The sequence below is a fragment of the Ambystoma mexicanum genome, chromosome 3q (assembly GCF_040938575.1).
Source record: "Ambystoma mexicanum isolate Mex_15411 chromosome 3q, UKY_AmexF1_1, whole genome shotgun sequence".
Classification (NCBI taxonomy): Eukaryota; Metazoa; Chordata; class Amphibia; order Caudata; family Ambystomatidae; genus Ambystoma; species Ambystoma mexicanum.
In genome coordinates this window covers 1,225,593,524-1,225,737,702 of record NC_090926.1, presented here as the reverse complement: position 1 = coordinate 1,225,737,702, position 144,179 = coordinate 1,225,593,524, and positions in this window count along the sequence as shown.

The following is a 144,179-nucleotide window of genomic DNA, read 5'->3' as shown; positions in this document are numbered from 1 at the left end:
CTGAAAAAAGGCTAGGAATGACCGAACCGGAGAATCTCAGTTGAGATGTCGGATATTATTAAAAGATAAATCGCCAGAACTATCACCAAGAAGGAAAGAACATAGGAAGCCGGCAGCACCAAAAATAAAACATACCTGCATCTTTCAATTGGAACGTAAACCCGGGGAAATGACGAACTAACTTTGAACAGGTGAACTATTATAAATATATTCGCCCAGATACCAAAACTGCGTGATATTCAGAGCCATGACTTATGGATATTCGAACCATGTGAAAAGGGGAGGAAGGACAGATCCTATTTACATATTAGATCCCAAGTCATTTGAGAACTGTTACGGAAGGCAGCGTAACATCTTAAAATCTTGGGATATGCTATGACGGAAATTGACCAACATAGAGAGGAACAGAAATACCAGGAAAACCATAAGTTAAAAGACCAAGAGAGAACAACAGGAGATACAAAGATCCATGAAAGACATACAAACAGGGAAGAAAGCAAATGTAAACAAATTGTAAGGCAAGATAAACTACGTGTAAATATAATAACGAATTGGGATAGAGAAGAGACGGAAGTAATGCAAGACCATCGACAGCACCTAAGAAGGAGAAACTCTAGAACCTTACAAGAATATGCGTCATCGGATTCAGAGGAAGAAAATATGAGAACATAAAGAAAATAACAACGACAAATAGAGGAGGCTCGTAATAACGAAAATCCTAAACAGGATCGATGGGTTCTAAACATCAAAGACAAAAATGAGGTATTGCCTAGGCAAAAGAACAACACTAAAAGCGCACCCGCCAAGTGGACTTGGAAATCTTCTGCACCCCACTTAAATGAGGAAAATTAGCATTCAGGCAAGAAGGCACAGTCAGTAGGAATTACCTCCAGACCAAAATCAATAGAATCAAAGTCATCCCTGAAAAAATCTATGGAGATGGCGTCTTGGAACACCAGAGGCTTTGCTCATTTAATGACAAAGAGCGATGTAAAATTAGGTAGATGGGATATAATCTGCCTTCAGGAGACATGGCTCCTAAAGAAACCAGAACTGGATGGATACACGATTGTCAGTACTACGGCAAAAAAAGGACTGACCGGGAGACCTACGGCTGGTTTACTAACAGCAATACGCTCAGGTAGTGGATTGGAGGTGCTGGAACAGCTTCAAACAACATACTTATTCCAAGTGCTTTTACTTTCTTGGAAACACATAGAGGCCTACGCTACCGGGGAGAAGGAAGAAAGAATTCTCTTAATGAATACTTATTGGAATCCTGAAGTTATTACCAACGATGTTTACATAGAATCCTTGAACAACAGCTTAGATGAAGCAAGCGTAAACTATTGGTATAACTATACAATAATAACAGGAGATTGCAATGCCATCTGTCCTGGGATCGGGAACTAACGATCTCATCTGAGCAATTCGGCACCAATTTTGGAGGGAGGCAGGTGTTTCGAAAAACACTCGTGGCAAGAGATCTCCACAACCTACACTGGCTGAGATCAAAAGCAAACATGTACATACCAACGTGGCAAAGAGGTGACCAATCAGGTACAATTGACCACACGTTTGTATCAAAGGAACTCCTAGGGCTGATGAACAGATTTTCTGCAGAAAAAACAAAACACAGTGACCATAATTTATCATATGCTAGCTGGATTAACTATCAAAAACCAAACCATTGGTATAAGCACGATCTTGAAGTCAACGCGAGGGGCAATCGCCTCAAGCTTACAGAGAATTCTATCATCAAGCTCATGAAGAACTACACTGTAATGTGCAACACAAACCCCAAGAGAGAGGAAACTGAGGAAGGTATCTTGAACTATACTCCGCTTCTACAGCAATTCATGATAAAGGGGAAGAACATAGCCCCTCAGCCTGACCATCAACATGCTAACAACCGGGAAGTAGTTGTAAAGAGAAGAACTCTGAGAAAAAAAAAAGAATGGCAATAACATCTGGCTTGCCAGAGAACGAGATGCGATGGTATAGAGCCCGTAAGGAACATAAGTCCTGGATACGACAAAAAAGAGCCTACCTATACCAGATGGACGCTGAAATCATGCTGAAAACATTATGTAGTCGAAAATCAAAAGACTTTTGGTCCCTCGTAAATGGAGCAAGCACCACTATGAATGCACTGCATAATAGCGTAAGTAAAACCAAGTGGATATCTCACTTCGAGAAACTATACGGCCCAGTTTACAATGCAAACTGCAGGAACCAAAATGGGACTACCCAAAAAACTGAGAAAAACCTTTTATGGGGTATTCCGTACAGTGAAGAAGATATCCTGCTACAGATTAAGAAGCTAAGTAACTCAAGGGCCCCGGGCCCAGATGGGATTGCGAATAGTGACCTAAAATCAAACCCAGCGCTGTGGTCTTCATTTTTCAGCAAGCTATTTAAGAAATGTAATCAAGAACAAAACATCCCGGAATCTTGGCGAACGGCTGTAGTGGTCCCAATTTTTAAGCGAGGAGATGGAGCGGATCCAGCGCATTACCGCCACATCTCGCTTTTGGATGTCATCGGGAAACTTTTTGGAAGCTTTGCGTTGGAAATATTTCAAACCTGGCTGAAAGGGGAAAATAGATCCGACCCCTTTCAAATGGGCTTCATCAAGAATGCAGGGACCACTCCGTATATATTAATGCCGTGCATGATAAAAGCAAAGGTCGTTCAAACGGGCCAACGAGTGCATATGGCTTTTATTGACCTGGTCCAAGCCTTTGACCAGGTCAATAGACATTTACTATGGGAAAAGCTGGAACACCTAAACTGTCCTGAGTCAATACTAGCTCCAATTAAAGCACTCTACTGAGACACCTCGATGAAGGTACGGCTAGGTCGAGCGGGCCTTCTGTCAAACGAAATTAAGACATCAAGGGGGCTGCCCCCTTGCGCCCGCATTGTATAATGCCTATATTGCAGACTATTCAAACACGGAGCATAAGGTGAGCTGCTTCCCACCGAAGATGGGAGGGGAATCGGTATTGCGTCTCCTTTACGCAGTGATATTATCTCATCAGACCTTACAGCAGTCGGATTACAGGGGCAATTGTCCAATTTGCCAGACTACTTGAAGAAAAACAACCTTCAAATGAACACAGCAAAAACTAAGGTGATGACATGGGAAACCTCGGTCAGAACAAAACAAAAACAGAATTGGTTTGTAGAGAGTCAAAAATTGGAAAAAGTCAACACCTTTAAATATTTGGGAGTTACATTAAGCAATAATCCCAAGGAGAAACCAATGCAGGATGTGCTTTTGTCAAAAATTAAAGCTTTGACCATACAAGCGAAGATTATAGATAAAAAAATATGGTAGATTTTTGCTTGTGGCAGCAATAACCTTCTCCAAATCAAAGGTGGTCCCTGCAATATTGTACGGAACTGAGGCCATGCCTTCCCTCCTGGATAACCTCTGGATTAAACTGGAGAGCTATTTCTGGAGGCAAGTACTTGGATTGTCAAAGAGCATTGCCAAGCCACCCACCAGACGTAAATAATGTCTTTCTTCACTAAAAGCTACCAAAGAGATAAACATGCTGATGTTGTATCGTAAAGCCTTACTGGACAATAAGCCAAAAGCTCTGTACTTGATCGGGAAAGAAATGGAGAAGGATCATATTCAACTCCTGACAGATTGGAAAAATCAAAACATTACATTATTGAACAAGATTGATGCCTCGGTAAACCAGCTCGTTCGAAACCCAGATAGTGCGTCCAAAAAACTTTTGGAATTGTACTGGATTGTCACTGGCGAGATCGCTAACAGCTATGGTTGGCCTAAGCAATTCCCTACAGCAGCCAAGAAATTAAACAAGACTAGAAGTTACCTGGAAAAATTCCCGGACAAAACTTGCAGCAGGTTCTTTCTGAGATTTCGCTTAAACCAACTTAAAACAAACGAAGTACTGTTTACAAGAAAACAATCTACAACAGATAAATGCAGATTTTGTAAAAAGGAAGACGAAGAGGAAACAGGCAGACACCTGCTTTTGAGCTGTGAAGGAACATGCCAAGTCAGAAATACAGTCTTGGGAAAAATAATGGCAGCCTTTACAACTTTAACAGAAGATGAATGGTGGAGGGTACTGTCTAATGGTGACGACACCCGTTGTGTGATTGGGGTAACTTCTTTTTTTAAAACCATTGATTTGGAGCAAAACTTTGGATGTAATGCGGAGGCTTATAAGTTAAAGGCCCAAAAAAAAAAAAATAAATAAATAAATCAAAGGAGTGCTGTCCCACAAGCCTTGAGGACCCTATCTGGCCTTTGTAAACCATAAAGCCCCGTCTACCTTAAGGATCCATGGAGTGTTCGGGGGCTTGTTGAATGCTACTTAAGAGACTTTAGAAGGGCCAACACTTGATTCTGATGACCTAATGAGACGATATTGCTTGTCTGCCCAATTCAATGGACTCAATCTTTTCTGGGAGGGGGATCTTTTATGGATTTGAACTTCTTTTTGAAAGAATTGTTAATTCAATTAAAACAAATAAAGAAAAGAAAATATATATATATATATATACTAAATTGTTTTGAAAATATAAAGGGGTAGTTGCTGGCACCATTACACATATCTTGCCTTTTAAATCTTTGCTCATGGCTCTGCGGAAGGCAGTGAGGGCCAGGCTCGATCCTTTTAGAAGGCTGCAGAGAACCGATGATGGAGGAAGTTGCCAGGGGTGCATCACTGCCATCAAAGTCCCTGTTAGGAGCGTGGAGGAGAGCTGCAGACCCTCTCTGACTGGTGTCGTGAAGGAAAGGGGATTCAAGGAGGGGCATGGGTGAGGGGTCAGCGGGAGACAGGCCTGCACGCTTACAGGTAGCTACAGAGGTCATGCAATGCAAACTTCAGAAGTGCCAGTGCTCAGCCCTGGCTAGAAATGATGTGCCGGGGCTCAACACCGGCAAACACTGGCACAAATTAAGCAATTACTCAAAGGGGGGGCTTAGCAACAACAGTGTTACACAAGGGGGCCTTGACATAACAAGGTTTGCACTCCACTGTACTAGAGAGACATTTAGGGATAGAAGAGGGACTCTGCTCATTGAATGAAGGAAAAGAAAGAAAGATTTGAAAGTCATCGGCATAGAAGGGACAGTATTAACAGCTTCACGTGTACTCATTAAAGGGGCAGATAACTTCCAGAGAACTTCATGGGAGTGCCCTACAGACAGGACCAATTAATCTTCGCCAGGATGGCCAAAGCAAATAGTGTCGGGTGAAGGGCAAGTCTTGAGCTCCCCACTCAGTCTCATGGTCCAGTCCCGGGCCTCTCCTGAGCAGGCGGTGCCATCGCACCATCACAGCCTGCGGAATGCAATATGGCTAAGAGGTGCTTTGCGCAATGGGTGTCGGGTCACAAACGGGTTCTTACTAGCAGAACCTTTAAGTGTGGGTGTAAGGCACGGATCGGACAAGCTGCTTTACTCTACAAAGAGAAGTGGGTCCTTACTGTGAACTTGGCCCGTCCTGATCATCTGCTCTCCAGAGTGGGTCCTGCCTGGTCTGAGCAGGGCCCAAATTAAGGAAACCTTCTCCCACCCCCACAGGCTGCTGCTTCTACTCTGATCTCCAGCCCCAATGGAAACGTACTTTCGGTTCTGTGTGTCCCTTTTCTCTCAACTACAGAACATCATCAACATTATGTCGGGTTAAAAATATTCCCATGTGGAGATCAAATGCAAGCATTTAATTTAATGCCTGCAAATCCATTGCACACTGCTCTGTAGCGCCTGTCAGAAAGTGAACTTCCAGAGGCGGCCACTAGATGGCGCCCTGGCGCGCCTGCCTCGTGAACTGAAACGACTTATTCCACTCTGGCAATCAGTACAGAGTAAGTGCTGCAGAATGCCTTCATATCCATTGCACACTGCAGTGTAGCGCCTGTCAGAAGGTGAACTTCCAGAGGCGGCCACTAGATGGCGGCGTGGCCTCGTGTACTGAAATGACCTATTGGCAATTAGCACAGAGTAAGTTCTGCAGAATGTGAGGGCCGAGCCGGGTCACAGAGGTCCAATGGGAATGTTTGCAGACATGCAGGGCACGCGTGAGTATGGGTTTGTTTATTTCACCATGGTCACGTTCAGGGCCGGCCCTAGGATTTGCCGGGGCATGGGTGGCAAAGGAGGTGTGGGCCCCCATAATTTGCATAAATAGTGACATCAGTGACATCACAGAATGAGTCTTCAGTGCGCAAAGGTATCGTGGGAAGTTATTTTGCCGTGTGTAAGGCAGGAGGCACATACACTGTGACGTGCAGTTAATGAACTGTCAACATTACCCATGTGGCAATATCAGGAGGGAGGCATGTTTTGGGAAGTAGCAGACATCTGAATCAGACTTCTGATTTTGGCAGACACGGCGTAGGGTGATACAGGTTGCGGGAGGACTCACTTTGGCTACGTGGCGATGGCCGGACATGAGAGCAGTCTGCAATTCCGGAACCTGAACACACCGCTCCCCAGATGTGATTGGTAGACAAACTGTTTGCAAAAGGTCTTTTGAAACTTTGGTTTACAAACACTGTCTGTCTGCAATGCATTGCAAACATGTGGTGATTGTGTTTTGCTCACTGAAACCAACTGCTGTTTTTGCAGAAGTTTCACGATTGACTTTATTTTTATTATGTGTATATTTGAGCAGTGGTGTAACACAAAATGTGGGGGCTCCCCTGCAAGCCATGCTGAGGGGGCCCCCCAATTCGGCAAGAAATGACTGGTCGCGCCACACTCTGGGCCGTCATAGATTATCACGCTTGCGCAATATGTGCAAACTTGCTGCTGAAGTGATATGCCGCACACTGCACTAGGAGAAAGTTATACATTTGTGTTTTAATGCGATATACAGCACACTTTCTGAGAAAAATTGGATAAAATGCCAGAGTGTTTGCAATTGTTTTGTAGGGTAACACCAATCCAATACATGCAAGTCACCAACAGTGCACAGGAACATTAATGCTTTGCCATTAAAAATCCCATGCCACATTGAAAACATGTCCCACTGGCTGCACAATGTAGACCAGTGTAGACACGTTATAACATTACAGTAAAGCTTGCCAGGCCAGATTTAGACATACCTAGACTGGTTGCACCAAAATGCCAACCGAAGCCATTACACTCATCAAGAAGAGAACACACATTCAAGCCTGAGGCCTCTACAACACGGCCAAACTCTTTAAAAACTGCAAGGAACTAGTCAATCCTGTTGCAGTCTTTACCTCCCCTGTTCCCTCCTAGGCCCTCTGTATGGCTCTGTCATCTCACTTCTCTGCTGAAACTCAGGACATCCTGTCCTCCATCTCCTCTTCCTCTCCCTCTCTCTGCCCCCCTTTGGCCATCTCTACCTCTCCTCCTCCTTTCTCCTCTTTCTCTCTTATAACACCTGACAAGGTTTCTAGACAAGTCCGATCTATGAAAGTGTCGTCCAAACAGGTGCTCCCCTGCTCCTCCAGAACCATCAAGCACCATATTGACACCCTCGCTCCAGCCTTGGCCGATTTCTGTAATCACTCTTTCACCACTGGAGTGTTCCCCTCTCCCCTTAAACACTCCCGTATGCACCCACTCCTCAAGAAGCCGTCTGCTGATCCTGCCTGCCCAGGAAACTTATCGCCCAATCTCCAACACCCCTTTCATGGGCAAACTGTTGGAAAAGCTGGCCATCTCCCAGCTTACTCTCCACACGGAATCTGTTGGTTGTCTGCATGAAAATATATATATATATATACCAACAGTAACCACTATGCTGGAGCAAAATGTATAGTGAGTTTAATTAATATTAACTTGTGTGTACCAAAAGCACATATCACAATTATTTTGAGCCTCTGTAGATACTGACAACAATCCTTGTTGTTAAAACAAATTTAATAAAACATTTATCATTAAAAAACAAATATTGTTAACATATTGAGTTGGAAAGGACATTACTAATAGGAAAGGACATTACTAATTGGAGAAGAAAATAAGAACCAAAAAGTGATGACAAGCAAATGTTGAGTCAAATTACAACAATGAACCAAAAAAACCTGGTTACAGTACTGCACTGTTCAAATCTTGAAATAAACACAAATGATCAAACGGCATTAAGAGATAAGACAAATGATAAGCAATGAATGCATCCGACTTTGGTCATACTTAATAAAACCAAAAAGAAAAAGAAGGAAAGAAAAAGAAAAAGCTGCAGCCTTTATTACTATTCCAAGTTCCGCAGTCCCATGAATGCAGGTCTGCCAACGTGCTTGTGTTATAAGGAGATCCAAAATCATAAATGGACTCAAACAGGACTCAGTTCAATTAGGACCTTCCTATCCGATGTGGAATTTAAATTACAAGGGGTCCAAATGAACATTGAAAAGTTTTGGTTTTGGTTTTAGTTGAAATAACATCCATGTCACGTTTTGGCGAGAGTGCCCCCTGCTGGGCAAACTATTTGAATCGAAGCCTTCCTCAGGGCGAAACAAGGAAAGAGAGAACTTTACCCCTGGTCATTGGCAAGGGCTAATTGAGTGCTCACTCGGCAAGGGCTGTAGTCCCCCACTGGTTCAGAAGGCGCACCACGGACCTGAAGGCAGACAGGTTCAAATCCCACAGCAAATGCATGGATTCTTGTTTCTTGGATTCAGGTCCCTGACATGCAGCGTGGACGCCACGCACAAGATTTCATGAAAATGTAAACCTCATCAAACCAAGCATCAAACCAAGTCAGGCTACTTGGAAGCTAACACGGGTTCTGCATCCATTAGACAAGATTTCTACCCCAGCCAGCTCAGCTGCTACAAACTGCACATCTCGCTCTCTATACCTTCGAGGACCCCTACAATCACGATTCCAGAAATCAACACTCTTTGAAACAAGAATCCATGCATTTGCTGTGGGATTTGAACCTGTCTACCTTCAGGTCCGTGGTGCGCCTTCTGAACCAGTGGGGGAAGAAATATATATATATATATTCCTGAATGTCCCAATCCACTTATTGCTTGAAGGGACTCTCCCTACCTTATTTCCTTTGTATGAAGGTTGTCTCCATGACCTTCAGTCTGGCTTCAGAGCTGCCAGAGTCAAGGAAACTGCTCTCCTGAACACCTGTGAAGATCTGCTCTGTAACCTTGATTCCAGCATTCCTTCTGTCCAGAATCCTCCTTGATCATTCCTTTGCTTTTGACACGGTCAACTATGCCATCCTGATTAATGCTGATCAATCGACTCCATGAGAACCTGGGCATCACCGATCAGGCCCTTGAGTGGCTGACTTCCTTCCTATTGAACAGCCTCTCCCAGGTCCAACTTGGTCCCTTTCTCTCCGCTCCATCCTCTCACCCTGGTTTTTGAACCTCTACTTGGCCCTTTTGGCCCACCTGATCTCTACCTTCTCTTCTAACCTTCAGTGTTATGCGGATGACACTCCGCTTTCCTTCAGGCTCTCCTCAAACTCCTCTCCTATCTCGCTCATTCCTGACTGTCTATCCGCGATTCAAGATTGGTGTACCTCCAACGATCTCTGCCTTAATGTCAGTAAGTTGGAGAGCCTTCTCATTTGGACTCCTGCCCCTGCTTTCCCTCTCTCACTCTGGCCGCCCACCTTGGGCCCTCTTCCTTCACCTTCCTGTGAGGCAAACAACCTTGGTGTCATCTTTGACTCCACTCTCTCTTTCTCTCCTCACATCTCGGACGTTCCCAGGAAGTCCCATTACCAGTTGCTCCTCCTCAAAGGGACTGTTCCCTTTCTCACTTTCCCCCAGAAGCTCACTGTCTCCACAGCCCTCATTCTCTCTAGGCTGGACTACTGCAACAGCCTCTTTCTCATTTTGCCTTCCTCTACTCTCCTCCCTCTGCAACTAATCCAGAACAGGACTGTGAGACTTATCCTTGGCCTCAAGCCCAGGAATCGTATCTCCTCTCCATCCCTGAAATCTCTCCACTGGCTTTCACTTGCTGCAAGGATCAAGTTCAAGACCCTTTGCATTGTCCACAAGGCTTTCTGGGCCTGGGGCCTGCACTACATCCAATGCTCTCTTCCAAAATATCTTCCTTCTCAAGCCCTTCACTCAGCTACTTACAACTCTCTAAGGGTTAGACCCTTCTCTGGGCAGAGATCTCTCTGCTCTCTCCGCTGCAGGCGCCTCCCTCTGGAATAGCCTCCCTGTCCCTCTCAAACTTGAGCCGGAACACCTGAACTTCCGGAAGCAGCTAAAAACTTTCCTCTTCGCCTCTGCTTTCTCTCTCTCCCACCCCTGCTGGCCTACCTGACCTACCTCTCTGCTGTACCGACTGGTTGCTTGGCTATCCTCAAAGTCTCACTGAGTCCAGACTCTTTCTTGATCAGTCACCCTTGCACTGCTTCTCGGCCTACCACGCACTTAGGGCTGTAAATGTAACCCTACAGTCGCTTGTTCTCCATGCACTACCCAGAGCCACACTGCCCTGGCTGCACATACTCAGAGAATTGCTGCCCTGTTTTTCCCTCCCCTCTCCCTTGCACTTCCCCCCTCCCTTTCCCCTTGCACTTCTCGTTCTCGCACTTGCACAATCTGAATGACACAAGGCCTAGTAAGATAGTTTGTCTTGTCCTCCCTCTATCTTCCCTCCCTTGTCTTGTCGCGCCTAGAAACACTTGTGTACAGGCACGTTATAAATGACTTATACCATATAATTTGATCACAGATGCCCAGAAAAATATACAAAGCCTCAGTAAGAAATGGCTAGACTGGCAGCACCCAAATGGCAATCTAGCCAGGTAATTCACTTAGCAGGACTGCTTTATCAGGAATGCCCAGTTAAAAAAAGTAATATCAAACTGAGGAATGACTAGACTGGCTGCACCAAAATGCCTCTCTAACCACTCTAATACCACATATCATACCGGCTTAGCCTGGACATGGACAGCCATTATGATTTGTTGCACAATGCTGCCCCCACCTTCCCCCACACATACCCTCTCCCTCCCAACCCTAACGCAACCTCCAAGATCAGCTCCTGGGCCCAGAATTACCTCCACGCCCTCTTCCTTGTCCCAGAGCTTATATATGAGGCTCTTTACCTCATAGGTAGTGGGACTAGGAGTAATGAAGATTACAGGTAGCTAAATCGGGTAGTGCCTCCATGTACCTCTACCTCATCCCAGTACTTGTGTAGGAGGCAGAGTGCCTTATACACAAGTACTGTCTCATACACACTGGGACGAGAAAGAATAGGGCTTGGAGTAATGCGTAATCAAGGCATTAAACACAAGTATTGGTGCTACACCATTGAGTTGACTGGGATTCTGCACCCCCCGCCTCCCCTCAGAAATTTTGTGCTGTGTTGACTCGACCTTACTGACCTTGAAGCAGTTGCCAGACAGAACAGGCCACAGATGTTAAATGGCACCTGGTTTTCGCTGTTAACAAGAGCCCAGCAATTACTAACATAAAGCATTTCACTGTTAGGACCTGCATTCAAATGCCACATTTTTTAGGCATTTGAAATCGTGATGTGGGTTTAATGCTTGCAAGCCAGGGGATTGATTGGAAGGGTAGAGAGGGAACACCAGACCACTCATTCTCACAGCAGCCCATAAGTGGGTGCTTTCAACCTTAAAAGAGAGAGTTAACTGCTTGTAACATTGAAGCTGCACCAGCATAGTCTCATTAAAATGCGTAAAGAAATTAGATGCCCCCAAACAAATAAGTTTGACCCTCCCCCACCGCCCATGAAGTTAGCGCCTCTCCCAACATTTGAAGGGTTAGCCCCCCGAAATGTCGTTTTTGTTGCACCCCTGAACACAAGCACACACACCATTCACCATATACACACACGCACAGCCCGCCATCCATACATTTACGTGTGCACCCTTTCACCATACAGGCACATCCAGGCAGCCATCCATACATTTAAGTGTGCACTCTTTCACCATACAGGCACACCCAGGCAGCCACCCATACATTTAAGTGTGCACTCTTTCACCATACAGGCACACCCAGACAGCCACCCATACATTTAAGTGTGCACTCTTTCACCATACAGGCACATCCAGGCAGCCATCCATACATTTAAGTGTGCACCCTTTCACCATACAGGCACATCCAGGCAGCCATCCATACATTTAAGTGTGCACCCTTTCACCATACAGGCACACCCAGGCAGCCACCCATACATTTAAGTGTGCACTCTTTCACCATACAGGCACATCCAGGCAGCCATCCATACATTTAAGTGTGCACCCTTTCACCATACAGGCACACCCAGGCAGTCACCCATACATTTAAGTGTGCACCCTTTCACCATACAGGCACACCCACGCAGCCACCCATACATTTAAGTGTGCACTCTTTCACCATACAGGCACATCCAGGCAGCCATCCATACATTTACGTGTGCACCCTTTCACCATACAGGCACACCCAGGCAGCCACCCATACATTTAAGTGTGCACCCTTTCACCATACAGGCACACCCAGGCAGCCACCCATACATTTACCACCCATACATTTAAGTGTGCACCCTTTCACCATACGGGCACACCCAGGCAGCCACCCATACATTTAAGTGTGCACCTTTTCACCATACAGGCACACCCAGGCAGCCACCCATACATTTAAGTGTGCACCCTTTCACCATACGGGCACACCCAGGCAGCCACCCATACATTTAAGTGTGCACCCTTTCACCATACGGGCACACCCAGGCAGCCACCCATACATTTAAGTGCGAACCCTTTCAGCATACGGGCACACCCAGGCAGCCACCCATATATTTAAGTGTGCACCCTTTCACCATACAGGCACACCCAGGCAGCCACCCGTACATTTAAGTGCGAACCCTTTCACCATACAGGCACACCCAGGCAGCCATCTGTACATTAAAGTGAGAACCCTTTCACCATACGGGCACACCCAGGCAGCCATCTGTACATTAAAGTGAGAACCCTTTCACCATACGGGCACACCCAGGCAGCCACCCATACATTTAAGTGTGCACCCTTTCACCATACAGGCACACCCAGGCAGCCACCCATACATTTAAGTGTGCACCCTTTCACCATACGGGCACATCCAGGCAGCCACCCGTACATTTAAGTGCGAACCCTTTCACCATACAGGCACACCCAGGCAGCCATCTGTACATTAAAGTGAGAACCCTTTCACCATACGGGCACACCCAGGCAGCCATCTGTACATTAAAGTGAGAACCCTTTCACCATACGGGCACACCCAGGCAGCCACCCATACATTTAAGTGTGCACCCTTTCACCATACAGGCACACCCAGGCAGCCACCCATACATTAAAGTGAGAACCCTTTCACCACACAGGCACACCCAGGTAGCCACCCATACATTTAAGTGTGCACCCTTTCACCATACAGGCACACCCAGGCAGCCACCCATACATTAAAGTGAGAACCCTTTCACCATACGGGCACACCCAGGCAGCCACCCATACATTTAAGTGTGCACCCTTTCACCATACAGGCACACCCAGGCAGCCACCCATACATTAAAGTGAGAACCCTTTCACCACACAGGCACACCCAGGCAGCCACCCATACATTTAAGTGTGCACCCTTTCACCATACAGGCACACCCAGGCAGCCACCCATACATTAAAGTGAGAACCCTTTCACCATACGGGCACACCCAGGCAGCCACCCATACATTTAAGTGTGCACCCTTTCACCATACAGGCACACCCAGGCAGCCACCCATACATTAAAGTGAGAACCCTTTCACCACACAGGCACACCCAGGCAGCCACCCATACATTTAAGTGTGCACCCTTTCACCATACAGGCACACCCAGGCAGCCACCCATACATTTAAGTGTGCACCCTTTCACCATACAGGCACACCCAGGCAGCCACCCATACATTAAAGTGAGAACCCTTTCACCACACAGGCACACCCAGGCAGCCACCCATACATTTAAGTGTGCACCCTTTCACCATACAGGCACACCCAGGCAGCCACCCATACATTAAAGTGAGAAACCTTTCACCACACAGGCACACCCAGGCAGCCACCCATGCATTTAAGTGTGCACCCTTTCACCATACAGGCACACCCAGGCAGCCACCCATACATTAAAGTGAGAACCCTTTCACCATACAGGCACACCCAGGCAGCCATCTGTACATTAAAGTGAGAACCCTTTCACCATACGGGCACACCCAGGCAGCCATCTGTACATTAAAGTGAGAACCCTTTCACCATACGGGCACACCCAGGCAGCCACCCATACATTTAAGTGTGCACCCTTTCACCATACAGGCACACCCAGGCAGCCACCCATACATTTAAGTGTGCACCCTTTCACCACACAGGCACACCCAGGCAGCCATCTGTACATTAAAGTGAGAACCCTTTCACCACACAGGCACACCCAGGCAGCCATCTGTACATTAAAGTGTGCACCCTTTCACCATACAGGCACACCCAGGCAGCCACCCATACATTTAAGTGTGCACCCTTTCACCACAAAGGCACACCCAGGCAGCCATCTGTACATTAAAGTGTGAACCCTTTCACCATACAGGCACACCCAGGCAGCCATCTGTACATTAAAGGGAGAACCCTTTCACCATACAGGCACACCTAGGCAGCCACCTATACATTTAAGTGTGCACCCTTTCACAATACACTCACACGTCATGGGGTTGAGGGGAGCCCTAATACTACAAAAATAAATTACAACTATGCCGGTCTGGAAACACTGGTGCCGGTAAGCTTACCGGCACCGTTGTTTCCGGACTGGCATATTACAGGTCTGCGGGTGGTTCCCGTCCCGCCCGGCAGGTCAGACCTGCTGGGCAGAATGGCACCCTCCCGTAGAGTTTACACAGAAGCACTGGCACCGTTATTAATGGTGCCAGTGCGTCCGTGGTCCCCATTCCCATATAGTCCGAGGGAAATAGGGACTTACCATTTGCTGGCACCTGACTTCCCGGACTGCCAGCGTTCACGCCAAACCCGTAATGAGGCCCATTGTTTCTTTTTGAAGTCACTCTGACTTCATAAAGAAATTATTTCTGTTAAGGACCGAACCATAACGGAAATAATTTCTTTGTGAAGGCAGAGGTCTTCAAAAATAAACTATTTCTTTTTGAAGTCATAGGGCTCCCTCCACCCTGTAACATGGAGGCCTCCAGCCTAGGGTCTTCCATGCCATGGGGAGGGCGGAGGCCTCTGACTTCAAAAAGAATGTTTCTTTTTGCAGTCACTCTGCCTTCGTAAATAAATTATTTCTGTTACAGAAAGTATTTCTTTATGAATGCAGAGTAAACTCAAATGAAAAAAACAATTTTTTATTTTTTTTGAAAAAAAATATTTTTCTTTTTTTTCTGTAGTGGGGCCCCCTCACAGCACATGTGCTGGCGTGGCCCCCTGCACCGCGGGGGCTGTGGGGGCCCCTGTTACGCCAGTGTATTTGAGCATATTCTTGAAATTAGCAATATGCTTTTATTTCAGAAGCTACAGATATTTTGACTGTAATAAAAAAGAATAACAATAATTACGTTTATCAAGTGCTGCTCACTACAAAATGAGGTCGCCTCATTAATGTACCCCCTGAGCCTTGATTGGAGGCGGTGAGCAGGTCAAAACTGTTAGCCAGGTGTAGAATATGAATGTGATTATTACAAATAAAAAAACAGATATGATATGATATGGCATTTATAACACACCTATACACAAGTGATTCAAGGCGTGATGAGGCAAGGGAAGCAGAGAGGACATTTTCACAAAACGGAACAATGAAAATATATTTTAGTTTTTTGGGGGGCCAATCCCAAGGCCCCCGTATCCCCATATTTAAACCCCCCACCAGATTTAACCCCTTAACCCGGCATAACATATGTATATATTTTTTTAACTTTGTATTTTCTCCCTTTTTATTCGTTTAAATTTCATTCTCTATTTTGTATTCGTTATAAATCACTGGATACCCAGGGAATCCTATAGCAGAAAGTTGCAAAGGCAACTGAGCAGGTTGGGAGACTGTTGCTGAGACGTTATATGTTTAGACCATCCTGTAAATCACATGTCTACTTTCCTATTCCTGCAGTAATAGCGCTGAGATGCTCAAAGGTTTGTGTGCCTTAAACGAAAGTTAAAAAAAAAAAAATTGCTGTAAAATGTGTTGTTTTAACATGGGGATGAGAACGGCACCTGAGCTTCACTCGGCGTGGGACGTTTTCCCCCATGGTGAAAATCAAAAGCTGGCCCCCAAGAAAATGCGCACAGTAAGTGAACATTTCTTAAAGTGAAAGATACTCACCTAGTTCACTTGACCTTTCCCCTTAAAAGAAAGTGCATCAGACAAAAGAGCACTGGACTTTCAAAAAAAAAGTAATCGAATACAGAAAAATAAGCCGAGAGAGGACATTTTTTCATTTAAAATGCTGGCCAAGTGTAAAAGTTGCTCGCCTTTTTAACCCAGTAATATGTAGTGAAATATTCCCATGAAAACAAAATCCCAATACGAGCATGTGATTTGATGATCATTTTATGCATCTTGCGAGTAAGTGTCTGCACTGGAAACATGACAACCTGGGTGAAATCCTGGTAGCCAAATGCTTGAGCAAGCTTGCTCACCTCAAAAACACCCAAAGGTTTCTGCGTCCGCCCTCTGAAAAAGGGTTCTACGTGATTTTGCCGCCTGATTTTACATCATGGGACTTTTCATCGCCACCCTTCCATCGCCAACATTTTTTTTTCTTTTTTTATGGGGGGGCTGGTCCCCCCAAAAACCCCCTTACTTAAATAAACATACCTCTACCCGCACAAACACCCCCCCTAAAAATAAAATTAAAAAAAATTGGCGATGAAAGGGTCGGCGATGAAAAGTCCCACGATGTAAATACAGGCGACGAAATGCGTGTATACCTGAAAAAGTTACGCTGTCCATTCACATGTATCATTTACTTGTGCCCTAAAAAGCAGCACATGGCACAATCAGGGAAAAATAACTGCACCAGAGCCCAGGATTGCCACATCCTGTGCAGATACTTGCCCTCTCATCATTCCCCCTCCTCAATCCCACGACTGACTTTCAACAATACTCTGCTTTATAAAGACGACTTTAAAAGTACACATACCATAGTACGGTACCCACTCAAATATATCAGTCATTACAGAAATATGTTCAGCAAAAAATGTACAATTGTGGCATTATTCCCCCATCTTGACTGGGAGACTACAAATACCAGAATGCAATTCAGCAAAATGCAAAGAAATGGTCTTTGGTTTTGAAAATCTATTTTCAAGACGTATAACACCATGGAATGTGTGAAAAGGTGACCTCATTGTGTTTCAGTGTTTGACCAATGAAGGGTTCAAATATGATACGATGAAAATATCACATTCTACCAAAAATAACATAAAAATGTGTGTCTTAAATATGAACATGTAAAAATAATGTAGCTAATTTAAAACTGTTTGTTTCATATATTGTAATTGACCTGGGGGAGATTAACTGGTGCTTTGTGAGTGCTTTCAGAATGAAAATGCCTATTTGCCTTTCTTAACACAGAAACGTTACAAACATCGCCTCCAAAACAATGGTCTCTTAAATGGGCCATCATTTGTAAATCGCCCCCCACTTTAATGCGCTGCTTGAAGAAAGAAAGTGATAAGCAGTTATTAGAAGGCCTGCAGCCCCTGATGGGCCTCTGGGAACGGGTGCCTCTCTCTAGAGAGCCACAGGAGGTTTGGAGGCGACACTGTGGCCTCATGCCAATACATGGAAGCTGCACGGCAGTTTATGCGGACCCCTCTGACAGCTCCTGACAGGGGGTCCCTGTTCCACCGCACAGCAGAGGCGGTGCTAAGGGGGGGGGGGGCTGAGGGTTCTATAGCCCCGGGTATTTTGGTTGTAGCCCCAGATAGAAGCTCAGGGGTTGCGACCAAAAGGCTAGCTAGCCCAGAGTCCCGACAGATCGGATATTAGCATAGCATAGCATAGCATAGCATAGCATATCTTTTCCAGACCTAGCAACACAGCTGCACGCACAGACTGCCCATGCTCTGGCCCTACTCCGGCTCTGGCCACGCTGATTGCTCATTGATACATGTGTAGCAGGAACTGCGCTGATTCTCGCACCTTTGCAAATGCATGGCGCACACCACTTGCTTTCACGGCTACTCGTTTTGAGGCTCGGCTGGTGGTTTTGACTATAATTCTCACGAATCTTCACGGCTGACTATGCTGATTAGGGCTGGTGGGAGTTGAAGTCCTGGCATCTGGAACTTTGAGGACCTTGTGTACACTGACCTCGGCAGCCTATTCAATAGGGAGCGTTTCATGGAGGCGTTTCCAATCCACAGCGCTGCCTGGAATGGTGTTCTGTGGCGCATGGGTCCTTTTCCAGTGCTGGCCAAGCTAATTTTAGGGAATTTCGTGCAGAGAAGTGAATGGCCAGTCTAAACCATTATTATTTTGGGATTGGGTCACTCAGAAATTAGTTAAATTTAGATCAGCATTGGAAGATATCCTATCCCAGGAGGGTGGTCGATCTTTACCTAGGATGAACTACTCGCAGGTAGTTTTTCCTTCGCTAGAACGAAACGAGAGCTGGTTAGAACCCCGTCACATAACAGCTGCACGATGGAGCGCGCAGCCGTTCGGTAGACGTAGCAGGAAGTGCGAGGGGCTGGAGATATTGGGAGATGAAGCAAAGCTTTGGTTATGAAAGCTACTTAGAGGTGGTATCTCCACGCCACGATGCCACGATGCCTCTGGGCTGATGTGCGCTATACAAATATGAATAAATAAATAAGTAATAAATAAATATCTCCCAGGTTATCAAGGGCACACTACCACTCGCCGAATTACTGCACACAGGGCCGGTCCTAGGAATTGTGGAGCCAAGTGTGGCAAATTAATTTGGGGGGGCCCTTTATTTGCACATGATATCACAGGAAGTGCCATTACTCCAACCTGAGCTCGGCCGGGTGAGACCTGAGGGGATTGGAACCCATGAGCAGCAGTTTAAATGTAGATCTCAGCAGAAGGCACATTTACCCAATGGCTACCATTGCTGCATGCATATTGATTCATGGCAACCTGAGGATAAAGGTACCTTCTTGTCGTCTACCTGCCCCTTTACCTCAATACCAGGTCTTTAAGTGGGCCGTGGCAAGCCTGGGCTGTGCCCCGGCCGGCTCAGAAATCTTGTTCTGTGGCAGCATCCTGCCGGGTCTCACTGATCTCCTCCGGCCGCTACAGGATGAGGCTACAGGACGAGGCTTTTTTCTCTAAAGCCTGAAGCTCTTGCTCATGTGCGACAGCTTCAGGCTTCAGAAAAAAATGCCTTAATCATAATGTCGGTGTCGCACCTGCAAGGCATCCGTTCAAGCAAGAGATGCTCGTGGGCCGGCCCCACCATTATGGAAGAAAGGTGAGGCCGCTGCAAGCAGAGGCCTTTTTTTCCTAAAGCCAGAAGTTCCCGCTCATTCGCAGGTGTTTCAGGCTTCCAGCAGCCTCACCTTTTCAGTGCTGATCTCTAGCTGGCGGGGGGTGCCCGGTAGCCCATTGAGCTGCAGCTTGGCAAGGAGGCGTGGCTTAATGAGCCGGTAGGTGCCCCCCACCATTAGGGCCCGGCCCCTTGATGAGCGCCAGCTCATTTTCCAGTGCCACTTAAGGCACTGCTCAACACATACACATCTTTTTAATGGTAAACGATGCACTATACAAGATTCCATAACACAGCATAACAGGGTATAGCAAAGAGTTTCACTCATTCTCTGTTGGCCAGTACAGGAAGGCACTTCCTGTTATCTTGCCCCCTCCTCCAAGAAATAAGGAAAACTTATCTTATGCCGTTACTTAAAAGGCTAACTACTCTGCCTGCGTTGGCCCTGTGTGTAAATTCACATGATGGTCTGGACGAGCTGTCAGAAGTACTCGGCATGCAGTGGCCCTGTGTGTAAATTCGCATGATGGTCTAGATGAGCTGTCAGAAGTACTTAGCATGCATTTGCCCAGTGTGTAAATTAACTTTATGATCTAGACGAGCTGTCGAAACCGCTCAGCATGCATTGGCCCTGTGTGTAAATTTGCATGATGGTCTTGAGCTGTCAAAACTGGTCACGATGCAATGTCCCTGTGTGTAAATTCGCATGATGGTCTGGACGAGCTGTCGAGACTGCTCAGCATGCAGGTGTGTAAATTCGCATGATGGTCTGGACGAGCTGTCGAGACTGCTCAGCATGCAGGTGTGTAAATTTGCATGATGGTCTGGACAAACTCTCAAAACTGCTCAGCATGCAAATTCGCATGATGGGCTGGACGAGCAATCAGAAGTACTCGGCATGCAGTGGTCCTGTGTGTAAATTCACATGATGGTCTGGACGAGCTGTCAGAAGTACTCGGCATGCAGTGGCCCTGTGTGTAAATTCACATGATGGTCTGGACGAGCTGTCAGAAGTACTCGGCATGCAGTGGCCCTGTGTGTAAATTCACATGATGGTCTGGACGAGCTGTCAGAAGTACTCGGCATGCAGTGGCCCTGTGTGTAAATTCACATGATGGTCTGGACGAGCTTTCAGAAGTACTCGGCATGCAGTGGCCCTGTGTGTAAATTCACATGATGGTCTGGACGAGCTGTCAGAAGTACCCGGCATGCAGTGGCCCTGTGTGTAAATTCACATGATGGTCTGGACGAGCTGTCAGAAGTACTCGGCATGCAGTGGCCCTGTGTGTAAATTCACATGATGGTCTGGACGAGCTGTCAGAAGTACTCGGCATGCAGTGGCCCTGTGTGTAAATTCACATGATGGTCTGGACGAGCTGTCAGAAGTATTCGGCATGCAGTGGCCCTGTGTGTAAATTCACATGATGGTCTGGACGAGCTGTCAGAAGTACTCGGCATGCAGTGGCCGTTTGTGTAAATTCACATGATGGTCTGGACGAGCTGTCAGAAGTACTCGGCATGCAGTGGCCCTGTGTGTAAATTCACATGATGGTCTGGACGAGCTGTCACAAGTACTCGGCATGCAGTGGCCCTGTGTGTAAATTCACATGATGGTCTGGACGAGCTGTCAGAAGTACTCGGCATGCAGTGGCCCTGTGTGTAAATTCACATGATGGTCTGGACGAGCTGTCAGAAGTACTCGGCATGCAGTGGCCCTGTGTGTAAATTCACATGATGGTCTGGACGAGCTGTCAGAAGTACTCGGCATGCAGTGGCCCTGTGTGTAAATTCACATGATGGTCTAGACGAGCTGTCAGAAGTACTCGGCATGCAGTGGCCCTGTGTGTAAATTCACATGATGGTCTGGACGAGCTGTCAGAAGTACTCGGCATGCAGTGGCCCTGTGTGTAAATTCACATGATGGTCTGGACGAGCTGTCAGAAGTACTCGGCATGCAGTGGCCCTGTGTGTAAATTCACATGATGGTCTGGACGAGCTGTCAGAAGTACTCGGCATGCAGTGGCCCTGTGTGTAAATTCACATGATGGTCTGGACGAGCTGTCAGAAGTACTCGGCATGCAGTGGCCCTGTGTGTAAATTCACATGATGGTCTGGACGAGCTGTCAGAAGTACTCGGCATGCAGTGGCCCTGTGTGTAAATTCACATGATGGTCTGGACGAGCTGTCAGAAGTACTCGGCATGCAGTGGCCCTGTGTGTAAATTCACATGATGGTCTGGACAAGCTGTCAGAAGTACTCGGCATGCAGTGGCCCTGTGTATAAATTCACATGATGGTCTGGACGAGCTGTCAGAAGTACTCGGCATGCAGTGGCCCTGTGTATAAATTCACATGATGGTCTGGACGAGCTGTCAGAAGTACTCGGCATGCAGTGGCCCTGTGTATAAATTCACATGATGGTCTGGACGAGCTGTCAGAAGTACTCGGCATGCAGTGGCCCTGTGTGTAAATTCACATGATGGTCTGGACGAGCTGTCAGAAGTACTCGGCATGCAGTGGCCCTGTGTGTAAATTCACATGATGGTCTGGACGAGCTGTCAGAAGTACTCGGCATGCAGTGGCCCTGTGTGTAAATTCACATGATGGTCTGGACAAGCTGTCAGAAGTACTCGGCATGCAGTGGCCCTGTGTATAAATTCACATGATGGTCTGGACGAGCTGTCAGAAGTACTCGGCATGCAGTGGCCCTGTGTATAAATTCACATGATGGTCTGGACGAGCTGTCAGAAGTACTCGGCATGCAGTGGCCCTGTGTATAAATTCACATAATAATAATAATAATAATAATAATAATAATAATAATAATAATAATAATGGTCTTGACGAGCTGTCAGAAGTACTCGGCATGCAGTGGCCCTGTGTATAAATTCACATGATGGTCTGGACGAGCTGTCAGAAGTACTCGGCATGCAGTGGCCCTGTGTATAAATTCACATGATTGTATGCACGAGGGTCATCACCAGAGTGCTTTTACAACAGAAATGGTAAAAGGGATGAAAAACTGTACTACTAAGTCCCAATCCTGATTAAAGCAGCAGGTCTCCCATGAAGCTGCGGCAAGACGATACTCTCTTGTTCCCTCAAACCCCATTTGCATACCTTTTGATTGGGGTCCCTGTGCGGGGATGACTACTGTAACACACACCGTCCCTGACATGACATTTCACTGTCCCTCGATACTGAGGGCGGGAGCTGGCTTCAGGTTGACACAGTGAATATTAAAGTGTGTTGGGGGTTCCTGTCTCCTTTGTTAGCTTCTGGAGCCAGGACCCATGTGGGCCTGCTTGAATTAGACTCTGATTGGCGTGTGCATGCTGCCACTAGCTACAGGCCTCAACAAAAGGATAGGGTGAATCCATGGAGCAGCCTTTTTTAGTTAATTAGGCTTGCCATGGCTGGGGGAAGGTTTGGCCCTCCCCTTCTGGAGATGCATTGTGTATTCCACCTGTCGGATCCCATGACACAGGGGACTACGCCTGCAGGGTGTGTCCACCCAGAGTACACAGGTCTATGTGTATGTTCTGCAGTGAGCATAGGAAAATGTGTGCGGATTAGCACCACACATTTTCCGGAGGTTGATCTACAATCATTCAATTTCATTTAAAATCTCAAAAAGGCCCAGGTGAGCACACACTCACCGTGCGGATGGTCGAATTCCTCACATTGCGAGCGTTGCTTGCTCTACTGCTCTTTACTTGTTTTGCATGTGAGGGTAGGTGGTGCTGCTGCTGCTCGTACTGTACCCCTTCGGTGTCTGAAGGAAGCTGTCTCTGCTGCTGCTCTCACTGTGCCTGTTCTGCGCGCGAGCGAAGCTGCATTACTGCTGCATATGCTACAGCTATTCTGTGTTCGTGAGGGGTGCTTGCTCTGCTATATGCCCTTTGTGTGCAAGAAGCTTGCGCTGCTGCTTTTACTGTACCCGTTCGGTGTGAGGGAAGCTTGCTCTGCTGCTGTCATGATCCCTACCCCTAACCCTCATAGGCAAGGCACTGGAGCCAAGTTACGATCTCCCACTATGGCCTCAAAGGCCTTGCCATCTCATCAAAGACTCTCCTGGAGTCATACTCAATTGAAGATAACATGGGGCCTGGACTTCTTAATGGGCTTTTGTTCAACATGGAGGCTCCGACATAGCTCAGTTCCAAGAACTGTGCTATGCGGTCTAGTGTTTTGGGTGTGGTCGGGCCTTGGGATTCCTGGGGCTATATAAACCACGCCCAGGCGGAGGAACACGCTTTGCGTTACTCTGCAGTGACGCTCACCATGTTCAGTTCAGTCTCCTGAGTTCCTAGCCTGCCTTATCCTGGAGCCGCGTCCCTGAAAGAACAAGAATATCGTTAATACGACACTTACCTGTGAGTAGTATCCTGTCTTCGGTCCATCGCTTACCCGGTCCAGAGAACACCAGCATCTTGGCACTGCATCCTTCTCTGGAACACCGCAACTTGGAAAGAAGAGAGCGAAAACAGCATTAGTAAGCGTTTACTTATTCCAATTCAAGCATGCACCAACATGTGTTACAACCTCTGTCCCCACAGGCCATCCCCACCGCGCTCTGGTCCCACTGTGATGTTCCCTTGTGCCCCCACCATTCTCGCACACAGGTGTTGCCTGTTTTGCTTGATTCTACTACCCTGCTCCCCCCTCAAGCCTACTTCTGAAGGAGTCTGTCCTGATACATTCTGGTTTCACCATCACCGTCTTGTGGCCAATGCTGGATTTGACTTTTATGGACTTCATTCATTCACGGTATGTCACCCTTTCTCAACTCTCATTCTGGACTTCCTTTGCATCTTGTACTCATGGTGGCCCTGAATCATGCTGTTCCCGTCTTCATCTTGAATCCTGGCTTGCAACATTATATGTTACTACTGACTTCTGCAATTGTATTCACTCTCCCCTCTTGCTTCTCCACTCTTTTTACTGCTAACTCTCTGTTCTCTCCTCCTTTCCCTTCTCCCTTTTCCTATCTCCTCCCCTTACTTTCTTCTATGCACTTACGCTATCAGATTTATCCCTGGACCTAGTATGATAGCAACCTCGTCTGTCTCCTCCCCCCTCCCCTTACTGCTTTTTTTCAAGAAAGAGGGGAGACACAGGTTAGCACAATAAAAGACAAGATAGCGCCGCGCATTGCGCATTCACTCACCGCCTTGTGCTCAGCTTCAATCAGCATGACAACGCCAATAATCTCTTCCCACATCTAGAGGAAGAAGCAGAGACATTATTAAAAAGAAAAAGACAAGGGACAAGAGAGAGAAAGAAGGGACAGAATATCAAGACTATAAAACAGCAAAACCTACCTTAACGCGCTGGAGTCACAGCAGGTCTGGACTCGAACAGGGCACGCACCAGTGAAGCAACTAGGTTACGATGCGTCCGCACCAGCTATGCGCCGCTGCACCGCGAAGCAGGACGGAGAGTGCATCGTACAAAAAGCAAGGTGAGGAGAAGGTCTAAGGGAAGGTTTGGTTTTCAAGGGAGGCGGGAGCCAATCAGCAACAGACAGTTAAGTCTTGAATCCGATTTTCCTGTATTGCAGGCCCAATCCTCAGCTGAACCAATATCCAAGGAGGGGTTCATGAGTGGGAGAGGTCCAACCAGGGCTGAGTGGCATCCCTGTCGATATCAGGTGATCATTACAACTGTTGTTCGTACTGTGCATGTTCTGTGTGTGAGGGAAGCTTGTTCTGCTGCTGCTCGTACTGTACCCCTACAGTGTGTGAGGGAAGCTTGCTCTGCTGCTGCTCATACTGTACCTGTTCAGTGTGTGAGGGAAGCTTGCTCTGCTGCTGCTCTCACTGTGCCTGTTCTGCGTTTGAGGGAAGCTTGCTCTGCTGCTGCTCGTACTGTGCGCTGTTCTGTGTGTGAGGGAAGCTTGGTCTGCTGCTGCTCATGCTGTACCCGTTCGGTGTGTGAGGGAAGCTTGCTCCGCTACTGCTCTCACTGTGCCTGTTCTGCGCGTGAGGGAAGCTGCATTACTGCTGCTCGTACTGTGCCTGCTCCGTGTGTGAGGGAAGCTTGCTCTCCTGCTGTTCGTACTATGCCCATTCTGTGTGTGAGGGAAACTTGCTCTGCTGCTGCTCGTACTGTGCCTGTTCAGCTTGTGAGGGAAGCTTGCTCTGCTGCTGCTCGTACTGTGCCTGCTCTGTGTGTGAGGGAAGCTTGCTTTGCTGCTGTTTGTACTGTGCCCATTCTGTGTGTGAGGGAAGTTTGCTCTGCTGTTGCTCTCACTGTGCCTGTTCTGCATTTGAGGGAAGCTGCATTACTGCTGCTGTTCATACTGTGCACGTTGTGTGTGTGAGGGAAGCTTGCTCCGCTACTGCTCTCACTGTGCCTGTTCTGCGCGTGAGGGAAGCTGCATTACTGCTGCTCGTACTGTGCCTGCTCTATGTGTGAGGAAAGCTTGCTCTCCTGCTGTTCGTACTGTGCCCATTCTGTGTGTGAGGGAAACTTGCTCTGCTGCTGCTCGTACTGTGCCTGTTCAGCGTGTGAGGGACGCTTGCTCTGCTGCTGCTCGTACTGTGCCTGCTCTGTGTGTGAGGGAAGCTTGCTTTGCTGCTGTTTGTACTGTGCCCATTCTGTGTGTGAGGGAAGTTTGCTCTGCTGTTGCTCTCACTGTGCCTGTTCTGCATTTGAGGGAAGCTGCATTACTGCTGCTGTTCATACTGTGCACGTTCTGTGTGTGAGGGAAGCTTGCTCTGCTGCTGCTCGTACTGTGCCTATTCTGCGTGTGAGGGAAGCTTGGTATGCTTCTGCTCATGCTGTACCCGTTCAGTGTTTGAGGGAAGCCTGTTCTGCTACTGCTCGTACTGTGCCTGTTCTGCGTGTGAGGGAAGCTGCATTATTGCTCATACTGTGCCCCTTCTGCGTGTGAGGGAAGCTTGCTCTGCTGCTGCGCGTACTGTGCCTGTTCTGCGTATGAGGGAAGCTTGCTCTGCTGCTGCTCGTACTTTGCCTGTTCTGCGTGTGAGGGAAGTTTGCTCTGCTGCTGCTCGTACTGTGCTTGTTCTGTGTGTGAGGGAGGCTTGCTCTGCTGCTGCTCTTCCCTGACCTGCTTGTTGTGTGCAGAGGAAGCTTGCACTGCTGCTGCTCATTCTGTACCCATTCAGTGTGTGAGGGAAGCTTGTTCTGCTGCTGTGCATACAGTGCCTGTTCTGCGTGTGAGGGAAGCTTGCACTGCTGCTTCTCTTACGGTACCCGTTCAGTGTGTGAGGGAAGCTTGCACTGCGGCTGCTCTACCTTGACCTGCTTGTTGTGTGAAGAGGAAGCTTGCACTGCTGCTGCTCGTATTGTACCAATTCGAACTGTGAGGGAAGCTTGCTGCTCGTATTGTACCAATTCGAACTGTGAGGGAAGCTTTCTCTGCTGCTGCTCTAACTGTGCCTATTCTGTGTGTGAGGGAAGCTTGCTCTGCTGCTGCTCTCACTGTGCCTATTCTGTGTGTGAGGGAAGCTTGCTCTGCTGCTGCTCTCACTGTGCCTATTCTGTGTGTGAGGGAAGCTTGCTCTGCTGCTGCTCTCACTGTGCCTATTCTGTGTGTGAGGGAAGCTTGCTCTGCTGCAGCTCTCACTGTGCCTATTCTGTGTGTGAGGGAAGCTTGCTCTGCTGCTGCTCTCACTGTGCCTATTCTGTGTGTGAGGGAAGCTTGCTCTGCTGCCGCTCTCACTGTGCCTATTCTGTGTGTGAGGGAAGCTTGCTCTGCTGCTGCTCTCACTGTGCCTATTCTGTGTGTATTCTGTGTGTAAGGGAAGCTTGCTCTGCTGCTCTGTGCATTTTGGAGGTGCAGAAGGAAGGGACAGGATAAGGGCGTGGGTCTCTGAAGGGGGTTTAGCTTTAGTTTCTGAAACCCGACACACAGTGCACACATGCAAGTCCTGAAATTGCGCACTGACTCCCCTGGTTGTTCTGCTTGTGTGCACCCTCTCACCCCGAGAGCACGCCTCCTACAAGGCCCAGTTCTAGGAAACCAGTAGGCCTGGAGGCCAGTTCTAAGAAAACACTGCAGGGACACAGGCGCCGCTCTTTGAAATACAGAATTGGAGGCGCTAAAAAACAAGAGCCACGGACCGAAATACACACAGCAACCGAAGGAAGGATTGGATACATGGATGGGTTCCGGACTGAACGTGTCAAGCACACACTGTTCGCCTCTAGGCGCTCCATCAGGGTGCATGCACAAGGTCATTTCATGAAAATCCTAAATTGCATGCCGGGTTGCACTCATGTGCGGTGGGGTGGGGTCCCCTGATTCTAATGTTCAACCTTGAAGAGGTGGAGGGCAAATAGAAAGCACGCCCGAGACAAGCTGGCTTTTAGACACTCCCTCCAAATGCAGCGTAAATGCCTTTACACCTTAATGTACCTCTCCACCGCATTACTAAACGCCACCTGCAAAGCGTGTTTGCAGGCAGCCTTTACGGATGGGGCGGAATGGCAAATGGAAGCGTAAAAGTAAGTTCCCCACACTTTTACTTTGCCTCGCGGACCAAAAAATTGCATGCGGGAGACCCCACAAGGAGACCCCACAGTATGTAAGAGACAGCGTTGGCAGGCCCATGCATGCATAAAATGCGGGTGTTACTCTTCCATTGTCCCCTCAATCTCGTGAAAATGTGAACGCCGCCGGCAAACACGCCTTGCTGGCGGCGTTTACCAATGGAATCCCGCTGGTCTTGACCAAGTGCAAAACCGAGGTGGATTCCAAACCCTTCGTTCAACGCCTGTACAACGAACAGAGGCGTACGGACAAGGCCCTGCCAAAATCTGTAAATGCCCGCTCAGCATTTACAGATGTCAATGTCGCTGCGGTGGGCCCAACTACATTAGCTTCAGGCCCCACTTGTTAGACAATCCTGGCTACGCCACTGACAGCGAAACGCCCTGAGGCAGCGGAGGAGGGCTGCACAGTGGAGATCTTATATGGCTCCTGGTAAATCAAGGCACAGAAGAAAGCTCTGATTACGTACCAGTAATCTTCATTAAGCCTAGTCTTACTCTTCCTCTTTGCAGTACTTACTCAATGATGTCCCAGTTCCCATATTATTCTTTTTTTCTCTGGCCCCATCCCCTCATTTATTATAAGAACTGTTTATTAGCGTTATTGTCACAAAAATTCAAGCCCACACCAAAAGTCACATTTTATAGGAGCAGAAGCAATATTCCGTAAAGTGACAGCAACACACAAATCACAATCACAACCAACAGAAAAAACATGAGCTTCTATCCGGGGCTACAACCAAAAGACCCAGGGCTATAGCCCACTGCCCCCCCCCCCCAGCAATGCCTCTGTCTTTCATCATAGTGTCACAGTCCCGCCAGGGGAACAAGGCATGACTTCTGTCTACTGAAAGTGATCCTAGTTAGTCCAGCAACATTGTCCAGCACCTCCAGAACAATATGGAGGTTATGCTCTGGCTCGCGGGGATATAGAAGGATGACATCTGCATAAAGAGAAACAAGTTGCATAGAGCCCCCCACTGCAACACCCGCTGCAGAACATTCCTATCGTAAAAACACTGCCAATGACTCCAGGGCCAGAATATACAGCATGGGCGAGGGAGGGCAACCCTGCCGAGTCCCTCTCTGTATACCCCATGTTTCGGACACCCGTCTCCCGGTTTTAACTCTGGCCACCGATTGAATGTATAACAGCATGGCCCAAGGAATTAAGCCCTCTCCAATCCCAAAGCCGAATCAAATGCTTTCATAGCGTCTGAGATGCCACTACATATGGTGCATCTTGTAGGTTGCTCTGATCAATTATATTATATGCTGCAAGCGACGCGGGTTCATTGAGGACTTCCTCCTGGGCACGAATCTTGGTCCTCATGAATCAAGGCGCCAATTACCTTGTGAAGCCGCACCAGCCATCAATGCAGTTTGTATTTTAACGTCTTGGTTTAGCATCGCCAAAGGCCGGCATGACTCGCAGTACTCCATCGGCTTCCCAGGTTTAGGCACGGGGACAATCAGCGTTTCTCGCATACTAAGTGGGAGCAACCCTGTTTCATAGGCCTCCTCGTATACCTTCAGCAGGACAAGAGCGAGGGTATGACCAACGTTTTATAGAACTCCACAGGGAGTCCGTCATCCGTCAGTGCCTTCCTCGTTGCTAGGGACGCAATTACCCCACTTAGTTCTTCCTTCGTCAATGGCAGTTCAAGTGCCGTAGCCTGTTCTGATGTGAGCCGCAGTAATCGAATCTGGGAAAGCGCACTGAGCAGCTCCTCTGAGTCTACCAGCATCTCATGCTTATATAAATCACTATAAAAGGTGCTAAAAATATCATTGATTGCAGCCTTAGACCACCATGGGGCACTGCACTCATCGTGGAGCAGTGTGATCGGACGCTGTGGCTGTTCTGTCCTGCATAACCATGCTAATAACCTCCCTGACTTATCGCCCCCCCCGTTTGCACGAGCCACATACAGGGAATAGTTGAATCTGTGGAGCCTCTCCCACGCCTCCGTACATCAGGTCCTCAGCAACAGAAGCGCAGATTCAGTCGAGGAGTCCTGAAGATTGTTCAACTCAACAATATGAATCTGCTCTTCTAGAGTCCCCAAGTCTTCCGTCAGCTAAACGTCTAATCCCACCTGCTCTGGCTATTACCTCCCCTCTAGTCACACACATTGGTCGACAAGAGATCGCAAGGAAGTCCTCCAATCTATCCCAAAAAATGTCATCTCACAACAGGTCTGCCGACTTACGCCATGCCGTGACTGGGGGTCTAGGTCCCCTGTTGTCCCAATACACCACCAGCAGAGAATGATCCGAAACTGAGCGTCCCAAATACTCTCTGCCGAAAACTCATCCAGATGCTCAGCCCCGACAAACAAATAATCGATTCTAGTGTACAACGCACGAGGCGCTGATTAATATGAATACTCCCTTTTACCCACATTGAACTCCCTCCATATATCAACCCGCGACAGTTTTGTTAGTGCGGCGTGAAGAATCGCTGACTCAGGCGAAAGCCCGCCTCGCGCAGTGTCTGACCTATCCAGGAAAGGGTCTCTATCACAGCACTCCTCTTCAGGGCCAACCTACTGCTCAACTGGCGAAGATGTGTGGGAATAGGAGTTCACTATGCATACTTCTTGCAGTTCCACATAGGCGAGCAAGGCAGGGGCCCAGCATTCCCTGCAGCTGCCACTCCATTCCCAGAGCTAGGAGAGCAGAAAGAGCCATCCAGCAAAGACTCTATCCAAGAACACTCCACCAACTAATGCCCAGCAGAGGTCCAAGCGTGGAAACCACCCAATCGGTGGAAACAGGGGTAAACAAAGGGCTTGTATGCAATGTAAGGCTCTTTTGTTTTCATATTTGCACAGTCTACAGTCTTCCGAAGGGCGTTCCACCCCACATCGCTTCAAAGCCATTACAATGGCAGTAGGCGCTATACAAATACCAAATGACATAACATAACATGCAAATAGTCAAGCATTTGCGCCGGCATGCTTTTTCATGCCGGAACAAAAAATGCAGCTCCCTATGGGGTTTCCCAGCTTTGTGCACAAAATGCAGGCAGACCCAATAAGTATCCATTGTAAACGCTGCCTGCCATGCACACATGGCAGGCAGCATTTATCTCATTTGCATGGCGGAGTGCAAAAGTGCAGGTCCAAAGCCTGGTATGCTGCCTTATGCACACCAATGTGCAAATGACCAATATTTGACGGCAGGGAACCGCCTAAGTGTATGTCGACATGTAAAGTGTCCCCACTGCGAAATTACAGTCTCGTTGACAATTAGCCCCATAGAGTCAGGAGCTCCTAAGACCCCCAAAAAGGCAACCCTGTTCAAGGGGCGATTAGCCCTGAACTGAGGGGGCTGCACCAAAGATCTACTACCCAGAGGCTGACGCCTCAAAACGATCAACAAGGAATCACCCCTCCCCCAGCATGGGAGCAGCCCCATGACCACAACTAGCAGAACAGTCAGAGGACTGAAAGGGAGAGCCCAAGGGGGTTTGCAGTCGCCCCTTATTCTCACCAGCAAGAGAAATGCAGTTCCCAGTGGAGTGTGTCCGACAGGGGTGTGGCCTTGATTTTCCCACAGTGGATCCCTGCTTCTGTCATTCCTACGCGGGGCTACTCCTCCTTTGAATGCCTAGTCTGCAGGCTCTCTATCTCTCCTGGCCTCTCTCTCACTGTGGCCACTCTCTACAGGCCACCTGGCCACGTCACCCTCTTCCTCTCTGAGTGGGCTGACCTTTCCTCGTCCCTCCTTGCCTCTACCTCTCAACGTCCCCTCCTTGGAGACCTGAACATCCACCTTGATGCCACCAACCCATCTTTGTTTCGCAAATCTCTGCAACTCTCTCTCCCCCTCTATTCTTCCCTCTGGCCTGACGCACTCTGCACTCTGCAGGGCACACCCTGGATGTTCTGATCTTGTCAGACCTCCCCTTCTCTAACCCTCTCACCACTCCTGTCTCTTGGAGTGACCACTTCCTCCTCTCCTCCCACCTCTCTCTCTACCCCTCAGGTCAAGCCGTCCACAGTACTGCCATCTACCTTCTCGGTCAGCCGACCAATGAAGCTTGTGACAATGGAGACTTTTGCCGCTACTTCCTCTCCTCCACCTACACCTTCGGCTGACACACACTCTGACCTGGCCCTCTCTAACATTCATCTCTCTATCTCTAACACTCTTGATTGACGTCCTTACCTGTCAGGAGGATCCGATTGAAGCCCATTTCCAAGTGCAACTCTTGGTACGATTCAGACCGCATCACCCTCAAACACAAGTGTAGGGCGGCTGAGAGGACGTGGAGGGCATCAGGCGCTCCCTCTGGCACACTGGCCTGCTGCCTCCTCCAAAGGCAATACAGACTCTCTGTCCTCTCTAAGAAGAGAGCCTACATCCAAGCCTGCGTCTCTGCAGCATCTCACAACTCGACCGAACAGCAGTCTCTGCCTCTCATGTTCCCTCCCAGGCCCTCTGCACAGCCATGACTTCTCATATCACCGCTAAACCTCAGGACATCCTGTCCACTCTCTCTTCCACTACCACCTCTTCCCCCTCCTCTGCCAGCGCTGGCCTGTCTTCGGCCGATTCCCCTCCTCCTTTCTCCTCCTTTCCCCTGTTCACCCCTGACAATATTTCTAGACAAGTCTGATCTATGAAAGTCTCATCAAAGCAGGTTCTCCCCTGCTTATCCAAAACCATCAAGGACCATATTGACAGGCTGGCTCCTGCCTTGGCCGATTTCTGCAATCACTCCTTTGCCACTGGAGCCTTCCCCTGCCCCTTAAACACTCCCTTGTGCACCCCCTTATTAAGAAGCCCTCTGCCGATCCTTCCTCTCAGGCTAAATATCGCCCGATCTCCATCATTCCTTTCCTGGGAAAACTCCTGGAAAAGCAGGCCATCTCCCAGCTTAATCTGCATACAGAATCTGTTGGTTGTCTCCACGGCCACCAGTCTGGCTTTAAGAGCTGCTAGGAGCATGGAAACTGCTCTCCTGAACACCCGTGAAGACCTGCTCTCTAATCTTGGCTCTAATCTTCCTTCTGTTCTCATTCTCCTGAATCTATCCTCTGCTTCTGACATGGTCAACCATGCCATCCTGCTCAATCGTCTCGGTGACAACCTGGGTATCACTGGTCAGGCCCTAGCCTGGTTGACCTCCTTTATCACTGACCGACCCTCCCAAGTCAAACTGGGGTCTTACCTTTCTTCTATCTCTCTCTCTCTACTTGTGGTGGTCCCCCAGGGATCTAACCTTTCTCCCTGGCTATATAACCACTACCTGGCACCTCTAGCCCAATACATCGCTACATTCTGTACTAACTTTCAGTGTTATGAGAATGACACCCAGCTCTCCTTCAGGCTCCCCTCAGCCACCTCTGCTCCTTCTCTCATACCAGACTGTCTGGACACAATTCAGGAATGGTGTGCTGCCAATGATCTCTGCCTTAATGCAGTAAGACTGAGATCCTCCTCATTGGGACACCCGCTCCCTCCTTTCCTCTCTCGCTCATGGCCGCCAACCCTGGGCCCTCTTCCTGCTCCTCTCTGTGAGGCTAAGAACCTTGGTGTCATCTTTGACTCCACCCTCTCCTTCTCTCCTCACATCTCTGACGTCTCTAAGAAGTCACACTTTCAGCTGCACCTCTTCAGAGGTATTCTGCCTTTTCTCACTTTCCCCCAGAAGCTCACTGTCTCCAGAGCTCTGTTCCTCTCAAGGCTGGACTACTGCAACAGCCTCTTTCTAAATCTGCCTGTCTCTACTCTTCGACCTTTACAGCTCATCCAGAAAAGGATTGCAAGACTTGTCCTTGGCTCAAGCCCAGGCATCATATCTCTCCAGCTCTGAAATCTCTGCACTGGTTCTCTGTGGCTACAAGGGTCAAGTTTAAGACCCTCTGCAATGTCCACAAGGCTGCCTGGGGCCTGGGACCACACTACCTCCAACTTTCTCTTCCTAAACATCTTCCTTCTCGAGCTCTCCTCTCATCCACCTCCACTTCTCTGAGGGTCAGATGCTCTCAGAAGCAGAGAGTTGGTGGCAGATCTATCTCCTTGGCTGGGGCCTCTCTCTGGAACAGCCTCCCTGCCTTTCTCAAACTTGAGCAGAAGCACCTGCGGTGCCGGAAACAACTCAAGACCTTCATTTTCACTTCCGCTTTCTCTCTTCCTCCCCCTGCTAATGTCTCTGATAGCTCTGCACACTGGTCACCTGGCCACCCCTGAACTCGGGCCTGGCTTGTACATAGCCAGTTTCTTTTGCATTGACGCTGGGCTCCCCAGCACTTAAGGGTCTGTATCTGTAACTGTACAGTCCCTTCTATTTGCTCTTAAGAGCCACCCTCTGGCAGCACTTATTGAGTCACCTGCACTTCTCCTTAACCCCCAGCACCTCTTGGCACTTCTCCCCGGCCCTCCTCCGGGCACTTGTGTGATCTAAATGACACAAGGCCTAGTAAGATCGTTTCACCCTCCTTGTCTTGTCGCGCCTAGAAACACTTGTGTACAGGCCCATTATAAATGACTTATATTATATATCATATCAGACCTCAGAGCAATTTCCTCTCTCACTCCATCCGAAGGCCCAAGCCCAGGGGTGCCCTAAAACAGGTATCCCACCCGTACCATACCAGGCAGGAACAACCCGCCTGCTGGCAGGGCTGAGGCTAGAAGTCTATCCAGACAGGAGGCAACTCGTATCTCTGAAACCTGCCACCACCAAACCAGAGGGGGAGGGTAAAATGTCCTCTCCCAGGACTGTGGTCAGCAACTGGGTAAGGGCAGGAAGCAGAAGTCAGAGAGCACTCAAGGTGACGTCAAATACCTTGGTGCAATGCACAATAATGCCAGGGAACCCCACCTGCTAGGGTCACCCAGCTAACAAAGAAACAAGGCAGTACCAGACAAAAATCCGAGAGGCGCCAATCCTGACGACAGCTGAAAAACAGCATGAAGTCAGGAATCCAGCATCTACATCTGTCTGTGCACATACCTTGCAGCGTGCGCAACCTACACACACCAAGTCTCTGCGGCCCAAGTATCACCCAAAGGGGTATCAGGCGCTATCAGGCTCACCCAAACCAGAATCATCACCCTGATCCTTTCCCTTAAGCATGTTCCGACTACAAACACCCGCACTGTGGGGCCTAATTTCCCTGAAACAGTCTGCAAGCCTTGTGACTGAGGAGCAATATACAGGAGCCAACAAGAGGGGACCGTCCTGCTAACCTCGCTGCTACGGTGCCACTAGTGAAAATACTCAGAGACCAGCTATCCCCGACCCTTGCAATGGAGATACCGCCCGAGAGCTGCTGGAGCTCTACAGTCCCACCCCCAGATCCAGAAGGATGGTGGCCTTGCCGCCATCCCTTCCCTGCAATCCTCATTTGATAGTCGGGTGCACCTACTCATTTCTGGTGTTTCTTTTTACAAAGAAATAGGATTAGCAGGATTCTAAACTGGCAAGACTCAGCCCTTGGCGTGTATTGACGTCTCAACTGTGGGGACTGTAGCCCAGTGACATAAATGGACAATTTCCTCCATTTCCAATGTAATTATACAAACGTTTTTCACAGAAACAAGACACAAGACATTTAGTCCACAATAATATTTCCATCAACGTCACTTATTCCTTCGTAAATATTTCAAGCTTGAAACCAACACAATCTGTTGGAGGTCAGGCAGATTTCAACAAGCCGGGCAAAGATAGCACAAAACAGGCTTGGGCACTCCACACCTGTACAAGATTCAAACTGCAGAGCTGTCTGCAAGCAGTTTGCTTCACCAATTCTATGGCATGACAAGGAGGCTCATATTATGCAAAACAATCTTTACTACTGACACATAGCAGCAAAGAAAACTTTTGTAATCAATACCTTTTCTTATAACAGAAAAAACACAATGACTCATAGGCACACAGTGCAGGAACCCAGTCCAAGATGGGGCTCAGAACTAGCCCAGGTAACCAATCAGGATGGACCAACCCCCATAAATGTCCCTTCCTCTAAACACAACTCCTCTTTCTTTGCTGCTGACGCATTCAGATAAGTTCTTGCTTGACACGCTGCATACTTTCTGGAATTGTTCTTGTGGTACTTTTTATTTACAGTTAATTTACTTCATTGTTTGCTTGGCGGCTGCGGTCGCTTATCAGAACGTTGAGGAGCTCTGTTATTATTCCTCGTAACGTTCATTGTGAGGCAGAGTTTTCCCCTCAGCATCACCTTGTCTGGGCCTTCCCCACTTTCCCTCCTTCCCCCAACAGTGTCTTTTCACGCCTGCTCGGCGTTGTGTGAAGTACACTGTGCTTTTAATTACATGCGCTCTGTGCGCCAACCCTCCCTTCCTTCCATTACGCGGCCTGCTCGGCAGCATTCTGTTTATTGAGCTGGAGTGCTCGCCTGCTCGGGAGCGGCTCGGGCAGTTTACAGCCCTCATTACCTTCCGTGTGGAGGTTTGTTTTTCCTCAGAAAAGCTTTGCCTGCTCCGCGCTTCACATATGGTGTGCTGCATATTTAAGGTTACAGATTCAAATTCGCTATGCACACGCGTTTTCAAGCCCAGTGGGACCGTGCCTCCATATCAGTATTTTACGGTCTCTGTGGCCTGACCTGCTTGGTTTCCAGGCTCAACCTGTTCAATTTTAAAGCTCTAAAGGGGCTTTGTGGTGGTCTGCTGCACCTATTTCCTCCTGCCTTGTTCATTTAGTGCCCATATTTTTGGGGTACTTTGTGACATATTTATACTTTATTAAAGTACCATGCAGGCAGCCAAGGGGTCAGAGGGGGTCCCTTTAGCTGACGCTAGAACCAAGGGTCGATCTGCTTCTAAATAAACGGGCAGGTCGGTGACAGAGGAGAGTAAGAGGGGCTTAGGGGAGGCCTCCCTGGTTCCACCCCCGTCTGTCTCTAGAGCTATTAAGGATTTTATGGACTCTGCCCTGCTGAATTTGAATTCCACTCTGGCTTCGGCATTTGATAGATTAATAAACAAGATTGCCGACTACCATCCCAATTCTGCTCAGGGTCCGTCTGTAGCGTCCAGAAAGTGTACGGTCAAGTCTAAACATTTGCAAGGGCAACTAAGCCCTGTTCTGAGCTCTCCCTCTTCTCCCATTTCCCCGGTTAGGACCTTGAAGCGTAAGTTTGGGGAGGGTCTTGCGCTGTCTTCAGCCCCAATTAGGGTTACCTCTACTCCCTTATCCTCCTCCGATTCTTCTGAGGATTCGGTCTCCCCGCCTAAGCGGCATAAAAGGAAAGTTTCCTCTGTGGGGTTTCCCCAGGCAACTGAAGGGCAATTGTTGGATAACAGTGGGGTCCCTTTTTTCGACCCGTCTCTCATTCAACACCCTAGATCGGCGGAATGGTGCCTTTCGGAGGCGGTTTCCTCTTTCCTGCATCATTGGATCAGGAAGCCCCTTCCAAAGGAGGACAGGAATAAATTAAGATCTGATTGTCCTCGCCCTGTCGTTGCTGATAAGGTGGCTGTGACCCCGGTGATAGATCAATCTATGGTGGCTTTCTTGTCCCAAAAGGGAAAAAAATCCAAAGAAGGGGGTTGATGGGGCACTAAGGGGCTGTCAGGATAAATTGTTGGACATGTTGGGCCCCTTGACCCAGATTTTCGAGCTGGCGGAGGAGGAAACTCATAATGATTCCCAAGTTGATGTCCAGGCTCTTAGGAGCTGGGTGTAGCGTTCCTTTTGCCTGCTCGGAAATGCCAATACCAGCATTTCTAGAGAGAGGCGCAAAGCTCTCCTTAGGCGCATAGACCCTAAGCTACAGGATATGGCTGAAGGGGAGGCTGGCCCCAAAGCCCAAGAGAATCTATTTGGTGACAAACTCATTAAGGACCTCTTGGCATATGTCCATACCTTTACTGTATTGGACAAGGCCCAGGCAAACATTAGGAAGGTGTTTGCACCTAGAGTTTTTGACAAGGCCAGACGTGGTAGAGCTCGCTCTTCTGGCCGTTCCTCTTTCATGGGCTCTACCCGCCCACAAAAGTATGCCTCCCGGGCGGCTCATCACTCTTCCTCTGCTCGAGGTTCCCAGACGTTCTTCTATCCCCAGAGAGGAACGCAGTGGAGAGGTTGCAGTGGCAGAGGTGCTAATAGAGCAAGATCCGCTCCAGATATTGTCTTGTCTCGTAAATGTTTCTTCCCACAGAGGTTTGGGGGGCAGGTTGGCACGATTTATTCATCTGTGGGAGGGACTCGTCTCGGATCCTTGGGTGTTACAAACGGTTCAGGGTTTTCAGATAGAATTCTACTCCCCTCCCTGTCAGCTCTGTCCGCCTCCTCCTCTTGTGTTCAACCAAGAGAAACAGAAGCTGGTGGACGCAGAGATTCGGGATCTCATTTTGAACGGTGCGGTGGTTCTGGCCACCTTCAGGGCCTCCCAGTTCCTCAGCATGATTTTTCTGGATCCGAAGCCCGAAGAGGGTTTTCGCCCTGTGATAAATCTCAGAGCCCTCAACTCATTTGTAGTTTACCATCATTTCAAAATGGAGGGCATTCACCTTCTAAGGGATATCCTTCTCCCGGGGGATTGGATGGTCAAGTTGGACCTCAAGGACGCATACCTGGTGGTTCCGGTCTTTCCCCCTCATCTGGAGTTTCTCCAATTCTCTTGGGGGGAGTCGCCTTTGGCAGTTTGCCTCTCTCCCGTTCGGCCTGTCATGAGCCCTGTGATGTTTCTCCAAGCTAATGAAGCCGGTGATGGCTTTCCTCAGATCGAAGGGGGTCTGGAGTATAATTTATCTAGACGACATGCTTCTCCTGGCGCAGGATCTCCAGGTTCTACACAGTCTCTTGGATCTAACAATCTCTCTTCTACAAGAGCTAGGATTTGTACTAAATGCCAAAATGTCCATATTATGTCCTACTCAATGTATCCAATTTCTGGTCTTCAGTATCGATTCACAGCAGTGCATTCTCCTTCTTCCAGACAACAGACTCTCAAGAATTCGGAAAGAAATTGGCTTCATCCTGAGGAAGGGGATTGTGTCTCTCCGTCAGTTAGCGAGGGCCGTGGCATTGTTGTCCGCCTCCATCCAGACTATATTTCCGGCGCCGCTACACTACAGAGCGCTTCAGCGCCTCAAGGGGAGGCATCTGCGCAAGGGCCTGTCATATTCTCAGAGGGTAGTGCTGTGTCCCGAAGCCAGGTTGGAGCTTCTATGGTGGCTCAAGCATATGGACGCCTGGAATGGCAGAGCGATCTTTGGGCCATCCCCAGATGTGGTTCTCGAGTCTGATGCCAGCAGAGCCAGTTGGGGGGCCAGAATAGGTCAGACTTCCACCGGAGGGAAATGGTCAGATCAAGAGAAATTACTTCATATAAATTGTCTGGAGCTGCTGGCGGATTCCTTTGCGGTCAAGAGCCTTCTCAAAGACATGGGGAACTGCTGTGTCCTCCTTCGGATGGACAATGTTTCCGCGTTGCGGTATATCAATCACCTGGGGGGGACCCGCTTGAAGGCCCTAGCGGACTTAGCAAGGGAACTTTGCCATTATTGCCTGGACAGGAACATTCTTTTATAAGCAGAGTATCTGCCGGAAGACAGCAATTTGGTGGCAGACTGGAATTTCTGTTATCTTCAGGACAAGAGCGACTGGATGCTGAACAAGGAGGTTTTCGCCTTGATTCAGTGTCTTTGGGGTCCCATTCAGATAGACCTTTTTGCTTCCCGTCACAACTGTCAGGTTCCTTGGTTTTACAGTTGGAGACCAGACCCCCTAGCACTGGTGACCGATGTGTTTCTCCAGGACTGATCGGGTCCTCTGCCCTATGCTTTTCCTCCATTCACCATGATAGCCAGGGTTCTGGTGCAGTTGCGCAGGCAGTTCACTACCCTGGTAATAGTGACCCCGTTTTGGCCCTCTCAGGTGTGTTTCCCGCTCTCCTGGAGTTAGCGGTAGATATCCCTCGTCTTCTCCCTCTCCATCCCCGGCTCCTCACGGACCCGGCAGGTCTCCCGCACGACCTGGTCCTTCAGGGGCATCTCTCCCTTATGGCCTGGAAGATTTCAGCTCTTCCTGGTGCTTCAGAGGACTTGCGCAGGACTCTATTAATTTCACCAGAGATTCCTGGGCATCCTCCACCAAAGCGGGGTACTCCTCAGCATGGGGCAGCTGGGTTAGCTGGTGTGTGGCTAGGCACCTCAATCCCACTTTGCACCTCCAGTAGACATAGTCAATGTTTTGGTTGAGTTGTTCAAAGAGGGTAAGGCCTATAGAACAATTAATGGGTTCAGGTCGGCGGTCTCGGCCGGACATGTTTTGGTTAAGGGAGAACCGGTTGGAAAACATTTCCTAGTAAGGAAATCAGAGTTAAAGTTCCTCCTAAAGTCAGGTTTTCAGTTCTGAAATAAAGTGCTGAGTTTATTTTGCTCTTGGCCTCATAATCAGGGATTATCTCTGCAACAACTTTTTTCAAAACTAGCCGTGCTTCTCTGTCTTGTCTCCATTAAGAGAATGTCTGACATCAGAGCTCTTGACGTGGACAACAAGGTTTTCTCTCCTCAGAATGACCAAAAGAATGAAATGCATTTCTTCTGTTTCTTATCCTGAGAATGTTAAATTATGTGTGGTACAGTGTTTAAAGTGTTTTGAGTCAAAGACAGAAGGGCTTCTCCCCCCAGGTGCCTCTCAGCTGCTTACTTCATTCCGTAAACCCTATAAGGCGGTGTCCTCAGCTACTTTGGCTAGATGGCTTAAGTGGGTGTTGGAAGAAGCTGGAATTGACATCTCTTCCTTTGGAGCGCACTCTGTAAAATGAGCTATGGCCTCAAAAGCGGCTTTCCTTGGGGGAGGTTTGGAGCAGATCTTAAAACAGATGACTGGTCCAGGGAATCTACTTTTAAAACTTTCTATCATAAGCATATTGATCAGATGGTATTTAATGTGATGCAAGGGCTTTAAACTTGCATAATATGAGCCTCCATGTCGTGCCATAGAATTCCTAATCCCCCGCACTATCGTGAGTGGGGGTTTAGATTCTATTAAAGACAAGGAGGTGAGTATTATCCCACCCTCCCACCCGTTGCTAATATTTGTTTCATTTACAGCTTCGGGTTGAGGAATTTGAAAAAGATGGTCTGGTGAAAGATCTCTGGAGTTTGTGCCGTGAGTAGTTGGCCGTGCTGTTCATCGGTTGGACTGTGGCCCCTATTATTTCGATTGCTATGGCGTCAGATTGCAGCTTCAGAAGAGGAGTTGTGTTTAGAGGAAGGGACATTTATGAGGGTTGGTCCATCCTAATTGGTTACCTGGGCTAGTTCTGAGCCCCATCTTGGACTGGGTTCCTGCACTATGTGTACCTATGAGTCCTTGTGTTTTTTCTGTTATAAGAAAGGTTATTGATTTCAAAAGTTTTCTTTGCTGCTATGTGTCAGTAGTAAAGATTGTTTTGCATAATACTCGCCTCCTTGTCTTTAATAGAATCTAAACGCCCACTCACGATAGTGCGGGGGATTAGGTATTGCTTTCCGCTGCTAGTGTTTGCAAGGTTACCATAGTAACCAGTGAAAAAAGGTTCATTCACAAAGACATGAAGAACTTCTAGCACAGGAACGAAGTCCAGCATCTAAGCGTGGGACTGGGTTTCAAACCCACGCTGGTCAGCGTTGTCTTGCTTCCAAGATAAGTGCATTGCCCCTGAGCTGTCCTCCCCCTGCCACAAGCGTGGTGCGACATAAAGGGGAGCACAGTGAGAGTAGTCTTGTCCCCCTGCTACTCTTTGTGACCTTAGGACTCCTTGGAGGGGCGTCTGCTGTTCACACATCCCCATCCAGTGCTCCTTCTGTCAATCTGGGGTGGGGCGAGGCTCGGCTCAGGGCAGAGTCCGGGTTATCCCAGCAGCAACAGAAACCTTGTCTACTCTGCTGTCGGAGGAGCCCCGAAAATGTGTCTCATACCACATGCCATTCTCAAGCTGCTACTGGCACAACGTGGGTGCAGCGCCACCAAGGAGACTGAAGTCCAGCAGGACCTGCAACAGACATGCCAACCCTCCCGATTTAGGCAGGAGATTCCCGATTTTGAACAAATATTTCAAAATATTGCTACTTTTCACATTCTCCCGCCTAAAATAATTCTATCCGCAATGCATGCCTATGGGGAAATTAATTTCTCCCGAATTCTCTCGTGAAATCTCCCTCCTAGGTGCCTCAGAATGTTGGCATGTATGCTACAAGAAGCCTTGTCGTTTGCAAAGAGAGCGGGAATCACCAGACCACACACACACAGAATAGCGCCCATCTACGTGAGGAATAGAGAATAACCTGAACGCAGTCCGGTTCTCTCCTACTCACTGTGACCTCAAGGCTCCTTGGAGGGGTGTCTGCGATTCACACACCCTCATTCAGCGCTCCGTCCTCTGTTGACTTCCGCCACTTACTCCCTCTGCTCTGACATTTGGCGCAGGGAAAGGCAACTGCAGCCACCCACAAGCCTGGGCACCCCTGGAGCTGTACCCAGCAGAGAGAACTGAGGTGACTCGCACTCAGCAGGCTTGGGGCTGCCCTCGCCGGCAAGGACTGAGGGTGAACCACAAGCAGCACACTTAGACCCCCAAATCCCAGCAGCGGGGTCAAAATATTCAGGAAAAGAAGAGAACTGCCCAGCAGGCCTCTCCCACGTTCAAGGTCCGGAAGGACAGAAAGCAAAACAGGAGGATTTTGGGACTGGTCTTGTGCCCTATGCCCCTGGTTATGAGGGGTAGAGATCAAAGAAAACATTATTATTTCGGGAAAGGGTTCTGTCGGAAGGCTGATGACCTTCTTAGAGTAAGTACTGGGGCGAGGAAGAGGGGACGAGGAGGTAATTTCACTTTGCTAGTACGTCCTGATTTGCCCCTCGGCAACGTTCAAACTGGGTTGGGGGTGGGGGCCTGGAATACGTAAATGTTCCCCCTTCCCGCCTTATGGACACATGGACACTTATGGACGGGGGCTGCTTCCCGGAGAAGAGCGCCTATGCTGAAGACCGTGCAGGCGTCCAGGCACCTGCGGCCGCCTTCAGTCACGATGCACGGGCACTGGGCGCCCTCTGGTGGCGGCCACTGGGAATGCCGACAGCCAGAGTTGCTCCCAAGCGTGTATTGTTTATTTATTATCGCTGCACCTGCGAGACTTGACAGGCATGGCTAGCTCCTCAGGTGCCCTCCTTCTGGGCAGTCTCAGGCAATAGGTGATGAGAGCACCCTCCTGGCTGGATGTTGATGTAGCGCCCCTCCTGGCTGATGCAGCGCACTGTTAACACAGGAGGGCAGGAATGACTCTCAGTTATCACTTCAGACAACAAAGCCAACTTCTAAAGGCAACATTGTGTAAAACTGCTTCAAGTATCTTGCATTCTGCCTATGAGTGTATTTTATTTAGGAAATGCCTGCATTCTACAGATTTGTCGTTTGTTCTACAAATGTGCGCAGCAGGGGTCCAAACATTAAAGAGGGTGATGACGTATTATAAAGCATGAAATGCCTTTACCAGACACACAAAGGATATTGCAAGTCACCTGGAAGTCTGTGGCCTTATACCAGTGCACAGCCTTTGCCCTCGTTCCGCTCGAATTAATCATGAAACTCCACAATATTCTTGTAACGTACAGCAGGGGTGATGGTATTACCTTTACACCTCACTGGATGTCTGATCAGCACTGCCTGTTCTGATGCAGTGCTCTAGCTGTGACATCATTCCTCCTGTAGCAGGGGTGATGGTATTACCTTTACACCTCACTGGATGTCTGATCAGCACTGCCTGTTCTGATGCAGTGCTCTAGCTGTGACATCATTCCTCCTGCAGGAGGGGTGATGGTATTACCTTGATACCTCACTGGATGTCTGATCAGCACTGGCTGTTCTGATGCAGTGCTCTAGCTGTGACATCATTCCTCCTGCAGGAGGGGCGATGGTATTACCTAGATACCTCACTGGATGTCAGATCAGCACTGCCTGTTCTGATGCAGTGCTCTAGCTGTGACATCATTCCTCCTGCAGCAGGGGCGCTGGTATTACCTTGACACTTCACTGGATGTCTGATCAGCACTGCCTGTTCTGATGCAGTGCTCTAGCTGTGACATCATTCCTCCGGCAGCAGGGGCGATGGTATTACCTTGACACTTCACTGGATGTCTGATCAGCACTGCCTGTTCTGATGCAGTGCTCTAGCTGTGACATCATTCCTCCTGCAGCAGGCGCGATGCTATTACCTTGACACCTCACTGGATTTCAGATCAGCACTGCCTGTTCTGATGCAGTGCTCTAGCTGTGACATCATTCCTCCTGCAGCAGGGGCGATGGTATTACCTTGATACCTCACTGGATGTCAGATCAGCACTGCCTGTTCTGATGCAGTGCTCTAGCTGTGACATCATTCCTCCTGCAGCAGGGGCGATGGTATTACCTTGTTACCTCACTGGATGTCAGGTCAGCACTGCCTGTTCTGATGCAGTGCTCTAGCTGTGACATCATTCCTCCTGCAGCAGGGGTGATGGCATTACTTTGATACCTCACTGGATGTCAGATCAGCACTGCCTGTTCTGATGCAGTCCTCCTGCAGGAGGGGGGTGATGGTATTACCCGTACACTTCACTGGATCAGCACTGCCTGTTCTGATGCAGTGCTCTAACTGTGACATCATTCCTCCTGCAGGAGGGGTGATGGTATTACCTTGATACCTCACTGGATGTCAGATCAGCACTGCCTGTTCTGATGCAGTGCTCTAGCTGTGACATCATTCCTCCTGCAGGAGGGGCGATGGTATTACCTTGATACCTCACTGGATGCCAGATCAGCACTGCCTGTTCTGATGCAGTGCTCTAGCTGTGACATCATTCCTCCTGCAGGAGGGGCGATGGTATTACCTTGATACCTCACTGGATGTCAGATCAGCACTGCCTGTTGTTAGGAAAGATTTCATAATTGTAGGTAATTTTCCTTCCATGTGGCAACCCCTAAACTTTTTGCTGTTGTTTTTCACCTTGTTCCTGACTTTGCCAGAGAAGTGCAGCCTTCTGCCGCACTCCTCTGGGCTTTCGCTCCTTTTCTTACGGGGAAACTGACATGCCCTTAAGACAGTCAGTACCGGGGAACGATGTTTCCCGTAGTTTCCTTTATCATGTTGCGGCTTTAGTGCAACATGACACAAGAGGGCACTGTAAGCTAAGTTACAGCTCTCTTGGGTCTCTAGCCTTCTACAGGCCCTAGATACTCTTTTAGGATGGTATTTGATCGGTGCAAGTCATTCAGGGACTGGAATGGTGGCAGCGATCGTTTTGTTTATTTTGAGCTCCTTTTGGCGTTCTGAGCACGTTTTTCGTACTGAACCCAAAATGGTGGCCTGGCTCCCAAAATGGCCAGTCCACGAGGCTCCTTTGTCCTGTCCACTGACCGTCTTGCTCCCTTCACCTTCCCCAGGTCGGGCGACCCGGGGCTTCCTTATTTGGGCATGTACTTTCCCGCGAAACCTGGTTGCTTTCGCGGGCTTCTACATGTCGTTTGTGTGCCTCCAGGGTGTGGGCTGGGATGTCTGGTCCCAATACACATCCTGGGTGCCAGAGAGTCTAGGGTGGTGTGAATGCCTGGGACCACCGTGGTCCGTGATTGGTCCACGTATGGTATGTGTGTTGATGAGCGGATCTCCCATTGGCTCCCCTCCGTTTTGGCGCGAAGGGAACCGTGGATAAGAGGGAGCTGGAAACACCACTACCATGTCGATCTCCTGAGTTCTCACGAACGAAGGACTACAGGAGCCAAGTATCCTGCAACCAAGAGGCTGGACCGAGGAATCGCTGGTGACCCGCTGAAGGAATCCTCCTTTGCACTGCTGTCGTCCTGTGAAACCCTTTCCTCCTTGGATCGAACCAGAAGGCCTGTACTGGTGCTTCGACCTTTGGAATAGCAGGAACAGCTATTCCCGGCGACTTCATCATCTCCTGTCAAGTAAGCCTTCGGAAGTGTGTCTGGGCCATCCAGTTGACTGACCAGCTTACAAGGGAGTCCTGCTCTGTAACCGCCGCCAGGTTGTGTTGTATTTCGAGTCCTTGTCACTCTCCCACGCTTCGTACGCTTGGCGTTCCCAAGCCTGAAGGGAGGAGCGTACATTTGGCTTGAATACACACGGCCGCTCCGTTGTCCTGCTGCGGCAACAAACTGTGCTGGTTTCGTCGATTGGGACGTCTTTTTGCTCTACACGACTACGAGGCGTTCCCTGCTCTTCTGAACCTGCCAGCTGCTGAAACTAACGTGGAGAAGCCTGGGCCTGCTTGCTTCGGGGACCGGTGAGTAGTTTAGCTAGGATCTGGTCGCCCTCCTGCAGTATCCCATTGCTTTTCCCTGCTGTGTAAAAACAGCACCCTTTTGGCCGTACTCGCGCTGTGCTTCTGCCCGCTGTGGAGGCTGCGCTTGAGTTGCGGAACCTGTTCTCCTTCTGCTGTGCACTAACCCGAACTGCCTGACTTCCTCCGAAGAGCTTCCCCTTTTGCCCGTTGGCACCGGCGTGGCAGGTACTTTGAGCACAAGGCTCCACTCTTCGCAGGGCTCGGACTTCCATCTAGTTAGGTGCCTCTGAAGGCGAACTGAGTCTAAAGCGTTATCGCACTGCCTGTTTTCCTTTCCTTTCAGGTGGACTACATATTTCGTGCTTTAAACGCTCGCGACTGTGTATTTGTATATATATTGTGTTGATATGGTATGTGTTGGTTTAATATTGTGATATTGTGATTTTCTCGCTACGGTCATTGTTTTAAAGGCCTTAAAATAAATGTGTATCTATTTTTGATATAACAACTGTTTGGAGTAGTTTGTCAGCGCTCTTGCTTTGTGTGCTCACTGCGGGCTTTCAGTCACCCTCACCCCTCTTGAGACCTAGTCTTGACCGCCGCGATCGCTACCTTGATTGGTCTGGCTCGTCCAGAGGTTACCCTGTTCCAAGTGATTAGGTTGGCCTTCTGAACTTCTGCGCCACCAGGACAGAGTTCAGAAATCCGTCTTAACAAATTGGTGTACAGTGGTGGGATACGACTGAAGGTATCCAGTGTTGCGCTCGAACTAAGGCATTTCAGGTTATTCCAAACAGTACACGTAGTGAATTGTTGTAATATAACTTTAAAAAGGCCATAGTCCTATCAAACAGTATGGAAGCAAATACCTTGTTAACTTTAAATGCTTCCAAATCAGAAACGCTGAAAAAGATGTGTGCAGAGAGAGGTGTTTCCTCTCAAGGCACAAAATTGGAAATGATCCAGAGAATCGTGGCGTGGCAGGAAGCGCAGCTTGACGCTATAACTTCCGAGGACAGTGCAGAAGGTGGTGGGGCTGCTCTCACTGGTAGAACCGACGGTTCTGCCGCTGCACTGATCCATCGCGACCACGAGGACAGGGAGGATGTGATGTCTAATGTTTCCTCTGCCAGTGTTGATGGGGAGGCTATGCTTGAATTCAAGAAGCAAGAGCTGCGGTTTAGGCAGCAGGAGCTTGAATTCAGCATAGCCAAACTAAAAATCGAACAGGCAGAAAAACAGAAAGACAGGGATCACCAGTTGGAACTGGCCAAGCTTCAGGTTGCAAATGGGTCCAAGGGTCCTGGACATGGGTCTGGGGCTTCCTCTCATCCACGGTTTCCGAAAGATCTGCTCAGTGTGTATGAAGAAAGGAATGACATTATGGACTGGCTGAATGCGTTTGAGTATGCATGCGAGGTTCAGGAAGTTGACAATGCTGATAAGATTGCGTGGTTGCTCAGTAGACTGCCCCATTCTGGCTGTAGTGCCATTATGGAAATGTCGAAGGCTGAGCGAGCTGATTTCGCAATGTTAAAGCAAACTCTCATTTTAAAGTTTGGGAAGACTCCGGCCCAATATTTAAAGCGTTTTCGAGAGTATAAGAAAAAGGAAGGTGGTACTTGGGTATCTTATGTCGCTGAATCTTTGAAAAACTTAACTGGCTGGGTCGAAGGTTATAAGGTTTCTACCTTCGAAGGCATGATCAATCTGGTCATGCTGGAACACATTTTTGCTTCTTCTTCCTTGGAGCTTAAGCAGCATTTGGCCGATTCGAAGGAGATAGATCCTAAGAAGCTGGCCATTGCAGCAGACTTATGGGTGTCACATCGAGTGTCCCATAAGGACAAAACTCATCCTGGTAAGCAGGAGGAAGGGAAAAAGTCCAAAGATATGGAGGGTGGGGAATCTGCAAAATCTTCTTCCCATAAGGGCCACAAAAAGAAAAACAAGGGTAAGACACAAGAGAACTCACAGGGTAGTGGAGGTCAGCCTCCCAAACAGAACTCTGGTTACAATAAGCCTCCCTACGTAAACAGACCCACTGGGGCTTGTTTTTCTTGTGGAGCAACTGACCATGTGAAGGGGGATCCCCGTTGTAAGGTTAGACCTTTGGGGGTCCACTCCGCTAATCTGGCCTTCTCCTCCTACGAGGAAGAAGAGATTACAGGAGCATCCTTCTCCTCAGACTCATTTCCCAGCGGAATAGAGGCTGAGGTAGTTTTAGTGTCCCTGGGTTCCTGGGAGCCTAAAGTCGCAGAGGCTTATGCTAGGATTCCGGATAATACCAAGCACTACTTTAAAGACAGTGTGCTGATCAATGGAGTGGATACTCCAGCTCTTAGGGATAGTGGGTGCAGTCGCACTGTAGTGGATTCTACCTTGGTAGACTCAGAGGAAGTTGCCAGAGCTACTCTGATGCCCACTAAGTTGGCTGACGGACCCCTCCGTATGTTTCCCGTGATCCCTGTAAATCTTACTTTAAATGGTACAGCAGTCAGGATTCCAGTGAGCATTCAGAGAAACGTCCCGGGAAAGGTCTTGTTGGGTAATGATCTCAGAGCTTTAGGGCTCGTAGGAGACACTGCCGAAAGACCCTACACACGGTCTCAAGCACGGGCAGCATTGGCCAAGTCCAATACGCCGCCCCAGCCAAAGGGGAAACCCAAGGCGAAAGGAGTCTACAAGTCAAAACGGGGGAAAGAGAATATTCCCCCGAGCTCGCCTACCACTGCGGTGGAGGAAGTTGGTCAATCGCGCGGGCCTGACGAGGAGGTGGCGATGCCTGAAGTTTTCGACCCCAACGAATATCCTGAACTAAAAGACTTGTTAGTTGAAGGAGGTCCTGATAGGGACGAATTCAGTAAAGGCCAACGTGAGTGCCCATCTCTGGAAGGCCTAAGGAGACAGGCCTGCTCCCAGCTTGAGGGTGAACCTCCTGGGAAGCATAGGATTTATTGGGAAGGTGGACTCCTGTATAGCGAGCCCACAGAGTCTACAGAAGGAGACCATAGGAGGTTGGTGGTTCCCCTTGCTGTTAGGCCCTTCCTCCTGCAGTTGGCGCATGAAGTTCCCCTTGCTGGTCACCTTGGTATGAAGAGGACCAAGCAAAGGTTATCCATGCACTTCTACTGGCCCAAGATGGGGGTGCAAGTAGAAAGTCACTGTAGGAGTTGTGCCTCCTGCCAGTTGTCTGGTAAGGTTGGCGCGACAATCCAAGCTCCGTTGGTACCGCTACCAGTTGTGGGGGTACCATTTGAAAGGGTAGGGATCGACATGGTTGGTCCCCTTGACCCGCAAACATCCTCAGGCAATAGGTTTATCCTGGTGCTGGTCGACCATGCAACCAGGTATCCTGAGGCCGTCCCATTTACAACTGTAACTGCCAAGCCAGTTGCAGAAGCTTTACTCGGCATGTTTACTAGGGTTGGCTTCCCTAAAGAAGTTGTGTCGGATCATGGCAGCAACTTTATGTCGAAGTATAGGCAGGCTATGTGGAAAGAATGTGGGGACACCTACAGGTTCTCTTCTGCATACCGCCCCCAGACCAATGGTCTGGGGGGGCGTTTCAACAGGACGTTAAAGAGCATGATTGGGGCTCTGGAGGAGCCTCAGAGAAGGAAATGGGATCTTCTTGTTTCATGCTTACTGTTTGCCTACCGAGAGGTACCACAGGAGGGTGTTGGCTTCAGCCCCTTCGAACTTCTGTTCGGTCATCCCGTACGGGGACCCTTAGCCATCGTCAAAGAGGGATGGGAGATGCCCACTCCCCCTGTTACTACCAATGTAGTTGATTATGTGCTAGGGCTCAGAAAATGGACGGTACTTCTGATGGGCTTGGCTAGTGATAAATTGAAGGAAGGGCAAGCGCTGGTGAAACATTGGTACGACCAGAAAGCTTCCCTCATCAACTTTACACTTGGTCAGCAAGTCCTGATCATGAATCCCATAAGGCCTCGAGCTTTACAGGACAAATGGTCAGGCCCTTACCCAGTGGTGGAGCCCCTGGGTGAGGTTAACTATTCAGTGGACCTTGGAAAGCCTGGACAGGCTCCAAAAGTGTTTCACGTGAATAGGCTGAAGGCTTTCGTCCCAAGCGGCGAAATCGCAGCACTGCTATTTGCTTCAGACGTTGAGGAAGAGGAGTCTGAACCTCTCCCCGACCTGTTCAAAAGCAGTCCTTCAGAAAGCTCGTTTGAGGGTGTCCGAGTGGCCCCTCACCAAAATGGACAAGGCTCAGTGGTTTACCTTGGACATGAAGTAGGTGGAGGGAGGAGACAGCCTCTATCCAGTAAGGTACCAGCGGTACAAGACTGGCCTACCCCCACTACGCAAACCCAAGTGAGAGCCTTTTTAGGACTCACGGGGTATTACCGCAATTTTGTGGCAGACTATGGCACCATAGCTGCTCCTCTGACTGCCCTCACAACTCCGAAGAAACCCAAGAAGGTAACTTGGACCGACGAGTGTGAGAAGGCCTTCAATGGCTTAAAAGACTCCTTGTGCCAGGCCCCTGTCCTAAGGGCCCCTGATTATCAAAGACCTTTTATCGTGCGGACGGATGCCTCTGACACTGGGATAGGAGCTGTACTATCACAAGTAGATGAGAAGGGTAAGGAACACCCTATCGGTTTTATTAGTCGCCAGCTTAAGGACAGAGAGCTCAGATGGTCCACGGTAGAGAAAGAATGTTTCTCTGTTGTGTGGGCCCTAAGGAAGCTGAGGCCCTACCTCTATGGGACCCACTTCACTGTGCAAACTGACCATAAGCCGTTAAAGTGGCTAATGAACATGAAGGGGGAGAATCCAAAGTTGCTTAGGTGGTCCATAAGTCTACAAGGCTTCGACTTCACTATTGAGCATAGGCCAGGTGTCCAACATAGCAATGCTGATGGGTTGTCCAGAATGTTTAACCGACCTGAACAAGAGACTCATCCAGGGGTGGATTAGTTCCCCCTGTCCATAGTCTGGGAGGGGCGAGTGTTAGGAAAGATTTCATAATTGTAGGTAATTTTCCTTCCATGTGGCAACCCCTAAACTTTTTGCTGTTGTTTTTCACCTTATTCCTGACTTTGCCAGAGAAGTGCAGCCTTCTGCCGCACTCCTCTGGGCTTTCGCTCCTCTTCTTACGGGGAAACTGACATGCCCTTAAGACAGTCAGTACCGGGGAACGCTGTTTCCCGTAGTTTCCTTTATCATGTTGCGGCTTTAGTGCAACATGACACAAGAGGGCACTGTAAGTGTAAGCTAAGTTACAGCTCTCTTGGGTCTCTAGCCTTCTACAGGCCCTAGATACTCTTTTAGGATGGTATTTGATCGGTGCAAGTCATTCAGGGACTGGAATGGTGGCAGCGATCGTTTTGTTTATTTTGAGCTCCTTTTGGCGTTCTGAACACGTTTTTCGTACTGAACCCAAAATGGTGGACTGGCTCCCAAAATGGCCAGTCCACGAGGCTCCTTTGTCCTGTCCACTGACCGTCTTGCTCCCTTCACCTTCCCCAGGTCGGGCGACCCGGGGCCTTCCTTATTTGGGCATGTACTTTCCCGCGAAACGTGGTTGCTTTCGCGGGCTTCTACATGTCGTTTGTGTGCCTCCAGGGTGTGGGCTGGGATGTCTGGTCCCAATACACATCCTGGGTGCCAGAGAGTCTAGGGTGGTGTGAATGCCTGGGACCACCGTGGTCCGTGATTGGTCCACGTATGGTATGTGTGTTGATGAGCGGATCTCCCATTGGCTCCCCTCCGTTTTGGCGCGAAGGGAACCGTGGATAAGAGGGAGCTGGAAACACCACTACCATGTCGATCTCCTGAGTTCTCACGAACGAAGGACTACAGGAGCCAAGTATCCTGCAACCAAGAGGCTGGACCGAGGAATCGCTGGTGACCCGCTGAAGGAATCCTCCTTTGCACTGCTGTCGTCCTGTGAAACCCTTTCCTCCTTGGATCGAACCAGAAGGCCTGTACTGGTGCTTCGACCTTTGGAATAGCAGGAACAGCTATTCCCGGCGACTTCATCATCTCCTGCCAAGTAAGCCTTCGGAAGTGTCTCTGGGCCATCCAGTTGACTGACCAGCTTACAAGGGAGTCCTGCTCTGTAACCGCCGCCAGGTTGTGTTGTATTTCGAGTCCTTGTCACTCTCCCACGCTTCGTACGCTTGGCGTTCCCAAGCCTGAAGGGAGGAGCGTACATTTGGCTTGAATACACACGGCCGCTCCGTTGTCCTGCTGCGGCAACAAACTGTGCTGGTTTCGTCGATTGGGACGTCTTTTTGCTCTACACGACTACGAGGCGTTCCCTGCTCTTCTGAACCTGCCAGCTGCTGAAACTAACGTGGAGAAGCCTGGGCCTGCTTGCTTCGGGGACCGGTGAGTAGTTTAGCTAGGATCTGGTCGCCCTCCTGCAGTATCCCATTGCTTTTCCCTGCTGTGTAAAAACAGCACCCTTTTGGCCGGACTCGCGCTGTGCTTCTGCCCGCTGTGGAGGCTGCGCTTGAGTTGCGGAACCTGTTCTCCTTCTGCTGTGCACTAACCCGAACTGCCCGACTTCCTCCGAAGAGCTTCCCCTTTTGCCCGTTGGCACCGGCGTGGCAGGTACTTTGAGCACAAGGCTCCACTCTTCGCAGGGCTCGGACTTCCATCTAGTTAGGTGCCTCTGAAGGCGAACTGAGTCTAAAGCGTTATTGCACTGCCTGTTTTCCTTTCCTTTCAGGTGGACTACATATTTCGTGCTTTAAACGCTCGCGACTGTGTATTTGTATATATATTGTGTTGATATGGTATGTGTTGGTTTAATATTGTGATATTGTGATTTTCTCGCTACGGTCATTGTTTTAAAGGCCTTAAAATAAATGTGTATCTATTTTTGATATAACAACTGTTTGGAGTAGTTTGTCAGCGCTCTTGCTTTGTGTGCTCACTGCGGGCTTTCAGTCACCCTCACCCCTCTTGAGACCTAGTCTTGACCGCCGCGATCGCTACCTTGATTGGTCTGGATCGTCCAGAGGTTACCCTGTTCCAAGTAATTAGGTTGGCCTTCTGAACTTCTGCGCCACCAGGACAGAGTTCAGAAATCCGTATTAACACCTGTTCTGGTGCAGTGCTCTAGCTGTGACATCATTCCTCCTGCAGGAGGGGCGATGCTCTTACCTTGACACTTCACTGGTTGTCTGATAGCACTGCCTGTTCTGATGCAGTGCTCTAGCTGTGACATCATTCCTCCTGCATCAGGGGTGATGGTATTACCTTGATACCTCACTGGATGTCAGATCAGCACTGCCTGTTCTGATGCAGTGCTCTAGCTGTGACATCATTCCTCTTGCAGCAGGAGTGATGGTATTACCCTTACACCTCACTGGATGTCTGATCAGCACTGCCTGTTCTGATGCAGTGCTCTAGCTGTGACATCATTCCTCCTGCAGGAGGGGCGATGGTATTACCTTGATACCTCACTGGATGTCAGATCAGCACTGCCTGTTCTGATGCAGTGCTCTAGCTGTGACATCATTCCTCCTGCAGGAGGGGCGATGGTATAACCTTGATACCTCACTGGATGTCTGATCAGCACTGCCTGTTCTGATGCAGTGCTCTAGCTGTGACATCATTCCTCCTGCAGCAGGGGCGATGGTATTACCTTGATACCTCACTGGATGTCAGATCAGCACTGCCCGTTCTGATGCAATGCTCTAGCTGTGACATCATTCCTCCTGCAGCAGGGGTGATGGTATTACCTTGATACCTCACTGGATGCCAGATCAGCACTGCCTGTTCTGATGCAGTTCTCTAGCTGTGACATCATTCCTCCTGCAGGAGGGGCGATGGTATTACCTTGATACCTCACTGGATGTCAGATCAGCACTGCCTGTTCTGATGCAGTGCTCTAGCTGTGACATCATTCCTCCTGCAGGAGGGGTGATGGTATTACCTTGATACCTCACTGGATGTCAGATCAGCACTGCCTGTTCTGATGCAGTGCTCTAGCTGTGACATCATTCCTCCTGCAGCAGGGGTGATGGTATTACCTTGATACCTCAATGGATGTCTGATCAGCACTGCCTGTTCTGATGCAGTCCTCTAGCTGTGACATTATTCCTCCTGCAGGAGGGGTGATGATATTACCCTTACACCTCACTGGATGTCTGATCAGCACTGCCTGTTCTGATGCAGTGCTCTAGCTGTGACATCATTCCTCCTGCAGCAGGGGCGATGGTATTACCCGTACACTTCACTGGATGTCAGATCAGCACTGCCTGTTCTGATGCAGTGCTCTAGCTGTGACATCATTCCTCCTGCAGCAGGGGTGATGGTATTACTTTGATACCTCACTGGATCTCTGATCAGCACTGCCTGTTCTGATGCAGTGCTCTAGCTGTGACATCATGCCTCCTGCAGCAGGGGTGATGGTATTATCTTGATACCTCACTGGATGTCTGATCAGCACTGCCTGTTCTGATGCAGTGCTCTAGCTGTGACATCATTCCTCCTGCAGGAGGGGTGGTGGTATTACATTGATACCTCACTGGATTTCAGATCAGCACTGCCTGTTCTGATGCAGTGCTCTAGCTGTGACATCATTCCTCCTGCAGGAGGGGTGGTGGTATTACCCTTACACCTCACTGGATGTCTGATCAGCACTGCCTGTTCTGATGCAGTGCTCTAGCTGTGACATCATTCCTCCTGCAGGAGGGGTGATGGTATTACCTTGATACCTCACTGGATGTCTGATCAGCACTGCCTGTTCTGATGCAGTGCTCTAGCTGTGACATCATTCCTCCTGCAGGGGGGGCGATGGTTTTACCTTGATACCTCACTGGATGTCAGATCAGCACTGCCTGTTCTGATGCAGTGCTCTAGCTGTGACATCATTCCTCCTGCAGCAGGGGCGATGGTATTACCTTGACACTTCACTGGATGTCTGATCAGCACTGCCTGTTCTGATGCAGTGCTCTAGCTGTGACATCATTCCTCCGGCAGCAGGGGCGATGGTATTACCTTGACACTTCACTGGATGTCTGATCAGCACTGCCTCTTCTGACGCAGTGCTCTAGCTGTGACATCATTCCTCCTGCAGCAGGGGCGATGGTATTACCTTGATACCTCACTGGATTTCAGATCAGCACTGCCTGTTCTGATGCAGTGCTCTAGCTGTGACATCATTCCTCCTGCAGCAGGGGTGATGGTATTACCTTGATACCTCACTGGATGTCAGATCAGCACTGCCTGTTCTGATGCAGTGCTCTAGCTGTGACATCATTCCTCCTGCAGCAGGGGTGATGGTATTACCTTGTTACCTCACTGGATGTCAGATCAGCACTGCCTGTTCTGATGCAATGCTCTAGCTGTGACATCATTCCTCCTGCAGCAGGGGTGATGGTATTACTTTGATACCTCACTGGATGTCAGATCAGCACTGCCTGTTCTGATGCAGTCCTCCTGCAGGAGGGGGGTGATGGTATTACCCGTACACTTCACTGGATCAGCACTGCCTGTTCTGATGCAGTGCTCTAGCTGTGACATCATTCCTCCTGCAGGAGGGGTGATGGTATTACCTTGATACCTCACTGGATGTCAGATCAGCACTGCCTGTTCTGATGCAGTGCTCTAGCTGTGACATCATTCCTCCTGCAGCAGGGGTGATGGTATTACCTTGACACTTCACTGGATGTCTGATCAGCACTGCCTGTTCTGATGCAGTGCTCTAGCTGTGACATCATTCCTCCTGCAGCAGGGGTGATGGTATTACCTTGATACCTCACTGGATGTCAGATCAGCACTGCCTGTTCTGATGCAGTGCTCTAGCTGTGACATCATTCCTCCTGCAGCAGGGTGATGGTATTACCTTGACACTTCACTGGATGTCTGATCAGCACTGCCTGTTCTGATGCAGTGCTCTAGCTGTGACATCATTCCTCCTGCAGGAGGGGTGATGGTATTACCTTGATACCTCACTGGATGTCAGATCAGCACTGCCTGTTCTGATGCAGTGCTCTAGCTGTGACATCATTCCTCCTGCAGCAGGGGTGATGGTATTACCTTGATACCTCACTGGATGTCAGATCAGCACTGCCTGTTCTGATGCATTGCTCTAGCTGTGACATCATGCCTCCTGCAGCAGGGGTGATGGTATTACCTTGATACCTCACTGGATGTCAGATCAGCACTGCCTGTTCTGATGCAGTGCTCTAGCTGTAACATCATTCTTCCTGCGGAGGGGTGATGGTATTACCCGTACACTTCACTGGATCAGCACTGCCTGTTCTGATGCAGTGCTCTAGCTATGATATCATTCCTCCTGCAGGAGGGGTGATGGTATTACCTTTATACCTCACTGGATGTCAGATCAGCACTGCCTGTTCTGATGCAGTGCTCTAGCTGTGACATAATTCCTCCTGCAGCAGGGGTGATGGTATTACCCTTACACCTCACTGGATGTCTGATCAGCACTGCCTGTTCTGATGCAGTGCTCTAGCTGTGACATCATTCCTCCTGCAGGAGGGGTGATGGTATTACCTTGATACCTCACTGGATGTCTGATCAGCACTGCCTGTTCTGATGCAGTGCTCTAGCTGTGACATCATTCCTCCTGCAGCAGGGGTGATGATATTACCTTGATACCTCACTGGATGTCAGATCAGCACTGCCTGTTCTGATGCAGTGCTCTAGCTGTGACATCATTCCTCCTGCAGCAGGGGTGATGGTATTACCTTGATACCTCACTGGATGCCAGATCAGCACTGCCTGTTCTGATGCAGTGCTCTAGCTGTGACATCATTCCTCCTGCAGGAGGGGCGATGGTATTACCTTGATACCTCAATGGATGCCAGATCAGCACTGCCTGTTCTGATGCAGTGCTCTAGCTGTGACATCATTCCTCCTGCAGGAGGGGTGATGGTATTACCTTTATACCTCACTGGATGTCAGATCAGCACTGCCTGTTCTGATGCAGTCCTCCTGCAGGAGGGGGGTGATGGTATTACCCGTACACTTCACTGGATCAGCACTGCCTGTTCTGATGCAGTGCTCTAGCTGTGACATCATTCCTCCTGCAGGAGGGGTGATGGTATTACCTTGATACCTCACTGGATGTCAGATCAGCACTGCCTGTTCTGATGCAGTGCTCTAGCTGTGACATCATTCCTCCTGCAGCAGGGGTGATGGTATTACCTTGACACTTCACTGGATGTCTGATCAGCACTGCCTGTTCTGATGCAGTGCTCTAGCTGTGACATCATTCCTCCTGCAGCAGGGGTGATGGTATTACCTTGATACCTCACTGGATGTCAGATCAGCACTGCCTGTTCTGATGCAGTGCTCTAGCTGTGACATCATTCCTCCTGCAGCAGGGGTGATGGTATTACCTTGACACTTCACTGGATGCCAGATCAGCACTGCCTGTTCTGATGCAGTGCTCTAGCTGTGACATCATTCCTCCTGCAGGAGGGGCGATGGTATTACCTTGATACCTCAATGGATGCCAGATCAGCACTGCCTGTTCTGATGCAGTGCTCTAGCTGTGACATCATTCCTCCTGCAGGAGGGGTGATGGTATTACCTTTATACCTCACTGGATGTCAGATCAGCACTGCCTGTTCTGATGCAGTCCTCCTGCAGGAGGGGGGTGATGGTATTACCCGTACACTTCACTGGATCAGCACTGCCTGTTCTGATGCAGTGCTCTAGCTGTGACATCATTCCTCCTGCAGGAGGGGTGATGGTATTACCTTGATACCTCACTGGATGTCAGATCAGCACTGCCTGTTCTGATGCAGTGCTCTAGCTGTGACATCATTCCTCCTGCAGCAGGGGTGATGGTATTACCTTGACACTTCACTGGATGTCTGATCAGCACTGCCTGTTCTGATGCAGTGCTCTAGCTGTGACATCATTCCTCCTGCAGCAGGGGTGATGGTATTACCTTGATACCTCACTGGATGTCAGATCAGCACTGCCTGTTCTGATGCAGTGCTCTAGCTGTGACATCATTCCTCCTGCAGCAGGGGTGATGGTATTACCTTGACACTTCACTGGATGTCTGATCAGCACTGCCTGTTCTGATGCAGTGCTCTAGCTGTGACATCATTCCTCCTGCAGGAGGGGTGATGGTATTACCTTGATACCTCACTGGATGTCAGATCAGCACTGCCTGTTCTGATGCAGTGCTCTAGCTGTGACATCATTCCTCCTGCAGCAGGGGTGATGGTATTACCTTGATACCTCACTGGATGTCAGACCAGCACTGCCTGTTCTGATGCATTGCTCTAGCTGTGACATCATGCCTCCTGCAGCAGGGGTGATGGTATTACCTTGATACCTCACTGGATGTCAGATCAGCACTGCCTGTTCTGATGCAGTGCTCTAGCTGTAACATCATTCCTCCTGCGGAGGGGTGATGGTATTACCCGTACACTTCACTGGATCAGCACTGCCTGTTCTGATGCAGTGCTCTAGCTATGATATCATTCCTCCTGCAGGAGGGGTGATGGTATTACCTTTATACCTCACTGGATGTCAGATCAGCACTGCCTGTTCTGATGCAGTGCTCTAGCTGTGACATAATTCCTCCTGCAGGAGGGGTGATGCTCTTACCTTGACACTTCACTGGATGTCTGATCAGCACTGCCTGTTCTGATGCAGTGCTCTAGCTGTGACATCATTCCTCCTGCAGCAGGGGTGATGGTATTACCCTTACACCTCACTGGATGTCTGATCAGCACTGCCTGTTCTGATGCAGTGCTCTAGCTGTGACATCATTCCTCCTGCAGGAGGGGTGATGGTATTACCTTGATACCTCACTGGATGTCTGATCAGCACTGCCTGTTCTGATGCAGTGCTCTAGCTGTGACATCATTCCTCCTGCAGCAGGGGTGATGGTATTACCTTGATACCTCACTGGATGTCAGATCAGCACTGCCTGTTCTGATGCAGTGCTCTAGCTGTGACATCATTCCTCCTGCAGCAGGGGTGATGGTATTACCTTGATACCTCACTGGATGTCAGATCAGCACTGCCTGTTCTGATGCAGTGCTCTAGCTGTTACATCATTCCTCCTGCAGCAGGGGTGATGGTATTACCTTGATACCTCACTGGATGCCAGATCAGCACTGCCTGTTCTGATGCAGTGCTCTAGCTGTGACATCATTCCTCCTGCAGGAGGGGCGATGGTATTACCTTGATACCTCACTGGATGCCAGATCAGCACTGCCTGTTCTGATGCAGTGCTCTAGCTGTGACATCATTCCTCCTGCAGGAGGGGTGATGGTATTACCTTTATACCTCACTGGATGTCAGATCAGCACTGCCTGTTCTGATGCAGTGCTCTAGCTGTGACATAATTCCTCCTGCAGGAGGGGTGATGCTCTTACCTTGACACTTCACTGGATGTCTGATCAGCACTGCCTGTTCTGATGCAGTGCTCTAGCTGTGACATCATTCCTCCTGCAGCAGGGGTGATGGTATTACCCTTACACATCACTGGATGTCTGATCAGCACTGCCTGTTCTGATACAGTGCTCTAGCTGTGACATCATTCCTCCTGCAGGAGGGGTGATGGTATTACCTTGATACCTCACTGGATGTCTGATCAGCACTGCCTGTTCTGATGCAGTGCTCTAGCTGTGACATCATTCCTCCTGCAGCAGGGGTGATGGTATTACCTTGATACCTCACTGGATGTCAGATCAGCACTGCCTGTTCTGATGCAGTGCTCTAGCTGTGACATCATTCCTCCTGCAGCAGGGGTGATGGTATTACCTTGATACCTCACTGGATGTCAGATCAGCACTGCCTGTTCTGATGCAGTGCTCTAGCTGTGACATCATTCCTCCTGCAGCAGGGGTGATGGTATTACCTTGATACCTCACTGGATGCCAGATCAGCACTGCCTGTTCTGATGCAGTGCTCTAGCTGTGACATCATTCCTCCTGCAGGAGGGGCGATGGTATTACCTTGATAACTCACTGGATGCCAGATCAGCACTGCCTGTTCTGATGCAGTGCTCTAGCTGTGACATCATTCCTCCTGCAGGAGGGGCGATGGTATTACCTTGATACCTCACTGGATGCCAGATCAGCACTGCCTGTTCTGATGCAGTGCTCTAGCTGTGACATCATTCCTCTAGCAGGAGGGGTGATGCTCTTACCTTGACACTTCACTGGTTGTCTGATCAGCACTGCCTGTTCTGATGCAGTGCTCTAGCTGTGACATCATTCCTCCTGCATCAGGGGTGATGGTATTACCTTGATACCTCACTGGATGTCAGATCAGGTTGAAGGAGACCGGCTGGTCTTTTCTTTTGACTTTTATTTTGGGCGCAAACACCACAGGACATCACAAAAGATTTAACATCTTTTCGCCAAGAGGGCCACCAAAATTGTCGTTTCACCTTTTCCTATGTCTTGGCAATACCGGGGTGTCCCTCTATTAATGCATCATGATAACCGGAAATAACTAGTTCGTGTAATTCCTTATGTGGCAGGAATAAGCGTCCTTGGAAATAAGGTAAACCATTATCTATGGTAAAGTCTGATCCCTTTTGTATCCAATCCTGTAAGGTTGTAGGGTCCAGGAGTTGTTTCACTCTGGCTTGAATGTCTTCAAGCGTCTGTAACAAAGTCATGCCTAGAATCCTCTGTTCGGGAATTATTGGTACTGGTTCTGAGTTTGTATCAGATTCTCCCATTCCAATTCGGGATAAGGCATCTGCTTTGCCATTCTTGCAGCCAGGTCGATAGGTAATCACGAAATCAAATTCAGCGAAAAAAAAAGCCCATCGGAGCTGCCGTGATGACTGAGCCTTGGCGGTTTTCAAATACTGTAAATTCCGGTGATCAGTGATCACTGTGATGGTATGTCGAGCGCCAAGCAGATAATGCCGCCAGGCTTTAAAAGCGGACTTAATGGCTAACAGTTCTTTGTCCGTGATTGCATAATTAACCTCGGGTGCCAAGAATTTTCTGGACCAAAATGCTACGGGATGCAGTTGGTTGGTTTCGGGATCTCTTTGGGACAGGACAGCTCCCATGGCTAGGCTGGATGCGTCAGTCTCGACGACATAAGGGAGATCTGGACGCGGGTGTTTCAATATAGGTGCGGAGGTAAACTTAGCTTTTAAATCCTGAAAGGCCTGCTCGGCTTCTTCAGACCATTCAAAACGTTTATTTTTCCTCAAGAGTGCAGTAATGGGTTGTACCATGCGTGAAAATTCCGGGATAAACCTGCGACAGAAATTGGCAAAGCCGAGCATGCTTTGAACCCCTTTTACAGAGCTAGGTGATGGCCATTTGAGGATGGCATCCAAAGCCGAGGATGCCGGGGACTTTGACGGGTGAATAAAACCATTAGCTAGATATTGATCCAAATATTGTCTCAAATGCAGATTTTAAGGTTCGCTAAGGGCATAAATCCTGCTACAAGGGGGTTGTGCACCGGGCACCAGATCGATTTGGCAATCGTACGATCTGTGAGGAGGTAACGTGTTGGCCTGTTCCTTTTGGAAGACGTCCTGAAAGTCTTGGTACTCCGGAGGTAGTTGCATGGAGGCAGAGGTTACAGATGCTAGGTTAATCTTCAGGTTTTCTGGTTAGCAGGTTTGTGTACAATCCGGGAAGGTTATTCTCTTAGCTCGCCAATCAATTCGAGGATTATGTGTCTCTAACCAAGGGATTCCAAGAATAACCTGAAACTGTGGAGCCTTGATTACATCAAACACAACACCCTCCCGATGGCCGTCGGGACCAATAAGAGTCACTTCAGTAGTGGAATGTGTTACCGGTCCAGAGGCAATTTCAGTTCCATCGACTGTGGTGATGACATCTTTGCTGATTTTATGACGGACAGGGAGGTTAATCCTAGAGACCAATTCACGATCCGCATAGTTTCCAATAGCCCCACTATCGATGTATGCCTTTATTGCATGCAACCGCTTAGGCTGTTCTGGATCTACGAGAACCATTGGCACAATGAAATGCGAGGTCTGAGAGTTAGTTTTCAAGCTCGGCAAGCGGACCCCTACACTTGTCGGGCGGAGTCGTTTCCCGAAGCAGAGTCTTCATGGTTTTTATCAGCGGCTCCTACCGCCTTTCGGGGCAGTTTTGCCAGGCAATCTCGTAGAAAGTGTCCAGAATTCCCACAATAAAGACATAATTTTAACTGCCGCCTCCTTTCACGTTCCTTTTGAGTTAAGGGTCCTTTAACCCCTCCAATTTGCATAGGCTCAGAGACATCAACTCCCTTGGGATTAGCGTGGGTCTTGACCAACACCCGGGTCTCAAACCTGGACCGATCTGCTTTTCTGTTTTGAAGTCTGTGATCCAATTGGACCACTAAGTCTATATACTCTGTGAATTCTTTGGGCTGATTTACAACTTGGGCCAAGACATCTTTAAGTTCTCCGCGTAGGCCTCGATAAAACAACGTGACTCTTTTATCCTCTGGCCATCCTGTTTCCACAATTAGTCTATTAAAGGTTGCAATATAGGATAGGAGGTCCTGATTGCCCTGTCGCAGGGATAGAAGTTCGTCATCCAGTGCCTGCCCCTGAGAGTGTCGAGCAAATAACCTTTCCATGCTTGCTTGAAACCTTTGAAAATCACAGAGAATCGGGTCATCTTGAGTAACCAGTGGAACTGACCAATCGGCAGCGCAGCCACTGAGATATGACAATACAAAGGCTACCTTGGTCTGATCATTAGGGAAGGCCCCAGGTCTGCATAGGAAGTGCAAACAACACTGATTCATGAATACAGCGAATCGTTTGGGGTCCCCAGCAAAGCGTTCGGGTGTGGCCAGCGGCATGTTTCCAGGTAGATTAATCTGCACAGGGTTACTGGAAACCACAGGTGCAGGGTTCCCTCCGGAACCGGGTAGAGGAGTTTGCCCAGCTTGACCTTGCAAAAGCTGTCTGGCCAGGTCATCAGTTCTTTCCTTTGATATTATTAATTCCCTCCTGAGGGCATTAGTCTCTTGACGAGCGGCATGTACTTCGGCCCGTAATTCCCCCAGTAATTGGGCCAACTGATCAGTCTCAGTACTTTCCATAGCGCCTGGGTGGGAATTTGTAGGAAGGCTTCGCGTTCTGTAACGCTCACCTGACTCCCACGGAGGCGCTGGTCTGGTTCGCGCTGCTGTGACCTCTTCTAAGGTGATGCGCAGGGTTCGGAAGACGGACTGGACTGTGCCCCCAAATCTGGCTTGTCTGGCTCGCAGAAGTGTCCTTCTGTAGGCGAAAATAGGGGATTAACTGTCTGCGGGGTAATGCATTCAGCCTCCCACTTTCCCCTCTCACCCTCCTCGAAACCCTTCTGTGATTCCTCGTAGCGTCTCACCTTAGGGTCTGGAAGGACGAGCTCTCCATCCTGCTTCTGATGCAGGGGCGCGTTGGTATCCAGTTACTTCACTGGATTTTCGGATTGGTGAGAACCAAACTTGCTTGGCTTCCAGGTAAGTTTTTTGATAAGAGGTTCCCCTTATGTCCATGCATTAATGTACTAATGCTAGTGTCTTTTTCCACATAGGGGCCGGGGTACGGAATGCCGGGGAACAGGCACCGACCCGAGATGAGAGGTGAAATCCTTGTAGAAATCAGGTAAGTCTTTAATGAGCGTTTTTTGGTAATGTCTTTTCATTCGCTCATTAACGTGGATGTCTCTTTTTCCCCTTAGGGGCCGGGGGCCGGAAATGCCAGGATGCGGCGCGGACCCGTAATGAAGAGGGAATGAATCAACAGGTAAGTCTTAACATGGAGATTTAGCTTTCCTTATTCCCTTCTCTCTCTCACCTTTTGTTCTTGCCTTTTTCTCCCTAGGCGCTGGGGTGTGACTGCAAATCCGGATGATCGCTGCTGAACATGGAGGCGCCCTGTAAAGGTGAGTGGAATGCGGCGCTGCAGCGATCGACGCGATGAGTTTTTAAATAAAAGTCTTCCTTTTCAGGATTGTCGGCGAGATGTCTCCGGGATGCAGGATTTAGCAGGTAAGGACTTTTCCATCTTCTGTTCTCTTCTTCTCTTCCTTTGCAGGTGATCCAGGATGCTGGCAGGCGTGGCAGAAGTCGGGATGCAGGAGCAGACACGGTGAGCGTCCAGCTGCTAGATGCAGAACAACGCGAAGCACGTGTGGCTGTTCGGGTGGGGTTTAAATAGCCTTGGGAGAAGTATGTATCCTTCCTCCAATCAGGTATGTATCCTTCCCCGACCACGCACGGATGGTAAATTAGTCCCACAGGTAAAGTAGTTCCTTTCAGGCCTCAAGGAGGCCGGGATCCTGCAGCATGGTCTGCATCAGGTAAGTGCACCCAAGCACTTCCATAATGAGCCTGGCGCCTATGGTGCCAGGACTGATGTCTTTTATGAGCCTGGCGCCATAGGCGCCAGAACACTGTCCAAAGGGCCCCTATATGGGGTTGCTGGGTCCTTCCTTGGGGACTGGATGTCCGCTTTCGGGGACGCAGGGCTTGAACCGGGAGCGGGCATCATGACAGGTATTGAGGTTATCAAACTCATAATAATGAAGTAAGTTTGGAACTCATGCAGTGCAGGCGGGGCCAATGTCAGAGGTGAACCCTTATCCTCTTCCACGTCCCACCTTGACAATGTGCATTGTGCAGTCACCAGTAGTAAGGGCCAGCCTCACTTTCTAGGGTCTGCACACCTATCTCTTGGTTATCATTGCCCATTTCTAAGCTCTGCACAGCTCTCTCTTGGTTATCATTGCCCGTTTATAGGCTCTGCACACCTCTCTTTTGATTAATATTGCCCATTTCTAGGCTCTGCACAGTTCTCTCTTGGTTATCATTGCCCGTTTATAGGCTCTGCAAACCTCTCTTTTGGTTAATAATGCCCATTTCTAGGCTCTGCACACCTCTCTTGTGGTTAATATTGCCCATTTCTAGGCTCTGCACACATCTCTCTTGGTTATCATTGCCCGTTTATAGGCTCTGCACACCTCTATTTTGGTTAATATTGCCCATTTCTAGGCTCTGCACACCTCTCTCTTGGTTATCATTGCCCATTTCTAGGCTCTGCACAGCTCTCTCATGGTTATCATTGCCAGTTTATAGGCTCTGCACACCTCTCTTTTGGTTAATAGTGCCCATTTCTAGGCTCTGCACACCTCTCTTGTGGTTAATATTGCCCATTTCTAGGCTCTGCACACCTCTCTTGTGATTATCATTGCCCATTTCTAGGGTCTGAACACCTCTCTCCTCGTTATCATTGCCCATTTCTAGGCTCTGCAAAGCTCTCTCTTGGTTATCATTGCCAATTTCTAGGGTCTGCACACCTCTCTTGGTTATCATTGCCCATTTCAAGGGTCTGCACACCTCTCTCTTGGTTATCATTGCCCATTTCTCGGCTCTGCACAGCTCTCTCTTGGTTATCATTGCCCGTTTAGAGGCTCTGCACACCTCTCTTTTGGTTAATATTGCCCATTTCTAGGGTCTGCACACCTCTCTCGTGGTTATCATTGCCCATTTCTAGGCTCTGCACAGCTCTCTCTTGGTTATCATTGCCCATTTCTAGGGTCTGCACACCTCTCTCTTGGTTATTATTGCCCATTTCTAGGCTCTGCACACCTCTCTCTTGGTTATCATTGTCCATTTCTAGGCTTCGCAAACCCCTCTCTTGGTTAATAACGCCCATTTCTAGGCTCTGCACACCCCTCTCTTGGTTAATATCGCCCATTCCTAGGCTCTGCACACCTCTCGTTTGGTGACCATTGGCTGCTATTTCACTTCGACAAGCGCCTGCCTACGTTCCTTAGCTTCGCACACCTTTTAGGTGGCATAAAATAGAAGTAGCGCGTTCAATCGCTTTTTGATTAATCCTTCTGTCAACTGTCTTTTTCTACACCAAAATGCAAATGTAATAAGAAAAATGCCAGTTTTTGTTTTTTGGCTAAGCTGGTACGCTGTATGGATAGTGAATGCAAGGCCCACTGTACGCACACTCCAGAATAAATACACCCCGCTAGGGAATTAGGCCAAGAGATAACTTTGCAAGGTTAACAAGGTTTAATCATACAGAATACAAATACAAGCAAAGAAATCTGCTGCCCAAGAGCCCTCTGACTCCAGAATACATGACAGTGCTTTTTGAAGGACCACATCGTCACAGATGGCATCACGTACAGCATCTAAACTGGTACGGTTAATTGGGATCAGAATCATCCCGAATCATTACTGCGGAACAGGAATTAACCACACATGCAGCACCTACCGGGGATAAAATAGACGTGGCTCGCATCATCCCTCATCCAGGCATACAACGGAGCATGGGAACGGAACCTGTGTGGGACGGAGAAGTAGATTGCCAGTGTCTAAAACAATCACACTGGAAGAATTAAAAAAAAGGGAGCTAGCCGCAGCGTTACTCATATAGCAGACAGAAGTTGCACAGAGGAGGCACCTGCACAGACAAAGTAGGCTGCTGGGTGTAGTGCCTGTGGAAGCTGAGCACGTACATTAACATGCATGTGCAGTTCCAATGCACGTTGTAAGGGTGAATCATCACTCACAAGCGGTCTAAAGCCATATCAGTAACAAAGAGCAGAGCTGAATTTTATGGTACAAGTAGACCCTGCTGCGAATGGAGGAACGAAATATGTGCTGGGGACCAATCAAGCAGGAAATGCATGCGGGCTGACATACATAAGTTCAGATGGGCTGCGAGACACCCATATGTTCAAGTTGGGTGAAAACATGACAAGCCAACTACCATCTGGGTGCACATAATCGAAGGCTTGAGCGGAGTAAAGCGGGTCACCCAGGTGCAGTGGGGGGGTCACTCTGAAGGTATAAAGCGATCTTTCCTGATAGCAGTTTCTGTAAGGTGCGGAGCACCCTGAACACACACCAGCATTCCTCGATACAAGATACAAGACTAAACAATCAAAGCAGTGGGTGGCCCCTCATCACCAGGACAGAATTTCTGGTCGAGGTCTGGTAAAGAGCATGGCCGGTGCACTTGAACATTGGTGGAACCACCTAGAATAATGCTAGGATCCCCCATTTGGCACTCTAGAAAGACCAAGTGGATGAGGTCCAAGAGTGTGCAGCCCATCCAGGAGGAGTGGTCATCGAGAAGCGCATAGACACAAACTGGCGCAGGGACTACAAGAGGTCGATTATAGGAGCGCCAAGAGCACCAAAGCAACAATCCATGGCATCCAAGAACCAAGAAAGCAAGGTGAAGCAACCCACACTAGACGCGTTTGCCAAACTAGCGCATCCAGCTGAGAGCAGCACCCAGGCAACCTCAACACCACAGGGAGTGCAGATGCACAGGAGTGGGGACCATCAAATCCGGGGGCCATAGCAGCCTTGAAATTGACTGGCAAAGCTAAAATGGATGCCATCGGCATCAATGTGAACCTCCTGAGGCAGGACATGAGGTCACTAGCCGATCGCACAGGAACTCTTGAAAAAGAGGTAGCGGGGAACAAAAGCTGCTTGAAAGACACCTCAGCAGAAGTCAAGGTACGGCAGCAGCAAGTACGCAATCTCAAGGACAGAGTGGAAGATGCGGAAGGAAGTGCCAGACGAAATAATGTAAGTATTATTGGGCTCCCGGAGGGTGAAGAGTGAGCGAACCCGACTAACTTTATAGAAAATTTGCTACTACAGGAAATAGGCCCGGGGGCTCTTACTCAAGGCTTCACGGTTGAAACGGCGCATAGGTCATTGGTGAGGAAACCGCCACCTGGAGCCCAGCCGTGGCCAATTATAGCCTGGATACTTAACTATAAATACCAGGAAAAGATCCTTGAACACCTCCGTAAAGGAGGAACAATCCAACGAGCGACGGCCACCATCACTGCATACCCTGAGTATACCCTACAAGTTCAGAAACAGCAGATTAACTATATCAGTCAAAAGGACATTGCGGATAGCCAAGCTCAAATACATGTTGCTGTATCCCGCTAGATTGAAAATTATAAACAATGGAAGGGCCATTTTCTTTGACAATTCCGAAGAAGCCCACCAACGGATGGACAAGGAGAATATGCCAACCGGAGCAGGCGCCCATGCGAGCAGAGATGACCACGCATGCTGAGGATAATATTAGCAGCAGGACAGCAACGTATAGATGTGGAGATAAGACCTCCAGGAATACAGATTGAACAAAGGAAGGGGCCAACAATGTAGTGACCAATTAAGATCGCACTAAGACTGGATTGTTTTTTGGATACTAGTAGTTACATACCTGCCTGCTGCACCCCGTGCACCAGGACAAGGACCTGAAGTGGGGGCGAGAAGCAGGGATGCCTGAGCACAAGGTATTGAGCTGGGCAATTGTTGGGGGCCGGGTTAGTTGGGGTGTTTGGATAGTCAGTTGGGAGTTAGCCTATAGATCCACACATGGTATATTGTATTTGTGTGTTAGACCACCAGGGTATGTTAAAGCATTAGGGTGCGATGGGGAAACTTAAGATATCGTCCTGGAATGTCAGGGATCTTAATAGCCATGAGAAAGTTTAATTTGTAGCCAAACTAAGCTCAACCTTGGCGACAGCTCAATTATATATTTTTGATTTGTTGATCAAAGGATGCGAAGTTGTCAGCATGAGTGTTTCCCATAAATTTGTGTGGCTACTGCACAAGCTAAATGCATTAAGTTATTGATATATGAAAAAATGGCACTCCAATACGCCAACTCCTTAAATGATTAAATGAGAGCTTTGTTCAAATCAAATTTAATAACTTTGTGTTATTTTCACACATTATTCAAAAATACTCTTCAAGGTCAAATTATTGTTATCATAATTTGTTATGATAAGTTCATTACAACATACATCACTGAAGCTAAGAAAATAAAGTGCATACTATCAGAGAATTGGAACATCTTACTCCCAGACGCTAGCCTTCAAAAGCATCTAGATACTTCACCAAGCATTTGCTTTTGGAGGGCACCTACAATTAGGAATCTAATTAGTCCAAGCTTTCTTAGTCCGATTCCTAATATCAAAAAAACATTTTTCAAACCACTATTAGAGGCACACAAAAATGTGGACACTGCAAGTTATGCCCACTAATATATCAAGGAAAGAAAGAAATCAATCTACCAAATGGCAAAACAAAACAAATTAACCAATTGATCAATTGCAACTCGACTTTTGTGATATATGGTATCGAATGTATTTGCAATAAACTATACATTGGGAGTACAATAAGAAAATTGAAGGTGAGAATCTTTGAACATATCACAGCCATCAAACACAAAGACCTCAGAGCACCCATATCCGTACATATAATCAATGAGCATCCAACTTTTGAAGTTTCACAACTAAAGGTTTTTGGTTTGGAAAAAAATCCTTCCCCCCCAAGGGGAGGAAACAAAGAGGAACTATTATGAAAACATGAAAGCAAATGGATTTGTATCATGGACGCATGTGCTTCTGGATTAAATTGTGATTCAGAAATGTTTAACTGGCTATAATACACTGTTTATTTATTTAATAACATGAAGAAAATTAAGCATGTTTGGATATATTGTTTAATATTACCAATGAAACCTTTTGTGTTTATATTTTTTCTATAATTTACACACCATTTTTTTCTGGCATATTTTAGATCCAATTCTTTACTTCATTTAATAACATGAAGAAAATGTAAGCATGTTCGGATATATTGTTTAATATTACCAATGAAACCTTTTGTTTTGTCTCTTTATAATTTAGATTCTATCTTTTTCTGGCATCTTTTAGATCCAATTCTTTTCTTCCTTTATTTTTCTTTAGGGAATTCAATTTTGGACCCACATTATAAAAATGAGATAACAATATATTAGTCATTTCTCAATCTCGGCAAAAAAATTTATTTTTATCAAACTAAAAAGTTAATAATCGCAATAATGACTTCTTTTGTCTTTGCAAAACCAGTTAGTATGAATAATCATTAGTATAAGTCAACCATCAGATTGTACTGGAAGAATTTGCAAATTAGTTTGTTTTGTAATTTATCATGGCATTTGAAACTTCGTTTTCGCCCCTCTGCCCCTCCAAAATGGCCACCGGGAGCATTAGGGACGTCATCACGTCACGCAAAACGCACGTTGCGCGTGGCGTGATGACATCATCGCGCTGGTTTGCAAGCTATAAATATCACATTTCGGCAACTTCACAATGCGAAAGCAGCCGAAGAGAGTGGATCAGCTTATCATGGCCAGCACTTTATACTTTTTGAAGAGAGGATAACATGTCACAAAGGTAAGGTAAAAACTTGGCATAATCTTTTAAATTGTGCAATATCTCTATAACTACAATTAAAAACCTCAAACCTTTAGTAAATCTATAAACTTTTTTCCACAACCTATTTTTGGGGGGCTTCTTTCCCCTACTGCTACTATTTGAAATAAATTAGGTAAAAATAATCTTCCATTTATTATACAAAAAATCTTTTTCTATTTCTTGTTTATTCTCTTCCCTACAGTTAGAAGAAATTAGTTAAGTCATCAAAGCTTTGTTTATCAGAAGTGACTTAACAAAATTAAGTTTTCCTGGAAAAAGGACACTGGGTCAAGGAAATCATATGAAAACAATCACATAAATAGGATGAATCAGCGAACCTTGTAACAATTAGGCAACGTTTGCAATATACTATAAGAATTTAGTATGATGTTTATTACCAACATTAGTAAAAGAAGACAAGGGAAACGTTAATTACATATCTGTTCTGTCTATTTTTCTTTCTTTTTCCCTTTCTTTCGTTTGCAGACCAAATAGTGTTTCTCCTGATGAACCATTGCAACTGGCAATGGGGAAACACATGTTGAGAAGATAACAATAATTTGACCTTGAAGAGTATTTTTGAATAATGTGTGAAAATAACACAAAGTTATTAAATTTGATTTGACTCTCTGAACAAAGCTCTCATTTAATCACTTAAGGAGTTGTCGCATTGGAGTGACATTTTTTCATATATCTATAACTTAGGGGGTAATTCATAGAATTTAGCGCACAAGTGGAGCACGCGGCTGGCGCACAGTGTGCGCGTGTGAATCTCTGCACCAGCCGCGTGTACTAAATTTAATTTCCGCGCACAGCGTATTCATGGATTTTAGCTACCAAAACCAGCCATGGCGCACAGTGGCGCAGCGACCATGCAGCAGCGCCAGTTACGCCCCCAAGAACGCCCCTCGCGCAAGGAAAAGCCATCAAAATCCCCAATCCAGCGCAAAGGGCTGCGCTAACCCTGTACCAGTATACATGGCCGCCACACAGCACACGGCAAACGGGGAACGTGTATTACTGGGGTACGCGGGAAGTTACACACGCGATTGGCCCTGTGCGAGTGGGGTACGTGTATTACTGGGGTTCGCAGGAAGTTTCACACGCGATAGGCCCTGCGCGAGTGGTGTATGTGTATTACTAGGGTTCGCGGGAAGTTTCACACGCGAAAGTGCCTGTGCGAGTGGGCTACGTGTATTACTGGGATTCACAGGAAGTTTCACACACGATTGGCCCTGTGCGAGTGGGGTACGTGTATTACTGGGGTTTGTGGGAAGTTTCACACACGATTGGCCCTGTGCGAGTGGGGTACGTGTATTACTGGGGATCGCGGGAAGTTTCGCACGCGATTGGCCCTGTGCGAATGGGGTACGTGTATTACTGGGGTTCGCAGGAAGTTTCACACGTGGTAGGCCCTGTGCGAGTGGTGTACGTGTATTACAGGGGTTCGCGGGAAGTTTCACATGCGATTGGCTCTGTGCGAGGGGGTACGTGTATTACTGGGGTTCGTGGGAAGTTTCACATGCGATAGGCCCTGTGCGAGTGGTGTACGTGTATTACTGGGGTTCGCGGGAAGTTTCACACGCGATTGGCTCTGTGCGAGTGGGGTACATGTATTACTGGGGTTCGCAGGTAGTTTCACACGCGTTTGGCCCTGTGCGAGTGGGGTACGTGTATTACTGGGATTCGCAGGAAGTTTCACACGCGATTGGCTCTGTGCGAGTAGGGTACATGTATTACTGGGGTTCGTGGGAAGTTTCACACGCGACTGGCCCTGTGCGAGTGGGGTACGTGTATTACTGGGGTTCGCGGGAAGTTTCACACGCGATAGTCCCTGTGCGAGTGGTGTACGTGTATTACTGGGGTTCGTGGGAAGTTTCACACGTGAAAGGGCCTGTGCGAGTGGGGTACGTGTATTACTGGGGTTCGTGGGAAGTTTCACACGCGATTGGCCCTGTGCAAGTGGGGTACGTGTATTACTGGGGTTAGCGGGAAGTTTCACACGCGATTTCGCTGTCAGAGCGGGTACGTGTATCTAGTGGGGTGCACGGGGAGTCCCACACGTGAATTGGCAGTGTGGTTCCTCCCAGGTGTGCCCTCCACCCCATCCACGGCCACTGCAGGCAACCCACAACACAGGACTCTACCCTGCACCCCTGGGCATGCCCCCCAGCCAGCACACGTCACCTTCCACTAGTGATCACCAACTCATGTCCCCCTGCACCCCCACCCCCCAGCAGTGACAGGCACCTGCCAGCAGGCCCCCACTCATGTCCCCATGCACCCCCACAGCAGTGAGGGGCACCTGCCAGCAGGCCCCCACTCATGTCCCACTCATGTCCCCCTGCACCCCCACCCCCCAGCAGTGACAGGCACCTGCCAGCAGGCCCCCACTCATATCCCCATGCACCCCCACCCCCCAGCAGTGATGGGCACCTGCCAGCAGGCCCCCACTCATGTCCCCCTGCACCCCAGCCCCCAGCAGTGAGGGGCACCTGCCAGCAGGCCCCCACTCATGTCCTACTCATGTCCCCCTGCACACCCACCCCCCAGCAGTGACAGGCACCTGCCAGCAGGCCCCCACTCATGTCCCACTCATGTCCCCCTGCACCCCCACCCACCAGCAGTGAGGGGAACCTGCCAGCAGGCCTCCACTCATGTCCCACTCATGTCCCCCTGCACCCCCACCCCCAGCAGTGACAGGCACCTGCCAGCAGGCCCCCACTCATGTCCCCCTGCACCCCCAGCCCCCAGCAGTGAGGGGCACCTGCCAGCAGGCCCCCACTCATGTCCCACTCATGTCCCCCTGCACCCCCCCACAGCAGTGACAGGCACCTGCCAGCAGGCCCCCACTCATGTCCCCCTGCACCCCCACCCCCCAGCAGTGAGGGGCACCTGCCAGCAGGCCCCCACTCATGTCCCACTCATGTCCCCCTGCACCCCCACCCCACAGCAGCGAGGGGAACCTGCCAGCAGGCCCCCACTCATGTCCCACTCATGTCCCCGTGCACCCCCACCCCCCAGCAGTGACAGGCACCTGCCAGCAGGCCCCCACTCATGTCCCCCTGCACCCCCACCCCTCAGCAGTGACAGGCACCTGCCAGCAGGCCCCCACTCATGTCCCCCTGCACCCCCAACCCCCAGCAGTAGGGGGCACCTGCCAGCAGACCCCCACTTATGTCCCCCGCTGCACAAAATAAAGAAGCATAATCATGGGCCACTTCTACACCAAAAAACCACATCACGCCACCCCATTCTTGAGACGCAATGATTTCCCAATCCACCCCACACTGACATGCCTATCTCAAGACACAAACCAACAGTCAACTATGTACATCAACACATGTCCGTCACACAGATACACTGGTTGGCATTGATTGTGTATACCCACATTTTCACATGCATCAACCCAATGAGCGAATCCCACACATGGAAATAAAATATGAATATGTATTATGTACAAAAATAAATAAATTAAATTAAATCATACAAAAATAGCAAACATGAAATGAAAAGCATGTGCAAAAGATGAGTGAATGAAAATTATAACCAATCCAAAAAAATTTGAAAGAAAAACAGTCCAAACTCTCCCTCCACTGATGCAAATCCAAAGGAAAGATAAAAAAAATCCATTGCTTCATGTTCATAATGAAAATAAAAATGGAAATTATTCCATAGTCCAACTATTTACAATACATTGGGCCTCATTACGACCCAGGCGGTAAGTTACCGCCTGGGTCGTACCTTTACCACCATGGTGTAAACTACGTTTACGCTATGGTGGTTGGCGGACTTACCGCCCCATTCCGAGGTTGGCGGGGCGGTAAGTCCCCAATCCCCATTTACCCTTCCCCATTCCCATTTTTGCCCCATAGGGCATAATGGGAGTGGGGAAGGCGTTAATTACGCCACCGTAAATTACGGGGGCGTAATTAACAACAAGGTCCCTTAGCGCCATGGATTTTAACACCTGCTAAAAGCAGGTGTTAAATCCTCCATGGCGCTAAGGGACCTCGGAATCAGGCGGTAAGGGTCGGCGCTGTTTACGCCGCCGTAAACCCCTTACCGCCTGGGTCCTAATGAGGCCCATTGTCCCAAAAAAAATCCATTACTCCATGTCCATAATGAAAAAAAATATTCTAATTAATCCATGATCAAACTATTCACAACCCATTGTCCAAAAGAAAAATCCATGAGTCCATGTGCAAAATCCAAAGAATAAATCAAATCAATCCATTGTCCAACTATGTAAAGGGTCCAGGAGCCCAACCAAACAAATGAAACCTACCTAAGAAACTACATAAAAATAAAACTATATACAAATGTGTGTGGCATTGTCCATTGACCACAAATAAAAGGAAAAGGAAAAGGAAACCTAACTCTAACAACTATTTACAATGGCTGCGGACTAGTCTCACGGCTCACTTCCTGATTTCCCGGGCCAGGGCATCATCGAACTCCTGCTCGATGTCCCGGAGACGGTCCTCTTCCATGGCCCCGAGGGTTTGCAGGGACGATGACATGTGGACCTCCAGGTCCCTGCGAATTGCCTCGCGGCACTCGGCCCGCCTCAGAGCCCTACGCATGGAGTTCTCCGCCCTGACCATTGAGTCGTGCCTCTTCTGCCCGCTGCCGCTCCGCATCTATAGCATGGCCTAACCGCTGCCACACGGAAGGCACTTCCAGTCCTGGGTCCTCCTGCCCTCTGGCCGATGCCTGCCCCTCCGATGTTGAAGGCCCCGAGCCATCATGGCTCCCACCTTGTTGCTACTGCTGCTGTGCCTCTGCCTGTGCCCTGGCTCTTGCTGCCTGCACATCCTCCTCCGGCTAGGGTGCAGTTGTTGAGCTGGCCACCCCTGCTGGACGTCCGACTCCCGACTGTGGCAGGGATGTGTCCTCCACCAGCCTGGCCGCAGGGTCAGAGGCAGCTCCACAGGGTACCCAGGTGAATCATGGGTGGGAAGATGGCATGGAGGACGACTGGCGCAAAGGGGGTTCAGGTGAGGAGGGGGTTGGAACAAGGTCCAGCAAACGGAGGAATTCGGCCCTGGTGACCTGTCCCAGTAGGTCAACGTGGTCAACGAGCCATTCGAGATGACGTGCAGTCTCCTCATGAAAAGACTGCAGGTCACCTCGCATGGCCCGTTGACGCAACGCCACCCCACCCAGGACAGGCTCAACCCGGTCCCGGATAGCCACGTCCGCAGGGAGAGGAAGGCCAGTTGTTGTAAGCAGATTCCCTCCCTGAAAATGGGTCTGGATGTAGGCATTCCTGCTGGTGCGGGATGATACAGTCACAGGATCGGGGATAGGATTGCACACAGGCACCTCTGCGGTGGCCTGTGTTGCCTCCTGTCCCTGCACCTGCACTGCACCACTAGCACCAGTGGAATCCCCACCTCTAGACCCCGTGTCTGTCCCTTGCACGGCCTCCTCCTCCACCAAACCCCCCACCAACCTGGATGACTCCGTGCCATCTTCCTCCGTCGGACCCTGTGGGGTCTCAGCTGCCCCTTCTGCTGCCGAGGAGTTCAACTCCGACCTCCGCCTCTTGGACCTACCCTCGGCAGCTGCAGCCTGGGACGCGGCACCGGACTCCTCACTCCCTGACGAGATGACAACCTGGGAGGGGAGCCGGGCCTTGCGTCTCCACAGCACCCTCTCCGCCCCTTCATCAGTTGACGCTGCAGACAGGGAGAGATAGGACACAGGCATCAGGGCACTGTACAATGGACTGATACACACATGACAGTTGCACATGAGTGGCAGTGTCAAACTTCAGACATGGCATCACAATCCCCAACACACATGTCATTTCAACTCACACACATGAGCAATTCCACAGCCATATCACAACAGCCAGCACCACCCATACACATACAACAGCATGAGCATCCAAAGGTGAGCCAGACATCACATGAAACACAGGGAGTGCAGTAGACATGCACACATGCCACCACACTTACATGCATGTCTGCATCTCCTCCAACTGTTGCAGTGATGAGATCGCCATACATGTCAGATCTGCCATTTAGCCTTCTACATATCAGTGTCACATGCATCCATGTTGCATCACAGTTGCACACTTGTCAAATACACACACATGCACATGTACACAGTGCAGATACATGGATTAGGAACCACCATCCATGCCACAACCATGTAAAACGTACATACACAGAAATTCAAACATGTTTGCTCCCACACCTGCATTTGTCCAGCATCCTTACCAACACATACACCATCAATGTGTCTCACACCTGAGAGGACACACATGTTGCAGCCTCACGCCCATGTTCATACACATCCCTACACGGCCCTACAAAAACACATGTGCAACCTGCACACTACTGGCACACCACGACACGCACAGCGTCCAATCACCCTGCATGTACACTTACCGCTCAACTCCAGATGGGACTACCTCTCAAGGATCTGGACGTAGAGCGCTGGGCACATGCGTTCCAGGACCCTCATTTGGTGGTCCGACAGCTGGCCCTGAAGTCCTCCCAGCGCTTCTTGACATGATGTAAGTCGCGGACTGCCACTCCCTCCGCGTTGATGGCAGTCACAATGTCCATCCAGATCCTGGTCCGTCCTTCATTGTCGGTGCGCGAACTTCCAAAGAGGGCATTATACTGCCCCAGGACTTTCTCCACCAGGACACCAACTTCCCTGGCACTGAAGCTGGTGGCCCTCTGCCTCTCTGGCTGGGGGTTGCCAGTGCTGCCAGATGGTGTTGTGCTGGACATAGCAACCCCAGAGGCAGGAGTGGGTGGGCAACTGGGTCCTGGAGCTGGGCTGTGGAGCGATGGAATCCCAGTCGGGAGTCTTCGGTTCCAGCAGGGGTGGTCACAGCAACTGCACCCCTGGCTGACATGCAGGCAGCAAATGGCAGGGCACGTGGGCAGCAGGCAGTCACGCAGCAGCAGATTGCAGGTGGGAGCATGCTCGGGGCTCTTGGGGGGCAGTAATTCGGCCTTCTGGGCAGGAGTGTGGTCTTCCATGTGTTTTCGCGTGGCCAGCTTGATACGGAGTGATTTGGCATGTGATAAAATTGCACGTCAGCGTGTAATTGGAGGAAAGGCCCTTAGCGCGTAAGTGGGTCAGCACACGTACGTGTTTTCATTGGACCAAAGGCCCTTAGTGCGTAAGCGCTTCTCTGACGTCTGCGTGTGAATGCGGGTAATCCGAGGAAAGGGCCTACGCTCGTAAGTGACGTGATGCGTGCGGGTGTTTCCCTCAGCACGGGTTAAAGGTGAGCGGGGTCAGCAGTTTGTAGTTTCGTGGAGACCGACGTGTGTAGCTGCTTCGTGTTGTCTCGCGCGCGATCACATCTTCACAGCGATCGAGGACGTATCTCTTCTTTTGGCGGGGGTATTGGCTACACGTGTTTTTCATTATCATGCTAGTCAGACGGTGAGTCGCGCACGCTATTTTTCCCACTGCGGGTGCCCCTGTGTATTGCACCCGTTTTCGAGGTCATAGTAGCCTGCGTGTCCCACACGTTCGCATTTTTCGTGTTACTGGGTGCCACCACGTACTGCGGGAGGTTGATTCCACGCACGTAGGCTGCAGGGTTGCGTGCACGGTTTTACTGCAGTTTTGGGGTGCCTGAGCGTAGCGTGACCCGTCACTACTTCACCAGGGTCACATACAGCCTTGCAGGTGCAGGGGGGCTGTTAACATCTTGCATCCCACCCCCTTCACCCCAATTACCCAGGTCAATTGTGGTGTACACCTCCCATTGACACTACTCCATCCGTGCCGGCACTACTCCATCTGTGCCATGGTTGGGAGGTCACCAAAGGTGAGGGGTGCCTCGGCTGGGCGTACTCCTCATGGCGGGTGTGGTCAGGGACGTGGCCGGGGTGACCAGGGAGTCTGGGGACTCCAGGGTGTCCAGGGTGGCCACAGAGGGGGAAGAGGCAGGGGTGTGCCACTTGAGCACGATGTTGTGCCATGTCTCGGTGCAGTCATGCCACCACCCCCTGTGGTTCTGGGAGATGCAGCTTCTGCATCTGGCACTGGCACCCGTGTGACCCAGCAGTCCGTTTCATCAACTGCCATGGGCCCAAGGGTAGTCGTAGCTGCAGGTGCAGCTGTGGAAACCACCACCCAGGCTCAGGGTCTGTCAGTGCAGGCTGCGTTGGCAATTGAAGAGCCCTTGGAAGATTTCCAACAGGACCGGAGGGAAACCGTAGGGGCACGCAGGGCTGCCCTGACCAAGACACGTGTCCCTGGGGCAGTAATGTCATCTGCTGCCCCGAACAGCCGGGTGTTGGCAAGTGCAGGGGCAGATGCAGCCAACAACACCCCGGTTGTGAGTCAGCCAACCAGGACAGTTGCGGTCAATGACCCTGCCACAGAGGATGTTGATGCGCAGGGTCCATTAAAGGGCACCCAGCTGCCACTGACACAAGTCAGCCCTTTGGTCGTCCCTCCACCTGCCACTCCCTTGGCTCAATCCACCAGTCCCACTGGCCATACTGATCAGGGCGGCATCAGCCAGCCAGGGTCTGCGCCACAATCCAAGAGGAGGAAGGTTTCACCTGCAGCACAGGCTGGGACCCCACACACTGCCACAGCCTCCTGCACGTCGAGTAAGAAGCCTTTCTGCAACCAGGAACTGGACTTCCTCGTGGACTACGTGCGGAAACACAGCCGTGACATGCTAGTGGGTGCTAATTGTCAGACTACGGCTGCCCACCGTGATACCCACTGGAAGCAAGTTGCGGAACATGTGAGTGCATTCGGCCATGAGGTGCGCACGGCGCAAGAGTGCAAAAAGCTTTGGAATTACCTCAAACGCAGCGCTAAGGCTAAGCGTGCCTCAAATTACAACTTGACTCTGGTGACTGGCGGTGGGCCTGCACTGGAGGAGGAAGACCTCACTCCGCAAAAGTCACTCGTTGCGGAGTTCATACCATCTGAATCGGTCGAAGGAGTGGGAGAGATGCCGGACTTTGATGCCCAGTCCAGTGAGTGTTGATGCGTGTTTGTCGAGGACGTGTGTGTTTTACTTGTGTGATGTGTTGTGCATGACTGCCACTACATGTCACGTGTACATGGTTATGATGTGTGAGTAATGCAATGCTTCCCTGATGCATGTCTACTCTGCTGAATGGTGGACATGTGGAGCAGACGGGGACTGTCCACATCACCACTTTAGTCACATGCTGGTTACCAGTATGACCCTCCGGTCCATGTTCCAGCTCACTGGCACTTCTGCATGTAGCGTGGGGTGAGCTTCCTCTCAGCCCAGGAACTATGCATGGTATGACTGACGTGCATGTGTCCTCTGCCTGCAAGGGGGTAGCCAATGTAGGCATGCTCCCTTGCCCCTCAACCCCCTGCTCTGCACCCCAATTCCATCTTAGCACTGGTCTGCTACAATATTGCCGTTGGTTACTTCCCTGGTCATGCCTCCTGTGTACATTCTAACATCCAGCGGCCAATCTGCCAGACAAATCCATTGTGGTACATCCTTAGTACTTGATGCAGGCTGTGTCACTTGTACTGTGCAGAGGTCAGATGCCCCGCAGGGACATGAGTGCCCATTCATGCTCCATGTGCATTCCACGCATGCCAATATATGTCCATGACTGGATGATCACTGTTGCACAAGTCCATGATGACCCAAATTGCATGGCATTTCATCTGCCTTCCCATGTCAACTGTGGCTCAGTACTGCGTTGCACACATATTTAGGGTCTGACAATCTGTGAGGGTCACAGGCCTCAGCCTGTTTAATGGCCAATGACTCTGTCCAACTGGTGTAGTGTCTTCTTCACACGTGGGTGGACTCCAGAGGTTTCATCATGTGTCCTGCTTACTGTCCCATCATCATTTGCAGTTGTCACTTGACTCACATGAAGCTGTTGATGCTAGTCAACACTGTCTGTCAATACACAGGTCTATGGTCAGCCTTTTGATACCATGCTAGGCATCCTTGCTTTTGCACTTGGGTGGAGATGTGCTTTGCTTGTAGATATGCTACCCATTGAATGCATATTGCACGTGATGCCTGAAGTTGACCTTGCACTGCCTTCACATTTTCTGACACACACCATGAAGTCCTTGTACATGTAGGTAGTGAGTAACAAACATATTTGCTGCATTGCATAGACCCACTTCAATGCAGACTGCCACCTTTCAGCAGGTCTGATCACAGAAGCAATTCCAAGCTGACTCAGCATGCATGCCAGTTTCTATTTTGTATGTCACATGTCTGCCTGATGTGTTTGTTGTCGGTGTGTGTGTGTTGTGTGCTTCTAACATGTGCAGTGACCTTTTTTCTCTCTATTTTTCAGATGACGACGCAATGGAGCCGGAGGATGGTGTTGTCATACCAGGCACAGGGTTGTTGTCACTACATCAACCCAGAACAAGTGGGGGTAGTGTGGTGGTAGGCAGGGTTGGACTGGCCGTATCGGTCGATCGGCCACTGGCCGATGACCTTTGGTACCTGGGGGCCAGTTTTTTCCTGAGGTGGGCCGTTTTTTTTTATTGTGTTTTTTTAAAATGTGTTTCAGGCAGGCACCGCGCGGCCCAAGCTTTAGATCACAGTGCGCAGCCCGACTGAGCAGACAGCTTGCCTCGGGTGCCAGGCCCAAAAATGAATGGAAACAAAGGGAACTGACACTCTGTCAGTTTCACGCACGCTTTGACTCTCTGGGAGGGGGGGGCGGCCGCCGGCCAACCCAGCCAGGGGGAGCCTCAGCAGCTCAGCCTGGAGCTGCCGGTTCTCCTGACCTGGAGGCGGGTGGAGCGAGGCGACTCAGGGCAGCATATTCATCAAAGCAAGGTAACACGTTGTTACCTTGCTTTGATGATTTGCAATGATTCATGCATCATAAACCTGGTGCATGATGCATCATGCATATGAGAGGGCCAGCCATGACAGGCCGCGGTGGCGCCGCCCAAGCAGCCCCTCCACACCCCCTGAGAAGTTGAACTCAATACACAAACAACGGTGGGGGGCCGGGTGGTCTGCAGACTGCTGCAGCACACACAGCAGGAGGTTGGCTGGGCTGCTCGCTCCCTCCGGCTCCTCTGCCTGCAGGGTTGGGGCCTGGCTGCCGGGGGGGCAGGGCTGCCCAAGTTCACACAAACAAGTTGCTTTTAACTTCCAGGAAGTATCAACAACGAATTTGTTGCCCTGCAAAGTTGAAAGCAACTTGTGCTGTGTGGGGGCTGGGGCGGCAATGAGACAGACTCCGTGCCGCCACAATCTTGGAGCCGGAGGGAGAGAGTGTGGACACGTGGGTGACTGTTGACTCCCTCTGATATAGCCTCCTCCTTCTGAGTCCTGATCCTGGCATTATTTGTTGGCCACGAGTCGAGGAGGCAGCCCACAGAGAGTCAGCCAGCATCCAGCCCAGTGCCCAGCCATTGCCCAAGACTGACCGTCGACGACTCACGAAGACACTGTCTGCAGGCAGCCAGCCCTGCAGCCCAGCAGGCATCAGCACTACTAGAGTAGCGGCCGCGGCTCCCACAGCCAGCTGCCTGCCCTGAGCCTGGCCCCTAGCAGCAGCAGACTGACCCCGCTAAGGAAGGACCCAAGAGCCAGGGATGGCCGAGGGGGGTCGGTACTGGGGTGGCGGGGGACTCGGGAGACGTATTTTCTATGAATGCGTCAATCGGGGATCTGTTTCACTTCCTCACCTGTGGTACTGTGAAGGGCACCTCACACACCCGTTCACTAACTCTCTGACCCCGCCACGGAGGGGGCACCGATGCCATGATCCTCGGATGTGATGCCGAAGTGATCGGAAAGCCTGTGTCCGAACACTTCCTTGTGGCCCTGGCCACCGCTCTCCGCCCTTGGCCCTTTTCCCACACACGGTGTTTACTGTCAGAGTGCCAGTGCACAATGCTCCCTTCCCACTCTTTGTGCATGGAAAAGGGAGAGCCAGCAGAGAGGCTGGGTTCGGGGAGCCTGGCAGAGCAGGACAGGTGCAGGGGTGCTGTGGACCTTTTCAGCAGCTCATTGGAATCCGTGGGCAAATGATCCCATTGCCTAACAAGTTATGGGAATATGATGGCAACACCGGTTACATGATGTGATGGGCTAAGTATGTGAACCAGTGTCTGACATATTGCAACAGTGGCTTGATATTTAATGCCCAGAAGGCCTGGATTGGCAAATGAGTGCATAGACATGTCATTGCTAACCCGTGACATTTCGGGAAGCATCTGAGCATGTTGTGCAAAAACATGGCATGAGGTAAGAATAGCAATGCAGATGTCAGTGCCTGGCATGTGATGTCAATATTTGACCATATGATAGAAAAACAGAAAAACTGGCACATGCAATGAAGACTTTAGCTGAATGAAATTGGCCTAGTGCCTACTGGATATCCAGGGGTGGATGGCCTCTCATGTTTTAAGGTTGAATCCCCTTAAAACTGAATTTCTTTCATTTTCAACCCGTTTATAAAAAATGTTTCAGAAAGCAAAACATTAAGATGCTCCGTCTCAGTTTGCTACGTCAATAAATTCTCTAGGTTTTTAGCTGCATACACATGTACCACATATATACATGCTATGGTCAAATCTGCTCATTTGCACTTATTTCCAGTGAGCAGTGAAGCCTTTTAATCCCGGAAGTGTCATTGCAGCACTTTTATTTTTATTATTTATTTGGCGCTGCTTATTATTACCCACGGTGTGTGGTGCTCATTTATCGACCTCGGAAGGATGAAAGGCTGAGTTGGGCCCCGCCGGGATTCGAACCTGCCAGGCTCTGCACCATGTCAAAGCGAGCGCTCTACTCGCTGTGCCACTTGTCCAATCCTTGGTAATTTCTCGGATTGACACTGACAACTCTTTGTTAATCCGACTCCCCAGAAATAGTCTGCTTCCACTAAAGTCAGTCTTCAGGCAGCTGCCCGTCTGTGGGGCTCGAACATGATTCATTAAATTGCACCGACTACCCATTGATTTTCAGATTCTTTTTAAACTCTTTTGCATTGTGCATAAAGCACTTTATGCTCGATCCCCATAGTGTTTAGGTCGAAAATTAAAAATCTCTGGGGGCCTAAAACGGCTAGGGAGCCAGGAGTGTTTGCAGCTCCAGGTTCCAACTTTTAACGGATAGTTCACTCAGAACAGATTGTTCTCAGGGGAGTCTGTTAAACTCTGGAACTCACTTCCAGAAGATGTTCTACTAATTGAAAATGATGTTAAATTCAGGAAGAAATTGAAAGCATGGTCTTGGGTACAGGCCTTTTAGATCCACGGGATGGTAGTTATTTATTTCATATATTGTAGTTATACGCTTTCAGGAATTGCTTTTATGAATTTTTGAGAGTTTCTATATATGTGTTCTTTAAATCGTTACTTAACTGAATTGCAGGGTGTATTGTGTTTTAGGATAGGCGAAATGCATTGATGGATATGCTGTTTTGTCATTTTGTTGTACTACACTGTATATGTGTTTTCGTAAAGGGCTGTGATGCTCTCATCAGCCATGTTCACGCTAAAGAAACATGTGAAATAGAATGAAATAAATACACTTTGCTGGCAATGCGCTCCCATTTGTGACACATGGCAGAAACGTGGTGAATGACGTGGATACCTGTGCATTTGACAGCAGAGCCTTTCATGCAGCATGTGCACAAGGCATAGCATGGCACACACTGTATAAGTGATGTGTGTGTCCAGGCACTTTTGGCATACGGTGTGTGTGGCTGGGAACATGATGGCAAGCCGTGTCAAATGGTGCACTTAGGCACGTGGTGGAAATAAATGCAGAGTGAATGATGTAAGCACCTGTGTGTATCATATTACTTGCCAAATGACGGCACAATCTGACACGGCATGCAAGAACATGCCAGCATGATGGCGGTGCATGCATGGTGTATGCTAGGAATGCTTGCCCTTTGACCTGCGCACCTGGCCATATCATGAATGATCTAGCTAACAATGGGAGTACCTACGCTTCTGCCTGACAATTCCTGATGTGTGCTAGCACTGCATGGTAAACAGTCAGGGCACTGAGGCGTATGATGTGAAAATACGACTTCTTGCGGGAGAAACTTGGCATATGATGGCACTCACTTGAAAATGCTGTGAGTAGCCGTGCCTGTGATGGCAGCGTCTTCTGATGATGTATTTACCTGGGCTGGGTCACAAGATGGCATTATAGGTTATATGACAGCAATGTCTGCCATTTTATGTATGTAAGAAAGCACATCATGGCAGCACTGGTGGTACTGTGAACGGCACCTCACCCGTCCACTCACACACAGCCGTTCACTAAGTCTCTGACCCGCCACGGAGGGTGCACCGATGCCATGATCCTCGGATGTGATGCCGAGGCGATCGGAAAGCACTTGTCCGAACACTTCCCCGTGGCCCCGAGCTCCGCTCTCCGTCCTTGGCCCTTTTCCCACATGCAGTGTTTACTGTCAGCACGGTGGTTCAAGCAGTGATTGACTATGCATGCAGATCCACTCTGAACAGGTACACCAGGGACAGCCGAGGTGCCTCGGGATTGGACGTGCGGCATGGCCAGGGTATGTTGGCACGGGCGTGGGCGGCGCCCCTGTCACTTCACTGGTATAGCAGAGGCATATATAAGAGGAGGCTTCCTTTATAATGATGTGGAGAGGCCTTCTGTGCACGTGGATTCTGTGCTGGAAGGTATGTGATAGGCTGAGCCTGAAAGATGAAAGCGTGCTCTCCCAATATAGGGATAATGGATGCATATCTGTCCTGTTGCCCATCCTGCCATCCATGCACCCATCAATCCATTATCCAAGCATCCATCAATCCACCCCTGCCCAGGTCCAATCAACTGCCCATTCTTTCTCTTGCCACACCCCAATCATATTTACATCCATACTTCCCCAACCACAGTACGCAAAGTATCCCTCCATCACCCCATCCATTCGCATACCCTAGCTGTCCATCCTACCATCCACCTATCCACCCATTCATCCATCTATTCACATACCCGTCCGTCCATCCATCCTTCCTTCATCCACCTATCCATCTATCTGTCTGTCTTTCTATCTATCCATCCACCTATCCATCCATTCATCCTGGATCCATCCGTCTTTCTATCCATTGTCCGTCCGTTCATCCATCCTTCATCCACCTATCCATCTATCTGTCTTTCTAGCTCTCCATTCGTCCATCCATTCATCAGTCTGTCTTTATATCTATCTATCCATGCGTCCATACATCATCCAATCCATCCATCCACGTGCCCCGTCCGTTCCCCTGTCCATCCATCAAGCCTCAAGTTCCATCCTTCAGCCACCAATACATACATCCACGTACCTTTACGTTACTTTACTTTAATACATTTGTATAGTGCGACCATGAACCCGAAGGCGTGAGGGCACTACAGGACAAAGATAACAAAAAAACAAGAAGTATAATCATGAGACAGGGCTGCACAAGATTATATCAGTGGCATAAAGGTCGTTTAGTGAAACAGGTAGGTCTTTAATCTTTTTTTAAAGAATTCTAAGGAGTCCATGGATCTTAACTCCAGCGGAAGAGCATTCCAAGCTCTGGGTCCATTAGAGAAGAAAGCTGATTTGGTTGTTCTGACAGTATGGCACTTTGGTTCAGATAGAAGAAACAAGTTATTTGACCTCAGTGATCTTGTATTAGTTCTTATGGATAATAGCTTTTGTAAATATCCAGGGTGTGGAATGGAAATCTAGAGGCCACAGGCAGCCAGTGAAGCTCACGTCTCGCTGGTGTAACATGGTCTCTGTGTTTGAGTTTCATAACGACTCTAAGAGCCCCATTTTGACAGATTTGCAGCCTGTTGCATTCAGATTTATTGATTCCCATAAAAAGGCTAGAGCAGTAATCCATTCTTGAGCCTACTATCGCTCTCGCAATAGTTTCTGCATTGTCCTGTGAAATAAGAGGCCTTAAATGTGCTAGAAGGTTAATGTAGTATGCACATGATGAAACAATACTACTGACATGCTGTTTCATAGTCAAGTGTTGGTCGAAAGTCACTCCCAGGGTTTTCACTTTTTTTAGAGGTTTGATGGATTCTTCTCCCAGCTGGAAGTTATCATACTGTGGACCAAGTTTAGTAATAGTATGTGGTGAACCAACTACCAATAGTTCAGTTTTGGATTTGTTCAGTGCTAACTTATTATGAATCATCCAGGTTTCAATTAAAGTAAAGACTCTATTGATGGCAATTTCATCCAATCTGTGGGACCCATGGAGCGTGATGACACATTGAGTGTCATCCGCGTAGTTGGTAAATATAATGTTCTCATGGTCGAGCATTGCGAACAAAGGAGCTGTGAATATATTGTAAAAACAGGGGGAAGTGCAAGCACCCTGAGGAACACCACAGGTTGTAACAATAGGCTCAGATTCAGCACTGCCTTGGAAGACTCTACTATCTCGATTATTGAGAAATGACAAAACCCATTTGCAAGCTAGTGGGGAGAAGTTGGGCACTTCAGACAACCTGGTGGCCATGATATCATGGTCCACCAGGTCAAAAGCCGCAGAGAGATCTAGCAGCATAAGTAGAGATGCCTCCTTATTATCCATACGTGCCATCAATTTAGACTTGAGTTCCAGAAGCGCGGTTTCAGTACCATATCCAACTCGAAATCCCGACTGAGGGTCATTAAAGATGGGGTATGATTTTAGGTGATCTGCAATTTGTATGTACGCCACACGGTCCAGAATCTTAAGCAAGAATGCTGTGTTGGTAATAGGGCGATAATTGTTTGGCATATCAACTGAAAGCCCAGGTTTTTTCAGAATTGGCATAACCCAGGATTTCTTAAGATCCTGAGGTACCGTGCTGGTAGATATAGAAGTATTGACAAATTGGCATATGGAAGGTATTAGGGAAGGGGCACAAGTCTTAATTATCATAGTAGTGTGCATGTCGTTTTTACATCTTGTGGGCTTTAGTTGGGTGATAATAGTTTCTAAGTCCTTGTCTGTTATGCAGGATAGATTAAAGATAGGAATCATTGATGCTCTCTGAAAGGACCATTCTGCAGATGTAACCTCCCATCCCTCCCTCGTGCAGCACTTTTCATCAAATAGGAAAGGATGGGCGGGTAGCGTCATACACCTGTCTCTTCCATGGTGGGCGAGGACCACCCATCTGTGAAAGGCCGCCGAGGAGCGGGATGCCGAAGAACACCAGGAGGGCACAGAGCAGCACTGCTCAGGCAGCCTCCCAGGCCAGCCAGCTGGCACAGAGGCGACCCACCGATCTCCTACCCCACAGCCCACACACCACCACCACCACAGGCGCGCGCCTGAAGCTCAGACTGCCTGCCTGCTGCTGCTGCTGGCAGCCGAGAGACGCAACCGACCGTGAGCTGAGGTAAGAGATGCGCCACCCTGATACTAGCCAGCACCGTATGGACACATTACGTTGTCCTCTGGCAGATCACATATGAATGCATCCTTAAGCTACGTAGAGTAGAAGTTCATAAACCAGAATCACACCTTTCACTGACTTATCGTGAAATATATGGCCAGCGACAGCTTCTGGGTCCCATAATATGACACGAAATCTGCCATGCTAGAGGTATATACCCAGGTTCTGGGGTAGAGCTGCTAATTTAGGTCTCTGGGTTTAGAGCCAACTGGCAACTAATTAAAATCCCTGACCAGATCCTTAGTGCAGGTGTACACTTGGTGCAAATAATGCTCTGCCTCCGTTACCCAAGCAGAAGCAGATAAGCGTGCGTCATGCAAAGTACGAGCAGAAGGTAAGCGCAGAACTGATGAAATGCTGACTCTTCCAGCTGGGATGGATTGGGGGAGCTGGGACACGTTGGCATTTGACAAAGGTTTGGCAGAGGGTGTGCCAAACAGAACTTAACTGGTCTGCTGTTTAATCTCAGTTACCAGTTAAATGGTATCCACTATGTAATAATTGCTCATTGTACTATAGCTGATAGGATAGCTCAGTAGGTTGAGCGCTTGTTGCTGTAATCTGTGTGTATGATCTGCAGGTTGCAGGTTCGAATCCTAGCAAAGCCATCTCAGCCTTTCATCTTTCTGAGGTCGATAAATGAGTACCAACACAGGTTGGGTGATACTGTATGCATATTTGTTCCATAAAAAAGAGCTTAAGCATAAGTGCTACACAATAACATATCTTTTGGCCTTGGGCGTATGCTTGCATTCACAGTAATTTGTAAATATGCATCTATGCACACAGATATTAATGATACATATGGTGATTCATTCTTGCATGTAAAGTTATGTTATTTTATGAGTTGTGTTGTAATGTAACAGACACATGAACCCTCCGTAAGCAGCATTTTCTGTAAAGTCGTGAATTGACGCGATTCACAGATGATGGTTTGAGGGCCACTTTTTTTGAGGTGAGGGGTGGGCTGCTTTTTTGAGGCGAGGGGTGGGCCACTTTTTTTGGGGTGTCCGGGCCTATTTCTTGTCCCAGTCCGACCCTGGTGGTAGGCCACAAAACCCCCCAAGTGCTACAGTCCATCTTGTCTCTGGCTGCCTATAAATCCAGCCCTGATGCACACTCTGACGACCATGTTGAGTTGAATGAGCATCAGGTCCATATGTCAGGGGTGAGTGATTCTGATGTGGACACTCTTCTGTCCGCGACACCTGCACTGAGGGGTCAGACAGTCTTGGAACCTCCGCCCGTGGTGGATCAGGACACATGGTCACCCTCCACACCAGTCACTGATGTGCCTGGGACATCACGTCGACGGGGGCATGTAGTCGTGCAGCCGCGGGCGGTGCCAACACAATGAGGACACACGGTCCTTGGGTCCTGCAGGGGTCAAGCCCAGCAACGTGGTCGCCGCGCGCAACCGCAGAATACTGAGTGGGAGCAAGACATGACTGCCAATTCTGAATGGCAGGGGGCAGCATTGGAGAACATCGCTGAGAGCATGGAGCGTGTGGCCCAATCTGTCCTCCCCCCTGCTAGGCAGGTGCTTCTTCAGCAGCAGGCGGCACGGTCCATGGCCCGCTCGCTCAGGCTGGGCATGGCGGCCTCAGACAGGGCGCGCCAGGCTGAAATGTTGTCTCTGTGTCAAGCAATTGCTGCTCATGCAGAGGCACACATGAAGGCCCTGAGGGAGGAGCATGCTTCCCTCAGATCCACTCTGGGTGTCCTTCTGATGTCCCAGAGGGAGCGGGCAGAGGAGAGGTTTGCACAGCTTGATCGTACCATCTCGGCTGAGCTACATGCTTGCCGGGAGGTGCAGCGGTTGTCCAGCCAGGCCTTGCAGAGGAACCCCGTGTTACACGTGCTACCTTGCAAGAGGAAGCACGTGTATCATGGGAAGTTCTGCAGACCTACATGTCATCGCCACACAGAACCAGGCTCACCCGTCCGGCAGACTTGCTGCCGACGAGGGGCAAGCTGCGGCTAGGCGTGGTCATGCTCCTGTGCCACGTCCTCCTTTCCAGGAAGAGCCAGACTCGGACGACAATCTATCTCCCACGTAGGTCGGGCTGTGCAGGCGTTGAGCCCATGGAGGTTTTTATTTTCCTCAGCATCCTCGCATGTGGGTGTTGAGCAGCACCCTGAACCTTCCCCCTCCTGGGTGCCTCTCCCCCGGGTCCTATGTGGCCATTTTTTATTTTTCTTTAAGTTTAGTTAGTTAAGTTTCTGTTTGATAGTTAGTTTAAATAGGTAAAGTAGGTTTTTCATAGTTAGTGTAATTAGTTAATATAGTTTAAAATTGCCAGTCTATTGTGCTTTCATGTGACGGTGTGGTGCTTTGTGGCTTTTGAAAGCATCCACTGTCTGTTCCAGCTGGGCCCTTCAAGCTTGTCTTGTGTATGTGTTTGAAGGTTGGGGTCCTTGACTCACATATGCCACTCCTAATTCCCTTATCCATGGCTCGCAAGGATGGTTCGGTGTAACAGCCTATTACACAAGGGCAATGGACTGTCATATCTGTGGCATGTCTGCTGCTGTGGAACTTGTGTTAACACCCCTAGTGGGGATGATTGGGGTGTAATTGTCCACTGTTCTTCTTTTGCTAGATGGGGTGTTTAATGATTCATGTGTACATTCATTGCTATGCATTGTGTAGTATGTTTCTTATCTTTAATGAACATGTGCTTGTTGAAAAACATGCCGTAGATAGTGTGTTCCAAACTGTTGCTGTGAAAGACGGACTGATGGTGTGATTTCTGATGTACGCCTCTAACATGGTCCACTCATGTAATGCCTGAAGAGACACACACAGATGAATATTACGCATTAATCATGTGTTTCCTGAGCCTCAAGACCACCTTTGCCAGCAGACATGGGCCATTGGACGTCTGGAATCTGGACACGTTTGGTGGTGCAGACATGCACATGTGTGCACAAGCAGAGGCACAGGGATTGCGATCATATATCCAATAAACGATGACGTATTTCAAGGGACTCCAGGCAAGGTGAGCAGCACAGGGGGGTCACAACACAGCAAACCTTCCACCTGGCCAGTTGAACATCCATGCTTCGTAGCAGCACTGACGGTGAGCTTGGACAAATATTGATGTTGAAGCGCACAATACAGCTCAGATGTGTTGGTGGACTGATGGCTAGGTGCTGGGAAGGTTGACTGGGGCACCTGCATGGGCAGTGGCACATACCCTCCGTTCCACCAGGGTCCATTGAGGCACTTGGATTAGCCATGTAGTGTTGCAAAACATGGAATGAAGCAGCTCACAGGGACAGACAGCAAGGGACAGACTCGGGTGCAGTGCATTTCATTTCCAAGTAGAATTTGATACATGCACTGGCTACTTTATTTTGGTCATGGTGGTGCAGGACTTGTTCTGAAGTCAGACCTTGCTATATGCGTCTGTCTGCTTACCCAGGGAACATTTCATGTTGTGTGAATCGTGACACATTGGTGTTCCATTTGCCACGCACCCATCGGTGCCTGACTTAATGCATTGACTGTGTATGAACCATCACAGGGGTAATGTTACGTATGGGTATGAAGCATCCACACAAGATTGTCTGTTTGTAGAGTATTTTGTTACTTTGGGGCATATTTGGTGGTGTGTTTGTGTGTTTTGGGTCCGCAGAGATTATTAACTGTGGCTCTCTTTGCAGCATTGAACTGCTCCTGTTACGGGACTGGAGCGTGCGCAGGCAGGAGGCCAGCACTCACCCCAGAGATACGTTTCTCTTTGACTTCCATTTGAGTAATTTGCTGCTATGTGCATGTGAACAAGTTTGGTCTATTTGTGTATGTGTTAATGTGTGTACTACATTTTGGTCCATTCCCTACTTTCCCGTGTCAATCCTACTCCCCTCTGCTGCCCCCCATTCCGGTTATCCATTATGCCAATCCCTGTGCCGACTGCATATCCCTGACCCTCCTTCCCCACCAGGGTCTCAGAGGCCTGTGTGAGTTAGACCTTGCAGGCACCCAGACCACTGTGGGGGGGTTGTTTTGTGCCACTCCTGCGCCTGTACACGGGAGCAGTGACAGTACACATCCGTTTGTGGTGCTTCATTCTATGTTATGTACCACACATGGTTCAGATCCTGTTGTGACATTGTTTTACTGTGCTACCTTGGTTGTTAACATCATTGTGGTAGTACTTGGCCTTTGTGGCGTACTGCTACCTGAGGTCAACTACTGGAGGCTGTTCTGGTTTGTTTTACTGCCTGCAGGGTATTTGCTTGGCTTCTGTGTTGTCCTGCTTTGAGTTCTCTTGGATTTTGTGCTTTTGCAAATCTAGGTGGACTCTGAGGGTGCTGGCAACTTTTTACACACAAGGGGAAGCGAGAAACATTGTGGCCAGGTGGAATTCAAGGATGTCGGATGAATAACCCAGATGCAGTTGTTCAGTGTGTCGTGGTGATTTGTGGGAGTGGGGGGTTGTTGTTGATAGTTGCCTTGCCCTGCAGTGTGATGGGCACCCTGAAATTGTAATTGTGCTTTCCTATGTACATGATGAATTCTACTCATCAATGCCTGTTCATGTGTTGTGTTTACCTTTCAGGTGTGAGGGGATAGTTGTGGTTTGACATGCTGGGGTGTACACATGGTGAATGGTCCCCTGTGATGTGTAGAGGACAGTGATGGTCACTTGATTTCACATGCATATGTTGAGTGCCTGTCCCTACTGACCCACACACTCGCACTATGATCCACTACATGTACAACCACCCTTACATGTCCACGTGTACACTCTGTTTGCCTTCTGGTGCCCACTGTGTCCCTGCAGCAAATGTTCTTTGACCATTTGTGGATCCTGTACATGCCTAATTTTGTTATTTTATGTAGTTTGTCGCTTAGATGTGATGCTCAGGGTGTGCATCACACACAATGGCTGTTCACTGTGCAGTGCGCTGAGCAGTGTGTTGCAGGAGGTGGACACGGCACACAGTAGCTGCAGTGTTGATTATGCAATGCACATTGTGCATGTGGACAGGCATTAATTGTTATGTTTCAAATACAACTTTTGGAATGCATTTGGGTATGACTTATTTTGGGTGGGAGGTTGCTGGTCAGTCATTTTATCTGATTCCATGTCAGGCATCATTGTCTGATGCCCATTTACATTTTTCACATGGCAATGTGTCCCTTATTGGTACTGTGGTGGTGTATGGCTATTGCTTGCCATGTCATGTTGTGGTTTGGGAGGGTTTGAGTGACATACCAGTGATAGTCATGGCCTGTTGTGCAGGTCTGTGTGATTCACACCTTGCATGTGTGCCTTTTGGTCACACAGGATTACTTGTGTTTAAGTAGCTAGGGATGCACACAATGTAGCAATTCCATAGCAACAATCTCAGGGTGGTAAGGTTGTGACAGTTGACTGTCTCTTTGTCATCATCGATTGTCACCTGGTATGTGCCAGGCCTCTGTGCACTCCGCAGGGTTGGGAGTTTAGGTGAAAAATCTGGCCACAAGCTGGGACCGGGCTTCCTCGCCACGTGCCCTATCCCCTCCCATGGGCAGCGCCTGTGCCTGTGGTTGGGGATGTGGGGGCACCACCATGTCCACCGGTACACCCTGTCATGTTGCAACATTGTGCAGGACACATGCTGCCACAATGATCCTGTACACTACTGGGGGTGCATAAAGTAGCTGCCCGCCAGAGCGGTCAAGGGAGCGTAAGCGTGACTTGAGCACTCCGAATGTGCGCTCCACTATGGCCCTGGTTGCAATATGGGCCGCGTTGTATCTTACCTGGGGTGGTGTGGTGGGGTTCCGGATTGGCGTCATCATGGAGTTGCTCAGAGGGTAGGCACTGTCCCCTGGAGAGGTGATAATGGTTGTGATTATTGGAGTTTGTGTATTTGTGTGTGTGTGTGACATGCATGTATGTGCAAGGGCATTTGTACTCACCTAGGAGCCATGTGTCGCCATGCTGCCCAGCTTCCAGGGCCCGGCTCAGGGCGGACATTCTGTATATGAAACTGTCATGGGTGGAGCCAGGGTAGTTTGCATAGACAGAAGTGATGATTCCCTTTGCATCGCTTACCATCTGTACATTGATGGAATGCCAGTGCTTGCGGTTTCGGTAGATGTGCTCAGTGGCCCTAGGTGGACGTAGGGCCACATGGGTGCAATCTATGGCACTGAGCACTTTGGGGAAGTGTGCCACCCTGTAAAAGTCCTAGACAATGGCCTGCCTTTCTGCGAGTGTTCTGGGCATGTATATGTAACTGCGGACTGAGGGGCGCGCTGTCATGATTGCCAATACCTGGTGTAGGCAGCGTGACTGCGTGGCCTGTGAGACCCCACCCACTATGGCAGTAGTCTGCTGAAAAGACCCAGTGGCCAAAAAATGCAGGACATTGAGAACCTTCTCCAAGGGGCTCAATGCTTGGGAGCAGAGGGTGGGGGATGTTAGGTCATCTTCCCACTCCCTGACCAGGTCTAGGATGATATGGGGTGGAAACCTATACCTGCCATAGACCTGGTCGTCAGGTATCCCAAAAAGGCTTGTCCGTGGTGAAAAAATGTGTGTCCTGGCTATTCTCCTACTCCTGCGGTGTCCCACGATCAGTGCTGCGACAAATGGGGCATTCATCGTAGCTGTATATACCTGTTTGTTGTTTGCGCGCACTTTTATGCTGTGCGCGGGGACACTTCCGCCTGCCTTCGTGTGGCGGACGCGTTGACGCCTGTGTGCGTCTTTTGCAGTGCGCGGGTTTCCCGTATTCAAATCCATTAATACGGGTTGTTCGCGTGCGTGTGGGCGTTCCGTGTAGTTCCCTGCAGTACTTCCCCAGTTACGCCTTCTTTTTCACGCGTTATTCCCCATTCCGCATGTTACGCCCACTGTTCCGCCCACTTTTGTTGTGTGCGCTGCGCTATGTGTGCTTTTGCTGTGCATGAAGCGCACGCCGTTTGATGACGTGTGTGCCCGCGTGCGCCATGTACGGATTTGGCACACAACCAGTGAGAAAGTAGCGCAGCGCCTTCCTTGAATCGCACGCGTGTGCATGCGCTTGCTTTCGCAGGCTTGCGCCTCCTTGCGCCTGCTTGCGCTGGGATTTTCGGTGCACGGTTGTTCCATGAATCGGCCCGTTAATGTCTTAATAGCTATATCAAACGTAATAGGATCATGACATATTTGTAATGTCAAAAAATCGTCATAGCACTTCTTCAAGAAACGCATCTCACAAGAGAGTAACAGAGTGCCCTTGCTAAAGAATTGAGAGTTATAACGCTGGGATCGCCATATTCAGCATATGCACGGGGGTACTAATATGGGTGGTGCCTACAGTGCCATTGAGGGTGCTCGGAACTGTTCAAGATAAAGAAAGCAGGATGTTTGTAATGCAGGGTAGAGTCGAACATAGAGAATTCTGCATTGTTAACACATATGCACCAAACCAGGAGACTGCAGCCTTCTTTCGCATGTTATATCCACAAATAAGCTCCTGCAGGGATGGTACATTGATTTGGGGTGGAGATTTTAACTGCACGTTCAACCCTGCGCTGGATAGATCAGATGACAAATTCATACACACTGCCCCTTCGGTGAAAGCCCTGAATACATTGTTGCAGGCATTCAACGTTCATGTATTTGGCGGTCCTTACATCCGCTGACCCGAAAATACTCGCATTATACTGCCCCCCAAAAACTATACACTAAATTGGATTATGTCTTCACGGGTGGAGAAACCTTGGGAGAATTCAAATCTGCAGAATATAAAGCACGAGAGCTATCAGATCATGCCCCTCTAGTGGTCGCATGGCACGCTTCCCTCCCAAGGGAGTGCCTCCCGATGTGGAGGCTTAGAAGCGATTCTCTGAGGGATGGAGCATACCAGGTACATTTGCGGGAGTGCGTAAAGGACTATTTCGCACATAATACAGGAAGTGTTGAATGTGTGAGCACACTGTGGGAGGCATTCAAAGGGGTGATCAGAGATATAGTGATTGCTAAGGCGTGGGGGTTCACTCCACGATAGAAAGGGATTTACGGGAAGCAGAATCTAAATTAGAAGCCATGAATAGTTCCAGAAGTTTGTCTAGAGGAAAGAGCTCAGGAAGCTACCGGTGCACAGCAGAAGTGCCTGAAGCACTGGAATAGACTGGGTATGTTGAGCTAAAAGAAATATGTGGAAAGAAAGCATGCTGAAGGGGATAAACCGTGATGTCTACTGGCCTGGTTATATAAAAGCGAATCCGAACGGGACATGATACGAGGAATAGTTGCGGAAAATGGTGAGGTCTGCAAGACACAAGAGGGCATAAATGAATGTTTTTACGATTATTACAAGGCGTTATATGAGGAAATGTCAGGGTCCAGTGAGGCGGACATAGATGCAGCTCTTGCACTGATAGATTTTCCAAAGCTGTTTGCTGAGGTTGCGGACAAGCTAGATGCCCCCATCTCCACAGAGGACTTAGAATATACTATAAGAGGTTAGCCGACAGGCAAGACACCAGGGACAGACGGATTGCCCAGTGAATTTTACAAAGAATTAATGGCCGAGGTCACGTCCCCATTATTAGCGATGTTGCCTTTGTCACTGAGAGAATCAATTATTGTCCCACTATTGAAACCTAACAAACCCGAATCTGAATGCAGCACTTACAGGCTCCTTTTGCTGCTTAATCAGGATGGGAAGATACTAACAGCGCTAATGGCTAACAGACTGAAGCCAGTAATTCATAAACGTATATACCCGGATCAGACTGGTTATGTTCCAGATAGAAGTATTACAGGTAACCTGAGGCGGCTGCATCATATCATAGGCCACACACACGATAGCTCTCGGCCGCTGGCGCTAGCCTCGCTCGATGCATTCGATTCGGTCATTTGGCCATGGCTGCTGGCGGTGCTGGAATGCTTTGGTGTAGGTCCTACTTATATCAAATGGGTTAAGCTGCTATATAGTAACTCAGTGGCAAGAGCCAGGATGGGCACCAACATCTCGGAACAATTGCGGTTAGGTAAAGGCACACGGCAGGGCTGTCCATGGTCCCCTATGGTATTTTAATGGCCTTGCATCCATTAGCAGCATATTTACGGAAAGAATACCAAGAGGCGGGCATAAACTCACAGGGCAGCAATCACCTGATCTCCTTATATGCGGATGATATGCTCCTTTACCTACAAAATCTGGAAACTAATTTACAATACATTCTAGATGTGTTAGAATGCTATGCAGATCTATCCGATATTAGAATTAATGCACAGAAGTCATGCTTGGTCCCCCTAGTAGTGGTGTATAAAGGAAAGCCCTGCAGAAATCTAGGAGTAGATATTTATCATGATCCTAAAAACAGAACACCTACAGAATACGGCAGTCAGCAAAATTGAGAAATCCATGACTTTCTGGGCCAAGCTGCTGCTCTCATTAATGGGGAGGGCCGCGTTATTGAAGATGGTGGTGCTTCCGAGGCAGCTCCACTATTTTACTAACCTCCCGTGTGATATACCTAAAGCCTTTTTAGGACATTTAATGCCATATTTCAGGGTTTTCTATGGCACAACTCGAGATGTAGATTGGCGTTAGAGAAGTTACAGAGATCACACGAACGTGGAGGGATAAAGGTGCCGGATTTCGTGGCATATTTTCTGACATGTCAACTTCAATTTGTCACAAATTGGTTGTCAGATTGTCAGTCTAGAAATACGGATACCTCTCCTTTGAGACCGCAAACGCATTTTCGAGTTTGCCAATGAACGGCCATGTTGATGTAACAAGAATCGCCATTTATTTTCTAACCATTGCTCATTGCTTTCTGTCCCTATTGCTTCGCAGTATATTTTCCGCTTACACTGCTCGACTGTGAAACATTGTTGTCTATATGTGAAAAGGACAAGGCCGCAGGGCCGTGAGGATAACAAGAGTTCGCTGAAACACAAAGGTAGGCAGCGCTAAGAAGAATGGACGGCTCCCTCCCGAATGTAGCCTTGAAGCAGAGCTGCAGGGCATTTAATAATTTCACAGCTGCCAGCCAGTCTCGTTATATGGTAGAATATGTTAGAATAATACTGCTAAAGGCTTGAATTATGCTTTTCTTATGGCCCCCCTTTGCTGAGCCCGCTAGAGCGGGTCGGCTCCCAGGACACGAATAGCACCTGATAGATAGCAAGGTCCGGAATGCAACTCTTCCCCCCGTATGTAGCTCGCTTCCAGGAACAGAAGCGCTTTGTTCTATTCAACAACTGAAAGATGCCTTCGCACTCACAAATTGCAAATTGTTACTAGAATAGATGTTTGAAGGTGTCATAGTGGTCGGAGATGTCCATCATCACACCAAGTTCAAAGGAACCCAATAAAGGGGGGGTGTTAAACATGTCATAGCTGATTGTTTGATATGCATTTTGTATATATGTAACTGATGTACGTAATTCACTCTCTTGCGTCCCTCGAGGTCTAGAGATACACGTCGCGGGGCGTAAGACAGAGTTGGCCAACTGAGACTTTTGCTTTGCAATAAACCCTAGCTTTGGGAATACAACCTCGTGTCTGGCGTATCTATCGTGTGTGGTGACTCGCCTTGTTTCCATAGACGTCAGGGTCTCCTAGGGGCCCCTTTGAAGATGGCGCCTGAATAGGGACCCTCCCCCACTTGTTCCATCGCATAACGTTGTAATTGAGTAAGGCAGAGAACGGCGGGGACGGGACGATCGAGCCGGGATCAAGAGGTGTTCGGGGCACCCTGTGAAAGTGATGAGAGACTCCTTTGCAGATCTGCACACATCTGATCCCTGATCGACGTGCCTGGCTAGAGAACAAGGAGGCGAGGGTCCCGTAACGAGGCAGAAGCCAAGAAACGCAGACACGACGTCCTTTGGTGCGTCAGTATACAGACGACTTGATTTATCAGGTGAGTCATTCCCCATTCAAAGTATCCTGATATTGGTTGAGAGTTGACTTTGCAAAATCAAACGCCCTAGGTAAGGTTGATTAACCAGGGGGAAGTGTCAAAGCACTCTGGTCCTAGGCGCAGGAGCGACGCAGTACCAACCACCCCCACTATGGTCGTGGAGCCTGCAAGTCGAAGCTTACGCAGGCTACCCGGACCAGAGCAGGGAAGGAGGGTTAGGGTCTCGTTGATTGGATAGGTTGGGGGAATATTAGGGAAACCGGATTGAGGATTGGGTAGTGGTTGTGGATAGGACGGGGAATTTAGGGGAAAGGGTTGATTGTTGCACGCCTTCAATTGTACTTGGTACCAAGTAGCTATTTACACTCCACTTCCACTTAGTCAGACTGAGGCCCACTGATTAATTCTCCATACAAGTCAAAACCATGCACCTAGTTCAGTGCACAACTAATTAGCATTTTCAGCATGCACACTTAGCTCTAGTTTTCTGTGTCCTGTCCGTGATGAAGCCGTCAAGTCTTGTGGCAGGTCCGTAGTGTTCAGTGCAGGTCCAAGAAGCTAAAAGAAATAACACGCGTTAGGGTTTTGCCTCTGCATTCCCATATTCTCATTCATTCCTCACACACATACAAACACACAACATTTCTTGTTGCCACCCGAGCTCAAATCACGGGCTTCTCAGTGTGCCCAAGTTCGCCTCTTTTCTGAGGCTTCTCCACTAGTTATTTAACTTCCACAGGGGTCTTCCTTCAGACCGCCGCGGATACTTTGCCACGTGTGTTTTCGCCTCCCGTGCCCCCTGTTCTCCCTGGTCCCAGGAGGCGGGAACACACGTTCAAGCCTTTCGTACGCTCCGCTTCCCCACAACAGACTGGCGGCGCGTCTAAGATACACGCGCACTTATCTTTTCGGTATGCGCAGGGGCTAGGAATGGGCGGGCTAAAGCCCCCTGCGCTTCTCCCCTGATCCCTCTGATTCCCAAGATGGGTTTAAGAACTTATCTTGCTGGAGCGAGGGCCCGAACTGCTTCTCCGGCGGGGCGGGGCCCCTCGCGAGTGATTCTGGAGGAGCTGGGCTCTGCACGTCCTCTCCTTCCGAAGTCTGAAGCGCAAGCCCCGTGCCTCGGGGCTTGCGCATGCGCGTTGACGAGCCACACCCTGCTGGACTCCTGATTGGCCCGCGGCGCCCCCGAGCATGCTGGGAACTGTAGTCTTTGAAGGCTGCTTTTCTGCAGAAGGGGCACAGCAGCCTTTTAAATGGATACACTTTTCTGGGAATAACTCGTACACTCATCACAGCCCCCACCATGCCCCTCTGCACCCCCTGCCTAGGTCTGTTCTTGGTTTTGGCCCTGACAGCACTCCCCCTCCCACGGAAGGTAGACCCTCCGGGTTTATCTGGATAATTCTTATGGAAAGTGCGCAACAATCGTGGAGCATGAACGTGATGTGAGGGCTCCCACGAGCGCTCTTCCGGTCCATACCCCACCCAGTCCACTAAATAATACAATTGGCCATTGGCGCCTTTTTTGGAGTTTAAAATTGCACGAACTTCATATTCAGGTTCTCCGTGAACCATTATCGGGGGGTTTTTCTTGATGGGAGCTCCATACGGGGCAGGTTTTAGCAGGGACGTGTGGAACGTGGGATGAATTTTCATTTGGGATGGTAATTCCAATCGAACTGCAACTGGATTCACGATTCTTACAATTGGGAAGGGGCCTAAGTAACGGGGCTGTAATTTTTTGGGACCATCCAATCGAATATTGCGGGTGGAAAGCCACACTTTGTCACCCACACGATAAGAAGGACCGGTACGGCGCTTTTTGTCTGCATAATACTTATAAGAGTGTTTTGCTCTAACGAGATTACCCTGTACCTCCTTCCATACTTGCTCAATTTCAATTCGCTGTCCCGCTAGTGTGGGCAATTCCACTTCTAAGGACGGGACAGCTACAGGAAGGATATGTGGATGTCGTCCATAAAGACAGTAAAAGGGAGTTTTTTTTGTGGACATATGTACAGCATTATTGTAGGCCAGTTCAGCTAACCAAGTATGCTGGACCCAAGTGGTTTCTCTGCTTGCAGCAAAGCAACGCAAGTATTGCTCGAGCCCCTGGTTCACACGCTCTGTTTGGCCGTCGGTCTCGGGATGGTACCCGGATGACAAATGGATTTCCATCCCAATAATCTTACAAAATTCACGCCAAAATCGTGAGGTAAACTGTGGGCCTCTGTCGGTAATAACATGGTGTGGAAGCCCGTGTAGGCGAATGACGTGTTGCAGGAAGAGTTCCGCAATTGCACTAGCGGTTGGGACCCCCTTGCAAGGAATAAAATGGGCCATTTTAGAAAAGGTATCTACTATCACCAATATTGAAGTGTGACCTTGTATAGGCGGGAGATCCACAATGAGGTCCATGGTTACAGTGTGCCATGGTACGTCCGGAGTCGGTAAGGGACGCAGAAGACCCGCAGGTTTTTGGTGACTGGCTTTATTACGGGCACAGATGTCACACTTCAATATGTGTTGTTGAACATCCTGTCGCCACTTTGGCCACCAAAAATATCTAGCCACCAATTCTTGTGTTTTTGATCTTCCCGGATGACCTACAAGGGATGAATCATGACACCACGACATGGCCTTTTCTCGGAGTGCCGTAGTAGGCAGATACAGTGCATGAGCGTGGTAAGGAAGTCCTGCAAGAATTAAGTTCCGAGGGTCCTGTTTGCACCAATGGTGCAGTTCTTGCATAGAGATTTCTTTCTGAATGTCTTCAAAGAAGTCAGAGGTCGCTCCAATGATGTGAGCGGGAGGGATTATGGACTGGGGCGTGGGGTTCGCCTCTCGAATTGTCGGCTCAGGATAGCGTGATAAGATGTCAGCTTTCTGGTTGCTGTTTCCGGGCCTATATGTGATGATAAAATCGAACTCCGCGAAATACATGGCCCAACGCAACTGACGCGGGCTCAAGGTCTTGGCGGTTTTGATAAATTGCAGGTTTCGATGGTCTGTGATTACTGTTATCGTATGACGTGCCCCCATCAGATAGTGCCGCCATTCACTAAATGCTGCTTTTATTGCCAAAAGTTCTCGGTCTGCAATGATATAATTCACTTCAGCTGGCAGCAGCTTCCTCGAATAATAGGCCACCGGATGTAATAGACCTGTCGTGAGATCCCTTTGAGACAGAATGGCCCCCAGAGCATAACTGGAGGCGTCCGTTTCAACCACAAACGGTCTGGACAAGTCTGGGTGTTTTAGTACCGGAGCGTCGGTGAAGGCCTTTTTGAGTCGACTGAAACCCTGTTCGGCTGAGGCATCCCAAACAAACGGGCAACCCTTACGAAGAAGCTTCGTGATTGGAGTAACCAATGCTGAAAAGTTCTTAACAAAGCATCTGTAGAAGTTTGCAAACCCTAGAAAGGATTGTATATCTTTTACATTAGCCGGAGGTGCCCAATCCAAAATTGCCTGCACCTTTTTGGTATCCATTTGTACGCCGATTGGGGTTAGGAAATAACCTAAGAACTCTACAGTGGTACGATGAAATTCGCACTTTTCCAGTTTTGCGTAGAGGTGATGTCCACTCAATTTCTGCAATACCGCACGTACATGTTGGACATGTTCCTGGAGGCTACTGGAATAGATGAGGATATCATCGATGTACACCACGGCACATACGTCTAAATATTCTCGGAGTACCTCGTCCAGGAAGTGTTGGAAGGCGGCGGGGGCGTTACAGAGGCCGAATGGCATAACCTGATATTCATACAATCCGAACTTGGTTCGGAAGGCGGTCTTCCACTCGTCTCCTTCTCGCACCCGTACCAGATGGTATGCGCCTCGAAGGTCCAACTTGGTATAGATGACCGCATCCCGAACTTGGTCAAGGAGTACAGGGATTAAAGGGAGCGGATAACGGTTTTTAATGGTTATCCGGTTCACTCCGCGGTAATCAATACAAGTCCGGAGCTCCCCGGACTTCTTCGGTACGAAGAACAGAGGTGACGAAACCGGAGAATTAGAGTGCCGTATAAAACCACTCTTGAGGTTGGATGCTATATATTCCCGGAGGTGGTCATTTTCAGCCTCGGTCAACGCGTAGATGCGGCTGCATGGCAATACCGCTCCTGGCTCCAGGTCTATCCGGCAATCAAAGGGCCGGTGTGGAGGTAAAGACTCGGCAGCCAGTTTATTAAACACGTCCACAAAATCGGTATATTCTTGGGGCAGATCTTCAGGACGTACCTCTGGTTGACTATTAGCAATGCTGATGGAGTGTAAGCCCGGCAAAGCCTTTTTAAAACAATGTTCTCTGCAAAATGGAGAATTCAGGTCTATCGACCCTGAGGTCCATTGAATGTGAGGGTCATGCTTTTTTAACCATGGCAATCCCAGGATAAGCCCAAATTGCGGGGCGGCAATAATGTCAAAGGCAATCTTTTCTGTATGCCCATCTCCACAGTGAAGGATCATAACACAGGTACTATGGGTAACGGGACCTGAACTAAGGGGAGTACCATCTACTGCATGTACCAGTTCTGACTTGGGTTTACATTGCACCGGAATTCCTAAAGTACCCACGAACTGGGCATCGATGAAATTGCCAGTCGCCCCTGAGTCAATCAACAGTGTAACCCCTTTTTTCTTTGTCAAGAACTCTAGGTAACCCTTCTGGGTGATATATGGCCCATGATTTGAATAGCCTGCAATTGGGGCCCTGCTAACTAGGCTCGACCGGGTGACCCCCACTACCGGCGAGCCGATGCGTTTCCCTGGTTTTTTGGTTTGGCAGGGCATTCGCGAACGAAATGCCCAGCCTTACCGCAATACATACAGACCCCGTCTTTTCTTCTCTGCTCTTTCTCTTCTTTTGTTAGGGGGCCCCGGATCGAGCCGATTTGCATCGGCTCTTCCCCCTCGGATTTGTCCACCGTCCATCGAGATCCTTTATGTTGGTCTAACCGTGGTACAGGACGGAAGTCTCCTCTTCTCTTATCGCCTCGCCTTTCCGCCAAGCGGTGGTCGAGACGCAAGGCTAGATTAATCATATCCGAACACTCTCTTGGCTGTGGGTCAACCTGAGCTATAAGATCTTTTAACTCGTCTTTCAGTCCCTGATAAAATAGGGACATCCTTTTTTCTCTGGGCCATTCGGCTTCTGCCACTAGCCGGTTGAACTGCGTGACATAAGTCACCAGTTCCCTATTTCCTTGTCTTAAACTCAGCAATTCCCGATCTTTACAGAGGGTGGCTGCCTGTTGATTAAAGATTTTCTCGAATTCCCCAAGGAACTCATCCCAGTCATACAAGACAGCATCGTCTTTTTGAACTAGAGGATTCGCCCAAGAGGCGGCGTCCCCTGTAAGGTACGATATCACAAAGGCAGTACGTGCTTGAGCAGACCGAAAGGCTGACGCCTTGGTGAGGAAGTGGAGACGACACTGGGTCAAAAATGTGGAGAATTTTTGCGGATCCCCTGCATATCGCTCTGGAGGTGCAAGAGGAACTATGGCTTCCGGGGTTACATGTACCTGTAACGGGGTAGACGGTTGACCAGGTAAGGGCAATGCTTGGGCTGCTAGACTCCGTACTTGCGCGGACAAGGTAGCGTATTCTTGCCTGGATGCGGCTAACTCCCCTTGCAAATCCTGCAAGGCTTTAGCGATCTCTTCCATGACTGTTGCGAGGGTTGGCTGTGCCGCTCAGGCGCCTGGAAAATACGTGGGCTTGCGCTTCTGTCAAAGCACTCTGGTCCTAGGCGCAGGAGCGACGCAGTACCAACCACCCCCACTATGGTCGTGGAGCCTGCAAGTCGAAGCTTACGCAGGCTACCCGGACCAGAGCAGGGAAGGAGGGTTAGGGTCTCGTTGATTGGATAGGTTGGGGGAATATTAGGGAAACCGGATTGAGGATTGGGTAGTGGTTGTGGATAGGACGGGGAATTTAGGGGAAAGGGTTGATTGTTGCACGCCTTCAATTGTACTTGGTACCAAGTAGCTATTTACACTCCACTTCCACTTAGTCAGACTGAGGCCCACTGATTAATTCTCCATACAAGTCAAAACCATGCACCTAGTTCAGTGCACAACTAATTAGCATTTTCAGCATGCACACTTAGCTCTAGTTTTCTGTGTCCTGTCCGTGATGAAGCCGTCAAGTCTTGTGGCAGGTCCGTAGTGTTCAGTGCAGGTCCAAGAAGCTAAAAGAAATAACACGCGTTAGGGTTTTGCCTCTGCATTCCCATATTCTCATTCATTCCTCACACACATACAAACACACAACATTTCTTGTTGCCACCCGAGCTCAAATAACGGGCTTCTCAGTGTGCCCAAGTTCGCCTCTTTTCTGAGGCTTCTCCACTAGTTATTTAACTTCCACAGGGGTCTTCCTTCAGACCGTCGCGAATACTTTGCCACGTGTGTTTTCGCCTCCCGTGCCCCCTGTTCTCCCTGGTCCCAGGAGGCGGAAACACACGTTCAAGCCTTTCGTACGCTCCGCTTCCCCACAACAGACTGGCGGCGCGTCTAAGATACACGCGCACTTATCTTTTCGGTATGCGCAGGGGCTAGGAATGGGCGGGCTAAAGCCCCCTGCGCTTCTCCCCCGATTCCTCTGATTCCCAAGATGGGTTTAAGAACTTATCTTGCTGGAGCGAGGGCCCGAACTGCTTCTCCGGCGGGGCGGGGCCCCTCGCGAGTGATTCTGGAGGAGCTGGGCTCTGCACGTCCTCTCCTTCCGAAGTCTGAAGCGCAAGCCCCGTGCCTCGGGGCTTGCGCATGCGCGTTGACGAGCCACACCCTGCTGGACTCCTGATTGGCCCGCGGCGCCCCCGAGCATGCTGGGAACTGTAGTCTTTGAAGGCTGCTTTTCTGCAGAAGGGGCACAGCAGCCTTTTAAATGGATACACTTTTCTGGGAATAACTCGTACACTCATCACAGCCCCCACCATGCCCCTCTGCACCCCCTGCCTAGGTCTGTTCTTGGTTTTGGCCCTGACAGGAAGGTTGAAACATGCCTGGGGTATTGTCCACCCTAGCGGGGTTTTTCCGCTGTGGTAGACAATCTTTGGAAGATGTCAAATTGTACCACCTGGGGGAACGCCGGCGTATGAGATGTATGTGAAGTATGGAGTGGGTGCGATAATATTCTGTGAGACTTGGCATAGGCAAACCAGAAAGCAACAAGACCATCAGTGGCCAATTAATGGTAGTTTTGGGATAACGAGGATAGACAACCTGGAAAGGGTGTTATAAAAAAGAAAGCGCGTCGTGCAGCATTTGAGACTATTAAAGACTGGAGAAAGGAAGCAATGCTCGGATTGAAAAGCAGAGCAAAGCATGCGCGCAGGCATAAATCGAAAGGCGAAGTAGCATAAGAGAAAGAGGAGGAGGAGTGGACTGAGAGTCTAAGAAGGGCAAGTAGGCGTGACCAGTTGAATATAGAAAAGATATACCCACAACGAGAATTACACATAGCAGATGAATTGATAGAAAATATATTGACCCATACAAAACAAGGTCCAAGATCAGAAGTAAGACCAGACATGTCAGTAGCTATTGCCCAGAGCCCGCCCGTAGCTCAAGCTCCCGCTCCGGTAGCTCAAGCCCTCCCGCAGCCACAGACTGTGCGCGTAACACTTCCTATTAGCCAATCAGGCCCACAACAGACACTGCCTGTTCCCACTGTCCCACCCGCACCTCCCGCCTCAGGCACAGACTCGATACCGTCCGTTCCTCCTGGGGTTGAAGTTGAAACCACGGGGGCAAGAGGCGGGACTGACCAACGGGGGTGCACGAGGGTAACCCGCAGCGCAATCAGCAAAGAAAGGAAGGTGGAATTGCAGCAACAGGCAGAGTTGTATATAGACGAGAATGATGGGGCGGCAGCAGTGGCTTCGATATACGACTTCCGTAGAAGCAACGAAAGACAGGTAGTGTTGGACTGCATGGGTGAATATTTGGTGGAGAAATGGAAACAGCTAATTGGGAAATTACCACCACAGCGATTGTTAGATTTGAATGCATTAGCACGCTGTAGGGAGAGGGATGAAGAAGTGAGAGAACATGTGTATAGACTTTTTGAGCTTAGAGATGAATTAGATAATGATTATGTCGAAACGTTTACTGCACCTGTCAAAGTGTTTACTACAACTGCATACAAGAGTAGGGATATCGGGAGACCTGGGAAGGGGGAAAAGGGTTCGCATAATAAACGGCAGCAATTACCATCTCTGGGGCAGAAGGAGATGGTGAACGAATTATCGTTGCTAAAACAGGTGGGGACGGATTTGAAAGAATGTCTAATAAGAACACAGGTACTATTGCAGCAAGTAACAGGACATAATATAGGGCAAGGGAACGTACAAGGAAGGAGTAATTCGAATATGCATGGGGGAACAGTGGGACCGAATCAATGTGCATATTGTAAAGAGAAGGACATTGGCGAGCGCAATGTCCACATCTACAGAATAGAAATGGGTCTGGTCAGAGGAAACAGCATAGAGGACACCCAGGAGCGAATGGACCAAATAGGAATAGTATGCAGCAGCATCACAATAACAGTGGTAATCAAAACCAAGGCCAAAACCAAAATGCCCCAAAATGCCCCAAACCAGAGTCAGGGACAGCAAAATCAACAATATGGAAATCAGAGTGGGGGAAATAGAGGGAAGAGTGGAAATGTTTTCGATACACAGCCAAACACGTATTACAGTAACAGTGATGATTACACTTCGGATGATGTGTTATTTCCCCAATAGGACAGCCCAGGACAGGGGTCGGAACCAGTGTCTATTCGCGTGAATCAGAGAGGACCCTACATAGAAATGAGAGTCGGGAATGAGGAGCACCGCTTTCTTGTAGATACAGGAGCACAGAAGTGTTCAATAGACCATCACTTGGTTCCGGATATACCACTGTCAGGGCAAAAGAATATTTCTGTAGGGTTCCGTAGGGTTCGCAGGTACACCAGTCATAAACCCAGTGTCCAAACCAGTCCCCGTTACCATAGGACCATTTACTGAACATTGTCCTTTCCTTGAAAAAACTAGGTTCTGTTATACATTGCACGGCAGACGGAGTGTTTCTAACGAAATGGCCACATGATGCCCCTGTGTCAGAATTCATGTTCGAAGCGTTACCAGGGGAATTAAGTAAAGTACCAACCTGTATATGGGCAATGCATGACAACGATGTGGGATGTTTAAAGATAGAGCCAGTGAAGATTTTTTTGAAAGAAGGTGTTACCCTACCGCGAATACCCCAATACAAAATTTTGGTTGAAGGTGAGAAAGGATTGAAGAATATTGTTACAGATTTGGTGAAATTAGGGGTAATCGAGGAAATTACAGGCAGTACATGCAACAGCCCGATTCTTCCGGTTTATAAAAAAGGAGGTAATGAGGTACCATACCGTTTCATAATTGATCTACGCGCATTGAATAAGGTAGTAGATCCACAATTTCCTCTAGTGCCAGTTGTCACTACAATATTGACAATGATACCTCTTTCAGCAGAATATTTTAGTGTAGTAGATTTGAAAAATGCATTCTTTAGTATTCCAGTGGACAAGGAAAGCAGATATTTGTTCCCGTTCACATTAGGAGGACGATCATTTACATTTACGCGGATTCCGCAAGGTTACATGGAAAGTCCAAGTATTTACAGTGGAGCATTAAAAGAGCAACTAGACATGCTGGAATTACCCGTGGGTTGTCTGCTTTTGCAATACATAGACGATCTATTGCTAGCTGCAGACACAGAGGAGATTTGTAAAGAAAGCACTGTATTACTACTGTCACACCTAGCAGCATATGGCCATAAAGCTAGTTTATAGAAATTTCAGTATAATCGAAAGGAGGTGGCCTATTTGGGCTACCTTCTTTCGAAAGGAGGGAGAAGACTAACGCCAGAACGCATAGAAAGTATTTCTTGTATGCCTATTCCAAAGACACAAAAAGGAGTCAGAGCCATAATAGGCATGGCTTCATACTGCCGACAATGGATTGGTAATTTTGTGTTAATTGTGAAACCATTAGTGAATTTAACTAGAAAGGATGCGGTTATGCCTTTGCAGTGGGATGAGGAATGTCAGAAAGCATTTGATGGATTGAAAACTGCATTATGCTCGGCTCCAGTTTTGGGTACGCGAACTATGAGAACATTTTTAGACTATTTGTGTGTGAAAGTGAAGGATGTGCATTGGCGGTTTTGACACAGGAACAAGGTGGAAGAAATAGGCCGTGCGGCTATTTTTCTTCTGCGCTGGACCCTGTAGCGCGCGCACTACCACGATGTTTGCGATCTGTCGCAGCAGCTGCTGCGTCAGTGAAACAAACGGAAGGGGCGGTATTGGGGCACACTTTAATTCTGATGGTGCCACATGCCATAGACGTTCTATTAAATAGGACACAGACGCAACACCTCACCTCTGTTAGATTGACAAGATATGAGATTATCTTGTTCGCGCCCCATATCCAAATTATGAGGTGTAGCGCTTTGAATCCTGCAGAATTAATGCCACCAACCATAAAAGAAATTGGGAAGAATGAATCACCCCCCCACGATTGCTTAATGGTCACTGAGGAAGAAACCAACGGAAGATTTGATTTAAGTGATATCCCACAGAAAAAGCCAGATGGAGAGTTATTTTGTGACGGCTCATGTTTTAAATTACCAGATGGCACGACAACTGGCGCATATGCTATCACTACCCTAGAGAGTGTTGTAGAAAGTAAAAAGAATTCCCTATAATTCAGCACAAGCGGCGTAAATAATAGCATTGACCAGAGCCTGCGATATTTCTGAAAATTTGAATGTGAATATATATACTGATAGTAAGTATGCTTTTGGAGTGGTTCATAATTTTGGTCGACTCTGGGCTGAGAGAGGTTTTCTGACATCACATGGCGCCAGAATTCAACATTGATTGTACGATTGCTGTCTGTACTCATGTTTCCAAAGCGCCTAGCAATAGTGAAATGCGAGGCACATAAAAAAGTAACATGCAAAGTAGGAGAGGGAAACGCGCTTGCAGACAGAATTGCGAAACAAACTGCCACCGATTTGAATACCAAGATGATGACGGTTCAGACAGAGGAAGTACCCTGTATGATAGAAGATGGAGTTGCGACTGTCAAAGAAATGCAGGCCGAGGCTACGGCCGATGAAATACAGGGGTGGGCAGAGGGATCTGCTGAGTTAGATCTGGAGGGTTGTTGGTGGACAAGGGAACTAGAAACTGGATGTTGTCAAATTCGTACGTGACTGCAATGGTCACAATGGCCCACAGCCCTACGCACATCTGCGCGAAGAAAATAATACAGCACCTTTCTACAGTTTGGCAGAATGTAAACATAAAAAAGAATGCAGAGAGGTTGGTGCAGAACTATATCACGTGTTTGCAACACAATGTACGGAAGGGAACAGTGACTCCAACAGGCAGTTTTGGCCCGTCCTCCATGCCATTTGAGGTAATTCATTTTGATTTCATAGAGATGGAGAGGTGCCAAAACTTAATATACGTCTTGGTGGTGATCTGTGCATTCAGTAAGTTTGTAGAGGCATATCCTTTGAAAGACTGCACAGCAATGAGCACTGCAAAAGTAATGTTGAAGGAGTACTTTTCTAGATTTTGCTTGCCCCGAGTCCTATGGTCTGATAATGGACCACATTTTGTGGGTGCAGTGGTATTACAGATATCTGCTGGTCTCCAGATTGATAAGAGATTCCATAGTTCAAGGCATCTGAGTTCTGCCGGTCTTGTGGAGAGGCACAACGGGATTCTTAAATCAAAGATTAGCAAGATTTGTGCGGGAAGCAAGTTGAGTTGGGTGGATGCATTACCAATAGCACTATTATGCATGCGTACGACTAAAACTGCAGGCTAAAACTGGGCTCTCCCCGTACGAGATCGTAATGGGGAGGCCAGCAAATGTTTGGTGCAAACCTCAACCAAAGCGACTAAGTGAGATAGAACATCCTGTGCTTAGTACTTATTGTGGCCTTTTAATGCAGAAATTGCGTTTGATTCTACAGCAGGTGCAGGAGGCATTACCAGTGAGATACACCGGTCCGGGGCACGCGCTGGAGCCAGGAGACTGGGTGCTGCTAAAGAACTTTGAAAGAAAGTCATCATTAGCACCCAGGTGACGCGGGCCCCATCAAGTACTTTTGGCAACGCAGACGGCAATACGGGTGGATGGAAGGAAGTTGTGGATCTATGCCACCCATGTCAAGAAGATTCCAACTGCACTGAAAGACTTGCCTGACACTGATGATCGGAAAGAGACAGCGTTCCCAGAAACGAAAGAAACTGTGGCCAGTAAGCAGCCACCTAATCTGCCAAAACGAGAAGTGAAACTCGAAACAAAGCCTGAGACGATTGCCAAAGAGGGGGAAGGGCAAAGAGTGCCCCAACGTTGCCCAGTAGAATCAACATCACTGCTGACCGACGCGAAATCTGCCTTGCAGATACCAGCAAAATCAAATTGCATACCCCTCTGGCGCCCACCAGCACTTGCCAGTACGCCAAAAAACAGATCTGCATCATTGGCGCGGCACACACCAGCACCTGCAGTAGCGCCACAGGCTGACTTCGAATCTGGAAGTGCACCAGCACTGTTCACGGATCATACGATACCAGGAGCAAGGCGATACAATCTGCGGCCTCGGAAGACAAAGTGATCCACAGTTCTTTTTGGTGTTTATGTCAACCTCTGGTTCAGCTCACGGACGGAGAAGGAACCAGATGTGTAGAGGAGAGAAGCGTGAGAATTGTGCAAGTCGAACAATTCAAGACTCGCGGCTCCTCGGTGCGATCATAAAAAGTACATGTGTCCTGAACCAGAGCGGACAAGCTTGGCGCACATGATACTAAGGTGATAAGATAACTGATCAAAGGTCCTCTGAGCAGTATAAGAAAGGACAAGTGATCTCGCCTAAAAACGAATAATCAAATCCAGGCTAAAAAGGACAGGCAGAACCGAACTGTGACAATTCCATTTAACTTATTAACATCAGAACAAGCGCGACGAAGAGAGATACCCACAACGAACTGTGATAAGAAAGAAGAAGGACGACGAGAAACATGCCGGGACCGGTTCCAGCCTTCTCCTGCACCACCACCTCTGAGAATGAGTCAATTATAAAGACTATAAGCTTAAGAAAAACGCATGGTAAAACAAATTGTATGCTGGTACTAACGATAATAATGTGCTTTATGAGCGTGGTAGCACCAATATCGACAGCCCTAATATTATGGTGGGTAGAAACAATACACCCATTAGAAATGTTTTTACCAATAATTAATATATCCACTACTGAAAGCCCGGTTCAGGTGATCACTTATACCCTACCCCCAATTGAAGAAAAACACAGGGAAGGTTTTGGAAATAACACTTTACTGTTGATCATGAACATGACAAATGCAATCCTGAAGAAAACAAATTGCTGGGTATGTGCCAATTTACCACAGCATGCTGGGAAAGGAATAGGGTGGTATGTGCAGCCATTACCATTAAGTTCTGCATGTAGTGCATCTTTAGGTGCAATGTTCTATGGGAAATGGTATGAGAGTAATACGGGTCAATTAGACAGAACCAACATGAATGAGTTTGAGGAGATAATAATGAAGCCTGTGGGTTGTTCCATTTTCCATAAAGCACAAGTAATAGCCCCAGAGCCCACGAGGAAAAGTATGCGAAAGATAACACGACAAAATAGACGAGATAGATTGTCCCCACCAGAAAAACATCTGTAATGACGTTTCATGTAAGAACAGAAGGGGACAAAGATGCAATTCCCCCATCTTACACTGTGAATTATAGCCCAAGAACTGTCCCTTTTTGTCTAAAAAAGAAAGGCTCTTTTTCAGTCGGAACATATGCTGGTTGTATGAATACAGTGGTATTGAAATCGGAAATAGAACAAGTATATGTGGGAGATCCAGTTTATTTTATATGTGGAGAGAAAGCATATCCTTGGTTGCCCAGAAACTGGGGACTGGGCCTACTGTTCCCAGGAGTATTCCTCTTAGAAACAGCAGCCATGCCAGATTATCCAGAAATAGAGTCAAAAGGACTGACAAAGGAGTTTTAATAGCAACTGATGTAGCAAAATCATTCATTCCATTCTTAGGGCAGATAGTGAACTCCTATAATATAAGGCAACTATCGAGAATCCTAAAGAATACAACAACAGATATATTATTTAACATGACGTTGGAAGAAAGAGGAATCAGGTTAATGACGCTGCAAAATAGAATGGCTCTCGATGTGATCCTGGTAGATCGTGGGGGAATTTGCAAAATAGTGGGATAAGCATGTTGCGTTTATGTCGATGACTATTCCCCCACGATCTTTGAAGTAATAAAGAAAATGCACATCCTAAGCTCTGAACTCCCTACTGGAGAAGGAAGCTGGGGAATAGAATCTTGGTTTTGGGGAATGCTACGATCTTGGGGATGGAAGTTGATCTCACTATTAGTAGTGGTGTTTGGAATATTCCTAACGTGCTGATTGTTGTATACATTGTTTACCCATAGTTTGCGCTGAGGTAACTGAGGGATGTACGGAAGGATGTATGCATATGATAACAAAGAAAAAACAAACTCATGATCAAACTGACCCAGACCCAAATGAGATGAGATGAGAGCAGTAAAAGAGTTGATGGCAATAGATATTGATGAAGACAATGATGTCCACGATGGCATGCAAGACTCAGACATAAATAATTCAGATTCATCATCACTAGAGGAGGTTTCAATAAATAGATGAGACGTTTGGCATATGGCCAAAGGAGGGTTTGTCAGTCTAGAAATACGGATACCTCTACTTTGAGACCGCAAATGCATTTTGGTGGCCGTGGGCCAACCGTCTCATGCACGATATAACAAAATATAGGTTTTCGAGTTTTCCAATGAACGGCCATTTTGATGTAACAAGAATCGCCATTTTGTTTTCTAACCATTGCTCATTGCTTTCTGTCCATATTGCTTCGCAGTATATTTTCCGTTTACACTGCTCGACTGTGAAACATTGTTGTCTATATGTGAAAAGGACAAGGCCGCAGGGCCGTGAGGATAACAAGAGTTCGCTGAAACACAAACGTAGGCAGCGGCAAGAAGAATGCCCGGCTCCCTCCCGAATGTAGCCTTGAAGCAGAGCTGCAGGGCATTTAATCATTTCACAGCTGCCAGCCAGTCTCGTTATATGGTAGAATATGTTAGAATAATACTGCTAAAGGCTTGAATTATGCTTTTCTTATGGCCCCCCTTTGCTGAGTCCGCTAGAGCATGTCGGCTCCCAGGACACGAATAGCACCTGATAGATAGCAAGGTCCGGAATGCAACTCTTCCCCCCCGTATGTAGCTCGCTTCCAAGAACAGAAGTGCTGTGTTCTATTCAACAACTGAAAGATGTCTTCACACTCACAAATTGCAAATTGTTACTAGAATAGATGTTTGAAGGTGTCATAGTGGTCCGAGATGTCCATCATCACACCAAGTTCAAAGAAACCCAATAAAGGGGGGGTGTTAAACATGTCATAGCTGATTGTTTGATATGCATTTTGTATATATGTAACTGGTCTATGTAATTCACTCTATTGCGTCCCTCGAGGTCTAGAGATACACGTCGCGGGGTGTGAGACCGAGTTGCCCAACTGAGACTATTGCTTTGCAATAAACCCTAGCTTTGGGAATACAACCTCGTGTCTGGCGTATCTATTGTGTGTGGTGACTCGCCTTGTTTCCATAGACGTCAGGGTCCCCTAGGGCCCCTTTCAAGATGAACAGACTCTGGACACTCAGTTGCTACAACAGGCATGCACCCCATTCTTTTTGAAAGAGGTGACATGGAGAATAACACCACGAGATTCCATTTCTGTTAGGGTTAGGCAAGAAAATGTGGCATCGGATTGGTAGTTTTTAAAATAAAGACACACCTTACTCCCCCCAGATGCCATTGGTGGCACTAAAGAGTGAAGATGCCCAATTTAGGTTGAATTTCAGATAGCCCTGGGAGCCTAAGGGGGTGGTGACAATAAGTGATGTGTATGGGACGGGTGACCGATGGCCTTTAGCACAGTCACCTCAGAAACAGGGATCCAAGAAGGGCAAAATATAATGTATGCCTCTCTCATCCACATAATAAAGCACAGATGGCCGGGGGTAGTGTTGCAGCAGATGAGACGATAGAAATGCTGTATGACATCTCAGAGAGTGGATATGATATGATATGGCATTTATAACGCACCTATATACAAGTGTGGACATGCAACATCAAGAATATATGAGTTATTGATGGCAAGGCCAGCTGATAAGTTAATGCAGACCAGTCGTAGCTGGGAAGTGGAACTGCAAGAGCAATTGTCAGACGAAGTCTGGGATAGGGCGATGGCATATCACAAAAAAGTGTCCAGAAATGTGAGGCTCCAGCTGTAACAATTATATGTCACTCACACGGCATACCTAACCCCGATGTAAATTGCTAAGTTCAGCAAAGCGACCATGCAGTCTTGCCCGAAATGCAGCCTAACCAATGCAGGCCTGGTGCATATGTTCTTGGCCTGCACAAATATCCGTCAGTATCGAAATAGCCCAGGGCCTGGCTAATGCAGGCATAACAATAGATACCGCTTCTCCCACAGCCTGCTTGTTAGGAATATTCCCAAGACCAAAAAATGTGAGACACGTTAGTAAGTTGAGAGACCTAGCATACAGCTTGGCGAAACGAAGAATAGCAATGGGTTGGAAAGGACACAAGAGTCCAGTAGTAAGTGTGTGGATGAGAGACCTCCAGAAATGGTCACAGGCAGAAACTGCAGTATGCATCCCGCCGGGGTGTAGAAGAGCAGAATGTAGACTTGTATGCTTTGAAACATATGCTGCATGATCTATTGACCGCTGCACAAGCGGACACCCAGACAAATTATATTCCAACGTTTGCACCAATGCAAACGGTGGAATAGAATTTGTAGGCACACTTGGTATAGTCAGATGCATAACACAAGTAGCCAATATAAGTGGAATAGACAAGGGAGTGGGATTGGGGAGGGGGGAAGTTTGTGCAGGCGCAATGTTGTGTTTTATGATCTTGTTAACATTTGCAAAATCTAAGTTAATTTGTTAAACACCAATAAAATTGTTTAAAAAGAAAATAAAGAAAAATCCACATCAGAGAGTGCTACTGGTCGGAAAACAAAATCGGCAGGTACACTCGCCTCTTTTCTTGTAAATTGGGGCACTGCTCTGGCATGGACTCTAATGCTGTAAATAAACATGTCTGGGTTCACAGATATCCCTCTTACTACCATCTCACTGGCCATGGCATGTATCACTAGCATGGCCCGGAGGGCACACATGCCAGGGGTGGCGCAATCAATCCCCCTATCAGTGAATGAGATGGTCATGTTAAATTTGCTGAGAAAGTCTCTCCCTAATAAATTGACTGGGGAGCTTTCGTGATAGAGGAGGGGGGCGCATACCACCTTCCCTCCTTTTTTGACATCCAAATCTTCTGTTTATGGAACCGTTATTGCAGTCCTAGAGAATCCCTGTGTGTCGATAGTTTTCCCTGATAATGGGAAGCTGTCTTTACTTAGGCAAGACTTCTCCGCTCCTGAGTCCATCATGAAGATGAATTGCTTATTTCCTATCTCTGCCCGAAACCACCGGTTCCTCTTCTGGGTTCAAGGTCATTGATAGTACGGGACATGTGAGCCCTCTCTGTGGGCTGTCCTAGTCAGGATAGGTGTCTGACCCTGGAAACGATAAAGGGTTACCTCCCACAACTGTTGCTTCTTAATAGATGGAAGCTGCACCATTAGGAGCAGTGCATAAGAGTGTCTGTTTTTCCCAGCTTGTAGGTTGGGGCGGGCCTGGTTCTGTTGCAGTGTCTGTTGTTGTGGCGAATGTCGATATGTGCCAGGGATTTGAGGAAGTAACTGAGTGTATGCTTCATATACTTCATACGGTATACAAGCATTTCGCCGACCTATTTTTGGTCGTGGTACTTTTCATCGCCGGATTTTACATCGCCAGAAACCCGGTTTTTGTATTTTTTTATTTTGGGGGGTGTTTTGTTGGGGTTGGGGTATCATAATAATAGTAAGAGGGAGGTCTCCCCCCCCCATAATAAAAAAAAAACAAAAACACGGTTTTTGGCGATGTAAAATCCGGCGATGAAAAGTACCACGACCAAAAATAGGTCGGCGAAATCACGTAGAACCCTTCATATGGTATCAATGTGGCCCTTAGAGTGGGCCCCTGTGGGCTACCTCGGTGTGGGTTTCCGTAAAACTGTGGGTTGTACTCCTGGTTCCCCCCTCCCCCCGCCTGCTTGGGCACTCTCTTGAAAAGTGTCCACACCTCCCACATGACCAACATTGCCCCTGTCCACCTCCTCTCTGTCCTTGTCCCCCATATCCCCCTTCTTTGTGCCCCCAGAACCCACCTCCTCCTCTTTGTGGCTCTCCTTGCAATTGGGGTCATGTATATTGCGGATTTCCTCCCCACTGTCCTTGCCCGTTGTCTTCCCATACAGTTGCCATCCTCGCTTGTGTGGCAACGGATGCACACCCCTCTTCACCCATTCACCCATCTGTTCTGGGGGCGGTGCCACAGACACCGCTGCCACCTTCACAAGCTTGTTTTGAACTAGTTTCGCTTCCTCGGCCAGCCTTCTTTAGATAGTTTCAATTTCTCGCTATTTGATCCTCCTACAATGGTGCACTATGATGCTTTGAATTTCAGGCCAACCATTCGCTTCCACCCCCGCTATCTTATCGAGTGCCTTTTACACTTCCTTGAGGAGCCCCCGCTTCACAATAAAATAGAATAAGGACATTGATTGGTCCCACACGCTGCCCGTCTCCGCTCTCCCCATCTCCTGCACCCAAAGAATGTGCTGCGTAGCATCTTCCTCACCCCCATAGTGCATTGCATTATTGATTGTAAGTCAGGGGTATCGCGGAGGGTCCTCTGAAGCGCATCTCAAACTCGAGCCCTGATATTGTTAAATGATGCCCCATCATGAGAGTCATTGCTTAATGTTACTCCCAGGTACCCCACCTTCACCCACACCAAATCCGCTTGGTCTGCCACTGCCGATACCAACAAACTCTTGATGTCTCCGATTGCAAGAGGTACCCCTGCTGTGTGTTTCTCAAACACATATATCCAATTCCCTGCCCCCGCAGTAAGTGGGGGGAGGGGCTAAGGAAGATTGTTCTTGTCCATCTGCGCCCATGGGACATAGTGCAGGTGTCCTGCACCCTTGTGAATGAGGGGCATTTGTAATTTAGTTTTGGCCTTCCCTGTTTTCAGACTACTTCCCTTTTTCTATGCCATTGCTATTCTCCCGAATCGTTCTCTCAGCCTGCCCTCCCACAGACATTCTACCCTCGGTTTGGTGGCAGGTGCACTTTAAGCCCCTCCTGCCGCCCCTTCGGCTGTGTGATCGAAATCACTCCAATACTCCTTGTCTCCCCTGGTGGATCCCACATTCTCGTATCCCAGGCTGCCTGTTTCTCCCTCTCTTTCTACCTGTACTGCTCTTATGGGCGCACTGTCGATCCTAAACATAAAGGGGGTAATTCATAGAATTCAGCGCACAAGTGGCGCACGCGGCTGGCGCACAGTGTGCGTGTGCGAATCCCTGCGCCAGCCGCGTGCGCTAAAATCCATTTCCGCGCACAGCGTATTCATGGATCCCAGCTACCAAAACTAGCCGTGGCGCACAGTGGCGCAGCGACCCTGCAGCAGCGCCAGTTACGCCCCCAAGAACGCCTCTCGCGCAGGGAAGAGCCATCAAAATCCCCAATCCAGCGCAAAGGGCTGCGCCAACCCTGTACCAGCACGGCAAGCGGGCTACGTGTATCACTGGGGTGCGCGGGAAGTACCTCACGTCATTTCAGCTGGGTACGTGTATTTCAGGGGTGCGCTTGAAGTTCCACACGCGATTCTATCAGGGTACGTGTACATCAGGGGTGCGCGGGAATTTTCACACGTGAATTCAGCAGGGTATGTGTATATCAGGGGTGCGCGGGAAGTTCCACATGCGAATGTCCTGGCCACGTGTATTTCGGGGTGCGCGGGAAGTTCCACACGCAAATCTCCTGGCTATGTGTATTTCGGGGTGCGCGGGAAGTTACACACGCGAATGTCCTGGCTACATGTATTTCGGGGTGCGCGGGAAGTTTCACACGCGAAGTCAGCAGGGTACATGTATATCAGGGGTGCGCGGGAAGTTCCACACCCGAATGTCCTGGCTACGTGTATTTCGGGGTGCGCGGGAAGTTTCACACGCAAAGTCAGCAGGGTACATGTATATCAGTGGTGCGCGGGAAGTTCCACACGCGAATGTCCTGGCTACGTGTATCTTGGGGTGCGCGGGAAGTTTCACACGCAAAGTCAGCAGGGTACATGTATATCAGGGGTGCGCGGAAAGTTACACACGCGAATGTCCTGGCTACGTGTATTTCGGGGTGCGCGGGAAGTCTCACACGCGATATCAGCAGGGTACGTGTATTACTGGGGTGCGCGGGAAGTTCCACACGCGAATGTCCTGGCTACGTGTATCTTGGGGTGCGCAGGAAGTTTCACACGCGAAGTCAGCAGGGTACGTGTATTTCAGGGGTGCGCGGAAAGTATCACACGCGATTCCATCAGGGTACGTGTATTCCAGGGGTGCACGGGGAGCACCACACGTGAATTGCACGTGTGGGTCCTCCCAGGTGTTCCCTCTACACCCTCCACGGCCCCTGCAGGTGGCTCACACCACAGGGGCCTACCCTGCACATGTCCTGCAGGCACCCCATCCACCATGGCCATGCCCCCCAGCCAACCCACATGTCAACTTGCACTACTGCCCACCAACGCATGTCCCCCTGAACCCCCAGCCACCAGGGGCAGCCTCCACCAGGCCCCCACCCATGTCCAACTCATGTTCCCCACCACCCCCACCCCCCAGCACTGTGGGGAACCTGCCAGCAGGCCCCCACCTATGTCCAACTCATGTTTCCCACCACCCCCACCCCCCAGCACTGTGGGGCACCTGCCAGCAGGCCCCCACCCATGTCAAACTCATGTTCCCCACCACCCCCATCCCCCAGCACTGTGGGGCACCTGCCAGCAGGCCCCTACCCATGTCCAACTCATGTTCCCCACCACCCCCACCCCCCAGCAATGTGGGGCACCTGCCAGCAGCCCCCACCCATGTCCAACTCATTTTCCCCACCACCCCCACCCCCCAGCACTGTGGGGCACCTGCCAGCAGGCCCCCACCCATGTCTCCCACCATCCCCACCCCCCAGCTCTGTGGGGCACTTGCCAGCAGGCCCCCACCCATGTCCAACTCATGTTCCCCATCACCCCCACCCCCCATGTCTCCCACCACCCGCACCCCCCAGCAGTGCAGGGGCAGCCTCCACCAGGCCCCCACCCATGTCCAACTCATGTTCCCCACCAACCCCACCCCCCAGCACTGTGGGGCACCTGCCAGCAGGCCCCCACCCATGTCCAACTCATGTTCCCCAGCCAACATGCCATCACAATCTAGATCCCTGGTCCCTATGGTCAGCCTCCAAATGCAAAACACCCACCCGAGTATTGCATCCACCCACTCAGAAATGGCAATTACATGACAGAACACCAATTGCAAGTTTCGAAACAAACACATGTCCCTCACATACACCCAATGGGTGTCAGTGAATCTCAAAACCCATATCATGATATGCATGAAACCAATGAGATGATACTACACATTGAAGTTCGATCAAAAAATATGTATTAAAGGAAACATAAATATATTCAAAAATAAAGAAACAGAAATGGGAATGTACAAAAATGAAAAGAAGCATGTCGGTGGAAAAAAGCAAAACCAAAAATCATAATCCAAAGGAATGGTGTCCAAAGTCACAGTCCACAAAAGAAAATCCAATGGAAAAAATAATTGAAAGCCATTGCTCCATGGGTAAATTGTGAAAGAAAAAGAAAATCCAACAGTGAACTATGTACAGACGAACAAGCCAGGGTCCATTATCCCAACAAAAGAAATGAAACCTATCTAACAACACTAACTAATAAAATAAACTATATACAAAATGTGGCCCATTGTCCAAAAGGTCCAAAATAAATTCAAAAACAAAGGAAACCTAAAACTAACTACATAACTATGTACAAGGGCAGCGGGCTAGTCTGACGGCTCACTTTTGGATGTCCCGGGCCAGGGCACCATCGAACTCCTGCTCAATGTCCCGGAGGCGGTCCTCCTCCATGGCCCCGAGGGTCCGCAGGGCCGTCGACGTATCCACCTCCAACCCCCTGCGGATTGCCTCGAGGCACTCGGCCCGCCTCAGGGCCCTCCGCATGGAGTTCTCCGCCCTGACCATTGTGAGCCGTGCCTATACCGCCCACTGCCGCTCCGCATCTATGGCGTGGCCCAACCGCTGCCACACGGAAGACACTCTCTGTCCTGGGTCCTCCTGCCCTCCGGCCGATGCCTGCCCCTCCGATGTTGAAGGCCCCGAGCCTTCATGGCTCCCACCACGTTGCTGCTGCTGCTGTACCTCTGCCCGTGCACTGCCTCCTGCTGCCTGCACATCCTCCGCCGGCTGGGGTGCAGTCGTTGATGTGGCCACCCCTGCTAGACGTCCGACTCCCGACTGTGGCAGGGATGCCTCCTCCACCAGCCTGGCCGCACCATCAGAGGCAGCTCCACAGGGCACTCAGGTGACTGATGGGTGGGAAGATGGCGCGTAGGGGGTTCAGTTGAGGAGGGGGTCGTAGCAAGCCCCATCAAACGGAGGAATCCGGCCTGGGTGACCTGTCCCAGTAGGCTGACGTGGTCAACGAGCCATTCGAGATGACGTGCAGTCTCCTCATGAAAAGACTGCAGGTCACCTCGCATGGCCCGTTGACGCAACGCCACACCAGTCAGGACAGGCTCAATACGGACCCGGATAGCCACGTCCGCAGGCAGAGGAAGGCCAGTTCTTGTTCGCTCATCCCCTGCCTGAAAACGGGTCTGGACGTAGGCATCCCTGCTGGTGCAAGATGATGCAGGGACAGGATCAGGGACAGGATTGCACACAGGCACCTCCGCGGCGGCCTGTGCTGCCTCCTGTCCCTGGTCCTGCACTGCACCACTAGCACCAGTGGGATCCCCACCTCCAGACCCCGTCTCTGTTGCTTGCACGGCCTCCTCCTCCACCAAACCCCCCACCAACCTGGATGACTCCGTGCCATCTTCCCCCGTTGGGCCCTGTGGGGTCACAGCTGCCCCTTCTGCTGCCGAGGAGTCCAACTCCAACCTCCGCCTCTTGGACCTTCCCCCGGCAGCTGAGGCCTGGGACGCGGCACCGGACTCCCCACTCCCCGACGAGATGACAACATGGGAGGGGAGCCGGGCCTTGCGTCTCCGGCTGGCGGTGGGATCCCCGCCGCTGTGCTCCACAGCACCTTCTCCGCCCTCTTCATCAGTTGACGCTGCAGACAGGGAGAAATAAAACACAGGCATCAGGGCACTGTACAATGGACACATACACAAATGACAGTTGTACATGAGTGGCATTGGCAAACCTCAGACATGCCATCACAATCCCCAACACACATGTCATTTCAACTCGCACACATGAGCCATACCACAGCCATATCGCAACTGCCAGCACCATCCATACACATACAACAGCATGAGCAGGCAAAGCTGAGCCAGACATCACATGCAACACAGGAAGTGCACTACACATGTACACACACCACCACACTTGCATGCATGTGTACACCTCTGCCAAGTGTCGCAGTGTTCAGATGGGCATCCATGTCACATCTGCCAATCAGGCTTCCACATCCCGCTGTCACATGCATCCATTTTGCATCACTGTTGCACCCTTGTCAAATACACACAAATGCACATGTACACAGTGCTGATACATGCAGCTGAAAACAACATACATGCGTGACATCACGAACATGGCTACTTACATACACATTCATCCAAACATGTGTGCCCACACAACTGCATTTGGCGTGCAAGCATACACACACAAGCACCATCCATGTCTCACACATTACAGCCCTCGCATGTGTTAGCCTCACGGTCCTGTACACCCCCACCCATACTCGACCCCATACAAACAGATGTGCAACCTGCACACTACTGAAACATCACCACACGCACAGTTCAAAATCAGGATGCATGTACACTTACCGCTCGACTCCAGACGGGTCTGCCTCTCAAGGACCTGGACGTGGAGCGCTGGGGATATGCGTTCCAGGACCCTCATCTGGTCTTCTGACAAGTGGCCCCGGCGCCCCTTGGCATCCGCTGCCTTCAAGAGGCGCCGGGCCTTGTTCAGGGTCCTGGACCTGAAGTCCTCCCAGCGCTTCTTGACATGTTGTAAGTCGCGGACTGCCACCCCCTCCGCGTTGATGGCAGTCACGATGTCAGTCCAGATCCGAGTCCGTCCTTCCTTGTCGGCGCGGGAACTTCCGAAGAGAGCATCATACTGCCCCAGGACTTGCTCCACCAGGACACCAACTTCCCTGGCACTGAAGCTGGTGCCCCTCTGCCTCTCCGGCCGGGGATTGTCAGTGGTGCCAGATGTTGCATTGCCCGACATGACAACCCCAGAGGCAGGAGTGGGTGGGCAACTGGGTCCTGGGGCTGGACTGTGCAGCGATGGAATCCCAGTCGGGAGTCTTCGGTTCCAGCAGGGGTGGTCACAGCAACAGCACCCCTGGCTGATGTGCAGGCAGCAAATGGCAGGGCACGTAGGCAGCAGGCAGTCAGGCAGCAGCAGATGGCAGGTGGGAGCGTGCTCGGGGCTCTGGGGGGCAGTAATTCGGCCTTCTAGGCAGGAGCGTGGTCTTCCGTGTGCTTACGCGTGGCCAGCTTGATACGGAGTTATTTGGCACGTGAAAATTCGGCATGTCAGCGTGTAATTCGAGGAAAGGCCCTTAGCGCGTAAGCGCGTCTGCACGCATACGCAATTTCATTGGACAGAAGGCCCCTCAAGCGCAAGCGCCCCTGTGATGTGACGCTCACAGGCGTGCATGGGCATTTCAGCGCGCGTGAAAAACTGTATGTCCGCGTGTAATACGAGGAAAGGGCCCATGCGCGTAAGTGACATGACAAGCGCGTGCGTTTCCCTCAGCACGGGTTAAAGGTGAGCAGGCCCAGCAGTTCGCTGTACGTGCCTTTCGTGGAGACCGACGTGTGTTGCTGCTTCCTGTTGTTTCGCGCGCCATCACAACTTCACAGCTATCAAGGACGTATCTCTTCTTTTGGCGGGGGTATTGGCTACGCATGTTTTTCTGCATCGCGCTAGTCAGACGGTGAGTTGCACACGCTCTTTTTCCCACTGCGGGTGCCCATGTGTAACGCACCCATTTTCGATGTCATAGTAGCCTGCGTGTCCCACGCGTACGCGTTATTCGTGTTACTGGGTGCCACCGCGTACTGCAGGAGGTTGAATCCACGCACGTAGGCTGCAGGGTTGCGTGCACGGTTTTACTGCAGTTTTGGGGTGCCTGAGAATTGCGTGACCCGTCACTACATCACCGGGGTCACATACAGCCTTGCAGGTGCAGGGGGGCTGTTAACATCTTGCTTCCCACCCCCTTCACCCCAATTGCCCAGGTCAATTGTGGTGTACACCTCCCACTGGCACCACTCCATCTGTGCTGGCACTCCTACATCTGTGCCATGGTTGGGAGGCCACTAAAGGTGAGGGGCACCTCAGCTGGGCGTACTCCTCGTGGCGGGCGTGGTCGGGGACGTGGCCGTGGTGACCAGGGAGTAGGGGGACTCCAGGGTGTCCAGGGCGGCCACAGAGGGGGAAGAGGCAGGGGTGCGCCACTTGAGCACAATGTTGTGCCATGTGTCAGTGCAGTCATGCCACCACCCCCTGTGGTTCCGGGGGATGCAGCTTCTGCATCTGGCACTGGCGCCCGTGTGACCCGACAGTCCGTTCCATCGACTGCCACGGGCCCAAGGGTAGTCGTAGCTGCAGGTGCAGCTGTGGACACCGCCACCCAGGCTCGGGGTCTGCCAGCGCAGGCACTTGAGGAGCCCTTGGTAGATCTCCAATAGGCCAGGGGGGAAACCATAGGGGCAGGCCGGGCTGCTCAGACCAAGACACGTGTCCCTGGGGCAGTCATGTCATCTGCTGCCCCGAACAGCCGGGTGTTGGCAAGTGCAGGGGCAGATGCACCCAACAGCACCCCGGTTGTGAGTCTGCCAACCAGGACCGTTGCGGTCAATGACCCTGCCACAGCTGATGTTGCTGCGCAGGGTCCATTAGTGGGCACCCAGCTGCCACTGACACAAGTCAGGCCTTTGGTCATCCCTCCACCTGCCACTCCCTTGGCTCAATCCACCGAGCCCACTGGCCATACTGGTCAGGGCGGCATTAGCCAGCCAGGGTCTGTGCCACAGTCCAAGAGGAGGAAGGTTGCACCTGCAGCACAGGCTGGGACCCCACACACAGCCACGACCTCCTTCACGTCGAGAAAGAAGCCTTTCTGTAAGCAGGAACTGGACTTCCTCGTGGACTACGTGCGGGGCCACAGCCGTGACATGCTAGTGGGTGCCAATAGTCAGACTACGGCTGCCCAACGTGACACCCACTGGAAGCATGTTGCGGAACATGTCAGTTCATTCGGCCATGAGGTGCGCACGGCGCAAGAGTGCAAAAAGCGTTGGAATGACATCAAACACAGCACTAAGGCGAAGCGTGCCTCTAATTACAACTTGACTCTGGTGACTGGCGGTGGGCCTGCACCAGAGGAGGAAGAGCTCACTCCGCATGAGGCACTCGTTGCGGAGTTCATACCACCTGAATTGGTCGAAGGAGTGGGAGAGATGCTGGACTTTGATGCCCAGTCCAGTGAGTGTTGATGCGTGTTTGTTCAGGACATGTGTGTTTCACTTGTGGGATGTGTTGTGCATGATTGCCGCTATATGTGACGTGTACATGGTTCTGATGTGTAAGTAATGCAATGCTTCCGTCATGCATGTCTCCTCTGCCTGCATGCAGGGACTCCATGTAGGCATGCTCCCTTGCCCCTCCTCCGCCACTCTGCACCCCAGTTCCACCTTTGCACTGGTGTTCTTCAATCTTGCCAATGTGTACTTTCTTGTTCATGCGTCCTGTGTAGATGCTCACTTCCAGCGTAGAATCTGCCAAACATATGCCGTGTAGTACAGCCTTAGTACTTGATGCAGGGTATCTCACTTGTACTGTGCATAGGTCAGAAGTCCCGCAGGGACATGAGTGCCCATTCATGCTCCATGTGCATTGCACGCATGCCCCTATGTGTCCTTGACTGGATGATCACTGTAATACAAGTCCTTGGTTACATACATTGCCTGCCATCTCATCAGCCTTCCCATGTCAACTGTGGCTCAATTCTGCATTGCACACATGTTTAGGGTCTGACAATCTGTGTGGCTCACAGGCCTCAGCCTGTTCAATGGCCAATGACTCTGTCCAACTGTTGTTGTGTCTTCTTCACACATGAGCGGAATCCAGAGTTTTCATCTTGTGTCCTGCTTACTGTCCCAGCATCATTTGCAGTGTTGTCACTTGAATCACATTAAGCTGTTGATGCCAGTCAACACTGCCTGTCAATACACATGTGTATGGTCAGCCTTTTGATACCATGCTAGGCATCCCTGCTTTGGTACTGGGGTGGAGGGGTGCTTGGCTTCTAGATATGGTACACATTGAATGCACAATGCACGTGATGTCTGAATTTGACATTGCACTGCCTTCACATTTCCTGGCACACACCATTGAGTCCTTGTACATGTAGGTAGTGAGTGGCGTACACATTTTCTGCACTGCATAGACCCACTTCCATGGAAACTGCCACCTTTCAACAGGTCTGATCACAGAAGCAATTCAAAGTTGACCCAGCATGCATGCCAGGTTATATGTCGTGTGTCACATGTCTGCCTGATGCGTTTGTTGTCGGTGTGTGTTGTGTGCTTCTGACATGTGTAGTGACCTTTTTTCTCTCTATTTTTCAGGTGATGACGCAATGGAGGCGGAGGATGGTGCTGTCATGACAGACACAGGGTTGTTACCACTACATCAACCCGGCACTAGTGGGGGTCGTGGGGTGGTAGGCCATTAAAAAAACCCCAAGTGCTACAGTCCATCTTGTCTCTGGCTGCCTATGAGTCCAGCCTTGATGACGACTCTGACGTCCATGTTGAGTTGGATGAGCATCAAGTCCATGTGTCAGGGGTGAGTGATTCTGATGTGGACACTCCTCTGTCTGCGACACCTGCACTGATGGATCAGACAGTCTTGGTTCCTCCGCCCGTGGTGGATCGGGACGCAGGGTCACCCTCCACACCAGTCACTGATGTGCTTGGGACATCACGTCGACGGGGGCATGTAGTCGTGCCGCCGCGGGCGGTGCTAACACAGCGAGGACCCCCGGTCTTTGGGTCCCGCAGGGGTCAAGCCCGGCAACGCGGTCGCCGCGCGCAACCGCAGTATACTGAGTGGGAGCAAGACATGACTGCCAATTCAGAACAGCAGGGGGCAGCAATGGAGAACATCACTGAGAGCATGGAGCGTGTGGCCCGATTTGTGCTCCCCCCCTGGCGGCGGCAAGGTCCACGGCCCGCTCTCTCAGGCTGGGCATGGCGGCCTCAAACAGGGCACGCCAGGCTGAAATGTCGTCTCTGCGTCAAGCAATTGCTGCTCACGCAGAGGCGCGCATGGATGCCCTGAGGGAGGAGTATGCTTCCCTCAAATCCACTGTGGGTGTCCTTATGATGTCCCAGAGGCAGCAGGCAGAGGAGAGGTTTGCACAGCTTGAGCGTACCATCTCGGCTGAGCTACAGGCTTGCCGGGAGGTGCAGTGGTTGTCCAACCAGGCCTTGCAGGAGGAACTCTGTGTTACACGTGCTACCTTGCAAGAGGAAGCACGTGTATCACGTGAGGTTCTGCATGCAGACCTACGTCACATTGCCACATAGAACCAGGCTCACCCGTCCGGCAGACTTGCTGCCGACGAGGGGCAAGCTGCGGCTAGGCATGGCCAGGCTACAGTGCCACATCCTCCTTTCCAGGATGAGCCAGACTCGGACGACCATCTATCTCCCACATAGGTCGGGCTGTGCAGGCGTTGAGCCCATGGAGTTTTTTTTTTTAACTCAGCATCATCGCATGTGGATGTTGAGCAGCACCCTGTACCTCCCCTCTCCTGGGTGCCTCCCCTCCCCCCCGGGTCGTAAGTGGCCATTTTTGATTTTTCTTTTAGCTTAGTTAGTTAAGTTTCTGTTTGATAGTTAGTTTAATTAGGTAATGTAGGTTTTCCATAGTTAGTGTAATTAGTTAATATAGTTTAAAATTGCTTGTCTATTGTGCTTTCATGTGACGGTGCGGTGCTTTGTGGCTTTTGCAGGCATCCACTGTCTGTTCCAGCTGGGCCCTTCAGGCTTGTCTTGTGTATGTGTTTGGTGGTGCTTGGGGTCCTTGACTCGCATATGCCACTCCTGCCTCCCTTATCCATGGGCTCGCAAGGATGGTTTGGTGTCACAAACTTTTACACAAGGGCTTTGGACTGTCATATCTGTGGCATGTCTGGTGCTGTGTGACTTGTGTTTACACCCCTAGTGGGGATGATTTCGGTGTTATTGTCCACTGTTCAGCTTTTGCTAGATGGGGTGTTTCATGATTAATGTGTACATTAATTTCTATGCATTGTGTAGTATGTTTCTTATCTTTACTGTACACGTGCTTGTCGCAATTCATGCCGTAGATAGTGTGTTCCACACTTTGGATGTGAAAGACGGACTGATGGTGTGATTTATGCTGTGACTCTCTGACATGGTCAAGTAATGAGATGCCTGAAGAGACACACACAGATGACTTTGAAGAATTAATCATGTGTTTCATGCCCTTTCTGCAGAGGGATGAGGCTCCAGAGCACCTTTGCCAGCAGACATGGCCCATTGGACGACGGAATTCTGGACACGTTTGTGCACAAGCAGAGGCACAGGGATTGCAGACCTACATCCTAGAACTGCTGACGTGTTCCAAGGAACTCCAGGCAAGGTGAGCAGCACAGGGGGGGCCACAACACAGCAAAGCTTGCACCAGGCGAGTTGCACATGCAGGCTTAGTCACAGCACTGAGGGTGAGCTTGGACGGATATTGGTGTTGAAGCACACAATGCAGCTCAGATGTGTTGGTGGACTGATGGCTGTTGATTGTAAGGTTGTCTGGGACACCTGCAGGGGCAGTGGCACATACCCTCCGGTACACCAAGGTCCATCGAGGCACTTGTATCAACCATGTACCCTTCCGAGACATGGAAAGGGGCAGCTCACAGGGACATACAGCAAGGGACATACTCGGGTGCAGTGCATTTCATTTCCATGTACTTTATGATGAATGCACTGCCAACTTTGTTTCAGTCATGGTGGTACGCAACTTGCTCTGAAGTCATGGCTTGCTATATGGGTCTGTCTGCTTACCCAGTGAACATTGCATGTTGTGTGAATTGTGACACATTGGTGTTCCATTTCCCACGCACCCACCGGCAGCTGACTTACTGCATTGACTATGTATGACCCGTCACAGGGGTAATGTTATATATGGGTATGAAGCATCTACACCAGATTGTCTGTTTGTAGAGTAGTTTGTTGCTATGGGGCATGTTTGGTGGTGTGTTTTTGTGTAATTGGCACGTACAGGTTGTTGACTGTGGCTTTCTTTGCAGCATTGCAGTGCTCCTGTAACCGGACCTGAGAGTGCGCAGGCAGGAGGCCAACACTCAAAACCAGAGCTAAGTGTCTTGTTGTTTTTCTTTCAAACTGCTCTGCATAGGCTTGCTGGGGGGTGCACTAATGCATGGATGTATGTGTGATTCAATTTGGTATGTTTTTTCCCCCTAATCACCTAGAATCCTATGCAATTTTGAACCCTGTACCCTCTACCCGGTGTTCCTGCTTCCCGTAGCTATCCAAGAAACGTTCTCTAACCCTCTTTCCCCGCTGGGGTTGCGGATGCCTGTGTAAGCCCCGAACTTGAAGGCGCCAAAACCCTAGAGGGGGTGGTTGGTTCGTACCACTCCTAAGCCTGGACTACAGAAGTCCATGACAATGATATCCAAGTTTGTTTGGATTGTGTATGTGTTCATGCAGGTAGTACATTTTCGTGCATTCCCTACTTTCATGTGTCATTCCTCCTCCCCTCTCCTGCCACTCATTCCAGTTATCCAGTGTGCCAACACCTGTCCCAACTGCATATCCCTGACCCTCCTTCCCCACCAGGGTCTCAGGGGCCTGTGTGAGTTTGACCTTGCAGGCACCCGGGACACAGTGGGGGTGGTTGTTTCGTGACACTCCTGCGCCTGTTCATGGGACCTGTGAAGGTACACATCCGTTCATGGTGCATCATCCTATGTTATGTACCACACATGGTTCACATCCTGTTGTGACATTGTTTTAGTGTGCTACCTTGGTTGTTGCATCTTTGTGGTAGTACTTGGCCTTTGTGAGGTACTGCTACGTCAAGTCATCTAGTGGAGGGTGTTCTGGTTTGTTTTTATGCCTTGGATTTTGTGATTTTGGAAATGAGTGTGGATTCTGAGGGTGCAGGCACCTTTTTACACACAAGGTGGGAGATGGTGACAAAGGGTAAAGGTGATCCTGTGGCCAGGTGGAATTGAGGGTTGAAGGCTCCATGACCCAGGTGCAGTTGTTCAGTGGGTCATGGTCATTTGTGAGGGGGGGGTTGTTGTTGATAGTTGCCTTGCCCTGCAGTGTGATGGGAACTCTGACATTGTAATGGTGGTATCCTATGTACATGTTGTGTTCTGCTGATCAATGCCTGTTCATGTGTTGTGTTTACCTTTCAGGTGCGAGGGGATAGTTGTGGTTTGACATGCTGGGGTGTACACATGGTTAATGTTCACATGTGATGTGTAGAGAACACTGATGGTCACTTGATTGCACATGCATATGTTGAGTGCATGTCCTTGCAGACCCACACACTTGCACTCTGATGCACTACATGTACTCCCACCCTTGCATATCCACGTGTACACTGTTTGCCTTCTGGTGCCCACTGTGTCCCTGCAGCACATGTTCTGTGACCAATAATGGATCCTGTACATGCCTAATTTGCTTTTTGATGTGGTTTGTTGCTTAGATGTAATGCTCAGGGTGTGCATCACACGCAATGGCTGTTCACTGTGCTGTGCGCTGAGCAGTGTGTTGCAGGAGTAGGACACAGCACACAGGAGCTGCAGTGTTGATTTTGCAATGCACAATGTGCATGTAGACAGGCATTCATTGTTATGTTTTTTATTTATTTTTACATTTTTAAAGCGCTCACACAGCCCGCAGGCATCGAGGCGCTGTTACAAGAATTGTTTGTTTTTCTTAGTTGCTAATTATGTTTTATTTTTTTGACTTAGTTACGTATTTATAACGCGCTTAAACACCCAGAGGTTTCTAAGTGCGGACCCGGGGATCGAACCTGTGTTGCTTCGTGTCGTCTTGCTTCCAAGATGCGCACGATGCCGCTGAGCTATCCTCCCGGGACATGTTACGTCTACAACTCTTGTAATGCATTTGGAAATTACTTATTTTGGGTGGGAGGTTGTTGGTCTGTCATTTCATCTGATTCCAGGTCAGGTATCATTGTCTGATGCCACTGTACATTTTGGACATGGCAATGTGTACCTTATTGTTACTGTGTTGGTGTATGGGTATTGCTTGCCATGTCATGTTGTGGTTTGGGAGGGTTTGAGTGACATAACAGTGATGGCCATGGCTCAGAGCAACCAGCTGGGGGTAGATCTCTCTCTGTGGCAGGGCCCTCCCTCTGGAACAGCCTTCCTGCCTCACTTGAACTTGAGGGGAACCATCTCCGGTTTGGGAAGCACCTCAAGACCTTCCTCTTTGCTTCTGCTTTCTCTCTGCCTCTCCCTTGCGGAATTCTTCACTGGAACTGCACTGGATCTGCAACTGGGCCACTCTCACCGACCTCGGTCCCTGGCCCAGCCACTCTCCACTTGCACTGCCTCCCTGGCAACCCCTGCACTGCGGTACTGTCTCTCTATCCCTACAGCCCCCCCTTCCCAGCACTTGTCTGCACTTACCTTTGCAGTTGCCACCAGCTGACCTATGTATTTGTTTTTTGGTCTACTTCCCCTGTACTGCACCCCCCCCCCCTCTGCTTCCCCTTGCACTTTTCCCTTCCCCCTACCCCTGCACTTGCACAATCTAAATGACACCTGGCCTAGTAGTACCATTGTCTGTCTTCCCTTGTTCCCCCCTCCCTGCCTAATCGCACCTTGAAATACTTGTGTATAGGCCATATCATGTCATATGTGTGCCTTTTGGTCACACAGGATAGCTTGTGTTTAAGTAGCTAGGGATGCAGACAATGTGGCACTTCCATGGCAACTATCTCAGGGTGGTAGGGTTGTGACAGTTGACTGTCTCTTTGTCATCATCGATTGTCACCTGGTATGTGCCAGGCCTGTGTGCACTCCGCAGGGGTGGGAGTTTAGGTGAAAAATGTGGCCACAAGCTGGGTCCCGGCTTCCTCGCCACGTGCCCTGTCCCCTCCCATGGGCAGCGCCTGTGCCTGTGGTTGGGGATGTGGGGGCACCACCATGTCCACCGGTACGCCCTGCCGTGTTGCAACATTGTGCAGGACACATGCGGCCACAATGATCCTGCACACTACTGGTGGTGCATAGAGTAGCTGCCCGCCAGAGCGGTCGAGGGAGCGGAAGCGTGACTTGAGCACTCCGAATGTGCGCTCCACTATGGCCCTGGTTGCAATATGGGCGGCGTTGTATCTTACCTGGGGTGGTGTGGTGGGGTTCCGGATTGGCGTCATCATGTGGTTGCTCAGAGGGTAGGCACTGTTCCCTGGGGCGGTGATGATAGTTGAGATTATTAGGGTTTGGGTATTTGTCTGTGTGTGACTTGCATGCATGTGCAAGGGCATTTGTACTCACCTAGGAGCCAGGTGTCGCCATGCTGCCCAGCTTCCAGGGCCCGGCTCAGGGCGGACATTCTGTATATGAAACTGTCATGGGTGGAGCCAGGGTAGTTTGCATAGACAGAGGTGATGATTCCTTTTGCATCGCATACCACCTGTACATTAATGGAATGCCAGTGCTTGCGGTTTCGGTAGATGTGCTCAGTGGCCCTAGGTGGACGTAGGGCCACATGGGTGCAATCTATGGCACCAAGCACTTTGGGGAAGTGTGCCACCCTGAAAAAATCCAGGACAACGGCCTGCCTTTCTGCGGGTGTTCTGGGCATGTATATGTGCCTGCGGACTGAGTGGCGCGCTGTCATGATTGCCAGTACCTGGTGTAGGCAGCGTGACTGCGTGGCCTGTGAGACCCCCCCCCACTATGGCAGTAGTCCGCTGAAATGACCCAGTGGCCAAAAAATGCAGGACATTGAGCACCTTCTCCAAGGGGCTCAATGCTTGGGAGCAAAGGGTGGGGGATGTAAGGTCATCTTCCCACTCCCTGACCAGGTCTAGGATGATGTGGGGTGGAAACCTATACCTGCCATAGACCTGGTCGTCAGGCATCCCAAAAAGGCTTGTCCGTGGTGCGAAAATGTGTGCCCTGGCTATTCTCCTCCTCCTGCGGTGTCCCACGATCAGTGCTGCGACAAATGGAGCATTCATCGTAGCTGTATATGCGTGTTTGTTGTTTGCGCGCACTTTTGTACTGTGCGCGGGGACGCTTCCGCCTGCCTTCGTGTGGCGGACGCGTTGACGCCTGTGTGCGTCTTTTGCCGTGCGCGGGTTTCCCGTTTTCGGATCCATTTCGGATTGTTCGCGTGCGTGTGGGCGTTCCGTGTAGTTCCTTGCAGTACTTCCCCAGTTACGCCTTCTTTTTCACGCGTTATTCCCCATTCCGCGTGTTACGGCCACTGTTCCGCCCACTTTGGTTGTGTGCGCCGCGTTATGTGCGCTTTTGCTGTCCGCGTAGCGCAGGCCGTGTATGCCTGCGTGCGCCATGGCTGGATTGGGCGCACGGACAGCGGGAAACACGCGCAGCGTCTTCCTTGAATCGCACACGTGCGCGTGCGCTGCATTTCTTGCGCTTGCGCTCCCTTGCGCCTGCTTGCGCAGGGATTTTCGGTGCACGTTTGTTCCATAATCGGCCCCAAAGTCTCTAGATTTCCACTCCTCCCCTGGAGGTCTGGGTGGGGTGCTGGGGTTTAACATAGGGACCTCTGCTGCCCTTGCTGTGTCACATGCTGCTCGTAGCCTGGCTAACTCTGTATGCGTGGTAGACAGCGCTACTTCAAGGTCTTGAACGCTCGCTCCTGTTGGGGTGGCTACTGCGGGGGCTGAAGCATATGAAGGGGGCGTGGCTGTATTTGGGCCTGCTAATGTTGTACCCCCGGAAACATAAGTAGGGTTTGTATACCCTTTGGCATGCATTGTTAATAAGGGGTAATGTTTCTTGGTCTGTGCCCTCTCCTTTTCGCCCTTCTCTGGGTTGCCCCCTTTCTCACATTTAAGCATTTCCCCTTCTGTTGCGGGTGTCTCCATTTCCAGGAACATTCTCCACAACTCTAAAACCTCTCGTCTGTTTTGTAGTGGTCTCCCTTTGTATTTGACAGTCAAGTACGTTGACATGTGGTCTAACGCACACTTGTTGAAAGACCACCCCTCTGGCCAGGCGTGGGGCATCCCAGTATTTCTTAATCTTGTCACTATACAAGGGCAATGCTTGACATATATGCGTCAGGGGCGTGTCTGTCCCTGTGGTTGTCATTTGTCTAAAGTGTGCCTCAATAATAATCGTGCAATATACTCCTCATCAGTTCACCCCTAGAAGTTGTGTTGTGCCGTTAGTTCCCTTTGTCATATGCACATTACAATTGTCAGTCTACCATCAGTCAGTGTGATCCCAATTCTTTTTTTAATCAAAAACATAAATCTTTTCATTGCTTCCCTCCCTCAGAGCATCACCACTCGTTCCTTTCACACTCCCCCTATTCACTTCTCAATCACACCATACCCGCCCCTCCCAGGCCCCCTCCATGCATATGAAAAAATACACTAAAATTAACAAACTAAAATAACAAGCTAAAATAACAACTACTACTTCTTCCCGAGCATTCTTATTATACGGGACTTCTAAATGTCTCTGTATTCTTATTTCCCTGCGCTGGTCGGGACAGTGCACTGTGGCGCCACCATTGCCCCCTCACTCGGGGAGGTTTGAGGGGGTGGGCTCCCTTTCATTTTTGTTCTCTGTATAACTTTTTTTTTTAAAACAAAGAAAAAATGGGCATGAAAAATGTCCCTACTCGTCATCCAGTCTATATTCCCACTTTCTCTTCCTGCGTGTTCACCTCTTTCATACTGCTCCATACCCAAACCCAAACATTGTTATCCTTTGCAGTCTATGCTCACATGTCCGCATTCTTCCGAAAGCCTATGTGCGCGGGTAATCCACAACAGGTCTGGACCTCTCGTTGGGGCTGTACCCGGCTCCAACGATCAGATGGTACTTCAGTTAAAATGGTGCCCACGAGGACCTCTTCTGCCGCGTATAGGGGACTGGTCACTATAGGTTGGCACAACCCTTACGGAGAGGCCACCTGGATATCACTGCAAGTACGGGGGCTCAGGAATCACATCACAGGGGTCACCAAATAAAGGTAAGGCCCACTGTACGCGCACTCTAGAGTAAATAAACTCTGCTGGGGAGGTAGGCCAAGAGATAGCGTTGCAAGGTTAACAAGGTTTAATCATACAGAATACAAATGCAAGCAAAGAACTCTGCTGCCCAAGAGCGCTCTGACTCCAGAATACATGACAGTGCTTTTTGAGGGACCACATCGTTATAGATGATATCACATATAGGCTCCAAACTTGTACGGTTCATTGGACGGACAGAATATATAATCCTGCTCCATATGGGATGCCAGGCTACAATTGGTTGCTTCTTCCTTGTAGATCCGGCTCCACGTGGGTTAGCTGGGCTCATCTCCGCAGTGAAGGTGAGGGCATTCATAAACAATTCTGTATCTAACTAAACTAAACAACTGAACCGGTCTATTCATTTATTATGACAGGCACTTGGGCGTCACAGGAAAGGGGTGCCATGGAGAGGGGAGTTTGAGGTACACTCATGCTGACCCATGCATTCTAGGTTCCATTGATGCTGCCATCCCCGCACCCATTGTCTCCCTCTGGGGGATTGATCTTTTGATTTACTCCTCGCAGTATCTCGAGTCACTCGGGGGGGCATGTTGTTGCTGGGTAGAGATACAGTCCTGTGGGCTTTAGATCTGTTACAGGTATTGTAAGGGGGTCAGGACCTGGTGGCTAGAAGATGGCAAAGGGCGTTGGGGTTGGGTTGGTGATGTGCAACCATCACTGGTTGACCCACTTGTGGGTTAGAGTCTGGATGGCAGGCGGGAGGAGATGAATGGGCACAGAGCAGCTTCTGGTACTGTCTCACGCTCAGTGTCAGGCGCATTCCAAGAGGCGATACTAAATATTTGCAACATTGACGGGATGAGAGAGAAATTGACTTTGATGGAAACAAGGCTCGAGCGGAGCTAGCATGAGATGCAGTGGCGGTGCTCCTGGCTTGGGAATGCAAGCAGTGTGTGCCTGCAGCCTGGTCTGGTTGGGCCTAATAGTCGCGGTGTATGGGCGATTCTAGTGCTAATCGCCCCCAGTTCTATGTGCTGCAATGTCTTTACATGGTACCGAATGACGCATGCCACTCCCCCCTTGGGGGGTTATAAGGCCTCATATGGGGTTTGCCTGATTTGGAAGCACCTGGGGGGGGCGGGATAGGTTCTTTGTACTGTTGTCATAGAGGGCCTGATTACAACTTTGGTGGTAATTCAGCGCTAAATTTCAACTACTGTCAAACTCGACTCCCTTTACCCCCACTTGGTCCCATGGGTTTGTCATGGGGTTATAAATCCTTGTAATTCCCCTTTTTTGGACTCCATATGAATTTTAGGCACATTTACCGCTGGCGGAATTACCACACATTAAGCCCACCGATTTTTGGGAGTATTTACCACTGGTGGAATTACCGCACAGTAAACCCAACAATTTTTGGCAGAAAAGTGGTGGATTCACCTGCAGTTTTTTTCTGAAAATAAATCCTCCAATTTTTTATTTTTTATTTTTTTTATTTTTTTTATCTCCAAACCTATAATTAAGCAGCACAGGAAAAACTGTGGCAGTAATGTTTTTTTCTCGCTCCACCAAACTAATAATGAGGCCCGTAGACAGCTATTCCTTACCTCTTCTGTACCACCTTCAAGAAGTAGACACCTTCTGCCACACAGGAGACGAGTCCCAGGCCACCACCTCACCCTCTTCCCTTTCAGACCCTTCTGCCTCCGCGGGCGATGACGCCTGCAGGGGGCGCATGTCACTCTCAAGCCAGTCACCAAACCCCCAAGTCTAGGGCAGATGGCTTTTACTTCTTCGGTCGCTCAGGTGCGTGCTTTTGTGTAGCTGGGCAGCCCCTAGCACACTCCAGTGCTCTTTTATTGTCATGCACGTAGTGTAATCTGAGCAGGAGCGCAAGATGGATGAACAGAGATGTGGAGGCGGGGCGAGCAGGTGCTGGCCAAGCAAGGCCTTCATTTCATATTTTTTGCGGCGATATTGACCCATGGACCTTGCGGGGGACACCCCCATAACCCCCACTCCCTCAAATTATCCCCCCCTGAAATATCACCTATGGCGAGACAAACGGCCATATGTACGGCATATTTTTAGTGGGGATATTTTGTAGGGAAACCGTTTATTGCATGTAAAGCATGTGTTTGAATCCCGGAATTGTCTCCTGTGCTTATCCGTGAAATGGCTGTGGACCCCCTTAGCTGGATGGAGGGAAGGGGCCTAAACCCACATAACCCAGGGGAATGGCTACCACACAAAGTAGCAAAGGACAGCAGTGTGTCTGTACGTTCAACTGTGACCAGCCTAGCTTGGCAGCCTATTGTACTAAGAACATACTCCCCATAACCCCACGCCAGGTGGCTTGCAACCACCTAAAGCACCCTTCAAATGTTCATGCTTAGTGATTCTATTTTTAAAAGGAGTTGCTTTATGCATTTGTATATATTAATTATTATCTTGTAAGATAGGTTCATACTGTTTCGCTCCTCTGTATATTTTACTTGTTTGTGAAAGATTGTGCAAAGGTTATATAACAATAAAAAAGCACCCTTTTATTGATTATTAATTTTAAAATATTTCTTAAAGCGCTTCATCCACCATAGGTCACACCGACTCGTTAAACGGAAGCGGAGCGGTGCAAATGAAACTAAAGGCAGGTGGCGTGATGCCCCAACCACCAATGGGCAGTGCCACGAACGGCTCCAGCTTAGAGGCTGGCATTGCTGTCAGGATAGCTGGGTAACCCTCAATTCTGAATGAAAACGCCTCGGAGCGAGGACGGAGAAAAACGGCACAGAATAGCCCAGAGAAACGAGTCAAGTGCGAACCAGTGCCCCTTTATCCCACTGTTGGCTACTTTGCACTGCGCGCTTTCTTCTCTAAAGGACTTGAATTACAATGAAATGAAATCAGCTCCATGTGTACAGCAGGGATTGATTGATATTGAGGAGGGGTTGTGCCGCGTGACACCCACACACCTTGGTTGTAGGGGTGGACTGGCCTATTGGGAACTCTGGAGATTTCCTGGTAGGCCTCTGCACCCTGGGCCCAAGGGGAGGACTGGACTATAGGGAACTCTGGGGATTTCCTGGTGCACATCTGCACCCTGGTCCCAGGGGTGGACTGGCCTACTGGGAACTCTGGAGATTTCCTGGTGCACATCTGCACCCTGGTCCCAGGGATGGACTGGCCTACTGGGAACTCTGGAGATTTACAGGTGGGCCTCTGCACCCTGGGCCCAGGAGTGGACTGGTCTATAGGGAACTCTGGAGATTTCCTGGTGCACATCTGCACCCTGGTCCCAGGGGTGGACTGGCCTACTGGGAACTCTGGAGATTGCCTGGTGCACATCTGCACCCTGGTTCCAGGGGTGGACTGGCCTACTGGGAACTCTTGAGATTTACAGGTGGGCCTCTGCACCCTGGGCCCAGGAGTGGACTGGCCTATAGGGAGCTCTGGAGATTTCCTGGTGCACATCTGCACCCTGGTCCCAGGGGTGGACTGGCCTACTGGGAACTCTGGAGATTTCCTGGTAGGCCTCTGCACCCTGGGCCTTGGAGTGGACTGGCCTATAGAGAACCTTGTAGATGGCCCAGTAGGCCTTGGAGTGGAATGGCCTATAGAGAACCTTGTAGAGTTCCCAGTAGGCCAGTCCACCCCTGGGACCAGGGTGCAGATGTGCACCAGGAAATCTCCAGAGTTCCCAGTAGGCCACTCCAACCCTGGGTCCAGGGTGCAGATGTGCACCAGGAAATCTCAAGAGTTCCCTGTAGGCCAGTCCACTCCTGGGCCCTGGTCCCAGGGATGAACTGGACTACTGGGAACTCTGGAGATTTCCAGGTGGGCCTCTGCACCCTGGGCCCAGGAGTGGACTGGCCTACAGGGAACTCTTGAGATTTCCTGGTGCACATCTGCACCCTGGACCCAGGGGTGGAGTGGCCTACTGGGAACTCTGGAGATTTCCAGGTGTGCCTCTGTACCCTTGGCCCAGGAGTGGACTGGCCTACCAGGAACTCTGGAGATTTCCTGGTAGGCCTCTGCACCCTGGGCCTTGGAGTGGACTGGCCTATAGAGAACCTTGTAGATATCCTGGTAGGCCTCTGTATCTTGGGCCCAGGGTGGACTGGCCTATAGGGACCTCTGGAGATTTCCCTGTAGGCCTCTGCACCCTGAACCCAGGGGTGGACTGGCCTATAGGGAACTCTGGAGATTGCCTGGTGCACATCTGCACCCTGGTCCCAGGGGTGGACTGGCCTACTGGGAACTCTTGAGATTTACAGGTGGGCCTCTGCGCCCTGGGCCCAGGAGTGGACTGGCCTATAGGGAACTCTGGAGATTTCCTGGTGCACATCTGCACCCTGGGCCTTTGAGTGGACTGGCCTATAGAGAACCTGGTAGATGGCCCGGTAGGCCTCTGCATCCTGGCCCTTGGAGTGGACTGGCCTATAGGGAACCCCAGAGATTTCACCGTAGGCCTCTGCACCCTGAGCCCAGGGGTGGACTGGCCTATAGGGAACTCTGGAGATTTCCTGGTGCACATCTGCACCCTGGTCCCAGGGATGAACTGGACTACTGGGGACTCTGGAGATTTCCAGGTGGGCCTCTGCACCCTGGGCCCAGGAGTGGACTGGCCTATAGGGAACTCTTGAGATTTCCTGGTGCACATCTGCACCCTGGTCCCAGGGGTGGCCTGGCCTACTGGGAACTCTGGAGATTGCCTGGTGCACATCTGCACCCTGGTCCCAGGGGTGGACTGGCCTACTGGGAACTCTTGAGATTTACAGGTGGGCCTCTGCAGCCTGGGCCCAGGAGTGGACTGGCCTATAGGGAACTCTGGAGATTTCCTGGTGCACATCTGCACCCTGGTCCCAGTGGTGGACTGGCCTACTGGGAACTCTGGAGATTTCCTGGTAGGCCTCTGCACCCTGGGCCTTGGAGTGGACTGGCCTATAGAGAGCCTTGTAGATGGCCCAGTAGGCCTCTGCATCCTGGCCCTTGGAGTGGACTGGCCTATATGGAACCCCAGAGATATCCTGGTAGGCCTCTGTATCTTGGGCCCAGGGTTGACTGGACTATAGGGAACTCTGGAGATTTCCCTGTAGGCCTCTGCACCCTGAACCCAGGGGTGGACTGGCCTATAGGGAACTCTGGAGATTTCCTGGTGCACATCTGCACCCTGGTCCCAGGGATGAACTGGACTACTGGGAACTCTGGAGATTTCCAGGTGGGCTTCTGCACCCTGGGCCCAGGAGTGGACTGGCCTATAGGGAACTCTTGAGATGTCCTGGTGCACATCTGCACCCTGGTCCCAGGGGTGGAGTGGCCTACTGGGAACTCTGGAGATTTCCAGGTGTGCCTCTGTACCCTTGGTCCAGGAGTGGACTGGCCTACTGGGAACTCTGGAGATTTACAGGTGGGCCTCTGCACCCTGGGCCCAGGAGTGGACTGGTCTATAGGGAACTCTGGAGATTTCCTGGTGCACATCTGCACCCTGGTCCCAGGGGTGGACTGGCCTACTGGGAACTCTGGAGATTTCCAGATGTGCCTCTGTACCCTTGGCCCAGGAGTGGACTGGCCTACCAGGAACTCTGGAGATTTCCTAGGCCTCTTTTGTGTGGTAATCCATTAGATGTTCTCGTTTTCTCATAGGAAAAGGGGTGGGCTTCCTGAACATGTGCTTTATGGGGCCACTCTGAACATAATTTCCAGGGGCTCTTTTGACTCCCTGTCTATCCCTGCTTGGCACAGGTGTTCAGGTGTTCAGCATGTCAATGAACATGTGATACACGAGTCGTAAAGACGAACGCATGTGCCTTATTACTGCAGCGGGTGCCGGCTCTCCCTGCAGGACCATGGCTCCTGACACCTCTGCGCAATGCGAACACACCAGCATAGGGTAGCTACAACCCAGCGCACGTGCAGACATGCAACGTGATCGAACATGCCTGCAACGCTGAAGAGTCATGACTGCGGGGGGTGCAGCCATCTCCCTTTGAAGGGACCTCGAAGAGCAGGCGCCAGTCACACACCCGCGGGCATTAATGCGCCATTACATGCCAGCCATGGTGGTACCCAGAGGGCAAGACTCAGCTGTCTTGACTATGCAACGCACACTGATGACGGGTCCCTCCAAGAGCCGACAGCCAGTAAGATACAAAAGTATGCTGTAAGGGGACTGAGGGCATACTGGGGCATACTGGGAGGACCCCAGAATATCCTGATCATTATGGGAGGACAACTGCAGGTGATTTTAGGCAGCCTGTGTCACACTTCACTCCAAAACAAAGCAATGCTTAGGACAAGAAAGGGCACCGCTTCCAAGGGCCTGCTCCATCCTGTGCATGATCTCTGCACACGCCAGACTGCATGGGGTTGGCCAGAGTTCTTGCACATTCCCTCCTGTGCAGCACCAGCAAGAGGTTTCTTCTAGCCCAAGAGGGGCTCGTGGACTTCCAGATGCAGCGCAACAGGAGCACATGATCTCCACTTGCACATTACCTCACATGCAGCACAGCAGGAACACATGATCTCCACTTGCACATGACCTCACATGCAGCACAGCAGGAGCACATGATCTCCACTTGCACATGATCTCACATGCAGCACAGCAGGAGCACATGATCTCCACTTGCACATGATCTCACATGCAGCACAGCAGGAGCACATGATCTCCACTTGCACATGACCTCACATGCAGCACAACAGGAGCACATGATCTCCACTTGCACATGACCTCACATGCAGCACAGCAGGAGCACATGATCTCCACTTGCACATGACCTCACATGCAGCACAGCAGGAGCACATGATCTCCACTTGCACATGACTTGCACATGACCTCACATGCAGCACAACAGGAGCACATGATCTCCACTTGCACATGACCTCACATGCAGCACAGTAGGAGCACATGATCTCCACTTGCACATGACCTCACATGCAGCACAACAGGAGCACATGATCTCCACTTGCACATGACCCCAGATGCAGCACAGCAGGAGCACATGATCTCCACTTGCACATGACCTCACATGCAGCACAGCAGGAGCACATGATCTCCACTTGCACATGACCTCACATGCCACACAACAGGAGCACATGATCTCCACTTGCACATGACCTCACATGCCACACAACAGGAGCACATGATCTCCACTTGCACATGACCTCACATGCCGCACAACAGGAGCACATGATCTCCACTTGCACATGACCTCACATGCAGCAGAGCAGGAGCACATGATCTCCACTTGCACATGACCTCACATGCCTCATAACAGGAGCACATGACCTCTACTTGCACATGACCTCACATGCAGCACCAGGAACGGCTTTCTCTAGGCTCATCATGGACACAGGAGCTTCCACTTGCACTTTTCGCACATGCCGTCTGGAATCTTTTCAGTGCAAACTTTGATAAGAAAAACCACGTTTCCAACCACAGCGTAAGCCAAGGCTGTCACACTTGCATTTCCATTTTTTTGTCCTCCAGCATTTCACCGAGACATGACCTTTAACGGGGCGTCTTTCGCAAAGCAGCGCAAATGAAACAAGCGCATTCTCGGCGCTCCGGTAATTGGCGGTGCTTTTTGATAATCTGGCCCAGTGTTCGCAAAAGATGCGCAAAGTTGGTGCAAATCATGCACAAACACCTAATGAAGCCTGCAAAGGGGGAATGAGAACAGAAAGAGAGCAAAGATGCACCAACGTCCTGATTCACAAAACCTGAACACTGGATTTTCTCCCAAAAAAAACCCCTTCAACGTTTGCTTCTTTCTCAATGTGGAGCACGTGGCCCTGAAAACAGAGCAACTGATTTTTCCAAACATAGAAGCACACGTTGTACCGCCAGCACAGCCAACAGCACAGTATAAAAGCCCAGCACAGATGGGCTGGTACAAATCCCCAAACTGGGCATCCAGCAGGAGTCATGCCGTGCCATGGTGGCGATATCATAATCCTCACAGTTACAGGCCCTAGGCTAGTTCTTCAACATGATCCTTACATCTGTCAGCCTATTGTGATGAATCCAGCGAAATCATCACTAAAACCCAGACATGGACAGCCTCTCATGTGATATGACATGACATGATATGGCATTTATAAGGCGCCTATACACAAGTGTTTCGAGGCGCAACGAGGCAAGGGAGGGGAAACAGAGGGAAGACAGAGATAACAATCCTACTAGGCCAGGTGACATTGAGATCGCCCAAGTGCCGGGGAGGGGGAAAAGTGCAGGGGAGAAGGGAGAGGGGCAGTGCAGTACATAGGATAAACAGTAAAAAAAAATAGATAAAATAAATAAAACTAAATAAAACCAATGGAAGAAAGCTGCTACCTTATCCTGATCATGGAGGCGATATTATGAGGGAGGAACACATGCGAAGAGACTCATATCAAGAGGACGTGCTAACGGCTTTGACCCATCACTCCCCCCATTCTCTCTGTACTCATAACTCCCCATTCTCCCTGGAACACTGATGGCATATAGTAAAGTAGAGCCAAACAATGTGACTGCTATTCACATACCATCTCCAAGCTCTGATTACATTCAGTTCACAAATCACTCAGATTTAAAGAGACATGAAGGAGCCACAACTCGTATGGACGTCAAGATCCATAATGCCTGTGGTACTGGGATGAGGAAGAGGGACAGAGTAGTTAATGAGGATCAAAGGTGCTATAGAAAGACCTGCTGCGCGTTCTAGTTCTTTAAAGTCAAAACACCTGAGCAGGACATTTAAACCTGAGAATGAGCCATAGCTGTGTGAAGGAGTAGCCAAGGCAGAAGCAGTTAAGAGAGAGTCTGAAGCAGT